We start from the raw sequence: 101,293 nt of genomic DNA, 5'->3' as shown, positions 1-101,293 counted from the left end.
CTTAATATTTATGGACCTGACTGTATATGGACATCACATCTAATTATTGTCTGCGTGGACATCACATCTAATCATTATCTATATGCACATCACATATAATCATTGTCTATCTGGAGATCATCACATCTAATAATCTAGTCATTATCTATATGGACATCACATCTAATCATCGTCTATATGGACATCACATCTAATCATCGTCTATATGGACATCACATCTAATCATCGTCTATATGGACATCACATCTAATTATTGTCTATATGGACATCACATCTAATCATTGTCTATGTAGACATCACATCACATCACATTATAAAAGGCAGGGGCGGAACAACTTCCACACAGCCAAACAAGCGGCGACGGCCACCCTCGCGCTTCTTCAGGCCACCAACGTCATCACACTAATGTGTGTTTTATTTTATACATGCGGCGGGGTTGTCATAGTAACTAATGACACTATTCCGCCCGGACGTATTTTCAAATATAGTGTACATACAGTCAGAAAACAATCCCCACATACATGGATAACTATAAACATATATCATCTATAAGAACACGCAAATCATTTTTGTCATTTAGGCCTAATGGGCCCATCGCTTTTGAACGGATAATCCATCTCGCTTCCTTTTGCAACAATAAACAATGTCTATCGCCCCCTTGTGGGGGTGTGGGGAACATATTCAATGCCTGCAAAACGCAGAAATCTTGGAGCCCCTCCATGTATCTCCCTCATGTGTTCCATTAATCTGGGGCATCCTTTTCCTGATTTAATAGAATTTACATGTTCTCTGAATCTCTCGTACATGCATCTTATTGTTTTTCCTATATAGAAATGGCCACAATGGCACATCACCAAATACACCACATATGTTCTTCTACATGTTATCAAGCTTGTTACTCTGTGACAAATCCCCCCAAAATTCGGGACCTTCCCCTAGGAGTTATATTTACAGAAAGTGCAATTCCTACATCTAAAATTACCCTTAGGTCTACTACCCTGCAACCAACTGCTGTTCTTCTACATATCGACTCCATACCAATCTATCTTTTATGGTATGGCTTCTTCTAAAGGTCACTAATGGTTTGTTCTTCATATATTCCATTAAGGCTACTTTCACACTAGCAGCAGGACGGATCCGACAGGCTGCTCACCCTGTCGGATCCGTCCTGGCGCTATTTCGCCATGCCGCCGGACTGCCGCTCTGTCCCCATTGACTATAATGGGGACGGGTTCGGAGCTCCGGCGGAGCACGGCAGTGCACGGCGAGAGGCCGCCGGACTGAAAGTACTGCATGTCCGACTTTTTAGTCCGGCGGCCTCTGACCGCGAACTGCCGTACTGCGCCGGGGCTCCGCCCTCATCCCCAATATAGTCAATGGCGACGGAGCGGCAGTCTGGTGGCACGGCGAAATAGCGGCAGGACGGATCCGACAGGGTGAACAGCCTGTCGGATCCGTCCTGCCGCTAGTGTGAAAGTACCCTAAGCTACTCTAGTTTTTTAGAATATCCCAATTGTTATAGATCACCCTTCGTATAGTTTCTGCCATAGGGCTGTATTTAAAGGAGAATGTAAATCTCTTCTGATCATCTCTTCTAGTCCCTTTTCTTTTATTCCCTACAAAGAGATCTGTGTGGACATCACATCTAATCATTATCTATGTGGATATCACATCTAATTATTATCTGCGTGGACATCACATCTAATCATTGCCTTCGTGGACATCACATCTAATCATCATCATCTATATCAACATCACATCTAATCATCGTCTGTGTGGACATCACATCTAATCATCATCTATATCGACATCACATCTAATCATCATCTAAGTGGACATCACATCTAATCATTATCTATGTGGACATGACATCTAATCATCATCTATATGGACATCACATCTAATCATTATCTATGTGGACATCACATCTAATCATCGTCTATATGGACATCACATCTAATCATTATCTAAGTGGACATGAAATCTAATCATTATCTATATGGACATCACATCTAATCATCATCTATATGGACATCACATCTAATCATTATCTATGTGGACATCACATCTAATCATTATCTATATGGACATCACATCTAATCATCTTCTATGTGGATATCACATCTAATCATTATCTATGTGGACATCACATTTAATCATTATCTATGTGGACATGACATCTAATCATCATCTATATGGACATCACATCTAATCATTGTCCATGTGGATATCACATTTAATCATTATCTATGTGGACATGACATCTAATCATCATCTATATGGACATCACATCTAATCATCTTCTATGTGGATATCACATCTAATCATTATCTATGTGGACATCACATCTAATCATTATCTATGTGGACATGCCATCTAATCATCATCTATATGGACATCACATCTAATCATCTTCTATGTGGATATCACATCTAATCATTATCTATGTGGACATCACATCTAATCATCTTCTATGTGGATATCACATCTAATCATTGTCTATATGGACATCACATCTAATCATCTTCTATGTGGATATCACATCTAATCATTATCTATGTGGACATGACATCTAATCATCATCTATATGGACATCACATCTAATCATCTTCTATGTGGATATCACATCTAATCATCTTCTATGTGGATATCACATCTAATCATTGTCTATATGGACATCACATCTAATCATCTTCTATGTGGATATCACATCTAATCATTATCTATGTGGACATGACATCTAATCATCATCTATATGGACATCACATCTAATCATCTTCTATGTGGATATCACATCTAATCATTGTCTATATGGACATCACATCTAATCATTATCTATGTGGACATCACATCTAATCATTATCTATGTGTGCGACCTTCTATCACCACATACAACTGTCGCCAAAAATCCAACCCAGCAGGACATGGCCATCAGATATAGCGGCGCACATTGTGCTCATCTTTAATTTGCTTGTCGAAATTTGTTCCACAAAAGCAAGTCCCAGACAAATCGCACAAATTGCCTACATACTCTACATAGTCTGTCATGGTGAGCACTGATTGGGCAGTATCAGGCGATAAGAGACACACGCTTTTTACAAAGGGAATGCTAACACCCACTTGTCAATTTAGTAATACATTTCCAGGAGGAATACCAGAGGTCATACAATGCAGCTTTCTAAGAAAAGATGCTCCAGAAATGTTATTTTATGGGAATCACAGGTATTTACTAAAACAGACAAGTCAGGAGGTCTGCAGCTTCTGGAAGACTTAAAGACTTAGGCGATTAATGAGGAGTATAGATGCTAATTAGATTACTAAAATGACAGTTTCTGTAGGATCTGTAAGACATTCCGAAAAGGAAGACAAAGGGAAATGAGCTACGCTATCATCCCAGGTGAGTAACATTTTAAAGTGATAGTCCAGTTTATATATTTTTTTCTCTATGTAGGGCTCTTCACCTACAAATGACCTTGAGAATTCTTTAAGGGAACCCTTCATCATGAACATGCAGTGCAATCCGCAGGCAGGAGGAGCTGAGCAGATTGATGTATAGTTTTATGGGAGAAGATTCAGTAAAACCTGTGATTTATTCATTTCTATCCCTGTTTAGTCTGACCTTGGACATCAAGGAGCCGGTCCTATCAGTGACAGTTACAGTATATAGGAAAGGATGTCAATCACTGATAGGGCCGCCTCCTACAAAGCCCAGAATGAGCATGGATATCAATAAATGAGTGAAATACAAGTTTTACTGAATCTTTTTCCTTAAAACTATATATCAATCTGCTCAGCTCCTCCTGCTCTATAATACTCTGCCTGCAGATTGCACTGCATGCTCATGGTGACAGGTTCCCTTTAAATGTAGGTCATCCTACATAGAAGATTTCCTGTGTTTAGCCTATTATGTGTTTATGGCTCTGTTGTACATCCTATATACCCGCACAGAATTCAGCCCTCCCTGCAGGACCTATGTGATTAAGAATAATTACTCTAATTAAACCCTACAGGACCTGTTGTCTCACCAGCTGCTGGTTTCAAGAACTATATATGAAGATCTCATAGACCGTCCTTTGGTATTGCACGAATCTCCAGACGTTCTGTCACTACACGTCACTTATACCCTTTTCATAGAGGATTTTTATGTAAATCTGTTGGGTCCTATTAAAAGTCAGCTGGGTCCATTGTTGATCTCTTTGAATGATGACTTTATCTAGTGCATCCAAGTCATATAGTGCAAGATCCACACTCATCTATCTGAACAGGTTTAGGTGGACCAGAAGTAGTTGAAAACTCTTATGATGACCCAGTAGTTAGCACTGTTGCTCTGTTCATGGGGTTTGAATCTGACCAAGGAGTGTATTGGTTTATTTTGGCTACCTCCCAAATTCCAACAGGTTCCAAATTTAGGTTGTGAGCCCCAATGGGGACAGGCACGTATGTGAGTAACAACAATCTCTGTACAGCGCTGTGGAATATGTAAGTGCTATATAGATTAGCAGATAAGGATGCACTCACATGGCCAAATTTGTAATTAGTGTGGGGTCTGTAGGCAGATTTTGCACAAAAAAAAAAAGGAAGAGGATCCCATGACATGGAAGATCAAAAACCTTTCCCAAAAGAAAAAATGTCCTGCTTTTCCTGATGGAATCCTCTCCCATATTTGACAGGAATTGTATGGATCTCACATTGGCTCAGAAATATGGCTGTGAATACATCTTAGGAAAAGAGGAGACAAGATGGAACCACTCATGGACACTGATCTAATGCTTTGAAACAATCTGCCCGATCATAGAGAGAACTTTGAGGCTGTTCAGTTACAGCTGCACAATCCTCTCTATCCCCTCCCTGCACTCATCTGTCCCTGTTACATGGACAAGACATAGCCTCCTCCCTGCCTTAGATCACCAAGGATACACTTATTAACCTCTTCTCTACTCTAGACCACCAGGGATGAAGGCATTAACCCCCTCACTGCCATACACCGACAAGAATACTGACATTAAACTCATCACTGCCATAGACCAACAGGATGCAGACATCAAACACTTCACTGCCCTAGACCACCAGCCTCAGTGTCATTAACCTCTTCTCTGACCTAGACTATAAGGGATACTGATAACCCCTTCACTGCCCTAGACCACCAGCCTCAGTGTCATTAACCTCTTCTCTGACCTAGACTATAAGGTATACTGATAACCCCTTCTCTGACCTAGACCACTTGAGATCCTAGCAGTAACCTTTTCTCTGTCCTAGACCCCCAGAGATAATGACATTAACCTGTTCTTTGCCATAAACCCCAGGAATGTTAGGCCCCTTTCACACGAGCGAGTATTGCACACGGGTGCAATGCGTTATGCGAACGCATTGTGCCCGCACAGAATCCGGACCCGTTCATTTCAATGGGTCTGTCTACATGAGTGATGCATTTCACACATCACTTTTGCGTTGCGTGAAAATCGCAGCATGTTCTATATTCAGCGATTTTCACGCAACGCTGGCCCCATAGAAGTGAATGGAGCTGCGTGAAAATCGCATCGTATCCGCAATTTTCACGGATGGTTGCTAAGAGATTTTGTTTGTAAACATTCCGTTTTTTATCACACGCATGCAAAAGGCAATAAATTGTATTGCACTCGCGCGATAAAAACTGAACAACTGAACGCGATCGCAAACAAAACTGAATGAACTTGCTTGCAAAATCGCGCATTTTTCACTGAACGCATCCGCATCTAATCCACTCACGCTCGTCTGCAAGGGGCCTAACCATAAACCCAAAGACTACCAAAGCTAATTCTAGTTAATAATTTAACACTAATCATGAATCATGCAAGATAGCAGGAAGGCTGCCCAGGTGCCTATCTGTAAATTCACGAGTTACAAATGCTCAGTGGGAAACCTGCTTGAAATGATTCAGAATATAAATGGATATTTCCTCTGTGTCGCATTTCAGCATAAAGTATGGTAGCAAATGTTTAGTAATAATTGTCCTAGATTAGATGGATTAATCAGGGCAAAGTAAGTAGACACATTATCATCAATCTCAGGCCTCTTGCACACGTCTGTATGGCTTTTTCAGTATTTTGCGGTCCGTTTTTAACGGATCAGTTTTTCAATTTTTTGGTTTCAGTAGCGTTTCTGCTTCCGTTCTGCCATTCAGTTTTTTCGTTTGGTTTCCGTTTGTGATCCGTTTTTAATGTTTAAACAGTAAGTACATTAAAAAATTAGGCTGGGCATAAAATTTTCAATAGATGGTTCCCGAAAAAACGATACAGATACGGAAGACATACGGATGCATTCCGTATGCATTCAGTTTATTTTGCGGACCCATTGACTTGAACGGAGCCACGGAATGTGATTTGCGGGCAATAATAGGACATGTCCTATCTTTGAACGTAACGGAAACGGAATGCATACGGAGTACCTTCCATTGTTTTTGCGGACCCATTGAAATGAATGGTTTCGCATACGGACCGCAAACGGAATCTGCAAAAACGGAACGGAAAAGGAAAAAAAAAACTGTTTGTGTGCAAGAGGCCTCACTCCGAATAGTTCACGAGCCTTATTACCTATCCTCACAAAACTGAATGCAATAACACAAACTTGACTCATGCAGTATTCTTGCACCATGAGCTATGTAGACAGACTACACTGCATGTCTTATAGCATTGTGTTGTTAAAGCTCGTGATGCAACTAGATACTGTGAAACCATGATTCAAAAGTGCGGTGACAAATGGACTTCTAGACAGGTGGTCCTCACAAAGATCAGGCCAATATACATAGGCAGGGCCGTCTTTAATATTGATTTGACCCTGGGCAAAAATGTACTTGGGCCCCCTGGATCCCGCCTTCCCACACCTTAGCAGGCAATCACGCCCTCCACCACAACACACACACAAAAAATCCACACATCTGGTAGAGTCCAGTGAATGACTGTAAATACTTCCAGTTCTGAAGACTCCAGCGGCTCAGGAACAGTGCTCTGGGCTCAGCCTGGAAGTGGGCACCGCTCTGCAGGAAGGAAACCAGGGCTCGGCTCACCCTAGTGTTACAGTGCACCCCAGCACCCCACAGTATGCAGTATAGCACCCTATAGTAGACAGCACCACACAGTATGCAGTATAGCACCCTATAGTGTACAGCACCACACAATATGCAGTATAGCACCCCACACTATACAGTACCCCACAGTATATAGTAGAGCAGTATAGCAGCCCACAGTATACAGCACCCCACAGTATACAACACCTCACAGTATACAGTAGAGCAGTATAGCACCTCACCGTATACAGCACCCCAAACTATACACGATACAGCACCCCACACTATACAGTACAGCACTCCACAATATACAGCACCCACAGTATACAGCCCCCCACAGTATACAGCCCCCCACAGTATACAGCACCCCACAGTATACAGCACCCCACTATACAGTAGTTTACAGTATATTAGCATAACAGCCCCGTCACCTTTTTCTGATGTAATCTTCACAAAAAAAGCTCCACAGTTAAGGCAAACTTCTACAGCAACACTCCTGGTAGAAAGGACCTTGATGACCTCATAGCCATGTGACCAGTAATATTGCTAGGTTACTGGTCACATGGTGATGATGTCATCTAAGGTCCTAGAGAATAACAGCTCTCACAGTATGCTGCCTGGAGTGACGGCAGGCATGGCATGGCAGCACCCCCTGTGTAGCTGACAGCCTGACACCCGGGGCAGTGACTAGCAGGGCTCAAGAGGCAGCTGCCTTGTTCCCCCAGGAGCAACTGGGCCCAGGGCAGCTGCCCCTTGTTAAAGATGGCCCTGTACATAGGATATAAGGGAACTGAAAATCCATCACAAAAATGTGGTTTAGATCAGGAGTGGTCTTCTCAACACTGGTCTTTTGAGGGAGTTTCCACTGTATGTACCAGACCTTCAGGTTTTGTACATAGTGATCTTCAAGTAAAACATCTCAGTGGACTGGTGAACAATTAGCAGATTGATGTATAGTTTTACTGAATCTTTTCCCATAGTTAATAAAGATCTTTATTTACAACCATTACCTGAGGTAAGGAGAGAAAGGCAACGAAAACGGGGCAGGCAGAAAGAATAAGGAACTAAAACAATACTGTGAGGATAAAAGAAATGAAAATGAAGAAGGTCTCCAGCTGTGAATGTTCTTCTCTCAGGCTCCGTCTCTCACATAGTCAAAGCCCTGAAACAGGCATTGTTCTTGGGGGTTCAATATTCGTGGCTCCCTTGGAGGAGTCAGCTCTGGTCCTTCACATGTGAATTCAGGATCAAAGTTGCTGAGATCATGTGGTCCTTTGACAGATGGGGTGAATGGAGGCGGGAGCCGGCGAGCAAGGAGAGCCACAAAATCCAAGTCCTAGGATAGAGAACAAGAAAAAAAGATCCATTGTCTTGGTGGTTAAATATTGGTTTAGAAACCATATCTGGTCCACAAGCAATTTATCCAAAAAGGACCACCAACTCCATCAAGGTCCAAACCCTTGGAGTGATATTTATTAATACTGGAATTTCATATGCCAGTCTTAAACTAAAATGCATTGGAGTAAAATGATCCAGATTTAGGTGCACACCTCTTAATAAATCTGGGCTGTCATAAAGACAGAAATTGATATCTACGCCTGCTATAAACTATAATCTATTGGACTGATTGAGAACATGCCCCTCTGATGACCCCCTGTCCACCTTTCTCGACCACTTTTCAAACTTGTCACAAGGAAAGTTGCAAATTACTACACAAATATAGCATGTGCCACAAATTTGGGATAAATTCCTCATTTAAAGGGGTATTCGCATCTGGTACATTGATGGAACAACTCTAGGATATGTCATCAATGTCAAATAGGTGCACCTATGGGACCTGCTCCTATTTCCAGAAAAGGGCCCCTGCTATGAGACTTCTGAAAATAGCTGAGCAATTAGCAAAATGCTATCAGGGTTCCAGATGGGAATACCCTTTTAATGTGCACAAAACAAAGTGTAATAGCAAAGAGAACATACTACATACTGCAGATACATATGGGGAGATTTACAAAGCTACCAGACGCACCAGAATTTGGGTTCAAATTGCGGCAAAACAAAAGTAGTGTGCTAAATTTATTATGTGTTTTAGGTGCTGTAACAAGGTACAAGGAATCATCGTGGATGATAAGTATCTGTCACCGAGGTTTTGGCCTAGGTGAAGTAAGAGCTGGTTTTTATGTGTCAGCAGCTGTTGCTGTTTGACACCTTGGTACTTAGCATGGCTGTAATAGCTGATCTGGGACGGCTCTTACTGGGAGTAGTCAAAGTGCTGGGTGGGTGACTACTCCCCATGTTCCAGGCTGGGTTTTGCCAGCCAGCACTGCCAGGTGGAGAGGATTACCTCCGTCTGACAGTGGAGCTCAGGAGGTCTGTGTGCTGGGATCTGAGGCCTGTGCTGGGCTGAAGAACGGAGACCCGTGTGTCAGGGGAACAGGTCGCCTAAAGCATGTATTTGAACTTTCTGAAGCAGAACTGCTACCAAGGTGACTTTTGTTATATTAACTTGCCATTGGGTGTGAAGTAACACCAACACTGCAAAAGTGACGTTTTGTTTTTGGCATCATGTGTGAATAAACACTGAAGTTTGAATTACGAGCTTGTATTTTGCCTCTGTACTGCACCCGCTTATCTTAACTACCAGAGCGAATCCCCACAGTGCTTTTTACTTGGGAAAAGGGGAGCACATTACTGTTCTATCACTCACCTTAAAGAACGGCTGTTTTTTTACATCTTCTGCATCACGTTCTCCTGAGCCCAGGCGTCTCTCAGGGTTTCTGCGCAGCAGCTGTGCACAGGTGGATGAAGACAATAACGTAATGGTATGTTAGTTGCGGCTCTCAGTAAGAGCTGACAATCGTTTATACAGTAATATGACGTTACCCTTACATTATTACCATCCAGAAGACACAGATCAAAGAGTCGACTGAAATGATCATATAATAACGTCAATCGGGTGCATCTGCAACCCCATTCTAAGGGTCCATTCACACGTCCGTATGTGTTTTTTCTGCAAAACACGGACACCGGCAATGTGCATTCCGCATTTTGCGGACTGCACCTCGCCGGCACTCTCATAGAAAATGCCTTTTCTTGTCCGCAATTACAGACAAGAATAGGACATGTTCTATTCTTTTGCGAAACAGAAAAAGAATTTGCGGAACGGATGCGGACCCATTTTGCGGACGTGTGAATGGACCCTAAGGGTGCTCCAACACCTCGTTTCTCCTGGGGGGGGGGCTAATTAACTCCTGGTTTTGGGTTCTAATGTGTATGGCCATCTTTACACCAGCATGTAGTTATTGTACAGTCAATGCTCTTACCCTCCTCATGATTGCAATGGCTTCAGCTGACAGGAATCGTGGATACCGGACTTCATCATTAACAATACTGTCAAATACCTCCTCCTCTTCATCTCCTGGGAATGGAGACTAAGACAGAGAAGGAGCTGGTTAATAATGGTGATATACAGCATACAGATAAACAGTGAGAAAACTAGGCAGATTTTACCTCTATGTATGCAACCTAAAGTCAAAATGCTGAGACAATTTGGTAGTTGGAGCCAGGCATCTCCCCACTGGTGATGAGACCATGATGACTGTTGACCCTCCTTTCTCCTCACTGTTCCTTTTTTTTTTTATCTTTACTAGTTTCACAATTTGCAACCACTGCTCAGGGATTGCACCACCCTACTTTGCCCCCACTCTGGTGGGACCCACGTGACCACAGCCGTCCATATCAGAATGATCACCAGGAGTTAGGGAGGGTTCACATCACGTTTTATGCCTTTGTTTGACATATACGTTACAAAAAAAAAAAGAATACAAAAATGCAGCACACCACGTTCTTGTATCCTGTACAGTCTGGTAAAAATAAGTAAACATTTTTTTTTACAATGGAATTCTATGGTGAACGGATGCCACTGTGCGGCATCAGTCTAAGGCATCCGTTTAATGTATACGTTAAACGGATGGGGAAAACATCATGTGAACCCTCACTTAGAGAACCTGGAGTATCTTCTGATCGTCAGGGTAACCTCTTCCTAAAAGTATCCATACCCTTTAGGTAGCCACTATTTCTCCATACCCCCCATATACATGCACATTTGGCTCAGCCAAGTGTTCATGTGTTGTCAATGGGGTGAGGGAGTAAACTGCTGCCAGACATCTCAGGTGGCAGCTTACCTCTCCTGAAAACATAATGATGCTGAGCCCAATCCCTTTTCTCCCCAGACATTATGTGCTATCACATCAAAACATCCCTGCCTGATACAGCTGCAAAGTCTATGAACACCTTTGAGCTAAAAATATTTTTTTCCGTTGGTCTTTATTAAAAAATAATTGTCATACAGTGTTAAGTTTCAGTCTATCTGCAGACTGTCACTTCCTGATAGTGTGGTCTATCAGTAGTCCATATACCCTTCTTTTTTTGCATTTGTTCTTATAGGAGTTTGAGAAAAACAAATAAAAACATAAAAAAAACAAAAGCAATATAAAATAAAACATCACAGTAAGGGCTCATGCACACAAACAAGTGGTGCCCGTTCCGTGCATTGGGGACTGATGCAGACCCATCGCAACTTGAATGGGTCCGTGATCTGTCTGCACAACCAAAAAAATAGAACATGTTTAAGTGAATGGGTCCGCATCCGTGTTGTGGTGCACAAACGGCCGATCCTCGTATATTGGGGATCCGCTGTTTGCAGGCTGCAATACAGGCACCGGCCAACAACGGCCGTGTGCATGACCCCTAAGAATGTAGTCTGTCCAATTTACAGTACCCCTCTCTGGTAGTGGCATACAACTCATGAGTGAACTTCTCAACTTGCTCTATTGTGTTAAAATTGTATTCCTTGAAAGACACATGAACATCTGCTGGACGCTTGTTTTACATAAAGTCCTGAGGTCACTTCCTCCATACTGAATTCCTCTAATGTTATCTTCATGAAATCTCTATTCAGTCTTCTGTAAAATATATTATTTTAAGGTCTATATGGACCATTCTTGAAAATTCTTAAAGGCATCCAAGTAACTAAATGTCCACTGCTTTATTATTTTTTATTGGTCTGCAGGTCTAAATGCAGCTGTGATGATGACAATGCCAGATCTTTATCTCCACAACTACTGCCTTTGACTTTTAGGTGGCCACACACATTAAATAGATCTGCTATAGGTTGATGGTTGAACAACCTTAAGGTGGCCATACACAGACAGAAGTTGGTTGATGGGTGAACAGCAGTTGAACAAACAATCATCCAGTGGGAACGTTCTTTCGAAAGAAAGATCTTTAATTTATGAACCATTTTTCTTTGAACGAAAGATCTTTTGATGAAAATATTGAACACAGCCTACTTCTTCCACATGTATCTCTCCCGTCTTTCTCATACACATACAGGTTCAGGCTCAGCCATACAGGTATGTGGTATTCTATAGGGAGAGTAGAAAAAGCCACTGACAAACACTTCTGGCCACTGCTTATTTCCCGGGAGAACAAAAGAATGGGGTGGAATGGAAATATGAATTTCACCCAATATTTGTCTCATCATGGGAACGTCAGGAACTCCCTGACACATTAGTGTGTTGGCCGAACCTGAACATTAGAGTGTATGAACAGCTTTAATCCATACAGTTCTTCACACTGGCCAAGTTCAATGAAACCGAGCGAAGCAGAAATGATCTCTCACAGAACGTTCTTTCAAGGAAAGATCATTCGCAGAATAGCACCAACCACACGCAAATTTAAAACATGGCCAACTTCTTAACAGATGGCAGCTGTCATTGGTCGGCTAAGAAAATCATTAATTCTTAAAGGGGTTCTCCAGGAAATTATAATGATGACCCTATCCTCAGGATAGATCATCATTATCGCACCAGCGGTGGTCCAAGTCCCGCACCTCAGGCAATCAGCCTTTTTAGGGGTTCACATCGCTCATTGGAGCTCTGGTGAGCGCTGCAGACTCCTGCCATCTCTCCAAGCACAGCGCTGTACATTGTATAGTGGCCATGCTTGGTATTGCAGCCCAGCCCCATTTACTTTAATGGGGCTGAGCTGCAAGTAGGCCATGTGACCAATGTATGGTGACGTCACATGGTCTAGGAAGAAGCCGCGGCGCTCACAGATCGCCTGACATCTTCTAACAGCTGATTGGTGTCGGACCCCCGCCGATCTGATACTAATGACCTATCCAGAGGATAGGTCATCAATATTAATTACCAGATAACCCTTTTAAATTTCACCCAAAATATGACCATTTTGGTTGAAGTCACCTATTTTGATCAACTTTACAGCTTCATACATCTTCAACAGTTGTCAGCTGAATGTCCATTTGGCTGACAGCTATTCCTCCCCCATACACATACACAGGAGTGTTAGCTCTGCCAGACACCTGACAGGGGCTTATCTTCCCTGAGAACAAAAGGATCAGGCACTGAAATTCAACATGCCTGATCATTCTTTTCCTCAATATCATGTATCATGGAGATGTTGGGAGGTCTCATACACATAAGATAGTCAGCTGGCCCCTTCTGAAATCGGCATATTTGAATGACAATTCTTTTATACATGTATAGGCCTTTAGACTAACGTGTATTATAGTCTAATAACCTTAAAACACATTAGCATTTATAGTCTATTGGGTGTTTTAATTTTTTTCCTATAATTGAGTGCCAAGCCGTGTAGAGTATGGAGTCCACTCCAGTTATTGTCAAAAAAAAAAATCTAGGGTTTTATTATGGACCAAGCACATGGCCATGTGAATGCATCCTAATGGTGCAAGAAAACCCAACATCCCACAGACAATCCAACCCAATATTACATATACTGCAAGATTACTTAGCAGGAATCCAATACATCATTCTATATAATGGTCTATATAAATGTTCTATATAAAACATAGACAACACATGGCCTAAATACCTCCAGTAATCCAATGTCTATATCACCATCTCCCGCTTACCTTTTCATACATGTCACAGATCATTAAAGAATGCTGACTTCCGCCAATGTCTCATCAAGTTTTTCCTTTTATAGAACCATAACCAAATTATTAACCATTACATCGATGACAGAAGTCAGTCTTACCTCACCAACCATCATTTCATATATAAGAACGCCAAAGCCCCACCAGTCCACTGCTCGGGTATAAGAGGCATCTGTAAGAACTTCAGGAGCCAAAAACTCTGGTGTTCCACAGAATGTGGAGGTTCGGTCTGATGGACCCATTCCTAAAATATACATATAGAAAAACAGGTAAAACATTGTACATAAAACTTTTTTTATTCGTTTGGCCATTCTTATGGAAAGTTCTTGAGGAGATCTGTCTGTCGTAAGTTAAAGAACATTGGCCAGTTTTGCCTTCGTAACTATCTTTACAAGCTTTCTAGATATTTTCACCAAGGTCAACAATGGATGTGTAAATGCAAATTAAACATATGTACTGTGTTAAAAAGGAAAGGCAACAGTTTACCAATGTGCTATATATGTAAAATATTTTAGGCGATGGGCATAGAACATCTAGCTAATTCAACAGATGAGGGACATGAGTTTTTTTCTTTGCTTAGACCAGTGATGGATAACCTTTGGCACTCCAGCTGTGGTGAAACTACGACTCCCAGCATGCTCCATTCATTTCTATGGAGTTTTGAGAACAGCCAAGCAAGTGTGCATCTTGGGAGTTGTAGTTTTACCACATCTGGTATGCCGGAGGTTAGCCATCACAGGCCTTTTTCTTTAGAACGTGCAGAAAACTAGGCTTTTCCTATATCTTCAGGACACTACTGTCCTGGTGCCTGGGAGAAAAAGTTCTTGTGTCCTTGTAGATTTGATCGCCCTGTATGATGCTAATTTATACTGTGCCATAACCTGTGCTTTTTTTTAGGCCCTGTGCACACCTCATTTGAGACATAAGTCAATGGTATACAGTATATCTGCAGGATTTCCATACGTACACCTCCAAAGAAGGTGTAGGCATACACTTGCAAGGACTTCAATTGTAAAAACTGTGCAATATACATTTTTTGTGATGGCTCACTGTACAGGAAAGTAGAGTCAGATGCTCTTTCCATGGCTTGTGATTGCTGAGGCCAGTGGTTGGCTGCAGTGGTCACATCATCACTCATGAAATGATAACTAAGACAAGCAGGGCTAACAGCAGAACATTGACACAGGATTTACACAATGCGAAGCAAGGGTCCCATAGGAAATAATAAAAGGTCCCCTTCCTTGTGTTTGCTCTTGCCCTCTTTCGAGGACCGTCTTGTCTTCCCTCCCCCTTCTATTTGAATCCTACATGCAAACTCCAAATGAGCAGGGAAGACAGCATCTGTTTTTATACTACCCTTATGAAAGATACAGCATGGTCAAAGTTGCAGGTGAGATAGGATCCCAAGTCAAGTGAAAAGACTGCGGTAGACTTGTGCTTAAAATATTTCCACATGTACCAAGAATAAGTGCTGCTCATCTCCATCAACCACTATTTCCAGCACAGCTAGTCATGACCCTTTCAACCTAAAGGTCTTGATATGTTTGTCCCTTCGTGGCCTTTTCCACTATGATCTTGGTCAGACTGACCCAATATTGACTACTGTACTGTAGCTCTAAAGGTTTTGTGGCTCTTAACTTATTGAAGCCATCAATGACAAGTAGCATTATAGGAGACAGATGAAACAGTTAAATCCATTAAGTAGGTGATTCAACAGCGTACAGGATTTTAACGTGAAATTCTTCATTTCCATCATTGATTTGTTTTTTTTTAATGCTGCACTCAATTCTGCGAATTGTTAAGTGGGAAGACATATACTGTAAGTTCCAGTTTATTAGATTAACATAACATAGACTGCCATGGAAAGTACAGCTTCCTAGTAAGGGTTGGGACCAGAGTCTGAGAACACAATTATGTTCAGTCATAACACTAAAACCAGCTGCCTAATAATGTGTAGGCTCTCTCGTGCTGCCAAAACACATTTGACCTGTTGAGATATGGACTCTACAAGACCTCTGAAGTTGACCTGTGGTATTTGGCACCAAAACACTGGCAGCAGACCATTTTAGTCTTGTAAATTTTCAGGTGCAGACTCAATGAATTGGATGTTTTTCCATGGTGACCCATAGAGGCTCAATTGGACTGAGATCTGGGGAATTTGGAGGCCAAGTCAACATCCTGAATTCTTTGTCATGTTCCTCAAACCTTTCCTGAACAGCTTTTGCAGTGTGGCCAGGACTTTAACCTTCTGAAAGAGTTCATTAATGAATACTACTGCCATGAAAGGGATACTTGTCTGTACAATGTTTAGGTAGCTGGTAAGTGTCTCATTCAAATGAATGAAGGACCCAATATCTCCCAGCAAAACATTTCCTAGAACATCTCACTTCCTCCCTCCACTGGCTTGTGTTCTGACCATAGTTCATACTGGTGCCATATCTTCCCAGGCAAGTAATGCATACATACCTGACCACATGTTATAAAAGAAACCTTATTCATTATACCAGGTCACCTTCTTCCATTGCTTCATGGTCCAGTTCTGATGCTCACAAGGACAGTTGTAGTGTTTTCATCAGTGGACAAGGGTCCCACACTTGCACACTACACTACACTACACACTTGCTTCCCGATTTATACCACCCCTTCATGCCATTTTAAGAAGATAATCAATGATATAGATAGATAGATAGATAGATAGATAGATAGATAGACAAAGACTAAATACTAACCTTCTTTACACAGGCCATAATCCGCCAACTTCACATATCCTTCCGAGTCCAGCAGCAGATTATCCAGTTTTAAATCTCTGCAAAAGGATGAGATCATTTAACCCTCTGTAATCCAGCAATCTCTAATTATACACAGACCCACTGTTTGCAATTAATTCTCTTCTGTTGATCACATTATCTCACAATCACACAAAGAAATCTGCATCGTACAACTCAGAAGATGTTCCTGTTTAAAGTCCCTTGCAGTAAAAACTCCAATAAGTTTAACACCTCGCCTCCTGTGGTTAATCAGAAAAGAGAGTAGGGCGGGATAGTGAAGTACCGTAAACACTTGGATAAAACCAACAAGTTTATTATACTCACACAAGTAGCTAAAAACAACGCACATCAAATGTCTCATAAAATCACGGTTGAATGCAGCTCGCCTGATCAGGCTTCACCACTGCTTCGTCAGGGGCGCATATTGTCTACTGCATGCTAACAACCTTACATCCGGCTGGAAGGCCTCCCTTTCTGTCACCATAAAAAAATCCATCAAAATAGAATAAAACAAATAGTAAACATATTGATCATTAGAGATGGCCTTGCGGTTCGCGGCGAACTTTGCGTGTTCGCTATTCGCCGAACATGCGAACATATGGAGATATTCGTGCCCGCCATATTCTTTTACATTGTGAAGAACTTTGATCCATGACACATCCATCAGGTGATACAGGACAGCCAATTGAGACGTTTCAGCACATGGACATACCCCCTACCTTATAAATAAACCTGATCTGGCAGCCATTTTACATTCAGTGTTTTGCCAGTGTAGGGAGAGGTTGCTGTGTGGAGCAGGGACAGGCTGTTAGGGACACCAAACGCTAGCTAATAGGGCCACAAAAGTCCTTTTAAGGACTGGTATAAGTGTGCTATCGATAGGTGTGACATACTGAGGGGTGCAATATACTTATAATATACTTTAATAATGAGTCAAAAACACATATATCTATATAGTGATCACCTAGAAGGCTAGGGGCTAGGGGCTTACTAGGGCCATTTTTATATAGGGTAAGGTTCCGGATGGGGTCGCTCTTATCAGGGCGGGTGGTCTGTGGTTAGGCTATCAGGGCCAGAATAGCACCCCCCTGTAGGGCAATATCAGGAACAGTTCTTTGCCCACCCTGTCCTTCAATACCACATCATCATCTAGCCCAGGGATAGATGGTTTTTGCTTTCCCTCCGGGATTCATGGATGTGCACTGGAACCCCCCGGATTGTGGTAGAAGATATGGTTTCTGATTTGGTGCCGCCGAGCACCTGATTTAGTGCCACCGAGCACTTGTTATTACCGACCACATCTATGATTTTTCCTTAACTTTAATAATTTTATTTATTTTCATTTTGAGGAATATCTTTTCCATTCACACGTGCGCAAAATGGGTCCGCATCAGTTCTGCAATTTTGCGGAACTGGTGCAGCCCCATTCATTTTCAATGGGGCCAGAATGTGCTGTCCGCAACTGCATTTGCGGATCCGCATCCACATTTGCGGATCCGCACTTCCGCATTTGTGCTTCCGTTTCTGCAATAAAATAGAACATGTCCTATTCTTGTCCGCAATTGCAGACAAGATTAGGCATTTTCTATTATAGTGCCGGCAATGTGCGGTCCACAAATTGTGGTTACGTTTTATCTTTATGTATATTCTAATGGATTGTCTTCCCTGTACAATGTTATAATATACATTGTAGAAAGTATATTATAGTGCATTTGTATTGTGCGGCAGTTGTGTGCGGTTCTGCTGCGATACTGCAGCTATATAGAGGGACAAGCGTTATTGGAACAAATAATTTCTACTGGTGTGATATAACAGTCTCCCCCCAAAAAACGGATTGAAGCATGGGTGTTATATACCAATATACTTTCTTTATAGTGCATTTGGGTACTGTATAGTGCATTTGCACAAATTATATTGCCGATATTTCGCATTGAAATAAATAATGAATGGAGATCACAAATTCGAATAATACATCTGGTATGTCACTGTCCATGTTGTGGGACTATTTGTGCTCTTCTAGTAATTATTTCTTGGCTGAAAATATGAGCTGAAGGTTTTTCAGGTTCACCTGCCATTAAAATGAATGGGACCCGGCAGATGTTCGTCCATCACTATTGATCATTCCCAAAATATAAAATATAAAAGTCTATATAAAATGTAATACATGCAGAATCGAAAAGTCCATATTTAAAGTTTCCACTTTCATTTTAAAAGTCCAGGGAACTTCTACATCCAATCAGGATGGGATTTCTTAACAAAAATGATTAATTCAAGCCTTTAAAAATAACCAACAAATCGGAAAAAGACCTCTCACTGTGTAGTGGTGAAGTACAGCTAAATAAAGTCCCACTTTCATTCTTAAAAGGGTTATCCAATATCACAAACCGTTCCCCTATGTGCTGGGCCCCTCACAGGGAATATACTTACCCCGCTCCCCGCACCACCGCTTCTCCCTGTGCACCGATGAAAACATACAGTGTCGGGGGGTTACGGTGCCACCAATGGCAGACCAGGAGCTGAGCAGGGAGTGGGGTATGTACAGTACAGACCAAAAGTTTGGACACACCTTCTCATTCAAAGAGTTTTCTTTATTTTCATGACTATGAAAATTGTAGATTCACACTGAAGGCATCAAAACTATGAATTAACACATGTGGAATTATATACATAACAAAAAAGTGTGAAACAACTGAAAATATGTCATATTCTAGGTTCTTCAAAGTAGCCACCTTTTGCTTTGATTACTGATTTGCACACTCTTGGCATTCTCTTGATGAGCTTCAAAAGGTAGTCACCTGAAATGGTTTTCACTTCACAGGTGTGCCCTGTCAGGTTTAATGAGTGGAATTTCTTGCCTTATAAATGGGGTTGGGACCATCAGGTGCGTTGTGGAGAAGTCAGGTGGATACACAGCTGATAGTCCTACGGAATAGACTGTTAGAATTTGTATTATGGCAAGAAAAAAGCAGCTAAGTAAAGAAAAACGAGTGGCCATCATTACTTTAAGAAATGAAGGTCAGTCAGTCCAAAAAATTGGGAAAACTTTGAAAGTACGGGCTATTTGACCATGAAGGAGAGTGATGGGGTGCTGCGCCAGATGACCTGGCCTCCACAGTCACCGGACCTGAACCCAATCGAGATGGTTTGGGGTGAGCTGGACCGCAGAGTGAAGGCAAAAGGACCAACAAGTGCTAAGCATCTCTGGGAACTCCTTCAAGACTGTTGGAAGACCATTTCAGGTGACTACCTCTTGAAGCTCATCAAGAGAATGCCAAGAGTGTGCAAAGCAATAATCAAAGCAAAAGGTGGCTACTTTGAAGAACCTAGAATATGACATATTTTCAGTTGTTTCACACTTTTTTGTTATGTATATAATTCCACATGTGTTAATTCATAGTTTTGATGCCTTCATAGTCATGAAAATAAAGAAAACTCTTTGAATGAGAAGGTGTGTCCAAACTTTTGGTCTGTACTGTGTATTTGCTGTGACGGGCCCAGCACATGCGGGGGTACTTTATAATATTGGATAACCCCTTTAACAAGACCACTTGACTAAAACAGCCAAATCTGTCTTGAGATTCATTCTCATGTGATAAATGGGAAATCCATCCATATACAAACCTTTAAATGAAAGGCCAATCAGAGAGGGGATTTAAAATACACTTATCAAATGCCACCTAGGATCACCGATCTTAAATCACATTCCTCTCCTATTTTTAAACAATGCAGGGTTTTAAATAAAGCTCAATCATACCTTCTAGTTGTAATGTCCCCAATCTATAAATCCACTCTACTTCTCTCTTATTCATTTTAGCTATTGTGTCCTCCTCCCGCCATCCGTTCCTTACTAATTTCAAGACGACAAACTTTTGTGGTGCCTCTTAAAGTCTAACGTGACACTATGGGGCACATTTATTAAGGCCGGTGTTTTAGACGCAAGTCTTAATTACCCCTAAGCTGGCGGTGGAGCTGCCGGAGTTATGAAGAGGCGATGGCCTCTACATACGGTAACTTCTGCGGATCCTCCGCTACTTCTAGATGTAAGACAGCTTCCTTGCTGTCTTACATTTAGACCATTTTCTATGCCTAAAAACAGGCGTAGAAAATGGTATATGAGAAGGGCCTACCGGCCCGTCCCTTTTCCTGCTCACGCCCACTTTTTTAGACCTGGCATGAACAGTGAGAAGTCGCAGATTGCGGCGCTTCTGTGCCAGAAATACACCTAATTTTGGCGTCTTTCTGTTTGATAAATGACTCCCCATGTGTCTCTCAACCTTTTTTTACATTGCAAATGTGTTCTTGTATTCTAGTTTTGAATTTCCTCATAGTTCGACCCACATACATGAACACCACAGGAACACATATAGGGGAGGAAACAACTTTCCACCCTCTCATTCGAGAAGATCTACCTCTGCAGAGTAGATATACACTGACGAGCAAAAAGTTATCAATGTATTGAACTTTTGACTTATATGGAGCCTGAAAGTCAAAAGTTAAAAACATTGTTACCCTTTTGCTCGTCAGTGTAAGAGAACGACATGGAAAATTTAGGTAAAAGGGACACAGATAGAAGAAGGAGCAAAAAAAGACCCTTGGAATAGAGACAAATATAGAAAGACATGTATCCAGGACCCCCAAAAAAAAGAAATCTGTCAGGGAGGAGAGAAAAAATGATGAAATGTAAGCCGAAACCATTGAGAGGTATATTCAATTTGAGTTCCCATTCCCCGACAGAAAGTTAAGTGAAAGGCCTTGAATTAGCCCCTAGCAAGCTGTTTAATAAATTTCAGACATACCTTGATATTAAGAATGCCTTTATAAATTTAATTAAAGGGATTCTGTCACCCCCCAAAAGTCTTTTTTTTTTTGGGCTAATTAAAATCCTGCACCGAATGAGGTGCAGGCGCGGGATTTGAATTGCAGACAGGGCCAGCCGTAGGAGGAGAGCGCTCGTTGGCCCTGTCAATCAGCAGGAGGAGGGGGCGTTTTTTTTAAAGGAGGATGCGGCGGCTACCAGCAAGTAACCGCCCTACTTGCTGGTAGAGAGCTCATTTACATATTATAAAAGTGCAGTTTTTAAAGAAACTAGCCAACAGAAAAGGGTAAGAGCACTATATATTGAAAAATCGCAGTATAAGGATTTTAATTAGCCTAAAAAAAAATATGACTTTTGGGGGGTGATAGAAGCCTTTTAAGTATGCCATTTCCAATCCAAAACGCCCCGTGGAAATAAATGTACAATTTGAAATTATTCATTCAGGGTTATTAATTTAGTTGCCCTCCTCTGAATCCTCTCCAGCTCTGCTATGTCTGCCTTGTTCACAGAAGCCCAGAACTGTACACAGTACTCCATGTGTGGTCTGACTAGTGATTTGTAAAGTGGCAGGGGAATCTATGCCCCTTTTGATGCAACCCATTATCTTATTGGCCTTGGCAGCAGCTGCCTGACACTGGTTTCTACAGCTTAGTTTGCTGTTCACTAAAATTCCTAATTCTTTTTCCATGTCAGTGTTACCCAGTGTTTTACTATTTAGTATGTATGGGTGACTATTCCTTCCCATGTGTATAACCTTACATTTGTCAGTGTTAAACCTCATCTGCCACTTCTCTGCCCTCCAGATCCCTCTGTAGCAGTATACTGACCTCTATAGTATATACACAGTATACTGTCCTCTGTAGTATATAGACAGTATACTGTCCTCTTCCATGTTAATTACTTTACACAGTTTAGTTTAATCTGAAAAAATTGATATTGTACTGTGCAAGCCTTCTACAAGATCATTAATAAATATATTGAAGAGAATAGAGCCCAATACTGACACCTGTGGTACCCCACTAGTGACAGTGACCCCTCCAATACTGACCCATGTGGTACCCCACTAGTTACAGTGACCCAATCTGAGTGTGTACCGTTAATAACCAACCTCTGTTTTCTGTCACTGAGCCAGTTACTTACCCACATAAAGACATTTTCCCCCAGTCCAAGCATTATTGTTTTATGTACTAACCTTTTATGTGGCACAGTATCAAATGCTTTGGAGAAGTCAAGATACATGACATCCATTGATTCACCCCGATATATGACATCCATCGACTCACCTCGATATATGACATCCATTGACTCGCCGCGGTCGAGTCTAGAACTTACCTCCTCATAAAAACTGATTTAATTAGTTTGACATGACCGAACCCTCATAAAGCCATGCTTATATGGTGTTATTTGCTTATGAGGTACTCCAAGATAGCATCTCTTAGAAAATCTTCAACTGTTTACTCACGACAGATGTTACCGGCCTATAGTTTACAGGCTCTGTTTTTGACCCTTTCTTAAATATTGGCACCACATTTGCTAAGGACCAATCCTGTGGAACACTACCTGTCAATATAGAGTCCTTAATTATCAGAAATAAGGGTCTCCCTATGACATTACTTAATTCTCTAAGGATATAGCGGTGTATGCCATCTGGTCCCAATTATTTGTCTACTTTAATATTTTTAAGACGCTGTACTTCTTCAGACAGGGCATTTTTAATGGGGAATTTACTTTTACATTCTGCATTTCATCTGACAGTTTATTTTCCTCAATGAATACAGTGGAGAAAAACATTTAATAGCTTTGCTTTACCCTCATCACTGTCTTCACTCTGTAAAGGGCTGACACCTTCAGATTTGTATTTGTTTTTACTATTGATATAATTGAAGAACATTTTAGGGTTAGTTTTACTCTCTTTTGCACTTAATCTCTCTGTCTCCAGTTTGGCTGCTTTTATTTGTCTTTTACATATTCTATTTTCTTCCTTATAGTTTTTCAATGCTTCCTTGCAACCCTCCTTTAGTGATTTAAATGCTTTCTTTTTGTCCTTTGTTGTTTCCTTTAAATTCCTGTTTATCCACATAGTTTTTTTTCTTGTTCCTTACCCTTTTATTACCATAAGGCATGTACCTCTCACAATTAGAGTTTAGGATGCTTTTAAAATTATCATATTTTGTGGCTGTATTTTGTCCCAGTTGGTTAGCCCAATGGCCTCTCTTAGTTGGTCAAATTTTGCCTTTTTGAAGTTTGATATTTTTATTCCTCCCTGAAGAAACACTCTTTTGAATGACGATTGGATGGTTATTATTTTATGGTCACTATTACCCAGCTTTTGCCCAACCTGCACATCTGTTGTTTTGTCAGGTCTATTGGTTAGTACTAAGTCCATTATGACTGTCCCTCTAGTCGGGTCCTGAACAAGTTGGGAAAGGTAATTATCTTTGGTTATTGCCAAGAACCTGTTTCCTTTATGAGATATACAGGTTTAAATTTCCTAGTCTATATCTGGGTAGTTGAAGTCCCCAATAATAACGACCACATTATGATTTGCCGCCTCGTCTATCTTGTTCAGTAGTAGATTTTCTGTGGACTCTGGTATATTAGGTGGCTTATAATAAACTCCTATTAGTATTTTATTATTGTTTTTGCCTCCATGTATTTGTACCCACAGTGACTCTACATGTTCATGTCCCTCATGTATATCTTCTCGGACTATGGGCTTTAGGCCTTATGCACACGACCGTAGTTATGGTCCGCATCCGTTGCTACGTTCCGAGGCTCCGGAAAAAAAATATAGCATGTCCTATTCTTGTCCGTTTTGTACATTAACAGCCCAGTCATAGCTATCAACCAGCCATATCTCAGTTATTCCCACTATGTCATAGTCCTCCTCACACGTCCCTAATTCAAGTTCACCAGTTTTATTAGTCAGGCTTCTCTCATTAGTATACATACAATTAAGAGGTTTATGTATATTTTTTACCCTACACCTTTCCTTCTGAACTGTTCTAGTCCCTCCTTCCATTTCTGCCCCAGTTCCATTACCTCGTCCCAGGTCTCTATCTGCACTATCTTCCCCTCCTATAATGTAATTATCCTCCCCCAGTCCCTAGTTTAAACACTCCTCCAACCTTCTAAACATCTTCTCCCCCAAAACAGCTTCCCCTTCCTCATTCATGTGCAGCCCACCCCTACGATACAGCCTGTAGCCAACAGAGAAGTCAGCCCAGTTCTCCAGGAACCCCAACCCCTCCTTCCTACACCAGTTCTTGAGTCACTTGTTAACCTCCCTAATGTCCCGCTGCCTTTCTGGTGTGGCTCGTGGTTTGGAAAACACTACCTTTGAGGTCCTTGCCTTGAGCTTATGACCTAAATGCCTAAAATCATTTTTAAGGATGGTCCATCTACCTATAACCTTGTTATTGGTTCCAATGTGGACCATGACAGCTAGATCTTCACCAGCCCCTCCCAGTAATCTGTCAACCCGATCTGTGATGTGTCGAACTCGAGTGACAGGAAGACAACACACCGTTCAATGATCTTGGTCTTTGTCAAAGAGCGCCCTATCTGTACCTCTAATAATAGTCTTCCATTCAGAATGGAAAATAGGAGAGGGATTTTCATGCGACCATTCTGGAGTAGTCTACATGCTGGAGTGCTCCTGTGGTCTCCAGTATGTGGGCCAAACTATGAGGAAATGGATAACTAGAATAAAAGAGTACATTCTCAATATAAAGAAAGGTTTACAGACACATAGGCCATTTATTAAACAGAAATATGCCTATATTAGGTGTATTTCTTTGCGCCACAATCTGCGACTTTCCCCCATTCATACCAGATGTAAAAAGCGAGCATGGCGTGAGTGGGGAAGGTGACACACACCGATAGGCCCATCTTATTTACCATTTTCTATGCCTGTTTTAGGCATAGAAAATGATCTAAATGTAAGACAGCAAGGAAGCTTACATTTAGAAGTGGCGCCTCTACATAACTGCAGCTGATCCACCCCCAGTGCAGGGCTTTATTAAGAAGGACTTCTAAAATTCCAGTCTTAATAAACGTGCCCCATAGTGTCTCGTTACACTTTAAGAGGTACCACAAAAGCAAACCGGAGGGTCTTAAGTTTGTCGTCTTGAAATTCGTAGGGAACGGATGGCGGGGGGAGGATACATTAGGTAAGATATATAATAAGAGAGAAGTAGAGTGGATTTATAGATTAGGAACATTGCAACCAAAAGGTATGAAAATTGAGTTTGATTTCAAAATAGGAGAGGAATTTGGTTTAAGCTCTGCGATCCTAGATGGCATTCGATAAGTGTATTTTGAATTACGGCAGAGGCTCTCCCTTGAATGGGTTTCCCTATTATGACATGAGAATGAATCTCAAGACTGATTGGCTGCTTTAGTCACATGGTCTTGTTAAGAATGATAGCGGGGCTTTAATTGGCTGTACTCGTGCACTAAGCAATGAGAGGTCTTTTTCCCTAATTGGTTGGTTATTTAAATATGGGAACTTTAAATATGAACTTGTGATTCCGCGTGTATTTTTAAGGTTTATATAAACTTTTATATTTATATTTTGAGAATGCACAACATGTTTCCTATTTGCTTTGATGTGTTTTGATGGATTTTTTTATGGTGACAGAAAGGGAGGCCTCCCGGCCGGATATTAGGATGTTAGCATGCAGTAGAGAATATGCGCCCCTGACGAAGCAGTGGTGAAACCCGGGTCAGGTGAGCAACGGGTAACCGTGATTTTATGAGACATTTGATGTACCTTGTTTTTAGCTACTTGTGTGAGTACTGTATAATGTCTTATCCTGGTGTTTGCGGTAATTCACTGTCTTGCCCCAATTTTCTGATTAACCACAGGAGGTGAGGTGTTGGAGTTTTTACTGCAAGGGATTTTAATGAAATGGTTAAAATCGTGGATTGTCAGCAGCACATGAAAAGTGTACGTTCTGAACAATCACACAAATGACTGTTCGGGGAACATACAGTGCTAAATACTGCATCATGTAAATGGAGCTAAATGGGTGTCCATCGACATGCTATACTATTGACTGGTGCTCGTTTCAGGCAGAAAATCTGCCCCTGTATAAGGACCCCGTGGCACCTGCTACTGTCTATTCTACCACCAAATACATCCACCTTTTTGAGAATTTATCCTTGTATGCCCCTGTCACCATTCACTACATCAGGGATGGCAAACCTGCGGCTCTCCAGCTGTTGTAAAACTACAACTCCCACCATTACCCTGCTGTAGGCTGATAGCTGGAGGCAGTGTGGGCATGCTGGGAGTTTTGCAACAGCTGGAGAACCTCAGGTTGGCCATTGCTTCACTACATCATCACAACGTACACAACACTGACACCAATTCCATCAATCGACTTACAGTCCCTGCCACCACCTACGACATCTCGTCTTACCTATACACTATGTCCTTACTGTGCAGGAATTGAAGGCCGAGTAGTACACATGCTGCATAAAACCTGTGACCAGATATTGTATATGGGTTAATATACACTCAGCACTCAGTATACAAATACTTTATAAGCGATGCAAAGGAAGTCAATGGGAATGACTAATATTAGTTCTTCTTCACAACAACTAATAGAGTCACATCGTCCACTTTCTATCCTGAGATAGAAATCTGGTTGGTTTGTATAGATGGCCAGTTACACATATATACTCACATGGCTCGCTGCTGACCGAACACTTCTGTGTGTATATGAGTCATGAGGTCTCCTCCAGCCATAAAGTCCATGACGAAGCAGACATGCTCTGCAGTTTGGAAACATCCCAGAAGGCTAAGCAGGAACGGGTGTGAGGCTCCGCTCACTGCTACAAACACCCGCTTTTCGCACATGAGACTGGAGAAACAAAGAGGGGAAATAAGGCTGAAATACTATGTTATAGGCCATGAGGCTGGATTAAATAAGTGCCCCCTCTTTGGCATTGTCACATGATCATATCAGAGAAAAATCCGATAGCACATGGAAGACAAAAAAGGTTGTGTGAGTAAGGGCTCACGCACATGACCGTATGTATTTTGCGGTCTGCAAAACACGGATTCACAAAAAATACGGATGACGTTCGTCTGCTTTCTGTATTTTGTTGAATGGAATCCGTATTGTCCGTTATGCAGACAATAATAGGACATGTTCTATTTCTTTGTGGAATGGACATACGGAAACGTAATGCAAATGGAATAACCCATTGAAATGAATGGTTCCACATGTGGTCCACAAAAAACGAACGGATCGAACATGAAAAGAAAATACGTTTGTGTGCATGAGCCCTTAGTCCTCAGAAATGCGAACATTAAAAGGGTTGTCCCACTTCAGCAAATAGCATTTATCATGTAGATAAAGTTAATACAAGGCACTCATTAATGTATTGTGATTGTCCATATTGCTTCCTTTTCTGGCTGGATTAATTTTTCCATCATATTATACACTGCTAGTTTCTATAGTTACGACCACCCTGCAATCCACCAGTGGTGGCCGTGCTTGCATAATATAGGAAAAAACACCAGCCTATGTGCAGTGCCATGGTCCTGGCCACCACAGAGGCCAGCGTATTTTCCTATAGTGTGCAAGCACGACCACCACTGGTGGATTGCAGGGTGGTCGTAACAATAGAAACTAGCAGTGTATAATATGATGGAAAAAGAAATCCAGCCAGAAAAGGAAGCAATATGGACAATCACAATACATTAATGAGTGCCTTGTATTAACATTCTCTACATGATAAATGCTATTTGCTGAAGTGAGACAACCCCTTTTAAAGGGACATTCCAAGATTTTAGTATCAATGGCCTATCCTCAGGGCCCTCTATATCTGAAGGTTCAACACCCAACACCCAACACCCCCACCAATCACTTGATTCGTTGTAGCTCCGTCACCAGGACTACACAGATCCATCCATTGTGTAGTGGTCAGAGCTGGTTATTGCAGTGCTCCTTCCATTCACTTCAATGTTACCAGCTCCTTCCACTACACAATGGATGGAGCTGTGTAGTTACTGGACCGGGGTTACAACGAATCAAGTGATCGGTGTGGGTGTCGGACCTTCACCAATCAGATATTAGTGGCCTGTCCTCAGGATTGGCTATCAATAGTGAAATCCTGGAATACCCCTTTAAAAACATACAGTAGGTCTAAAGGACATACAAACCTCTCAACCTCATCCCTGGCAATGATATCTCCTTTCTTTAGAGCTTTGATTCCATATAAATCTCCAGTTTCCTTGTATTCAGATAGGAGGACCTATGGATATAAGACAGGCCTTAAGAAACCCAAAAGGAGCACAAGGAGAGTCTTCTAGAATTATCAAGTTTATGATGATGAGATGACGTGCGGAAGAGGAAGACAGTGTCTATACTTACGAGTCTATGTTGTGCCATTACTCCATTATTCCTGCTAGAAGTTTATGAATGAATGGCCAGCAGTCTGCAATTAAGGTGGGTGCTTCCAGTTTGGGGGGTGTCCCTGCACTGTCTGACATTGGCAGCACGAATTGGATGTAGGGACACACTCCCAAATGATAACACCTATTGCAGACTGCTGGCAATTATTTCATTCAAGGGAAGCTGTCACCAGGGGTGCACCACCAATGAGGCCAGGTGAGGCGATCGGCTCAGACAGCACCAGGAAGGGGCAAGAGGGGGGCAGCGGAAGGGCCATGGGCTGAAGGGAAGGGGTTAGGTTAATAAATTGGGATTGGGGAGGGAGGGACGCCATTTCAGGTTTCACCCCTGGCTGTCACCATGAAAATGCATTTACATAGGACTGTATGTTGATGGCAGCTGTAGGAGGGAGTGATGTTATTTACACGGGACTGAATATTGAAGGTGGCTGGGGAGGAGGTGATGTTATTTACATGGGACTGTATTTTGGAGGGGGCTGTAGATAGAGAGGGATGTTATTTACATGGGACTCTATGGCGGAGGGAGGGAAATAGTGTTATTTACATGGGACTGTATGTTGGAGGGGCTGAAGGGAGGGGAGTGATGTTATTTACATAGGACTGTATTTTGGAGGGGGCAGGAGAGATGGTGTGATGTCATTTACATGGGATGTATGATGGTGGGAGGAATATAACTACAGGAGATATTATTAATACTGGGGGCACTTCAGGGCGAGCATTATAACAGTAGGGGGCAGTATAAATACTGGGAGCTCTGTAGAAGTATTATAAATCCAGGGGACATCATAGGCGTCTTATTACTACTGAGGGCTCTATAGGAGGGACCTATAGATCCGCCTTATTTCTACTAAGAGCACTATGGGGCCTTATTACTACTGAGGGGTCTGTAGAGAGCTTTATTACCACTGGGGGAACAATAGGGGGCCTTATTTCTACTGGGGGCTCTGTGAAGGTATTATTAATACTGGAGGGCTCTTCTACTAATGGGGCACTCTTAGGGAGCGTTTTCACGGTGAGTGGCACTGTGGGGGGCAGTATTACTAATGGGGGCATTCTTGAGGAGCGTTATCACGATTGGGGGCACTGGAGGGGGCAGCATTACTAATGAGGGCATTCTAGAAGGGAATTACTATTGGTGGGACTATGAGGAGCTCTATTACCATGAGGAGCACTAATATTTCTTCAGGATAGTATTTTGGGGTATTGGGGGGCACAGCGAGCAGCAGGATAACACTGTGGGGACTCCAGGTTGGGGGATGATGATAGAAAAGTGAGGAAGTCAAAGATGTCCGTGTGTCACACTCTGCAGAGACGAGGCGGCTGAAAGAAGCTGTCTGGACCGAATGGAGAAGATAATGACTTAGGAGGAGACGTCACCTGGGAGGCACTGGATGTGAGAGGTATGTGCTGCTGTATAGCAAGTACAGCAAAATGCGGTGTGTGTGTGTGGGATGGGGGTCGACTTAGAGAAATGGTCCATATTCATTGGGGCTTGGGCCCCGGATCTTTTGAGGCCCTAGGAACGCCCCTGCTGCTCAGCTCCTCCTGCTGTATAACTCGTGTGACTGCTTCCCTTTATGGACAATGTGCACTAAGAATGCCTTCAGCAAGGGTTTATATGAAGGTAATAAGTAAACCATTAAACTCGGAATGACTATGACTATGGCCATCGACCAACAACTGTTCTTCCCCACTACACCATTGGGGTGCATTCACATGACCATACATATTTGGTGGTACGTGTGACACCCGTGTTGCATAATTTTTTTGCAGACCTATTGACTTCTATCTGCTTTCCACATCTGTATGTCCATTCTGTAAAAGATAGCACGTCCTATTCTTCTGAGTAAATGTGAACCACAGACTCATTGAAGTCAATGGTTCTGCAAAAAGATGGATACAAAGCAGGTGTCAGCGGTATTCTGTGGATCCACATTTTTGGACGTGTGAATGCACCCTTAATGTGCACACTCAACTACACCAAGTGTGCATCTTTTTTCATTGAGGGAAGAAAATACGCTTTTGCCAGACACCTATGGTGGCAGCTTAACTCCCATGGTGACGAAGGATTGGGCATGCTGAAATCAAACATGTCTAATCCTTCGTCCCCTTGACATCTGCCATCAGAAGAGCATCTGCCATCAGAAGAGCATCTGGAGGACCCAACACACATGAGATGGTTGGTTGATCTTGCTGAAATTGACAGACACAACTGACCTGAGTGGCCACTTATTCTGACTCACCTTTCCAAAGTGCCCTCTACCCAGGACGGCCAAAAGTCTGAAGTCTTCTAAAGACAGATGTGAGACGCTCTGCGTTCTGTAAAATTAGGACACAGATAGAAGACTTTTTGAAGTTTTAGAACAACTCCAAGAACAGTGTAAATACTTCTTACAGACGCTCAGACAGATTTATCACTATAAATGCAAGGGCTACATCCGCAATAGCGGAGAACAAAGTGATCTAATGGACAGTTCAGGAAAGGAACCTCTACTTGATGGAACGGTTTTGGCTGAAGATATAAATTTGCGTAATAAATCGGTCCCATGACTTTACCTCTCTCGATATACAATGACATTGATGGGGTGATGGAGATTTATTGGTGATTACAGTTACCGGGGAAGCCTACTCTCCTGCTTTTATCTCTATATAAGATGAAGTTGGGAAGAGCCCAAGTGCCAGTTATGAGGTTTCCACAATGGAAATATCAGCTGCTGGCTGCCCTGGGGACGCCTTCTCTAGCAGACTGTGAGACATTATTCTTACTGGAACGGTTGGAAAAGTACAAGACATCATTAATTAGTAATGAATTATATGACTCCGTGAATCTGTTTGGCTGGATAGGTCGGAGATAAGGCGATAGCTCACAACATCTTTGTGACAAGTGCTTCTTTTACAAAGGCCTATGTGCTATACAGAGGCAGCTCTGGTGAATGTCTTTGTAAATATATTACATTGTTCATCTTGTACTGATCTTAAAGGGCTTCTGTCACCCCACTAAACGCACAATTTTTTTTTGTCTACTTATAATCCCTATCCTGCCATATTGCCATACATTATGTTATTAATAATTTTCGTTCAGTAGATTTAGCCAAAAACTTACTTTTATAATATGCTAATTACCTTTCTACCAGCAAGTAGGGCGTCTACTTGCTGGTAACAGCCGCAGAAAACCGCCCCCTCCTTCTGTTGACTGACAGGGCCAGCCGCGATCTCCTCCTCCGGCCAGCCCTGTCAGCATTTCAAAAATCGCGCGCCTGTGTTGATTCGGCGCAGGCGCTCTGAGATAAGGAGGCTCGCCTCCTCAGCACTCCCTCAGTGCGCCTGCGCCGATGACGTCTTCTCTTTCGGTGACGTCATCGGCGCAGGCGCACTGAGGGAGTTCTGAGGAGGCGAGCCTCCTTCTCTCAGAGCGCCTGCGCCGAATCAACACAGGCGCGCGATTTTTGAAATGCTGACCGGGCCGGCCGGAGGAGGAGATCGCGGCTGGCCCTGTCAATGAACACAAGGAGGGGGCGGTTTTCTGCGGCTGCTACCAGCAAGTAGACGCCCTACTTGCTGGTAGAAAGGTAATTAGCATATCATAAAAGTAAGTTTTTGGCTAAATCTACTGAACGAAAATTATTAATAACATAATGTATGGCAATATGGCAGGATAGGGATTATAAGTAGACAAAAAAATAAATGCGTTTAGTGGGGTGACAGAAGCCCTTTAAATTCTATTCTGTATTACATTCCAGAGCTGCATTCACAATTCTGCTCGATTCAGGTCTAGACTCCCCAAGCATTCCCTCCTTGTTCAGTGTCTGCACTGAGCTGGCTCAGATAGTTAGCATTCTGGGAAGTGTCAGCTTTATACCTGTCCCCATTCAGTTATCTGGTGCAGAAGAAAATTAAAGCTTTGTTCACACTACTGTCATGTGTTAAAAACAGAAACAATAGTGCAGTGTTGGAACCTTCCCAAGATGGACACCAAGACAGACACCAATGATGCCTGATGGACCCGATTGGCTTATCATTGGGTCTGTCAGGTTTCCATCATCCTATCTCTCCTAACAAGGAGCATGGATTACAGATCCCCTGATAAAGATCATTATTGACCGAAACGTCGGGACCACTGTACATATCGCATGCTATGCCTTGAAATAATATTGAATGTAATGTTCAAAAAGAATGAATAAAACTACACTTTAATATCATTCAAAATTGGTGTGCCATAGACCTTCTCCTACACATTGACTTATCTCTCTGTGAGCACCCACCTCTAAGAAAGGTGTGCAGATCTCAATAACCAAAAAGGTTTCCATCATCGTGACTATCATTTTGATGAGGAGAAGAATGCTGCATGCTGTGCTTTTCTTCCCATCAAATTTGATGGAACTGTCAATGAAGCCTCTGATGGTAGTGTGAACGCAGCCTAACTGTCCAACTGCTTTTTAGCTAATCTATTAGGGTGTGTTGACCAAGTATGAAATTAAAACCAGCAAAATGTTTAAAGAACCTGTCAGCGGCAAAAAAACACTGCTGACGGTTTGGGGTGTTTTTTGCCGCTGACAGGTTCCCTTTAAGGTTGGTCTAATACCTCCCTAACACCTCTTCCTCTACTCAAATTGGACAGAAATTGTGTTCCTCACCTCCAGTCCTCAGGGCCCACCTGCCGGTCTTGTTTTGGGATTTCCTTAGAATTGAGCAGATGATATACCGGTAATTAGTGTCAGTGCATCAGGACTTACCACAGGTGTTCATTCTGTGGTATATTCTTAAATCATGACCGGTAGGTGGGTCCCAAGGACTGGAGTTGAGGAACACTGTGTTGGAGCAAGGTATTGTCCACGTTTAGGACAGAGAGAGACCTAGCTGCTGTGAGAGGGAACATTGCCAGCAAACCTTTCCACTTGGAGATGGTATGGCCAGTCGTATCTTAAATCTGCGAATCGGTTTGGGAATTTGCAGAAGCAAAAACTCATTGCATGCCTAAAGATCTGCAGAGAAAGACGGGGACAAGGAGCACTACAACCTCCATCATTGCTGCTGTCCGTATGGTGCTATTGGGAAAGGATTGCACTATGTCATATGTCTTGTGCCAGATTTACTACAACTCCTATTCTGCTGTTTAGTACGGAGAGACTTATTTATTACAGCCAGACCAACACCTAACATCAAGGCTACCCCAACTACCACCAGGCAGGAGCCCCAATACCAGGGTCTGCTGCAAGGGAAGAAAGGTTGAGTCCTCCAGTCACTGCGTGGCCCTAGGGAGCCATAACCACTACTCCCACCCTCTGCTTCCCTCCCTACACAATGGAGTCACAATGGGCGTCAGTCAGATATTGATGGCCTATCCTGCGGATAGGCCATCAATAGTAAGATCCTGGGATGCCCCTTCAAATAACATGCATACATGAAGACTGTGTGTACCGACCGTCTCTGGCTTTCCCGCCGTGTCGCCGGGCTCTTTAGTACTACTGGGGCGTCCACCTGTGAAGAAGACACAATACATAGCACCTAACGTAATGTCATTTACAGAATGTTATAATAATAGGGTTGTTATAGGGGTTAAAATTCTGGAACTTTCTACTAAATGCGGAGTTTACATTATAACTCCTCTTTTCAAGATTTCTGCTTGCTGTCATGAATAGATGTGACTCAGTCCTGGGGAGAAGTTAGTTCTCTGTGAGTTAAATACAGCTGATGACTAATCCCTCTCCTGCCCTGGACTACATGTAGATTGCTCACATGATACACTGTAACAAACAAGCAGATGTGTAGGCTACTTTCATACTTGCGTTGTTAATTCCGGTACTGAGATCCGGCAGAGAAATTAAACAGATCCGTTTTGATTTTGCACATCAGGAGGCATCCGTTCCGTTAGGATGCGGTTGTGTGAAATGAAAAAAAAAAAGGATCCGTCAACTACATTGAAAGTCAATGAGTGACAGATCCAGTTTTTTAGGCTCCTAAAAAAAACTGATCCATCACCTTTGACTTAGGCCTCATGCACACAACCTTTCCTCGTCCGTTCCGCTGATTGTAGCGTTTCAGATGCGGACCCATTCATTTCTATGGAGCCGTTGAAAATGCGGATAGTCCACTGTTTGCCATCTGCGTCCGTGGTCCGTGGTTCCAGTCTGTCCAAAAAATATAACCTGTCGTATTCTTGCCCGCGAAAAAACGGTTTGCGGACCCATTCAAGTCAATGGGACCGCTAAAAAATGCGGAGGCACCACTGCTTGCAACGGTTTTGTGTCCGGTCACAAAACGGAATGCTGCCGGAACGGAAGACATCCTGATGCATCCTAAACGGATCTCTTTCCATTCAGAATGCATGAGGACCAAACAAAAAAGTTTTTTTCCGATATTGAGATCCTCTGCCAACGCAAGTGTGAAAGTAGCCTTAACAGGACTAGATCAGGACAGGATCTCAGCTTCAAGTGTAGAGTAAAGCAGTCCCTTGGTGATCTAGGATATCGAAGGGGTCAATCATACCTGCCAACAGACGCACTTTTCACTGGTCGGTCCAGAGAACTAGGCCTCAAAATGGTCTAAGCTTATGCAAATGAGCATAAGATAGACATTTCCAAGTTGGGCACGGCTTCAATGTTACACAATTCAAGTTTCAAATGTTTGGGTTTGTGGGTTTAATCCCTGCTTCTCTGGCAGTATAGGGGGGTGGAGAATTTCAGGGCAGAATCCCTGGTGGTCTAGGGCACTGGAGGTTGTAATGTATTCTTTCCAGTTGGTTTAGGGCAGCAATGGAGCGCAGTGCTGTGGTCCTAGGTCCAAATCTGACCAAGGTCACTATCTGCATGGAGTTTGTATGTTCTCTCCTTGTTTGCGTGGGTTTACTCCGGGTTCTCCAGTTTCCTCACACACGCCAATTACATACTGATAGGGACCTTAGATTGTGAGCGCCACTGGGGACAGTGAGTAATAATGATGTCTGTGAGAATATGTCAGCGCTATATACAGTAAGTGAGTAAAATGAATATATAGGATAGTGGAGTGCAAGCCCCGATTCCTTGTTGCTTTACAATAGGGGACAGGTTCATACCCATTTCCATGGTGGTCAAAGGTAAATGAGGGGTGAATGTCTGTTACCCTTGTGGTCTAGGGCAGTGTGGGTTTTAAAGCCTTCTTCCATGATGATCTAGGGTAGTGGAGGAGTTAAAACCTGTAGAACATTGATTTTCTTGCCTCCCCAGATCGAAGATGCGGAGAACAACTGTCCAGTGGGACATCATTTTTAGTAAAGTGATCAGAATGGTATAAAAAAAATTAAAGAGTTGATACTGTCCCCACCGATCCACTGTAGGTGCCAGTTCCGCTACCTACTGGGTCCCTGCTGGTCTCCACTTCCTGATCCAGGCTCCGCACACAGGAAATAGGTGTCCTCCTGCCATTTTCCTGTATGTCAAGCCCGGACCAGACAAGCAGGACCCCATAAACCTTTAAACGGCAGCGGTCGGAGATCAGTGAGAGCGGGCATTGATTTTTTTTTTTTTTACACCATTTTACTAAAAATGATGCCCTGCTGGACAACCCCTTTAAACCGTCACACATTTCTCTTTAAGATCAGGCAAAGACTGAAGACTTAAGCTGTGAAATGTTCTTATAGATGTTTCTGCTTAATGTTGTCCCCCTGGATGGTGTGAGTAATGAAATTTCAGAAGCTGGGAATTTAGCGGGCCCCAATTGCGAAAGAATAAATGTAAAGGAATTTAATATTTTGGACATCTTATGGGAATGCTGAAGAATAAAAAAAAGCTAAAGAAGACAACGAAACAAAAATAAAACCAAGATGGATGTAGACAATTAAAAAAAATCTGATTTGCTGAAGAAATTTTTGCGATTGCCTCACTCACCTTGCAGAAATCAATGCACTGGCTGCAGAAACAACCTCCTTCTAACTGACTTGTAATTGCACAAATCTCTGAAACAAATCAGCTGCGTATGAATCTAAACTAAACTTTTCATAGAGGCCAGAGGCTCAGGGGCCACATGTAGCCATGGGAGTCCTGGGTTATGACCATATGTACTGGCACTTGACTTTGCGGACGTATCCTAACCCCCCAGACAGGGCCAATTTGGATGGTATGATACTAGTAGCAAATTTCACAATGACATACTGATCAGCAAATATTTGCAATTTCATGTTTGAGTTCCTCCGCATTTTAAATGTCTCCCCTCCATTTTTGAGTACCATCAACAAAAGTTGGATGTGGCTCTCACATAGTACAGAAGAGCTGGAGACCTCCACATATCAGCACTGCCACAAATTTTTTGACACTGAGCCATGCCTCTAACTCCTCCTAATGCCTATCTATACACATCCAAACCTGCCTAGCCCCCTTTGTGCTCCCACACAGTAGTTATGCCCCCTTAGTGGCCCTTCACAGTAGTTATGCCCCCTTAGTGGCCCTTCACAGTAGTTATGCCCCCTTAGTGCCACCTTCACAGTAGTTATGCCACCTTAGTGACCCCACACAGTAGAATGCCCCCTTAGTAGCCCCTTCACAGTAGTTATCCCCCTTAGTGGCCCGTCACAGTAGATATGCCCCCTTAGTGACCCCACACAGTAGAATGTCCCTTTAATACCCCCTTCACAGTAATTATGCCCCCTTAGTGGCCCTTCACAGTAGTTATGCCCCCTTCACATTAGTTATGCCACCTTAGTGACCCCACACAGTAGAATTCCCCCTTAGTATCCTCTTAACAGTAGTTATGCCCTCTTAGTGTCCCTTCACAGTAGATATGTCCCCTTAGTAACTCCACACAGTAGAATGCCCCTTTAATACCCCCTTTACAGTAGTTATGCCCCCTTAGTGGCCCTTCGCAGTAGTTGTGCCCCCTTAGTGGCCCTTCACAGTGGTTATGCCCCCTTAGTGACCCCACACAGTGGTTATGCCCCCTTAGTGACCCCACACAGTGGAAGGGCCCTTTAGTACCCCCTTCACAGTAGTTATGCCCCCTTAGTGGCCCTTCACAGTAGTTATGCCCCCTTAGTGGCCCCCACACAGTAAAATCCCCCCTTAGTGCTCCTTCACAGTAGTTATGCCCCCTTAGTGCTCCTTCACAATAGTTATGCCCCCTTAGTGCTCCTTCACAATAGTTATGCCCCCGTAGTGTACCCACACAGTAGTTATGTCCCATTAGTGTCCCCACAAGCAGTTATGCCCCTTTAGTGACCCCACACAGTAGTTATGTGCCATTGGCTCCTTGCTTCACCATTGCACTCAACTGTGTAAATTAAGAGTGGGACATAACTCAGCACTCCTGGGACAGTGGGATAGCCTCTAAAATCCTGGACTATGCTGCTGGATTGGACAGTTGGGAGGCATGCCTCCAGTGTTGATATTCCTGACCTGTGTTCAGGATAGATCATCAATATCAGATAGGTGGGGTCTGACACCTGGCACCCCCACCGATCAGCTGTTTTTGGCAGCTGCTGGTGCCAGAAACGTATGCAGTGAATGGAGCTAGAAACAGATAGCTCTGTGCACCATGTACTGGCCGCAGTACCCCAGCAGAACCAATACACAGCGGACAGAACTTACTACTTCTGATTCTGTCCACTGTGTAGTTTTGTTGGCACTGGTGGCTGCTGAAAACAGCTGATCGGTGGGGGTGCCAGTGGTCAGACCTCCACCAATCTGATATTGATGATCTATCCTAAGGCCAGGTCATCAATGCCTAGACAACGGAAAAAGTCCTTTAAAAGTCAAAGAAAAGACAGCACATTCCAGAGAAACCACTATGTATACAACGGCAATAATAATAATCATCACTCTATATAATGCAAATAAAGAATACTGCTATTCAATTTTCCTTTATGCAGAGCGCCACCTTGTGGTACCTGATTGTATTGTTGTTCTAACTACTGTAAGAAAAATCTGTGACCATCCTCTGTAAACTGTAAAATGAGGCTTTCCAACCTGTGGCTTCTGAACTACTGTGAAACTGCAGGTTCCCAGCATGCCATGACACTAGCCACCATAACAGTATGTCAAAGTATGGTAGAGTTGATATATTATTCTGTATTATGAATTATGGCAGCCGGAAAATAGGTAGTTGTGGCCACTGATGGTCATTAATCCTTTAACCCATTCCTGACACAGCGATTTTCAGTTTTCGTTTTTAGCTCCCAGCCTTCCCGTGACCATAACTCTTTTATTTTTTCCGTTCACATAGCCGAATGAGGGCTTGTTTTTTGCGGGACAAGTTGTACCTTTTTAATACCACCATTTAATATTGCAATTTAGTGGGAAGCGGGAAAAAAATCCAAATAGGGTGAAATTTGAAAAAACAAACAAACAAAAAAGCAATCCCGCCACAGTTTTACGGGTTTTATTTTATGGTAAAATGTGGTATAACTGACTTGTGTCCAGGTCAGTACGATTAGGGCGATAGCACATATGAATAGTTTTGCTTGTGTTTTAATACTGAAAAAAACTTTTGAAAAAATAAATTTTTTCTTGTCATCGCCGTATTCTGACCCCCATAACTTTTTTATAGTTATGTGTACGGAGATGAGGGCTCATTTTTTGCAGAACGATTTGTAGTTTTTGCTAATACCATTGTGGGGTGTGTATGACTTTTTGATCACTTTCTATTCAATTTTTTGTCGAAGTAAAGTGAATCGGCCATTTAATATTTTTTCTCCGTTAAGTCATTCAACATACGGGATACGTTTTTTTATAGTATGGGCGTTTTTAATGCCCATGATGTTATTTTTTTAATTATTCATTAATTTTTATTTTGGGGAAAGTGGAACGATTTGAATTTTTATATTTTTTTAATTATTTTCCTAGACTTTTTTACTTTACTTTTTTTTTTTCTTTTTTTAGGTCCCCAAAGTGGACCACTACTTACAATCAGGTTACAACTAGACTAATAGAATTTGCTCCATTATCCTATACAGAAATCGCTATATCACAGTTCAGTGCGGCTACCTACAAGCTCAGGCTCATTATAGTTATCACTGACTCCGGTCATTGCAGAGAGTGTCAGCTGTAACATACGTCCTGCAGATGGTGCAAGCATAGCTCCTGTGTCTACATCATCCAAACACTGTAAATGTACAGCGTTTTGCACTTAACACATAGTGCCAGCATGTACATGTACAGCATTTTGCGCCAGGGTGGTTCAGACATGTCAGAGGAAGTGGATTTCATGAGCTGGGGCCACTTTGATCAATAGAACAAAGGGTCTACAGCAATCTACCAAGCACAGAGCCCATCAACGCTCAGCTAATATCTTCTAGGCATGTTGATGGACCTCCAAGATCTACTGGCTATGTAGCAGAATACTCAAGTGCTGTTGGCCCCTTCATTCTAATGGCTGGTAGAGATCCCAACTCTTGGTTCCCACCAGATGTCATCTTGGGATATATCACAAGAGCATCTCAAATGCTTTATTCCCCTAAACCTTTATAGGAGAATTATGCCATCCAAGTCTTTAGATTGCGCTGAATCATGACAAAAATGTGAAGAAGAAATGTAAAAATGTCTCACCTCATCCTTTGTTTCCTGATTTGGTCTCAGAGTAAGAGAATCCAGTTGTAGTTCTCTGTCGATAAAATCAGAATATAAGAACTGCGGCATAGACAGAAGAGCAAGGACACCATATGAGAAATGAAAATGGGACTCCATAATGGTGGCAATTTTGCCATCCAGGACAGAAGGGCCCCCCTCACCCCAAAAGACCCTTGAGCCAACTGCTAGAATATCAGACACAGAAGAGGCATAGCCAACAACTTATGTGATATAATTTATGGAAAACTATCATGGAGGCTACGCTACAGATACACTGACAGAAGGATCAAGAAGTCACAAGACTCACTCTGCAGGACTGTACCCTCCAGTGCTGGCAGGGAATCGCTCTGCGTAGGAGACGGAGCCAGGTCGAAGGATCGATGTTCATCTGTCTAGCACGAAGAAATGCTTTTCCTGTGTAGAACATTCACACAACAGAGACATAATTTAATAATTAAATTTACTTTCTATTCATAATGACAGAACAACAGCAACCTGTAGTTCTCACATACACTCATTGACAAAACACTGGGGTTCCTTGGGCTTCCTAGAGAAAATTATTCTCAGGGTCCAACCCCCATATCAATAAAGTCTAACAGATTTTGATTCAACGAAATAGAACCTAGTGGCAATGTATTGTCTCCAAAGGCAGCTCCAATTTATTTTTTCTCTCTGAACCTTTGGGGCCCACTAAGGTATCAGACCATGGACCCACTAAAGGATCCTCTAGTACTCTGGTGGGCCAGTCCGACGTTGAATGCGCCCAGATAGAAAAGTCAGAATGTTGTAAAACTTGGCATGCAGTTATGTCTAAAGCAGATATGTAAATGATTACATGTGGTCTGATTAGACTACTGGGTCCTGCCACAAGAGGGCATAAAGAGTGCTTCCCTTGCTGTCCTATAAAAAGGCTCTCAGAGGCTACCTTTGGGTAGTGTACTTCTTGGTGAAAGATTGTTTGATGCTAGACATGCCTCGATGAGGCACTTGAAGACAGTTTGCCCAGCTGACAGACTTTGAAAGGGGGTGCTTTCATTGGACTGAGAGAAGCAGGATGGTCATTTTCATGAATTGCTCACCATCTATGCCATTCTGACCTTGCTGTTAGGAGGTGTTGGGAGCAGTGGTTATGTGAGGGCACGCACACATGGCGAACAGGTTCTGGACAGTCCACACAGATCACCAATACACACCCCTGTAAATGCTAAGACCATGTTCAAGTTCTTAGCAGGAAGTAATTTGGTGTTATGGTGCCCATTACGTGCCCTGCCATTGACAGCCAGCCACCGTGGCCTTCCTTCCCAGTGGTGTTGGGAAAGAGAAACCTGGACTGCTACAGACTGGAACCATATCATCTTTAATCACAAATCCAGGTTCTGTTTGGGATCCAAAAATGGTGCGGTTCAAGTTTGGAAGCCTCATGGTGAGGGCTAAAATCCTGCCTTTGCTCTAGTGACACTGCCCCAACTGCTGGTGAGATGATCTGGAGAGCCATCACTATGACAGTCGGTCTCCCCTAGTACTGATATGAGGGACACTAACACCTCAGAGATATGTGCAGGACATCCTGCGGCCATGTGTTTTCCTCTCATGGTAGGGCTTCCAACTGGTATTTTTCAGCAAGATAATGCTCGCCCGCACACAGCAAGGGTTTCCCAGGAATGTCTCAGATTTGGCAGATTTATCTCCAATTGAGCATTTATGGGACCAGCTGGGACGCCAGCTTCGGCAACCTAGGAGTGTGCAGAATCTACAGGCCCAGCTGCAAACGTGCTGCAGGATACCATACAGAACCTGTATGCCTCCATGTCCAACTGCATCTCAGCTTGTATCCAGGCTAGAGGCCGTATCTCATCTCATATCTAGGCTAGAGGCCGTATCTCATCTCATATCCAGACTAGAGGAGGCCCGACAGAGTACTAGAGCCTCCTTTCAATTGTACAGTTTCCCCAATAAACGTATTTTGCTCCAATATTATAATCACTTACATATCACCATGACATTCACACATAGAAAACCTCATTTAATTCAAACAACTCCTTGTTATTTTTGTCAGTATTGTACACTGCGCAGGATGTATACATAATCTGTGGGAAAGGAAAGGGCTCTGTCCATAGGGTCCTACAATCTAAGTGGAGGAGAAACACAGAGAGCAGCTCGAGGTTAGGACAGTTGGCTAATGAGGTAAAGGTGGAGAAGCAGATGTGAAGAGCTAAGTATTAAAAGATTTAATCCAATCTTAGACAATTATGGTGTGTATCCACAGGATATGCCATTAATATCTGACAACTCTCCAGAACCACTGCCTGACGCACTCCATTCACGTCCATATGAGTCAGAGAAGCTGGTTCCTTAAAGGGGTTATCTCATGAAAAGTATTACTAAGAAATGAATAGGAAATTAATTTAATAAAGTATTATTGTAATATACTGTTATTTTATGTACATTTTCCTGTCTGGTAGCGCCCCCTGCTGTTTATCCTCCTGGTCCTCCTTGTCCTGCATTTAGGGGTGGACTAACATGCTCATTATCTTTCCTCCTCACTGCTGGAGTAGTGATCTGATAGAGAAGCAGGTGAAGTGACCCAGGCACCTTTCAGCTATTCAAAGTAGAGGTAAAATAAAAAAGAATTTGCAGAATTTCATTTTTGATCCTTTTTTTCAGTAACAGAGAAACAAAACTCACCGATTCTGCAGATTTTAGAAATATCTCGTATCTGGTACTAGTGTACTACGGCATGGTTAGGATGTTTTAAGACACCATTTCAGGTTTGCTGAGGCCTTCAGGCGCTAAACACCCCCCAGAGACCCCATTTTGGAAAGTACACCCCTCAAGTTATTCATCTCGGGGGTGTGGAGACCATTTTGAACCCAAAGGTATTTCATAGAATGTATTAGAGTTTAGCCTTGACATTTAAAAAATTATAATTATATGTAAATTTAGCTAAATTTTTTTTAAAAAGCACCTTCCAAATGTTAAAACTTATCTCCTGAGGACCCCATACTCCATATGTGGTAATAAACATCTGTTTGGGCACAAACAGGGAACGGAAAGGAGCAGAATTTGACCTTTGGGGTATGGAGCCATAATGGATTTATTTTTCTATTGTCAGCTATGTGATATGAACACATATGACTTTTTGATCACTTTTTCACTTTTTATTCCTTTGTGGTCAAAAAACTGTTCGGTCATGTTTTTTTTTGGGGAATATCATATATAAATTACATGATAATTCCATTCTGCGGGTTTGTGCAATTACGGTAATACCAAATTTAGAAAGCGTTTTTTTATTTTTTATGTTTTGCTTCATAAAATCTTAGAATATGGCCTCATGCACACGACCGTTCAGTTTTTTGCGGTCCGCAAGCCGTGGATCCGCAAAAAACAGAAGCCGCCCGTGTTGCCTTCAGCAAACAACGGACCCAAACAACGGTCGTGTGCATGAGGCCATATTCTAAGACCCATAACATTTCTTTTTTTTCTTGTGTATGGGATGAGCTGTAGTTTTTATGGATACTTTTTGAGGGTAAATATGGTTCTTTGCTTTTTTTTTTCCCACTTTGGCCCTGATTTCTGTTCAACCTAAACCCAAATAAAATAAGCTTAAGGCCTCTTTCACACGGGCGTGTGCGCCCCGTTGCCAGTATTGCGGACCGCATTTGCGGATCCGTGATACACGGGTGCCGTTCCGTGGGCATTCCGCATCACGGATGCGGACCCATTCACTTAAATGGGTCCGCAAATCCGGAGATGCGGAATGGTGCGGAACGAAACCACGGAACGGAACCCTACGGAAGCACTAAGGAGTGCTTCTGTGGGGTTTCGTCCCGTACTTCCGATTCCGCAAAAAGATAGAACATGTCCTATCTTTTTGCGGAACGGCCGGATCGCGGACCCATTCAAGTGAATGGGTCCGTGATCCGCTGCCCCGCGGACTGTGCTCGTGCACTGCGGGCCACAGCACGGCCACGGGGCACACACGCCCGTGTGAAAGAGGCCTAAGTCAAAAGGGATGTAAGCTTTAAGAACATGGAGGAAGGCAGAGAGAGGGCCTGCAGACCAAGCTGTCATGGATTTCACACTGGACTGAGCAGCCTGCAATGTCTGAGAATACATGCAGGCTGCAGAAGAGAAACTGTTAAGAAGTTTTAATAACTTTTAAGAATTTTTTTTTTTTTTTTAAATAATAATAATTTTAGCCAAAAAGTACACAACTGTATCTTAGTGAGGGAGTGTAAAGGGGAAGAATTAAGTTCCAGATGATAGGGGCAGCATGAGAGAAGCCCTACAGTTGTAGATGTGAGAAGGGTATAAGGGAGGACTGGAGAGGTTAGTGAGGGGAGTAGTTGAAGATGAGGATATAACATGTGCACAGTCAATTATATGCATCAGTAAATGTAAATGTGCAGACTACTGTACAGGGCTGACTTTAGAGGTGTACGATCTGTATGGGCACAGAGGGGCATTATCCATCCAGAAGGGGGAGCCACTAATGTACTGTCATTCCAGGCTGGGGAGTACAGCCGTTGATTGGTCACTGTATACTGGTATTATTTGGGCACTGTACGGTAGTAAATTCTGTGTGGCACTGCTACTTGGACCTCTGTACAGCATATGATTTTTGCAGTGTAACACGGTTACAGTGTTATCTAGACAACTGTATGGAAGTATTATTTGGTCAATATTTGGCACTGTTATTTGGGCACCATATTGTATTTTTAAGTTAATTTGCATTATACAAAGACCTTGTTCTTTAGAGAAAATCTTCTTCTGTCGGCGTAGTTTGGAGAACCTTTCAATCACAGGATTATAAAACGTCACCTGAAATACAGCAGATATATGTTCATATATACCATAGGTCATGTCCATATGGAGATATCACTTGAAGAGCACCTGTCAGTAGGCTCAACGTCATTAAACCAAGTGTACTGCATGCTGATCTTGTTGAGTAAAATTATACCTGGCTTGGGAATATCAGTTGCGGAGTTCCCAAGAAAAAAGACTTATTATTTGTGCAAATGAGGGCCTCAGTGCACGGAGGGAGGTGGTCAGCACCAGAAAGCTGAGGAGCTGAGGTGCGCCTAGAGGCTTTTGCAGTGACCCGGTGGTTCACTGATAAAGGGGGTTAATGGTATATGCTCTGCATTGTAATTCCCTAAGACTATATATGGGAGGGAGAGAGTTAATTTGCCAGCCCTAGATTCAGTTTCTAGGTGCGGGCTGGTCCCTCCCCTTCTGATCTGTGGGCTGTGTGTAGTTAGTTTGTAGCGTAGTGTGGAAATTGCAAGGACAAACAGCAGACAGGGACACACCAGCCCTGTAAGCCAAGAGCAGCCAGAAAAGTGACTGTAATAGGTGCCAGCCTCTGAGGGTAAGTAAACTTGAGCATAGCAGAAAGTTTATTATCCATTTCAAGGGACAGTGCATGGAAAAATATTCAGTGAAGGTAATACATGTATGTTGACTATGGACATCACTGCATTTTGCTTAGTGTTAAAAGCTTCAGGTCTCCTACCATACTGGTCATCTGTTAAAGATTACACCCCGCAGCTGGGCACTGTAGAAATACAGATTGAACTACAGAATATAGAGAGTGAGAGATAAATCTTGGCCTGGGAAGATTGCTCGGATTAACTGGAAAAGGGACCATATTACCCATTCATCTCTATATAAAGCCTTGCGAAAACTGTCTATGCAACTTGTAAAGACAGTGCCTACTCGTGCTTGTGCCTGTATGTACCATCTGTCGAGTAGAGTTGATCTCATCCTTGTGCTGCATCATCACCTGCACTGCCAAGGCATTATATTCTGCCATCTCAAGGGACCCCTGCCTTGCATTCTATAAACCCATCCACAACAAGAGCACCCCACCTACTATAAGACAGGAGGCCCCAAACCAGGGTGTGACCCGAGGGGAAGAAAGGGTGTATTCCTCACTTCACTGCATGTCCCAGGAAGTGCCAATGTAAGGACCGCCACTGTAAATACTACCACCACAGTGTTCGTCACTACTACCACTCGCTTCCTGTTCCTCTCCCCTCCTGGGCTTGCTGCACTATGGCCACATCCCTTAGTCCACTGAACCCCTTATTTGCATAGAGAATAAAATTATTTTTATACTCTTTTCTGTCAGGGTAGCAATTTTGCCCCCTCTGCTCCACTCTTAACATATCTGTTCTTTTTTTCATACATGTTATCACTCCTTATCCCAACCTCTCTATCTTTCAGGGAGTGTATCACGCCCCCATTTTAAGTCATACTCTCCATGAGAAGTATAACATTTCCACATGAGAAACCGCTGATAATCACTGAAATAATTTGAAACTGACAAAAGTAATAATCAATAAAAAAAAATTGCTGAAAATCAGACATTGCTTTTGAATTGCTGTTCAACAAAATAATTTTGAAAAACAAACTAATAAAACTGGCCTGGATAAAAATGATGGTATCCTAGAAAAGAATGAAAATAATTTAAATAATTTCATGTCATATGGACATGTTAAACTAAGGTTTGCCCTTTAATTGGCATCACAGATGTCTTTTAATCAGTCAGTCTGCCTATTTTAAGGGTGAACATGGACCAAAGAAAGCTACGGAGAGAGTTGTCTCAGGAGATTAGAAAGGTAAAGGCTATTAAACCTTCTCCAGAGAGCTTGATATTCCTGTTACTACAGATGCACATATTATTCAGAAGTTTTAGGTCTATGGGACTGTAGCCAACTTCCCTGGACGTGTCCACAAGAGGAAAATTGATGACAAATTGAAGAGAGGGATAATATGAATGGTAACCAAAGAGCCTAGAACAACTTCCAAAGAGATTAGAGGTGAACCCCAAGGTCAATGTACATCACTGTCAGATCACACCATCCGTTGCTTTCTAACACCAAAGTGGACTTAAAGTATAACTGTCATTTTTTGTTTGTTTTTTGGGAGTATTGGATTGTGGTGATTAATATCTCCTTGGTGGCCCTATTTCAACTTTTCACTGTGTATTCAATTACCCCTTAATTCCACAGTTTTGTTCCCAGTACTGCCTACTTTTACCTCTGCTTAAAATCAGGTTGCTGTGCAGGTCCGTCTATGTGTTGAAGGACGGAGGATGCAGAAGCACGCAGCGTGCAAGGTCACATTACTGACAGCCAGGGACTGTAAGTAAATGATTAAAGCCAGGTCCTCCCCAGCAGCTGATAACAGTGCCTGGGCTGTGTGCACTTCTCCCTGTCCCTGCGCTTGGCAGACGCTCCCTCACTCAGCAGACTGGGACAATGCAGAGTGGAAGCAGCGCAGACCAGGGAAGGGAGATCTGCCGTCTGCTCAGTGTATACATGACAGCAACATGTGGCAAGAGGACCCCTTTGTGCTGCAGGGGATTAACTCTTTAGGGGGGAGGGCTCTGATTACTGACACTTTTGGGGGGCTATTGTTACTGGCTAGTGAGGGCAGGCGGGATTAGCCTCAGGGTGAGGGCAGTGGCGGCCATCTTAACTGAATAGTGAAATTGCAGTTTTATGCAGACTGGTTGCTAAGGGCTGAATCTTATTAAATATGGGGCAAGTCAGTCTAATAGTAACTGATTCTGGAATATCATGTTATTAGTAACTACAAATATGAAAATTGAAATTAGGGTCTAAGTGTGACAGTTATCCTTTAACATAAGACAACTGAGGAGGAAACCCTTATTGAAAATAAATCATAAAAAAACGAGACTGGAATTTACCAAAATGCATATTGAAAAGCCACAAAGGTTTTGGGAGAATGTCCTTTCAACAGATAAGACAAAACTGAAGCTTTTTAGCAAGTCACATCAGCTCTATGTTCACTGATGCAAAAATGAAGCATACAAAGGAAAGAACATTGTACCTACTGTGGAACATGGAGGAGACTCGGTTATGTTTTGGGTCTGCATTGCTGCATCTGTTCCAGAGTATTTTTCATTTGTGCAGGGTACAATGAAATCTCAAGACGACTATCAAGGCATTCTGAAGTGAAATGTGCTGCCCAGTGTCAAAAAGCTGTTGCAGGTCATGGGTCCTCCAGTAGGACCCAAAACTCACAGCTAAAAACATCCAAAAATGGCTAAGAGAAAAGCATTGGACTATTCTGAAGTGGCCTTCTGTGAGCCCTGATCTAAATTCTATTGAACATATGTGGAAGGAACTGAAACATGCAGTCTGGAGAAGGTACCCTTCAAACCTGAGATAGCTGGAGCAATTTGCTAATGAGGAGTGGGCCAAAATACCTGTGGACAGATGGAAAAGTCTCATTGAGAGTTACAGAAATTTCTTAATTGTAGTGATTGCCTCAAAAGGTTGTACAACAAAATACTAAGTTCAGGGTACCATCATTTGTGTCCAGGTCATTTTATTAGTTTGTTTAAAAAAAAAAATCATTCTGATGAACCACAATTCAAAAGCCATGTATGATTTTTATGAGTTGTTTTTCAGTAAATTTTTGTCAGTTTCAAGTTATTTCAGTGACCATAGTGAGTTTTTCTTTCTTTACCGGAAGGGTACCAACAATTTTGTCCACATGTGTATACCACTAGCGGCCATTACCTGAATACATTGATTATATCTGGGTTATTTGGTATGTGACACACACAGTTACTATTACATGTGGTCACCACAGTAATTACCCTAAACAACTACACTTATATCTTGTGTTTCTGTCGGTGTGGTCTTTGCCTTACCTCACATAAAAGGGTTCCTTGCGGTTCCAGTTCCAGATACGTCTCTTTCCTTTGGTCATCCAGAAATTCTTCTAGTTTCACATATTTGATAGCACAAAGTGAGCGGAAATCTCTCCTGTACACAGAGACCTGCAGCTCACGAGACTGTAACCAGAGGATACACAATACGCAAGAGTTAATGCAAGCATTGTAGACATTGTTAGAAGGGGTACACTGGCTGCACCCCTGAAGCTATGATATGAGACTCTTCATACCAGGTCATGTCTGAAGACGTACAGTACTGCCATAATTATTCATACTCCTGGGAAAATTTTGACTTAAAGTTACTTTTATTCAACCAGCAAGTAATTTTTTGATGGGAAATGACATAGGTGTCTCCCAAAAGATAATAACACGATGTACAAGAGGCATTATTGTGGAAAAAAAACATTTCTCAGCTTTTATTTACATTTGAGCAAAAAGTGTCCAGTTGGCGTAAAAAATGAGAAGCCTTCAACCCAAAGAACACCATCCCCACTGTCAAACATGGTGGTGGGAACCTAATGCTTTGGGGGTGTTTTTCAGCCAATGGACCAGGGAACCTAATCACAGTAAACAGCACCATGAAAAAAGAGCAATACATGAGGATTCTCAACGACAACATCAGGCAGTCTGCAGAGAAACTTGGTCTTGGGCACCAGTGGACATTTCAGTATGACAATGACCCAAAACACACAGCAAAAGTGGTGAAGAAATGGTTAGCAGACAACAACATTAACGTTTTGCAGTGGCCCAGCCAGAGTCCAGACTTGAATCCAATTGAGAATCTGTGGAGGGAGCTAAACATCAGGGTGATGGCAAGAAGACCCTCCAATCTGAAAGATTTGGAGCTCGTTGCTAAGGATGAATGGGCAAAAATACCTGTGGAGACATGCAAAAAGCTGGTCTGCAATTATAGGAAGCGTTTGATTGCTGTAATGGCCAATAAAGGCTTTTCTATTGATTATTAAGAAGGGTATGAATAATTTTGGACTGGACACTTTTTGTACAAATGTAAATAAAAGCAGAAAAATATTTTTCCCCACAATAATGCCTCTTGTACATTGTCTTATTATCTTTTGGGAGACACCTATGTCATTTCCCGTCAACAAAAATACTTGCTGGTTGAATAAAAGTAACTTTAAGTCATAATTTGCCTGGGGTATGAATAATTATGGGCAGCACTGTATACTGGAAGCTTTGGATAGTGTGTTCATACTTTAAGACCAGAGACTGATCATATTTTGGTGGCACTCAGACTGTAAGGTATGGAGGAGACCTCCTGAAGAACTGCTTCCAGTTTTATTATTTGCCAGCATTATGCCCCTTCCATTGTTATGCTCACCCTCTCCAGTTGTAGCTTGAACACCTGATCCCATGTGTCTCGCCCTTCTGTCTTCCACGCCGTCTGCCCGACCACTACATTATCCAGACGTAAAACTACGCTGATGTCGTCTGGGGACACAAACAATAAGGGACAGGATCAACAACTGCATATACAGTAGGTATGCTGTTCATACGCATCATTAGTACCTCCTTAGTAACGATCTTTAGATCTTTGCTAAGAAGACTCTTTACACCCGGTTTTCTAGTACAAAGAAACATCTTTCTCTAATAAAGTATATTACAAAAATGTTTACCATCCCTGTCCCTACACTATTGTAATACACTGAAACAACACTTGAAGTAAAGCCATAGAGAACTGCTTTAACTTTTATCAGTTGAAGTTGCTAGTATGAGATAACTTTATTGTTAAAGTTCTGAAGATATTAAAGATGTCTATGTTCTTTACTGTTATGGGATGCATATTTAAAAAAATTTAAAAAAATTTGTTCCATGAGCGGACTTACTTTTCAGCTTTTTTTCTGGCTATAATGTTCAGGTTTATCTCTATATACCAGTACATTATGCCTCATGATAAAGGCAGAGAAAATCCTCTCATGGTCACTGTTAGTCTTCTGTAGGTCTCTAATTTGAGCCCCAGTAGAGACGATTCATATGCAGCGGCTCAAACGTAAATAGATGTAAATGTATAGAGCTGTCCTCTGGGTAGAAGAGGGAAGTAACTGGTTTCCCCTTCCTCTCTTAAAACATGGCTAGTCTGTGCAGAGGAGAAACTACACAGGATGTTAATTCGAGGAAGACAGTAGCAGTGGGCGCTTCTTTCTTCTAGTAGGCCCTAGCCTCTCCCCAACCCATTATCAGCACCAACCTTACATCAGGGCAATAAACTGAATCTCCACTTTGTAGGCCAAAGTATTAGAGAATTCTATAAATAATTCCCTAATGCGTAATAGAAAGCCTGTGAAGTCCGATCCTACTTCACTCTCTTCTGCTCCACAGATAGTAGATAGAAGGGTGTATAATTACTCATTTTTATTTTAGATGCATTTGGTCAATACAAATGGTGGCAAAAGTGTGTATGGCCTGTCCAACAGTTTGGAGAAAACTATTCCCGCAGACTCCGAACCAGTGGCGTAACTAGAACTGACAGGGCTCCACAAATTATTTTTTTTAAACATTCCTGATCCCTTTGTTTTCGGGCAGATATGCTGCTGCCAGAGGGGTCTTCTGCTGAAGGAGCTTTTCCGCCAAGTGTACAGCCAGTATACATGTATAGCTTATTGTAGAAGTAACATGTATATATGCTATACTGCACAAAATGTACAAAATATGATACTCACTAGAAGGGTCATCACTGCGGCTCAGGCTGGATGCTCGTGAATACATACTCCGTGATGTTCTCGCTTTCAGTGTCTTTCCTTCCAGGGGGTTGTTTCCAGGTAACCAGACAGTGGAACTCCTTGTACGACCTGGGACAGAGTCTAAAAGGTCTGTACATCCCAAGAGCCGAACCTGTAGCACCCCTGCATTAAGACGTTGAAGTTAGAAAGGCAGTGACTCGCTGGTTCACTGCTAAAGGGTTAATGTTATGGTTCATTAGTACTAAAGCTGCGAAAATGTTTACTGTAATGCTAACTAGACTAGGAAATAGTTAACTAGCAGTCTTTAGTGTTAGTTGCCGGGTAGTGGACTGGTCCTATTTCCCCTGCTTAGGGAGTCTTCTGGTCAACAGGCAAGACAGAAGACCTGTTTGCTGTGTGCTGCTGCCAAATAAGCAGAGACAGAAGCCTTATCCAGGAAAACACAATTTCTCTGTGTGAAAGTTGTGATAAAAGCAACTTTGCTAAGAATTATCCTCTGGGGCTATGCTTAGACCAAGACAGTAAAGGTAACACATACCTATTGTTGTATACTTTACTGCCTGTGGCCTGGATGATCTTGCCTCTTGCACCTGCCAAACTACTGAGATGGACTTGCCATGCAATCTAGAACGGCACCCTGCATTTGGGCATTGCAGAGAAATATTAAGAGACGTTCTATGCCTTTTGTGGATTTGGGAAGATTAGATGTGTCTCTCTTGATTGAGCCTCAGGAGGACCACCATAACAGCCACCTCCAATACACAGCCTACTCTGTGATCCTACTCTGTCATATACTTGAAAACTGTGCCTATTGCTGCTATTTGTACTGTGATACTCATCATCTATTCAATAAAGGAGAGGCTCTATCCTCCTGGTCATTGGTCTTGATTCCTAACCAGATCTCATCTCTCTGTAAGGGCTGGGCATCATTCATGTAATATATGCCATCCAATACACATTGGTAGTCCAGTAACAAGTTAGTTACCTGTGAGGGGGGCAGATTTGGAGAGGGTACTGTATGGAGAGGTTGGTGATGGAGCACCCAGTCTTGTTGGAGAAACACACATGGCCATCTCTTCTCTCAAGAGACATCTTTTAGGGTGGTCATGAGGAAGGTCCTCAAGACACCTCTGTAGAGACTGTGTCAAGAGATCTATTCTCTGCCGAGACTCCACGAGGCGAGCCTGCACCTACTCGGCAATGGAAGAAAGCAGAGAAGACATTAGCGTAGGTTAGGATTTGAACTCTATTTTATAGCTTACATATAGACTTAAAGGGGTTATTTCAGCATGCACATTGGTGGAATATGGTAGGAGATGACACTAATATCTATACTGCTGTTTGTAATACTTGCCAGTGGCTATAAGTGATAAAGTAGGATTAATGAAACATAATTAAATCTTGGATATACCAAGGTTACAATATTTGGTATAAAAGATAGATGGCTACAAAGGGGACGTTATGTATCTAGAGAAAGGAATTCCGTGTTAGAGTATCCTAATTGCGTTCCGATACTACTATGAGGATATATACACCACTTTCTTTGTTAAAACACAGGTCACAATCCTATTGGTTCATTTGTATTTCTAGACTGTATTTTTCTAATAAAAGGAGTCTTCTGCTGTTTGAGGTCAGAAGAGGAAGACTCAAATACCACCATGAGTCATGTCTTCTCATTCCTTTACTGAATTTTAAAATTGGATTTTGTAGAATCTTTAAATTCAGTCTAAGTAAAAGAATAAGACGTCATGACTCATGGTGGTATTTGAATCTTTCTCTTCTGATCCCAAATGACTTAAGCAGGGGTGTAACTAAAGGCTCATGGGCCCTGGTGGAGTTCAGCTTGGGCCCCCTTCCCTCAGTGCTTTGTGGCTAGGGAAGCACATAGCCTTCGTGCTACCTGAGGCAAAAATTGAAACAGCACCCCCCATTCCATGCCAAACTGCAGCCAGAGGTGTAACTTGACCAGCATGCACTTTCTATAATATCGGCGTCTTCTTATGTGGCCCCCTCAGACTCCTGGACCCTGTAGCAACTCCTTTTATTATCGAAAACTTGGGTGTTTTCCTTACAATCGAAAAATACAATGGAGCCAATAGGATTCTGCCACACAGATCTATATGTCTTCACAACATACCGTCTGGACACAATTAAGATACTCTAATGTGGGAAAACCAAAGCAAAGGGATTCCCTTGTCTAGAAAAACTAGGATTTTACATCTAGCTTATATCAGATATTGCAACCTACGCAGGGGTGTAACTACCATAGCGGCAAACCATGCGACTGCTATGGGGCCCAGCACAAGAGGGGGCCCAGTCTTAGTTGGGGTTATCTTCTCTTCTACTGGAGGTGAAAACTTGGTCAGGACTCTACTCTCTATAAGAACAACTTTTAGAAAATAAAGCAGTGGAAAAACAGCCCAAGAATCATTAAAAAAGATTTAGGCAGAAACCCTTCTGTCCTGTGTGGGGGGCTTGGTTTGATCCTTGCTATGGGGCCCTTACTTCTCTATGTTACGCCACTGAACCTATGTATATCCAAGATTAAATTATGTTTAATTAGTCCTAATATATCACAGACAACTTGGCTAGACCCCCTGTTTAGGGATCATACAAAAATTCTAATATTACAGAAGTGATAAGAAAATGTGGTGCCACCTTGTCTCTGCTCGGGTTTCTTTGAAGGCCACACAGTCGGCCTATTATACTTAATGGCCGAATGCTGCTACTTGGAAAAAACCATGAGGAGACGGAAGACAAAGTGGCACGGCATCCACTCACGGCTGGTGGGGTTACAGAGCCACTGGTGTGACCTCCGGTATATGGCATATCTTTATGTCCTATCCATGCATTCAATTCTCTAGGTTCCGGAGCTCACATCGCCCAGTAACCCTTACATGTTCAGTGTCTTTATAGGGCCTCTAGAGTGATTTTTATTGATGGAACTGTGCCCTTTACACCAAGCACTGGACAATATTCTGATGTAAAAGAGGAAAAGCAAATTCTACTGGGAATGCAGCAACATTGTACGAGCTTAGCTAAGCTATTATGCACATGTCTGCCTAAATGCAATTGGTTCCAGTCATAAACAGAAGGATTGTGAATGCAGGTCTGGATTATAATACAGGCGGTAACTCAGGATCAGTACAAGACAAAGCAATTAATTTACATAGTTATTTAACGCTCCGTGTGTGCTGCCCTCTAAATAAAGCTCAGAGATAAACCTATGCTCTACATATATGTATGATACTTGAACAAATATTAATCTAGTTCCGAATAGGAGTACATCATAATTTATACATGGATTCACTGGAAATACTCAGGCTCTCTAAGCTCACATCTCCCAGCACCCCCTGCTGGTTCAGTGTGGAAATAGAGTATGCGCTGCTGTAGTGCATTGTGTGCAATTTAGTGTTTACTCCAGACACTGTACAATAGTCTGACATAGAAAAACTTAATCTCTACCAAATGCTCCTACAGACCACATTGCATCATGATAGCTCTTGCTGATCGTCAAGGGACTCTTTACAAAAAAAAAGGATTCTCCAAACTGGACAGCCTGGGTTGACCAAGACTGGGAAATGAAGTTAAACAAAAAGCAAAAAAAAAACACCTGTCCACAGCGATCCGGGTTACAGACCTCAACTCCGATCTCCACTGCTTTCAGTCCCTGCTAGCCCAGAGGTGTGACATGCCATCTAAATCAATGGCCTCAGCAGTGATGCTCCAAGAACGACATGTGGCCACTGAGCCTCGGCAGTCACGCACCGTTCCTGCACTGCTCACCACTGAGTCCATTCATTGACAGGCAGCAGTGACATGCATGTAGATAGCATGTCACACTGCCGGTCCAGCAGGGAGGGGTGGAGATGGAAACTTGGCATAAGACTGGAAACATTTTGAACAGATGTTTTTTTTTTTACCTGGCCCCATTGACATTAATTTCCAGTTCTGGACAAACTTTTTAAGGAAGACGTGATCTGAGACCCTCTGAGAGATCTTTCCACGACGAAAGTCTAAGATGGTATAAATGAGGTCTGTCTTCTATTTCTTTCACCTTCATCAGGCCCATGAAGGGTGGTCTTTAAGAATCACTAGCAAGGGCATCAGTAGAGCTTATTCCCAAGGCATCACATTTCGATTGCTGGGGGTCTGATCTCTTAGACTCCCAATGATCCTGAGAATGATACATTTCCCTTTACAGTGGTGCTCCCGACTACCTGACTGAGCAGGGATCTGCAGTTGGCTCCATTCACTTGAAAGGACCTGTGCTGTAGTTCCCTTGCACAGTGGATGTTCAGAGAGCGGTTCTGTGACGGGGCTGCAGTGTATATTCAGTTCTGCATCCCCTTCATTCTGATGATCAGTGGAGGTCCCAAAGGTTAGACCGCCACCGATCATAAAGTAATGATCTATTATAGCAATCATACACCCCTTGTGAATACCCCTTTAAATACATGCCATTACCTTGTTCTATGAAGTTTACGATAGGCCTGCAGATGACTTTAGTAAGGCTGAGATCTTTTTTCATCTCCATTCAGTGTGGTTTTTAACTGATGATGTAACATTTTCTCATGGACGCTATATTACACCAGCAAAGGGCATGTAGGGCAGAAAATATATGGGAAGGAGAAACCACATGAACACTAATTGCTTCAGCATGCCTCATTAACTTGGGTTCACAGCAGTCAGGTTGGTGGTTGTGATCTTAATGGAAGCTACTTTTGTGGTCAACTAGTTAATTGTTCACAGGGACCATTTCAATAAAAGGTCTCTCATACACACCTCATTGACCGCACTCTTGTCCTGAGCCTTGACACCTCCCACCATCCTCAGGGCGTTCTCCGCTCCCTCAGAAACGGCCCGTTCTATCCGATAGTGGTGTCTCAGCTCCTCGATGTGCATTTCAGTGTGAGATAATTCAGACGTGCCTAGGAAAGAGACCATAGTAGAAATAGACTACAACTTTACATAGACCGTATATTAGAGGGGTATCTCATCAACTGCTGTCTTATACTGAAGATATTTTTTAAATCTGGCCACACACATTAATGTTGGCCGAATGAGCCCACTTCAAGTGGACATGGATGACTCAATCTCACAGGAGATAGGCCATCAGATGTCTGGCAGTGGCTTACTGAACTCTCTCCATTTACAACATATGTAAGTTTGGCCATTACAAGTGTATTGTGTAGGCAGCAGGATATCCAAAAACAGACCCAACGTTGCTCAACTTTACAAGAACACACGAGTGATTAATCAGGAAGGGTCAGTTGAGGATTGCAAAATTACTTTATCAGCAAAACAATTTCATCTTCATTGGTGGCTTTACCCCTTTTCTAAAAATACCACCTCTAAAAGAGAAGCCGTCAGGAGATTCCTCTATTTGTGTGCATGTACCTTATGGGATCTTTTGAATGGTGCAGAGATAATGCAGATAGAGGCAAGTGAGTCATTTGCAGTCCATAACAAAACTTACCTGTACATGTATATACACACTTCACTCCACAGGAGGGCACATTAATTGAAAGGTTGCATAAACACACTTTAAGGGCTCATGCACACCACCGTATGTATTTTGCGGTCCACAAAAAAACGGATCCGCAAAAAATACGAATGACGTCTGTGTGCATTGCGTATTTTGCGGAACGGAACAGCTGGCCCTTCATAGAACAGTACTATCCTTGTCTGTAATGCGGACAATTATAGGACATGTTCTATTTGTTTGCAAAACGGAAATACGGACATACAGAAAAGGAATGCACACGGAATAACTTCAGGGTTTTTTTGCGGACCCATTGAAGTGAATGGTTCCGCTTATGGTCCGCAAATAAAAACGGAACGGACACGGAAATAAAATACGTTTGTGTGCATGAGCCCTAAGATTGATAGTTTTCCCTCCCAATTATCTCCAGGGGCTGAGGCACGGACCAGCGCTCTGCTGTCTGCTGGCACTAATGTTATTCCTGGTACCTCTCCTTAAGATGACCGGTTCTTCTCACCTGGCACTCTGGTCACCTTTGGCACTGAACATCAAAGCTGCAGCTGTCCCTCCACAGAGGTCTCTACTACAAGGTGATCACTGCAGCTGTCTAACTGTGGTCAGTGTTTGGGAACTCTACTTTTGGCCTCCACTCCCAGGACCCTTAAGGTGTTCTTGGCTGTTTGGACCTACTTTATTGCTCTCCTGGCCATGAAATGTGCATTATATTTAGCTCTTCTGTGCCACATGAGTTGGGTAAGCTGCAATGTCATAATGCCCCTCTCAGCAGCTTTCGACTACTGCTGCTCTCCTTTCTTATCTGCTGCAGCAGGCCTTGACTAGTACTCACCCCCAGGTGTGAGAGCATAGCACGTGGGCACATTGATTATCATGATGATGGACTGTTACCTATTACAGGCCCCCCCCCTTTTCATACTCTTCTAACCAGTGACACCAACCAGGTTGTCACCAAAACGGTTTGTTATCTTCTCTGAAATGTCAAGTAATCATGTAGCTCCCTGCACTTATACACAGCTCTTCAGCATACTCATTAAATGGAATACAACTGGAAATAACAGTATAAGCAAAGGACTTAGGTATAAGCTAAAAGCCTAGACGTAATATTGTACGTGTATTTAGAAGTTATCTAATTATACGTATTGCAACTTAAAAAAACCGCCACGTAATGTACAAAGGACCTGAGAACATTTCTTATGCGTGTAGGAAAGGCGATTCAGAAAGTGTTCTACCATAGGAGGTAGGTACAACAACAACATTGAGTAACACGCTAGATGCTTATCCAATGACGACTACCTGCCCCTCCCCCAGATGTCTCCTGGGCTACCCTCCGGATTTGAGTGCGTAGGTTATGGATCTTGTTGTCACTTTCGGATAACATCTGCTGAGCAGCGGAAAGCAGCTTCTTATCCTGTAATAAATGAGATTACAACAGGCGGTAAAACCAAGGTTAGTTCCACCATACACACAAGATAATGGTCAACCCGATGCTTGCTTGGATTAGGCTACTTTCACACTGGCGTTTTTGGCTTTCCGTTTGTGACATCCATTCAGGGCTCTCACTAGCGGTCCAAAACGGATCAGTTTTGCCCTAATGCATTCTGAATGGAAAAGGATCCGCTCAGAACGCATCAGTTTGCATCAGCTGCTTGTAGCGTTTTGCTGTCCGCCTGACGAAGCGGAGCCAAACGGATCCGTCCTGACACACAATCTAAGTCAATGCGGACGGATCCATTTTCACTGACGCAATCTGGCGCAATAGAAAACTGATCCGTCCTCTATTGACTTTCAATGGTGTTCAAGACGGATCCGTCTTGGCTATGTTACAGATAATACAAACGGATCCGTTCTGAACGGATGCAGACGGTTGCATTATCTGAACGGATCCGTCCATGGCGGATCCGCACAAAACGCGAGTGTGATAGTAGTCTAACAGCTATAGATATCTCCCCCCATACACAAGCACACTTGGCCGACCATGAATGTGTGTGGAGAAATCTGCTTCCAGACTCTGAAATCTAGCTGTCCGATTCTTCTCTCCCCTGACATCGGGGTAGAGTTGGAAGGCTGCACACATTAGATGTAGGTCGGCTATCAAACAGTCTAAATGTGAACCAGAATTATCTAGTCAGTATTAAAAAATGAATACGTTTCAATGACTATCTATCTATCTATGTGATTTCTATGTGATTTCTATCTATCTATCTATCTATCTATCTATCTATCTATCTATCTATGTGATATCTATGTGATTTCTATCTATCTATCTATCTATCTATCTATCTATGTGATTTCTATGTGATTTCTATCTATCTATCTATCTATCTATCTATCTATGTGATTTCTATGTGATTTCTATCTATCTATCTATCTATCTATCTATCTATCTTTCTATCTATGTATGTGATATCTATGTGATATCTATCTATCTATCTATCTATCTATGTATGTGATATCTATGTGATATCTATCTATCTATCTATCTATCTATGTGATATCTATGTGATATCTATGTGATTTCTATCTATCAACCCTCCATAATTTTATGTGTTTCCATAGCTTTTATTATGTCATATTTTAGACTGATCAACATTGAGCAGTCATCTGACCTAAACGAAAATGCCACAACTTCCTCCATCTGTATTGCTGCAATGTGCGCTGCTCCCCCACCCTCCAGCATTCTCTCTAGAACAGAGAATCTTGAACCTGCCCAATCGCAGGCATTTCCCGTCTGTTTCCTCAAGTCACATTATAGCCTTCCCCTTTATGCAACCAAAAACTGAAAGGTTAGTGTGGACTGAATTGAGCTATTCATCTTACAGCACATAGGTCACCATTCTGCATTGTGCATCCGCAAATCACTCTGGGGCTCTGCAGCCATTTCTAAACCTTGGTCTCCGGATATAGAAAATCATGTCATGAATGGAGTAGACCAATGTCAGTAATTGCGCTATCCAGTATAATTCCCCCCTGAAATATCTAAGAGGTGGCCCTCTAAATGATGATGGGCCATTATTTGCTGATTTCACCAGGGTATGCTATCCTAGAACCAGCAAAAAAATAAATCTTCCTGTTATGGCTTATTTAACCAGTTCAAGATCATTTATCCCCCATCCTGATCAGGTGCATTTTAGTTTTTTTTCAGGACATGCATCTTTGAAAGCTATAACTTTTTTGGAACCTGCATTTCCTGAAATTGAGGCCAGTAGACCAGAGATCGCCTTATCGTTGGCGGACAGGCACAAATGATTTTATACAAAATGTATTTGCCAAGAATCTCACATTTATAATGTAGCATTAGCATTTTACATTTTCTATGATGAGTATGGCACGATTGTATTTACTTTATTATTTGTGTTTGCAGAGTGCTGTTGCATTGCGTTTGTTTTTACTTTTATAACTTTCCATTCAGGTATGTCAATAATTTTTGCGCCTTTTTTTCGGTGACACATGGGGATTTTTCTGTCATTTTTATTAAAAGGAAAAACATAAATAGGGGAAAATCTTTTTCACTTTTTTTTATTTTTATGTTTTTGTTAAAAGCCTAATGCGCAACTAAAATATATTTTTTTCTGCTAGTAGTTCTGAATTAATTGCTAGCAGTCTGCAGTAAGGGTACAGAGGGGTGGTAACCAGTTTTTGTGTGTGTGAGTGTGTGTGTGTGTGTGTGGGGGGGCTGTACCTGCACAGTCTGACTCTATCCAGCCATTTTCAGACTGTGCAGGGACACCCCCCACCCCCCCAATTGGTTACCTCCCCTCTGTACCCTTACTGCAGACTGCTAGTAATTCACCCATAACTTCTAGTAGGAATAATAAAGGAATGGCACATCATAGAGCCATAAGAATAGATGCTCCAGAATTGTTATTACATGGGGAATGCATGAAGCTATTAGAACAGACATGTCAGGCGCGGTGAAAAGTCCTCTTTAAAATTGAGTTGGTTAAAGGGGTTTCCTAGGGCAGTAATATAGATGTCCTTTGGCTAGGTCATTAATATCAGATAGATACAAGTCCAACTTCAGCACACTTTAAAGCACTGGGCACAATATTGTTAATGAACTAATAAAGTATTGAATAATTTTGAGGATAATTACCCATAATTCATGTTTCCCCATAGCTCTGTGTGCTTTTATTGTGTAAAAAAACGATTTGCTACATATGTAAATTAACCTAAGATGAGTCCTGTCCCTGACTCATCTCACATACAGGACTCATCTTAGGTTAATTTGCATATGTATCAAATCGTTTTTTTTACACAATAAAAGCACACAGAGCTATGGGGACTGGGCATTGCGGATGTGCTAGCGGCCATCTAGCAACCCATGTCCTCAGCTCTATACACAAAATCCCGGTGACAGGTTCCTTTTAATCATAGAATATATTATACTACTACTTCTTCTTTTTTACATAAAATAGGAGTGAGGACTACATCCGAATGACCTAAAGGTAAACACCCCAAAGCAGATTGGGCACAGTTGATTTGGAATTGCCCAAAGCTTTTGGACAATACAATTTATTTTGTTAAAGGGGTTATCCAGGAAATGATAATGATAACCCATCCTCAGGATCGGTCATCATTATCACATTGGCGGGTGTCTGAATCTCGGTACCTCTGCTGATCAGCTGCTTTTGGGGGCCGTCGCGCTCACAGGAGCTCTGCAGACTCCCAGCAGCTTTCCAAGCACAGCGCTGTACATAGTATAGCGGATGTGCTTTGTATTACAGCTCAGCCCTCACTTCAATGAGGCTTATGTATGATGACATGGCCTAGAAAGAGGCTGGCCTCTTCTAACAGCTGATTGGCGGGGGTCATGGATGGGTGTTGGACTCCCACCAGTCTGATATTAATGACCTATTCTGAGGATAACCCTTTCAAAGGCTATGCACATCTTTGGGGGCAATTTATGTTTTAATTATTGCATTGTACTCTTTTTTTTTATTGGTCTTTATTAAAAATATGGCATCCTTTTTTCTGTACAGAGCTGACATGCTCTAGTAGCACCATTTGGATTTTCTGTCTTTTCCGTCAGACCAGGAGCTGATGGGCTCCTTATAAACTCATTATAGCTCAGTTCTTGTCTTACTGATAAGAATGTGGTTTAATTTGAAAACATTTGCATAGGCTCAGGAGTTTACCGCCACTCTCTCTCGGAACTATATAAAACGATGGTTACGCCCGATGCCGATTTCCACCCTTCTTAGGCTACTTTCACACTAGCGTTCGGGTTTCCGTTCGTGAGCTCCGTTTGAAGGAGCTCACGAGCGGACCCGAACGCAGCCGTCCAGCCCTGATGCAGTCTGAATGGAGGCGGATCCGCTCAGACTGCATCAGTCTGGCGGCGTTCAGCCTCCGCTCCGCTCGCCTCCGCACGGACAGGCGGACAGCTGAACGCTGCTTGCAGCGTTCGGGTGTCCGCCTGGCCGTTCGGAGGCGTGCGGATCCGTGCGGATCCGTCCAGACTTTCAATGTAAGTCAATGGGGACGGATCCGTTTGAAGATGCCACAATGTGGCTCAATCTTCAAGCGGATCCGTCCCCCATTGACTTTACATTGAAAGTCTGAACGGATCCGCGCAGGCTACTTTCGCACTTGCGCACTTGCGAATTTTTTTAAAGTTATTAATGCAGACGGATCCGTACTGAACGGAGCCTCCGTCTGCATTAATATGAGCGGATCCGTTCAGAACGGATCCGCCCGAACGCTAGTGTGAAAGTAGCCTTACTCTGACAAGTGGACTCAAGATCTGCAAGTTGATATCTCCTCCGACCAATGGCTCAAAATATTTCAATTAGCTCATAAATCCTCCATTGCCAGTAAGTATCAAGAGGCCAGTTATAAACTTGTGTCAAGATGGTACTATGTTCCGACCCGTCTCCAGAGAATGTTTACGACAGCGTCCCCTCTGTGCTGGCGTTGTGAAACGTCTCAGGGTTCGCTTCATCATATTTTCTGGCAATGTGACAAAATCAGGCATTTTTGGGACTCAATTCATAGGGCCTCGGCATCTATTTTCTCTTTCCCCATACCAAACACGCCAGGATTTTTCTTAGTGTTTCATGGATTTACCAATGAGTTGTGGATTCAGAAAGTTGAAGAGATTCGGAGAATGGAGGAACTAACAGCGTCCTTGAAGGGTATCCGAAAAGCCTTTGTTTCTACTTGGACCCCCTGGTTTATCTTTCAGGATTCAACAGAGTTCCAATCCTTGCCTGCCTGATGATATTCTCTCTGTCATTTTAGTCCGCCTATCCTTCCTTTTTTGTTTTTCTTTTGCCTTAGGCTACTTTCACACTAGCGTTCGGGCGGATCCGTTCAGAACGGATCCGCCCATAATAATGCAGACGGAGGCTCCGTTCAGTACGGATCCGTCTGCATTATTTTAGCAAAAAAAAGCTAAGTGTGGAAATAGCCTGGGACGGATCCGTCCAGACTTTCAATGTAAAGTCAATGGGGGACGGATCCGCTTGAAGATTGAGCCACATTGTGGCATCTTCAAACGGATCCGTCCCCATTGACTTACATTGTAAGTCTGGACGGATCCGCACGCCTCCGCACGGCCAGGCGGACACCCGAACGCTGCAAGCAGCGTTCAGCTGTCCGCCTGTCCGTGCGGAGGCGAGCGGAGCGGAGGCTGAACGCCGCCAGACTGATGCAGTCTGAGCGGATCCGCCTCCATTCAGACTGCATCAGGGCTGGACGGAGGCGTTCGGGTCCGCTCGTGAGCTCCTTCAAACGGAGCTCACGAACGGAATACCGAACGCTAGTGTGAAAGCAGCCTTAGATGTCCTTCCCTACCTTTTGTGGGCTTGTCCTATCTTTTCTCCTGCTATATTTGGTCTTATTAGTATTATGTTGAGACTACAATGTGATGTGCCACTTTCAGAGAGTGGTTTGTTTGGTTTATCTCTTATTTTTTTTATGTTACTCATCTATTATCATGGATATCATATGCTACATATATTCAGATTTCGTTGTCAGAATATCAATATGTTACTCATGACTGTTTGTCGGACTGGATTCGACTTTACCATTTTGTTATGTATGATTTAACATATTTCGAGTTTCATCATTTTCTTGAAACTCATAAATAAAGAATAAAAAAATAAAAAAAGAATGTGGTTTAAATAAGTGTTTATTATAACCTCTCAGTAATTTAGAGATAACAGTTATTAGATGACCGGCACAAAGGGAAAGTACCAGTCACACAGCTAGACAAACAGTTAACCCTTTGTGACAGAACAGCTCAATATATTTAATAAAGGCTAATTGCATTTATTTATTTTTTGCCAAAGATGAGTAACATGCAATCATAAAAATTGCCTCTGAAGGTGTACATTAAACTATGTGTTTGAGGTACATTAGGAAGTAGCAAAGCAGTTATGTATTTTAAGTAAGCCCAACAATAAAAAATAAAAAAAATATGCAGGCCTTAAAACTTTGTTTGCTTAGCCCAAGCTGTACCCTCTAATGAATTGTGGATGAAATAAAAGGGGCCAAAACTAAAGTTTGATAAGACATGGAAGAAATGGATTAAGTGTAAAGGTATGATTTGGGATTAATTAAGTGAACTAAATAAAGTAGAAACAGAAAATATTTTTTTTCTGTTTCTTTTTTTTTTTTTCGTTTTCTTTTTCTTTCCTCTTACCACCCAGGGGAAATAAGTAGGGGGTAAGTGTTAGGGGAGTAATTGGAGGAGCAGATGTTTATGGCTATTTAAGTGGGTTGTCTAACTTGACTTAACATGGGGTGGAGAGATCCTGCTGCAAACTGGGTAGGATTATTGGCAAGACAACCTTCAAATGACAAGCAAGCATTGTGCACATTAATATTTATCAGAATAAGACACGTGCATGATACTTGTTTGGTGTAGGATGGACTATTCCACATGGCATGCAGCTGGTCTCTCCATACCCAATGTCAGATTGGGTGGAAGAGAGAGGTTAGACAACCCCTAGAGGGAATACACATAGGGATGAGCGAACTCGAACTGTATAGTTCGGGTTCGTACCGAATTTTGGGGTGTCCGTGACACGGACCCGAACCCGGACATTTTCGTAAAAGTCCGGGTTCGGGTTCGGTGTTCGTCGCTTTCTTGGCGCTTTTGTGACGCTTTCTTGGCGCTTTTTGAAAGGCTGCAAAGCAGCCAATCAACAAGCGTCATACTACTTGCCCCAAGAGGCCATCACAGCCATGCCTACTATTGGCATGGCTGTGATTGGCCAGAGCACCATGTGACCCAGCCTCTATTTAAGCTGGAGTCACATAGCGCCGCCCGTCACTCTGCTCTGATTAGCGTAGGGAGAGGTTGCGGCTGCGACAGTAGGGCGAGATTAGGCAGATTAACTCCTCCAAAGGACTTGATTAACTGATCGATCTGCAGCTGTGGATCATTGAGCTGCTGATCCTCAATTGCTCACTGTTTTTAGGCTGCACAGACCGTTTGTCAGTCTCATTTTTCTGGGGTGATCGGCGGCCATTTTGTGTCTTGTGGTGCGCCAGCACAAGCTGCGACCAAGTGCATTTAACCCTCAATGGTGTGGTTGTTTTTTGGCTAAAGCCTACATCAGGGTGAAGCTGTCACACCAAGTGCATTTAACCAGCAATAGTCTGTTCATTTTTTGGCCATATACAAAATCAGGGGCAAGCTGCGCCTGTCACCAAGTGCATTTAACCCTCAATGGTGTGGTTGTTTTTTGGCTAAAGCCTACATCAGGGTGAAGCTGTCACACCAAGTGCATTTAACCAGCAATAGTCTGTTCATTTTTTGGCCATATACAAAATCAGGGGCAAGCTGCGCCTGTCACCAAGTGCATTTAACCCTCAATGGTGTGGTTGTTTTTTGGCTAAAGCCTACATCAGGGTGAAGCTGTCACACCAAGTGCATTTAACCAGCAATAGTCTGTTCATTTTTTGGCCATATACAAAATCAGGGGCAAGCTGCGCCTGTCACCAAGTGCATTTAACCCTCAATGGTGTGGTTGTTTTTTGGCTAAAGCCTACATCAGGGTGAAGCTGTCACACCAAGTGCATTTAACCAGCAATAGTCTGTTTATTTTTTGGCCATATCCCAGTCTAATTCTGTCACTAAATCCATACCGGTCACCCAGCGCCTAAATACTAGGCCTCAAATTTATATCCAGCTAAATCTGTCCCTAGTGCTGTAGCTGGGCGAGTTATTTAGTGTCCGTTCAAGCACATTTCTTGTTCTGGGTTGAAATACAATTCCCAATTTAGCAATTTCATAATTTAGTGGTTCCTGCTATATCAGAGCTATTTGAAATCTATCCCAAAAAGGGTATATAATATTGAAGGTGCACATTGGGTCATTCAGAATAACTTCACACACACCCGCTACTGTGTATTTCCAAGTCTAATTCTGTCACTAAACCCATACCTGTCACCCAGCGCCTAAATACTAGGCCTCAAATTTAAATCCCTCTAAATCTCTCGTTACCGCTGTCCTGTTGTTGCTGGGCAAGATATTTAGTGTCCGTCAAAGCACATTTTTTGTTCTGGGTTGAAGTACAATTCCCAATTTAGCAATTTCATAATTTAGTGGTTCCTGCTATATCAGAGCTATTTGGAATCTATCCCTAAAAGGGTATATAATATTGAAGGTGCACATTGGGTCATTCAGAATAACTTCACACACACCCGCTACTGTGTATTTCCAAGTCTAATTCTGTCACTAAACCCATACCTGTCACCCAGCGCCTAAATACTAGGCCTCAAATTTAAATCCCTCTAAATCTCTCGTTACCGCTGTACTGTTGTTGCTGGGCAAGATATTTAGTGTCCGTCAAAGCACATTTTTTGTTCTGGGTTGAAGTACTATTCCCAATTTAGCAATTTCATAATTTAGTGGTTCCTGCTATATCAGAGCTATTTGGAATCTATCCCTAAAAGGGTATATAATATTGAAGGTGCACATTGGGTCATTCAGAATAACTTCACACACACCCGCTACTGTGTATTTCCAAGTCTAATTCTGTCACTAAACCCATACCTGTCACCCAGCGCCTAAATACTAGGCCTCAAATTTAAATCCCTCTAAATCTCTCGTTACCCACCGCTGTACTGTTGTTGCTGGGCAAGATATTTAGTGTCCGTCAAAGCACATTTTTTGTTCTGGGTTGAAGTACAATTCCCAATTTAGCAATTTCATAATTTAGTGGTTTCTGCTATATCAGAGCTATTTGAAATCTATCCCTAAAAGGGTATATAATATTGAAGGTGCACATAGGGTCATTCAGAATAACTTCACACACACGCTTCTGTGCATTTCCAAGTCTAATTCTGTCACTAAACCCATACCTGTCACCCAGCGCCTAAATACTAGGCCTCAAATTTAAATCCCTCTAAATCTCTCGTTACCCACCGCTGTACTGTTGTTGCTGGGCAAGATATTTAGTGTCCGTCAAAGCACATTTTTTGTTCTGGGTTGAAGTACAATTCCCAATTTAGCAATTTCATAATTTAGTGGTTTCTGCTATATCAGAGCTATTTGAAATCTATCCCTAAAAGGGTATATAATATTGAAGGTGCACATAGGGTCATTCAGAATAACTTCACACACACGCTTCTGTGCATTTCCAAGTCTAATTCTGTCACTAAATCCATACCGGTGACCCAGCGCCTAAATACTAGGCCTCAAATTTAAATCCCTCTAAATCTCTCGTTACCCACCGCTGTACTGTTGTTGCTGGGCAAGATATTTAGTGTCCGTCAAAGCACATTTTTTGTTCTGGGTTGAAGTACAATTCCCAATTTAGCAATTTCATAATTTAGTGGTTTCTGCTATATCAGAGCTATTTGAAATCTATCCCTAAAAGGGTATATAATATTGAAGGTGCACATAGGGTCATTCAGAATAACTTCACACACACGCTTCTGTGCATTTCCAAGTCTAATTCTGTCACTAAATCCATACCGGTGACCCAGCGCCTAAATACTAGGCCTCAAATTTAAATCCCTCTAAATCTCTCGTTACCCACCGCTGTACTGTTGTTGCTGGGCAAGATATTTAGTGTCCGTCAAAGCACATTTTTTGTTCTGGGTTGAAGTACAATTCCCAATTTAGCAATTTCATAATTTAGTGGTTTCTGCTATATCAGAGCTATTTGAAATCTATCCCTAAAAGGGTATATAATATTGAAGGTGCACATAGGGTCATTCAGAATAACTTCACACACACGCTTCTGTGCATTTCCAAGTCTAATTCTGTCACTAAATCCATACCGGTGACCCAGCGCCTAAATACTAGGCCTCAAATTTAAATCCCTCTAAATCTCTCGTTACCCACCGCTGTACTGTTGTTGCTGGGCAAGATATTTAGTGTCCGTCAAAGCACATTTTTTGTTCTGGGTTGAAGTACAATTCCCAATTTAGCAATTTCATAATTTAGTGGTTTCTGCTATATCAGAGCTATTTGAAATCTATCCCTAAAAGGGTATATAATATTGAAGGTGCACATTGGGTCATTCAGAATAACTTCACACACACCCGCTACTGTGTATTTCCAAGTCTAATTCTGTCACTAAACCCATACCTGTCACCCAGCGCCTAAATACTAGGCCTCAAATTTATATCCAGCTAAATCTGTCCCTAGTGCTGTAGCTGGGCGAGTTATTTAGTGTCCGTTCAAGCACATTTCTTGTTCTGGGTTGAAATACAATTCCCAATTTAGCAATTTCATAATTTAGTGGTTTCTGCTATATCAGAGCTATTTGAAATCTATCCCTAAAAGGGTATATAATATTCAAGGTGCACATTGGGTCATTCAGAATAACTTCACACACACCCGCTACTGTGTATTTCCAAGTCTAATTCTGGCACTAAACCCATACCTGTCACCCAGCGCCTAAATACTAGGCCTCAAATTTATATCCCGCTAAATCTGTCCCTAGTGCTGTAGCTGGGCGAGTTATTTAGTGTCCGTTCAAGCACATTTCTTGTTCTGGGTTGAAATACAATTCCCAATTTAGCAATTTCATAATTTAGTGGTTTCTGCTATATCAGAGCTATTTGAAATCTATCCCTAAAAGGGTATATAATATTCAAGGTGCACATTGGGTCATTCAGAATAACTTCACACACACCCGCTACTGTGTATTTCCAAGTCTAATTCTGGCACTAAACCCATACCTGTCACCCAGCGCCTAAATACTAGGCCTCAAATTTATATCCAGCTAAATCTGTCCCTAGTGCTGTAGCTGGGCGAGTTATTTAGTGTCCGTTCAAGCACATTTCTTGTTCTGGGTTGAAATACAATTCCCAATTTAGCAATTTCATAATTTAGTGGTTTCTGCTATATCAGAGCTATTTGAAATCTATCCCTAAAAGGGTATATAATATTCAAGGTGCACATTGTGTCATTCAGAATAACTTCACACACACCCGCTACTGTGTATTTCCAAGTCTAATTCTGTCACTAAATCCATACCTGTCACCCAGCGCCTAAATACTAGGCCTCAAATGTATATCCTGCTAAATCTCTCGTTAACGCTGTCCTGTTGTGGCTGGGAAAGTTATTTAGTGTCCGTCAAAGCACATTTTTTGTTCTGGGTTGAAATACAATTCCCAATTTAGCAATTTAAAAATTTAGTGGTTTCTGCTGTATCAGAGCTATTTGAAATCTATCCCTAAAAGGGTATATAATATTCAAGGTGCACATAGGGTCATTCAGAATAACTTCACACACCCGCTACTGTGCATTTCCAAGTCTAATTCTGTCACTAAACCCATACCTGTCACCCAGCGCCTAAATACTAGGCCTCAAATTCATATCCAGCTAAATCTGTCGTTAGTGCTGTAGCTGGGCGAGTTATTTAGTGTCCGTTCAAGCACATTTCTTGTTCTGGGTTGAAATACAATTCCCAATTTAGCAATTTCATAATTTAGTGGTTTCTGCTATATCAGAGCTATTTGAAATCTATCCCTAAAAGGGTATATAATATTCAAGGTGCACATAGGGTCATTCAGAATAACTTCACACACACGCTACTGTGCATTTCCAAGTCTAATTCTGTCACTAAATCCATACCGGTCACCCAGCGCCTAAATACTAGGCCTCAAACGCAGCCGCCTGTCTACAGCCAATGTGGACAAGCTGACGTTCATAAAAATGAACCAGGCATGGATCCCACAGGACCTGTCCGTCCCTTGTCCAGATTAGACATTAACTACCTCCCCTTAACCATATATTATTGGACTCCAGGGCACTTCCTCATTCAATCCTATTTTTATTTTCATTTTACCATTATATTGCGAGGCTACCCAAAGTTGAATGAACCTCTCCTCTGTCTGGGTGCCGGGGCCTAAATATATGCCAATGGACTGTTCCAATGTTGGGTGACGTGAAGCCTGATTCTCTGCTATGACATGCAGACTGATTCTCTGCTGACATGAAGCCAGATCCTCTGTTACGGGACCTCTCTCCTCTGCCTGTGTGCTGGGCCTAAATTTATGAAAATGGACTCTTACAGTGGTTTGTGACGTGAAGCCTGATTCTCTGCTATGATATGAAGACTGATTCTCTGCTGACATGAAGCCAGATTGTCTGTTACGGGACCTCTCTCCTCTGCCTGGGTGCTGGGCCTAAATATATGCCAATGGACTGTTGCAGTGGTGGCTGACGTGAAGCCTCATTCTCTGCTATGACATGCAGACTGATTCTCTGCTGACATGAAGCCAGATTGTCTGTTACGGGACCTCTCTCCTCTGCCTGGGTGCTGGGTAGTGTTGAGCGCGAATATTCGAAAAGCAAATTTTTTCGCGAATATCGCAACTTCGCGATTTCGCGAATATTTCGAATATAGTGCTATTGTTTTTCCCCCCCCCCCCACAAAATTACAGTACACATATAATTGATTGTTTCCCAAAGGTCCAACAGCTCAGATCTTACTCACATTGCCTAGAAAGTGATTGAGGCGCGAATCTTCGTAAGGCGATGTTATTAGCGCACATGCGAATATCGGCACGTCCCAGAACAGAGGCAAAGGGCTTTGCATTCATACATTAGTGAATTGAGTTGCGAATCTTCGTAAGGCGATTTTATTAGCGCACATGCGAATATCGGCACGTCCCAGAACAGAGGCAAAGGGCTTTGCATTCATACATTAGTGAATTGAGTTGCGAATCTTCGTAAGGCGATTTTATTAGCGCACATGCGAATATCGGCACGTCCCAGAACAGAGGCAAAGGGCTTTGCATTCATACATTAGTGAATTGAGTTGCGAATTTTCGTAAGGCGATTTTATTAGCGCACATGCGAATATCTACACTTGTCCCAGAACAGAGGCAAAGGGCTTTGCATTCATACATTAGTGATTGAATTGAGCTGCGAATCTTCGTAAGGCGATTTTATTAACGCAAATGCAAATATCTACACTTGTCCCCAGAACAGAGAGGCAAAGGCCTGTGCATTCATATAGTATAGCACCATATTCGCGAATACGTAGAACTTCGTAAAATTCGATTTACGAATATTCGTATTTTTTATTTTACTTTCCACCTTACAGATTACATTGATCTGTACTCTGTCAACTACTGTCATCACCCCCCACTGTATCTCGATTGATTCCCAAAAGTCTCACATTCCCTAGAAAGTGATTGAGGTGCGAATCTTCGTAAGGCGATTTTATTAGCGCACATGCGAATATCTACACTTGTCCCAGAACAGAGGCAAAGGGCATTGCATTCATACATTAGTGATTGAATTGAGTTGCGAATCTTCGTAAGGCGATTTCATTAGCGCACATGTGAATTTTGCATAGCATATGTATTATGCGATAATTCGAATTATCGCATATGCGAAATAATAACGAATTTGAATAATCGCGAATATTTTACGAATATTCTTTCGAATATTCACAAAATTTCGCGAATTCGAATATGGGACATGCCGCTCAACACTAGTGCTGGGCCTAAATTTATGACAATGGACTGTTGCAGTGGTGGCTGACGTGAAGCCTCATTCTCTGCTATGACATGCAGACTGATTCTCTGCTGACATGAAGCCAGATTCTCTGTTACGGGACCTCTCTCCTCTGCCTGTGTGTGTGCTGGGCCTAAATATATGCCAATGGACTGTTGCAGTGGTGGCTGACGTGAAGCCTCATTCTCTGCTATGACATGCAGACTGATTCTCTGCTGACATGAAGCCAGATTCTCTGTTACGGGACCTCTCTCCTCTGCCTGTGTGTGTGCTGGGCCTAAATATATGCCAATGGACTGTTGCAGTGGTGGCTGACGTGAAGCCTCATTCTCTGCTATGACATGCAGACTAATTCTCTGCTGACATGAAGCCAGATTCTCTGTTACGGGACCTCTCTCCTCTGCCTGGGTTCCGGGGCCTAAATATCTGAGAATGGACTGTTCCAGTGGTGGGTGACGGGAAGCCAGATTCTCTGCTATGGAACCTCTCTCCAATTGATTTTGGTTAATTTTTATTTATTTAATTTTTATTTTAATTCATTTCCCTATCCACATTTGTTTGCAGGGGATTTACCTACATGTTGCTGCCTTTTGCAGCCCTCTAGCTCTTTCCTGGGCTGTTTTACAGCCTTTTTAGTGCCGAAAAGTTCGGGTCCCCATTGACTTCAATGGGGTTCGGGACGAAGTTCGGATCGGGTTCGGATCCCGAACCCGAACATTTCCGGGATGTTCGGCCGAACTTCTCGAACCCGAACATCCAGGTGTTCGCTCAACTCTAAATACACATTCACATCTCCTAAGCAATCACATTTAATGTAAATTTACTTCTGAGTTCTGTTTTGGGTGGACTTCAAGTCATGTTTGATGCCTTCAAGTATGGTGAGGAGTTTGTGCATAGGTCTAGAAAACCAGACTGTCTAGACTGACTGTCTAGACCAAGAGACAACTGGATATAACCCTTGCTGGTCAATGTTCTGTCTTCACTCCACCATTCCAATACAGTCCTTCTCCTCTTGTCAAATATGGTCCTTGGAAATTAAAGTTCTGTGACTTCAGACACTTGACTCTACTCTTACCTTGACTGAGCCATTGCTGTACATCTGGATCATATTTTCTGCTCCCTGTCTCACTCGCATCTCAATGCCCAACTGGCGTTCCAAGCGGGACACACGAGCTTGCTGGACTTGGCAGACGACACCTGTGGAAAGTGGATTAACTGAAAAAAACAAAAAAAGAATACATGGCCAATGAGAGGTTGATGTTAGCCTTTCTGTCCATTTGTTTTCCCAGGAGATAAGATTATCCCTTTTTTGAAATAACACAATGGCCCACATTTACTAATGGCAGTGCATCTAGCTTTTGTGATGCAATTTGGTGCATTTTCACACATCTAGATTTACGAAATGATGTGTGTCCAGCTGAACAAGGGGGTGTGGCTTAAAGGAAAAGGGTGCGACTTCAGGAAGGGGGCACAACCTAATATGAAACATTGGGCACCAAAATTGCTCTACAATTCTGGTGTAAAACTAAGCTGACCAATAGTTGGTATAAAGTTAGGCAAAATGTCTATCCCTGCACCACTTCCAACCTGAACCCCTGTGATAAATCCGGTGCAGGTCTAGACAGCCTGTCTAAGCTTATGCCATCTATAGGATTGGTAAATCTACTCCATCGTATGAATGCTTTGCACTTGCCTATCATACTGTATGTATTAAAACATGGCATTACCTGACTCTGCATTTGGTGATGTGGGAGAAACATCAAGGTCTTCCAATTCCTGTTTCAAATTATCCAGTCTTCTCTCACAAGTTCTAAGCATAGTCTCTACATGTCCCAGGTTCTTGCGTTCTGTGGTTGCTCTCAGGAGCCTCTCTGCTCCTTCCTTAATCCTCAGCTCCCTGCAGATCTCCCTGCGGAGGCGTTCTCTCTCATCCTCCAACCCCTGTTGATCCCGCTTGTCACACTCCGTGCCTGGTAGGTCTCCTCCATCTATACTCTGAAGCTCCTCACTCTGATCTCCAACACTGAATCGTCCTTCTCTCGCTGCTTGCATCCCACCTCTGTCTCCAGACCCCTGCTCCATATTCTTACTGCATGGGGCACAGACATTAACCTGTAGAAAATAAACAGTACAGGTGAACAGGAATACAATCTCACAGATAATTAGACTTGGATTGAAAAGTTACATTATACTGTCTACACCACAATGTGGTTATGGCAGCAATCCCAAATCAGCACCGTTGCCTTGCAATTCTTTGATTCTGGGTTTGAATCTGACCAAGTTCAACATCTTTATGAAGTTTATATGTTCTCCTGGCCTTTGGGTGAGCGCCAATGGCTACACTGATCTATGTAAATGATGACCATCTCTGTACAATGCTGAAGACATAGTGTAAAGAGATGGCAGCTGCATGCTAATCATGCAGGAGCAGGGAGCTAACTATCAGTGATAGTGGCTCGCCACAGAGAAGGCAGGGATGTTAGGGAACAAGGGAAAATGGCCCAGTCATGAACTGGTTAAACAGTTTCCTATTATAGATTTTTTGGTATATTGACTGCTGGGACCCGAATGGATTTCTACAGCAATATGCAATATACATACATAGTGTCAGGCAGCCAGGGAGACCCAGTCTCAGCGGAAGTATGTCACCACGCGAAGATGTGTCTCTCATTCTCCCAGGTGGTCTCCGGCCCTCCGGTGGGACATCCCTCACACCTCCCTGGCCAAGAGGGGTGGGGTTGACGCGGAGCTAGTAAAGGTTTGCGCTTTACACGAACACGTCACTCTGTGAGATCCACTCCAGATCTTGGTACTGCTGGGAGACGGGATGCCGTCATTCCCAGCGCTGACGCTGGTCAGGGGTCCCGGGACGCCGGAACCCCTAGTGTCAGCTGTTGCCAGGGAACCTCTGTTGTCATGTCTCCTGACTTAGACATGTGGTGGAAGGTTCCTTCCTCTGCACACTCTCAGCCCTTACCTGTGCTTCCCTGGTCTGAGGGTGGAGATTAGGTGTGACCTCAGAAGTATCAGGTGATCTGTGGAGGGATATTTAAACCGGGTCTTTCCCCTCACTCACTGCTGATTATATTCAGTTACTTCCTGGTTCTGGATCTGAAGCTATCTGGTGAGTGGTTTCTCTGGTTATTGACTCTGGCTTTGGTTTTAGTTGTCTTCGTGTTCTTGTGCCCTGGCTTACGTTTACTGACCATTCTTGTGTTTCCCTATTGACCATTACCTAGTGTCATGGTATTTACTTTGGGGTTTTGCCCAACTGCATCCGGTGTTCCCATCCACCAGCCGCCCAGCTACTGACACCTGGGAAGGGCTCTGCCAAAGTCCCCCTTCCTGCTGGAGGCGGGTGAAGAGTACCCCAGCCCTCAAGGGTGTTCAGAATGTGATGGCTTGCGCAAAGTGTGTCTGGTACACCGCGTTTGCTGGCCGTCAGTTTTGGCTTTATTATTACATTAGCATTACACATATTTGTATAGATAGCAAAGATCTATATATGCTTTACAGAAGCCAGCATGATACTTATTTTAAACAGAGAAATACATAAAATTGTGCAGATTTTGTATTGTAAAGACTATGGCACGTGTACACTTCTAAGCAACCTTTTAAAGAGTCTTCATTAAAATGTTCCTACCATTTTATTGCTGTAGAGTCTGCACATCTTTTTAACATAGCCGCCTGTGGTGTTGTAGAGTCTGTCAGCTTACCACTAAGCTATAGCCTTTCCACATAGAAAAACCATCCTTCTCTAGGTTTAGAAAGCTAATACATATTACTAGTTTAATTATAATCATATATTGTGCTTGTGCGTAAAGCAGATATATGTATATTAGCTTTCTAAGCATATCCCAATATGGTAAGGCTACAGTAAGTGGTGTATATGATATGTACATGTTAGGACTAGGACACAGCTGTGCTCTCAGCAGAGAGAGAGGGCAGTGGGCAGAGCACAGGAGGTGTTAGAAAGCAGTGCTCCAAGGATTCAGCCCCACCCCCTAGTGCTCCAACTTGCTTGTTTGCATATTAATAAAAATGCATATATTGCTGCAGCTGTTTAGCATATAGGCAAAATAAATGTATCATTTTAATTAGCATGATGAGCCCTACCAGGCAGTATGCCTGGTTTAATAGGGTTGATCATGCTGACAGTGCCTCTTTAAGGAACCTCCTATGAGCAAAATTAGGGTTGTAACCATTGAACCCCTGCAAGCTGGTCAAGCTTTATTGCTGTGTTGTTCATCTGTAGGGCGGTTACCACAAGACCACTCATTTTTACACATCTCAACCACTCTTTTCTATCACAAATGAAAGACCATACCAAGCTATACTCAAGATAACTGATGTAGCGAGGAGTTGCAATAAGAAATAAGGTTATACATTAGCTTGCTAGTGGTGTATTACAGTAAATGTGAATGACGTAGAGGTGTCTGTCTTGAATTAACCCAATAAAATGGCATCCACATACCAAGGATCTGAGATATTCTATTGTATATGGGTGTGTGTCATGTAGCTGTCAGATATCCCCATCAATAATACATGAACTAATATTTTCCTATTTCCTCCTGCTTTGTTCTTGGATCTTGGTATGAACTTAATCAGCTTGGTCAATTCCTGTTAGGATTCCAGAACCCGACTACTTTGCACAATGCATTTCACTACCATGAACTGAGTGAGAATGTGAGCAGAACCATATCAGGTGGAATTCTCTATTCTCGAGGACGCCAGGGAATCTATGGATGCTGTGAATACAGGTTGGACACCTTTCATAGTAGTAGATTCTCAAGCTGGGCAACCACTTTAAAGGGAACCTGTCATCAACTTTATGCTGACCTCACCGAGGTCAGCATAAAATAGTGTCAGAAATGCTGATTTCAGCAGTGTGTCACCAATGGGCTAAAAGTAAGTGGTTGCTGAGAACCAGCATCATAATCATTGCAGCCCAGGCCTTGAAAAGAGTCACATCTACCTGAGAAGAGTCCTGGTATTCATAATCTCCTGCACTCTCACCCATCTGCAAATGATTGGCAGTTCTCTCCTAGAGAGAAAGGGAGAAAACCAAGTAGAAGCCTGTCAGTCATCAGCAGGTGGGCAGGAGAGCAGGAATTCATGGATAACTAGGACTCTTCTCAGGTGGCCGTGACTCTTTTCCAGGCCCAGTCTGCAATGATTGTGATGTTGGTTCTCGGCAACCACTTACTTTTAACTTTTAAATGACAGACCTCTGAAACCAACTCGCCTGTCTTTTCTTTATGCTGCCGTTAGTATGGGCAGCATAAAGTTGATGACACACATTCTGGGTTTTTGATGCAGTTTTTGAAGCCAAAAGTATATACAAACAAAGAGGAGAGATCATATCTGCTAATAGTTTTTTACCTTTTAAGATCCACTCATTATTTGGGCTTCAAAAACTGCATCAGGGAACCTGAAATGTGGCAGCACCCTTAAACAGTTTAGTTAGAGGAACATCTACTAAATCATACATAAAAGTGTGCTACCAAAGTATCCCCCTCTAAATTAGCAAGACCCCCATGAAGAGCCAGAGATCAGGTCACTATATGTGTCCATTGACCACTAGAAACCTGACACTGACTGAACCACAGACCACCTAGGATAAATCGCTAAAGTCTATGGGGAAACTTCTCTTAAATTATTATTATACATGTATCATCACTGTGGAGAACCAAGCCACATTAGTAAAGAGGGAGTATTTTATCAAAATTGCTTTTGCTAGGGAAATCATGGTGGCACCTACATAGTCCACCAACTCCTGGACTCAGCAGTTGAAATCAGTGTGGTGCAGCAGCTAAAATAAAATACAGTTTTAGTCTATATACTAATGTTTGTTGGACATATATAGGCACAAACCTTTGTGTAGTTGGTCAACTTTTTTTTAAAGAGGACCTTTCACCACTCCTGACATGTTTGTTTTAATAGCTTCATGCATTCCCCACGTACTAACAATTCTGGAGCATCTATTCTTATGGCTCTATGTTCTGCCATTCCTCTATTATTTCTACTAGAAGTTATAAATAATTGCTATTAGCCTTCAGTAAGGGTACAGAGGGGTGTTACCAGTTGGGGGAGGTGTACCTGCACAGTCTGAAAATGGCAGCACTGATTGGCTAGAGGAAGACTGTGCAGGTACACGCCCCCAACTTGTTACCTCCCCTCTGTACCCTTACTGCAGACTGCTAGCAATTCATTCATAACTTCTAGTAGAAATAATAAAGGAATAGCACAACATAGAGCCATAAGAATAGATGCTCCAGAATTGTTAGTACGTGGGAAATGCATGTAGCTATTAAAACAGACATGTCAGGCGCGGTGAAAAGTCCTCTTTAAAATTGAGTTGGTTAAAGGGATTTCCTAGGGCAGTAATATAGATGTCCTTTGGCTAGGTCATTAATATCAGATAGATACAAGTCCAACTTCAGCACACTTTAAAGCACTTTTTCACCAGAATTGGGCAATGGATTGATAAGTGAATGGTGCCTGGTTTGGTGACAGACTCCCTTTAACCAGTGGCGTAGTTATAGGGGTCGCAGCAGTCGCAATTGTTACCGGGCCCCTAAGCCAGGGGGGACACAGATTGCTCACTAGTCTGCAGGAGGAGCAGAGAGTGAAGCGTTGTGAGTGCTATACTCTCATCCTCCCTGGTCTTCTCCAGGCCCTGATGCTGTGTCCTGGTTACAGTGCAGCGCAGGCCCAGAGACAACCAGCAAGCGTAGACTGCAGGAGAGGACGTTGGACATTAAGATCAGTGACGGAGCAGGAGAGGCAAGTTTATTTATTTTGGATCTGATTTGAGGTCTGATATGGGGGCCTGAGGATGTGATATGGGGGTCTGATCTGAGGTCTGACATGGGGGTCTGATCTGAGGTCTAATGATCTGATATGGGTTCTAAGGATCTGATACGGGGGTCTGATATGGGCATATGACTCTGATCTACTCTGATATGGGGGTCTGAGGATCTGATAAGGGGTCCTAAGGATCTGATATTGGGTTCTGATATCGGAGTCTGATCTGAGGTCTGATTTGGGGTTCTGATTTCAGAATATGATATGGGGGTCTGATCTGAGGTGTGATATGGGTGGTCTGATCTAAGGATATGATATGGGGGTCTAATCTGGAAGGTAAGGGAGTATTTGTTGTACTGGCACACATTATAAGGGAGTATTTTTTGTACTGCCACACAGTATTAGGTGGTATTTTTTTTGTTCTGGTGCACATTGTAAGGGGGTATTTTGTACTGGCGCATATTGTAAGGGGTATTTCTGTAATGGTGCACATTTTAAGGGATTATTTTTGTACTGGCACACATTATAAGGAGAATTATTACTACTGGGAGACTATGGGGAACATGATTACTAGTAAGAGCGCTATAAGGACATTATTACTATTGGGGTACGGTTAACACTATGCTTTCTGGCAGATAATGATTTCTATTGGTGGGAATTTGAGTAGCACTAATACTGTGGGGCAGGGGCATACATAGAAATCGAGGGCCCCATAGCGAATCTCAGAATTGGGCCCCCCACCCAAATATAAAGTTATAAAGTACAATTATTGTACAAGTGTATGCGTATTTATATATATATATATATATATATATATATATATATTTGTGGTCGGATCGGCTATCAGAAAAGTGAACCTAACCTATCTAACCCTATCTACAACAAGCAGTAGAGTTATGCCATAACTGCTGTGGTAGGGCAGCCTAAAGGGGGCCACACTAATGTGAAGTGACTGTAAGAAGGTGTGGGTGGGTGGGTGAAATCAGCGTCAGCCTGGGCCCACAGGTACGTATAAATAGCCTTGTAATCAGCCTTCCTCCCACAAATGCAGCAATATCTTGATTATACATACATATATATATATATATATATATATATATATACAGTACAGACCAAAAGTTTGGACACACCATCTCATTCAAAGAGTTTTCTTTATTTTCATGACTATGAAAATTGTAGATTCACACTGAAGGCATCAAAACTATGAATTAACACGTGTGGAATTATATACATAACAAAAAAGTGTGAAACAACTGAAAATATGTCATATTCTAGGTTTTTCAAAGTAGCCACCTTTTGCTTTGATTACTGCTTTGCACACTCTTGGCATTCTCTTGATGAGCTTCAAGGAGGTAGTCACCTGAAATGGTCTTCCAACAGTCTTGAAGGAGTTCCCAGAGATAATTAGCACTTGTTGGCCCTTTTGCCTTCACTCTGCGGTCCAGCTCACCCCAAACCATCTCGATTGGGTTCAGGTCCGGTGACTGTGGAGGCCAGGTCATCTGGCGCAGCACACCATCACTCTCCTTCATGGTAAAATAGCTCTTACACAGCCTGGAGGTGTGTTTGGGGTCATTGTCCTGTTGAAAAATAAATGATGGTCCAACTAAACGCAAACCGGATGGAATAGCATGCCGCTGCAAGATGCTGTGGTAGCCATGCTGGTTCAGTATGCCTTCAATTTTGAATAAATCCCCTACAGTGTCACCAGCAAAGCACCCCCACACCATCACACCTCCTCCTCCGTGCTTCACGGTGGGAACCAGGCATGTAGAGTCCATCCGTTCACCTTTTCTGCGTCGCACAAAGACACGGTGGTTGGAACCAAAGATCTCAAATTTGGACTCATCAGACCAAAGCACAGATTTCCACTGGTCTAATGTCCATTCCTTGTGTTCTTTAGCCCAAACAAGTCTCTTCTGCTTTTTGCCTGTCCTTAGCAGTGGTTTCCTAGCAGATATTCTACCATGAAGGCCGGATTCACACAGTCTCCTCTTAACAGTTGTTCTAGAGATGTGTCTGCTGCTAGAACTCTGTGTGGCATTGACCTGGTCTCTAATCTGAGCTGCTGTTAACCTGCGATTTCTGAGGCTGGTGACTCGGATGAACTTATCCTCCGCAGCAGAGGTGACTCTTGGTCTTCCTTTCCTGGGGCGGTCCGCATGTGAGCCAGTTTCTTTGTAGCGCTTGATGTTTTTTGTGACTGCACTTGGGGACACTTTCAAAGTTTTCCCAGTCCTGATGCAAGGTATGAACTGTAACCTGTAGTTAAGTCAGGGACTATGTTATGTGATGTATAGTTAGAGCCCAGCCAGGCGAGTGTTTATTATTTTGCATAATTGTTTGGACCTTAAACTTGGTGTCTAGCGAAGATATCTGTGAGAATGACCCCCAAAAGCTAATCCCCCACAGACTCTTATAGCAGCAATCTCCTACAGACACAGAATGTCACCCATAGACAAATGTGTATGTGTGTGTATATTGTGACACAGTGAGGGGAATGGTCTGGGAAAACAGGTATTTTCCTCCCAGAGTGTGCTGCTGGGCTGATTTGCAGCCAGTTGGTGTCAAATACCGGACTTGATTTTAATTGCTGGTCCGGGTTTTTGGCAGCACCTGGCTGTCCTTAAATAGGCAGCTGGGCTCAGCAGCAGGATCTCTGTGTTGGGATCTGAGGCTTGGTGCCAGTTTGAAGGGCTAAGACCCATGGGCTGAGGAAACAGGCCCCCTAAAACCTGCTGTGAACTGACATCAAGGTGACTTGTCTTTTATGAACTTTCCAATTTGTGTGAAGTAAACACCAAGACTGCAAAGTAATGCATTGTTTTGTGCATTTGCCTCAAGTGTGAATAAACACTGAAGTTTTGCGTTAAGAACTTGTCTTTTGCCTCTGTACTGCGTCCGCTTACCCTATCTACTAGAGCGAAACCCCACTATATATATTGTGAGACAGTGACAGGTCTCACTCAGGTTAGAGGCAAGGAAGGGGTGGATAGTTCGGTCCACACCCCTGTTCCACCACAGGTGAGAGAAGCTGGAGGTAATCAGCCTAACACAAAGCACCTCCCAGAGTGTCAGAAAGGGGGTAGTGTGTTACCTGTGGACAGAGGCCTGGAGGCTCTGTCTGTGTGGTCTCAGCTGGGCAAGGCTGAGGGACCACAAGGCTGTGAGATAGCCTGGAGTTGGGGGACGCAGCGACGCCTGGGAGGGTCGCAGGGCCATAGTCAGGCAGACTACTGAGCCCCAATCCCCCACAAGAAATACTGAACTGGAGACAGTGGGCGTACTGTGCTCTGTACAGCCAGGAGGCTGTGGGACATTGGCTGACAAAGCCGCGCGAGTTCACAGGGTGTGAACTGGGACCTAGGTGAGTCAGGAAACTTTATGTTTAGTTAGAGCCTGGACGGGCGAGTGTTTATTATTTTGTCATTTTATTGTTGCTGGTGTTGAACAATAAATACACTGTTTGGACCTGAAACTTGGTGTCCTAAAGGCGTATCTTTGAGAATGACCCCCGGAGAAGAGCTAACCCCCCACAATTGGTGTCGGATGCGGGCAGGTGTCCCTGCTGAGAAGTAAAAGTGCTGGAAGCCTGCTAGTTTGCAGAGCAGAGACTGCTGGTGTTAAACTGGACATTTTTTTTTCTGTGGTGCAAACAGTGCAAGATTTAAAGGGCCAGAAGCCCAGTACAAGAGACTGAGCAGTGGAAATGGCTGAAAAATGGTATAGCCCGTGGGAGAAATCCTGCGAGTTAGTGATCGGCGGAATCCCGCTGGGGGTCATTCTAGACTCCCGCCAGCAAGTGTCTCGGGTCCTGCCTGAAATTCTGGACTTTGTAACAAGGGGGCCAGAGACAAAAACTACAGTGTCACTGACCTTTGTGACGGACTATGGCTCTGTGCAATGGGAGCTGTTAAAATGTGAGACACTGGAAGTGGAATTTGTACTGGGCAAGGACTTTCCATTGTTTAGGCAGTTGTGGAGCGGAGTTCCTGATAAAAGGCAAAGATATGCCGTTGCCAAGGGCAACCGTCGGGAAGACAAAGAGGTGGAGAGCGGTGCGGTTCTCAGGAGTGCATATCTTCCCTGCGACTGTGTCCGGAGTCCTAGAGAGGAAGTGCGGAGGTGCAGGAAAATATGATCGGGTTAGAGGGTGTACCGCACGTACCAGAGGTGGAAATGCAGTCTCCACAATGTTGGTCGGTTACTAAGGAAGTGTCCCAGGTGGGGATTAGCTCATCGGTGCCCCTAGAGGTCAGAATTAATAATGACACGAGCGGTATAGGTGACGTATGTGCTGTGACCGACTCAGAGAGTGAAGCTACCATGTCAAGGTCCTGCGAAACAAAGGTGGTTACTAGTAGCGACCAGACAGTTATATTTGACGAGATGGGAATTAAGTCGGGTGACATCAGCCTAGGGTCTGAAGCCCATATCCAGACAGTTGGAGGTGACCTGACACGACAGTACAGCTGCAAACAGGAGGATGATCTCTCTCTCTCCTCACGCTCCCTAGAAACGTTAGAGATGGGACTAGCTGTCTTCACAGAGCAACTGAAGAAAATTTCAGAAAGGGCAAAGAAAGAGAATGGTGATACTCCTACATCTGCTGCAGCAGAGCCGAGCAAGGAGCAGCTGGAACCGGAGGCCAAAAAGCGGGGCACTTCCCACAAGCTTGTGCAAAAAGCTGAAAAGAAACTGCTGAAAAACATGGAGTTGGTGGTTCAGCGCCTGGAGAAACAGGGTGTGACTTACAAAAAGGTGGAGAAAACAAAGAACAAACTTCAGCGAGGATTGGATGATCTGATGGTGGACCTGGAGCACCAGAAGCAAGTTATGTCTAATCCAGCGAAGAAACAGGAGAAGTGTGACTGGCTCCTAGCTGAAGAGAAATGCATCTCTGCTCGATATGGTGAAAAAAGTGACCAAACAGAGACTGATGCTTGGGAAAAGGAGACCAAGGCCCTCTCCTTGGCTAAAGCCCTGGAAGAAGCGCTTGAGGAGCATGCTGAATTGGAGAGGCTGAACAAGCAACTCAGAGCAGAGACTGAAAATCTCATGAGCTTAAAAGATGAGTTGGAGAAATCTAAGTGTGCTCTCGAGCAGCAGGTAGAAGGTGAGAAACCTGAAGAGGAGAGTTCTCTGGAAGACGTCAAGAAGCCAGAGCCTGTTAAAAATGGGACTGGAGAGGGTGGCACTGTGGTGCTGGCTGTGGCAGAGAAGATGGAAGATGCTTCTGCTAAACCAGTTGATGGGGCTGATGTGGATGCCGAAGACCACAGACCCGTGGTAGCGTGTAGTCTAGGCCTGGAAGATGTCCCCTCTGCATACAAGGCCTTCCAAATAGCCAGCAGGCTGCTGGGGAAGAAGTACAAGGAGGTGAACGATCAGTTTTCGGATCCGGGCTATTACAATGGCCTGTATCTCCTGACTCCTCCACAAAATGAGAACAGGGTCCTGGGTGAGCCTCTGGAGAAAATAAAAGAAGACGAGGAGTCTGCTGAAGACCCTGGTGCCTCCTGCCTCAATGAGAAAGAGGGGGAGGGGTTAACAGGGCAAGTGTATGGTGCCATGTCCGAGAAGGATGAGAAGGCGGTCAAAGAGACTGGAGACTTCAAGAAGACAAAGACTGAAAAAGTTAAGGCCGATATGTTGGTTGACATGAAGTCCCCAGGTTCTACAGAGGCCAAAGTTAAGCCAAAGGGAGCCGCGGCCGAAATGGAAAAAGCCGCTAAAGAAGCAGAGGTCTCTAAAACTGCCATAGTAGCTGGGGTAACTACTGTTGGAAAGAAGGAAGAAGTGACCCAGATGCACTTAAAAGAAGCGAGTAGGGGCAAGCATGCTCTGCTGAAGGAGCCCTGCAAAGCAAAGGAGAAAGTCTCAGGATATGACCATGACTGGGAACAGTTCAGGCAAGAGTTGCAGCAGTCCCAGAAAGGACGTGAGGCGCATGTACAGGAGCCAGAGGATCTAAAAAGAGAGAGAGATCAAAAAATACGACAGCGCATCATCACTCGGGAAAGAGTAAGAAAAGAGTATCTGGCCATGAGATGGGCACATGAGGCCTTTAGGCAGTTTCGGTTAGGCAAGATGTTGGTTTTGGTGATAAACCAAGCTCTGATGGCGTGGGTCTGGCAGAACAAAGGGAAGGTACGTGTCACCGAGGTTCCTGGCCTCGGTGAAATAAGAATCGGTAATTTTCTGTGTCAGCGGCAGCTAGTGCTCGCTGACACTGGGTTACTTAGTGTGGCTGTAAAGCCAATCTGGGCCGGTTCTTATTGGGAGCAGCCAAAGAGCAGGGTGGGTGGCTGTTTCCCACGTCCAGGCCAGGTCAATACCCTCTCACCAGCCTCCCGTGGTTATGCAGGTGTTCACCCTCACGGGCTTGAACAAAGGGGGGGGATATGTGAGACAGTGACAGGTCTCACTCAGGTTAGAGGCAAGGAAGGGGTGGATAGTTCGGTCCACACCCCTGTTCCACCACAGGTGAGAGAAGCTGGAGGTAATCAGCCTAGCACAAAGCACCTCCCAGAGTGTCAGAAAGGGGGTAGTGTGGTACCTGTGGACAGAGGCCTGGAGGCTCTGTCTGTGTGGTCTCAGCTGGGCAAGGCTGAGGGACCACAAGGCTGTGAGATAGCCTGGAGTTGGGGGACGCAGCGACGCCTGGGAGGGTCGCAGGGCCATAGTCAGGCAGACTACTGAGCCCCAATCCCCCACAAGAAATACTGAACTGGAGACAGTGGGCGTACTGTGCTCTGTACAGCCAGGAGGCTGTGGGACATTGGCTGACAAAGCCGCACAATTTCACAGGGTGTGAACTGGGACCTAGGTGAGTCAGGAAACTTTATGTTTAGTTAGAGCCTGGACGGGCGAGTGTTTATTATTTTGTCATTTTATTGTTGCTGGTGTTGAACAATAAATACACTGTTTGGACCTGAAACTTGGTGTCCTAAAGGCGTATCTGTGAGAATGACCCCCGGAGAAGAGCTAACCCCCCCACAATATATATATATCTAACAGACAGAGGCCATGGTTCACAGCTCCCTCCCCTAAAGCATTGCAGCACAGTGATTTATTACACTAAGGGCTTGTTCACACAAAAGTTTTTTGTGTTCCATATATGGGCCGTTTTTACATTCCATATGTGGTCCTTATACGGAACCATTCATTTCAAAGGGTCCGCAAAAGATGCGGACAGCACTCCATGTGCTGTCCGCATCTGTTGCTCCATTCCTTGACCCTGCAAAAATTATGAGACATGTCCTATTCTTGTCAGTTTTGCGGACAAGAATAGGCATCTCTATAATGGGCCTCCTGTTCCGTTCCGCAAATTGCGGAAGGCACACGGGCGGCATCTGTGTTTTGCGGATCCGCAATTTGCGGACCGCGAAAAACTGCACGGTCGTGTGAACGAGCCCTAAGAGTCAGTCACTCACACACAATGTGATCAAGATTGCTGCAGTAGAACTCCAGCCTTTGATACTCACTGAGTTCGTCTACGTGGTGGTCACAGAGGCAGACACTGGGAGAGCAATATAGAAACTTCTCTTGGCACCTGCTTCACATCCCTGCAGTGGCGCTGGCAACCAGGAAGCACACGCCTGCTGCGCCAGAGTTCGGATAGGATGATGCTCCCCAGTGGTGTGCCTAGGGTGTTTGGCACCCGGGGCGGGTCCTTTCTCTGGCACCCCCTCCCCCCAATACTTTTTAAAAAAATTGTACCCCCTCACAGTAATATTTATTGTACAACCTTCACAGTAGTTTTGTACAGATGTGTGCCCTCTCACAGTAGTTATGCCCACATTGTGCCCCCTCACAGTACTTATGCCCTCTCTGTGCCCCTTTCACAGTTGTCATGCCCTCTTTGTGCCCCCTTCACAGTAATAATCCCCATTGTGCCTCCTTCACAGTAATAATCTCCATTGTGCCCGCTTCACAGCAATAATGCCCATTGTTCCTCCTTAATAGTAGTAATGCCCACGGTGCTAGTAATGCCCTTTGTGCCCCCTTCATAGTAGAAATGCCCATTGTGCCCCCTCCACATTAGTAATGCCCTCGGTGCCTCCTCCATAGTAGTAATGCCTTCTGTGCCCCCTCCATAGTAATAAAGTCCTCTGTGCCCCCTCCATAGTAATAAAGTCCTCTGTGCCCCTCTGTATTAAAAAAAACAAAAACACAGTAACTACTGACCTTGTCCCGTTCCTGAAGCTCACAGTCCTCTCTTCCCTGCAGGCACAGATCGCTCTGCAGCACTGTGTGGGCGGAGCCTATGCAGATTTCCAGGCTGAAGGCTCCGCCCAACCAGGCTGGCAGCGCGATCTGTGCCTGCAGGCTGAATGGTGGAGCGGGGAGAAGTCTTCCTGCTTCACCATTCAGAGGGCTGCCGGCCTAAAGGAGAGGAGCAGTGCGAGGAGCTGAGCGGTGAGTGACAGGACTGCAGCTCCATCTGTATTGATGGAAGCGCTCATTGTTTTGGCACCCCACTGACAGCCGGCACTCGGAGTGGACTGCCCCCCACAACTTCCCCCCTTAGTATGCCACTGATGCTCCCTTACTCTGCTGCTGTGTAAACCGGCTTGTAAGCCGTAAAACTAGATAGTGAGGGGGTGGGGCCATTCAGCCCTGCCGGGCCCCCCAACCTCACGGTCCCTATAGCAATCGCGTGGTCTGCCACCATTGGCGGTACGCCACTCCTGTGGGGGGCACCCTGGCACAGTATCAACTTAGCACAATTATTTTTGGGGGACGTTATAGTGATGCTGTTATTGTCAGGGACACTATTTTCTGGGCGCATTTACTTTTTAGGGCACTGTGTGCCAATAATTATTGAAGGGGGCACTATCTGTGTGGTACTAGTATTTTCAGGGGGACTGTTTCTGCAATACAGTATTAGGGAGCACCAAGGCCACGGTATTGGGGGTGGCAGGATGGAGTGTTCAGAAGGTGGGAGAATGATGGAAAAGTAGGAAACTAAGATGTCTGTTTCTCAAACTCTGCAGAGACGAGAGATGGCTGAAAGAAATCATCATGGTGGTCTGGCCTGAATGGAGAAGATGAGGGAAGAGAACATCTACTTCAGAGGAGACATCACTGCATGTAAGAGGTGTGTGGTGCTGTATTACCCTGTATGTTTTCCAAGTATGTCTTTAACAGTAGGGCTGGAGGGAAGGGGTCAGTTTGAGAATTTGGCATTGGGGGGGACCTACCCCTTGCCACAAAACATTGAGGAAAGGGGGGAGCCCAAGCTGGACTCTTGCACCAGGGCCCATGAGCCTTTAGCTACCCCCCTGCCTTAAACGTAATTTAATTAGGTGATGTGACATAATTTTTAGACCACATTTTATATGTCTATAATGATGGAAGAAGCAACTCAATATGAAAAAGAACAAAAAGACGCTACAACACATCTGCGTGACAAATACTGAGCTGAGCATGCTTGTGTGTATGTGAGGATCGAGAGGGATGCTGGTTGGCCAAATGACGGTTTGGCCAACAGTTATCTTATGTGTATGCCCAGTCTAAATGTGAGAGTCCTTCATATGTGGTTGTCAGGCAGCACGTCCCTAGCAACCAGTCTGTCTCCGGCTGCTTAGGTGTTCAGCTCATGGGTGGAAAAACCATGGTGCTGAGAGGAGAGGCAGGAAGATTTAGAAGGAAATAGCTGATTTCAGAAACAATGGATTCCTTTCAACAGCACAGCAAATGGAGAGAAGATGGCTTTAGGTTTAGTGTCCCTTAAGAAACTACAATGATGGTCTAATTAGACTACTGACGGGAAGTCTGCTGTCTCCTTCACCTCTGACCAGTCACACTAAATCTAGTCTACGAATGTCTTCAGCTTATAAAACTACAGAAGCATTATAAGAGGAGGTATTATCTCTCACACCTGGAAATATGGCTAGGTTGGTTCTCGTAGAAGCCGCCATTTTTGAATCTGGCAAAAAGTACAGGACCAAATATGGCGGCATGTAGCAGTATTTTGTCTGGCAGACAAAAATGTGATGGACTCCATTATAGTTAATGGGGTCCGTCTGGTGCACTTGTTGTATGGGATATTACAGATCCAGCTCAACAATTTTTTCCAGATTTCTGTTCCTACACCTAAAATGCACCACAGCGTTATTCCTATTAAGAACGCAGCAGGCTTAAAGGGGTTTCCAAGACTTTTTATATTAATGGCCTACCCTCAGGATAGGTCATCAATATCAGATTGGCGGGGATCCAACTCCCAGCACCCCCAACAATCCGCTGTTTGAAGAGGCTACAGTGCTCACCTTTATACAGCAGCAACGTCACGTTCATCGGTCACACGGCCTAGGTCCCTGAACATAAAAACCCCACTCACCTGTCTCTGGTCCTGCCGCTGTTCCGATCTAATATTTATGTATATATATTATATATACATATATATATATATATATATATATATATATATATTATGTGTATGTTTATTAATAGGGATGAACAAATCGACTTTGGATGGTACATCCGAAGTTGTTTCGCTAAAAATTTCGTTTTAATACTGTACACAGCAGGGGCGGATTGGAAACTTAAGGTGTCCCTGGAAAAAATACTAAAAGTGGCCCCCTTTTTGTAGTTGGATCCAAATTGATGAAAGGCAGGGCCAGCAATACCATATTGTGGCACATTATACCACCCCAACAGAGCCAAATACCACAGCCAATCACAAAATACTGCAAGCAGCACAAAATACTTCCATTGGCCGGCCGTGAGGAGGGTCCAGGCGGCCCCCTGGGCTTCGGCCTACCGGGAAATTTCCCTGTAAGGGTCTATGGCCAATCCGCCCTTGGTACAGAGATCCCGCCCTGTACAGTATTAGAATGTATTGGCTCCGATGAGCCGAAGTAATTACTTTGCGAAGTAGCACGAGACTTTGTGTAATAACTTCGGGAATTAATTATTACTGTAAAAAACCTTAGTGGTACCTTGGAACTAAACCCGAGTTACGCACCACGTTTTTTTACAGTAAAAATTAATTCCCGAAGTTATTATACAAAGTCTTGCGGGACTTCGCAAAGTAATAACTTCGGCTCATCGGAGCCAATCCATTGTAATACTGTACAGAGCAGGATCTCCATACAGTATTGGAACTAAGTTTCTAGCGAATCAACTTCAGATGTACCATCTGAAGTCGATTCGCTCATCCCTAGTCATTAATAGTAAAATCCCAGAAAACCCATTTAATAGAGGTGGACTCTCAGCCCAGGATCCTCATCTCCTGGCCATCTGTATTATGCAGACCATCCTTTGAGTTGAATGGACATTGTGCAATGCTTATTTTCTCCTGTGGTGGCGCTGAAGGGAAAATTAAGATTTTCCGCCCAATATCTCCACAGATTCCAGCTGATTGCTGGTGGTCTCAGCAGGGGGACCCTTTGTGATTGGCTTATTGTCAAGGACTCTTCTAAAATGAAGGGACTGTCCAAAGCAGAGAAACCCTTTAAACCCCAGAGAATCAGACTGATGACTACTGTGTTTAATTGTAGTAAAGCCTATAGAGGTTGGGTTTTTCTGAATCCTATGGCTTCATCCTAGGTGCTAGGGCTCTAAATAGAGAGGGGTATAGCTTGAAAAAAAAAGGATGTGATATGGGACTCCTACAGCTGAAAATCTAAAAACCTATTCAATTCTAGAGGTTTTTTTTATACGTTCTTTTATTAAAGGCCTTATTTCAATTTATGTAAACCAGAGTTTCATACAGTTATGCTTAAATTTTTAAAATTAAATATAATGTATGTTGTTGGTAATATTAAAAATAATTAAAATCACAAAAAAAATGAAAACTGTCTATACATGAAATAAACATTAATAACCTGTCCTTTTCTTTACAGTATAAGCCACATAGGCAAACTAGGCGCTTGCCTCATAAGACAAGATCAAGGACTAAATTACTTTTGTTAACCCCCTCCACCCCAATATTCATTTAAAAGGACAAATCTGACAAAGTAGAAGTAGTCACTGGAAAGAAAACATATGGCGGTATTAATTCTGGGTGCTTTTAGACATAAACTTTTGATGCCTTTGGTCTGGCACCTCCTGACTTCCGTAATGGCTGGCTTCCTGACCCTCACCCGCAGTGCTGTTTTATTAACCCCTTCTGGAGCCAGCCCAAAATCAAACAAATTGGAGAACGCTACAAGGCTTCCATCCTTCCTTGGACCTGCCTGAGATCAACCACGGGCTTGTCAACCGTTCGTTACCCCTACCCATCTAGCCACATATAGCGTATCTTGCGTTAACCGGCGTCACACACCTCCTATGGAGCACGCTGACCGCTCCCTTGCCACCTGTCTAGTTTCCGTTTATGAGAATCTGTAGAAACCAAAATGAAAAACCTCCAATATCTTCTGAGAGGAGACGTATAGAAGACTCGGGATGGTCCATGTATCCCTGGTACAATCTGAAGACTCGTCCACTACTACTGTAGTAACGTAATAATGATATAAAGTTATTACTTAACAAACAATATAAAAGCAGAATATGGAAACCAATGGCACACAGGACACCCTTCGTAATCCACTGTGACTTACTACAGGCATAAATACAGACCGGCATGGGCAACGTGGCTGAAAACTTTTTGAATTTTTAAAGCTCCCTAGATGCCTCCAAGACCTAGAGGCCAACTTCAATGAAAAACCACAGAAGACTCATTGTGATATCACGGTGAGTCGTATCAAATGACAAACTCAAAACTGCTACAAAGACTCAGCTCTGCTAAGCACCAGAAACAAAACATGCAAATAAAAGCGCACATGATCAGCAATGAAACAATGCTATCGCCCGGGCACACAGCTACACAAAGACACCAGTACCTCCGCATCCTGCTCCTCGATCGGTGTGTGGGGCATTATTTCATAGAGTACGTGACACTCGCTCACAGAGTGTCACCAATGCCGCCCTTCAGCCGCACACAGGATGACATGGTGTGTCACACACACTGAGTGACGGTCTCTCTCTGCCGGTCCCTCCCTGCATTTCCTGTGGATGTTCAGTGCAGCAGATACAGTTGTAGCCTGTGGTTTGTATTACACAGATCTAATACGATGGAGGAGAGTGACTGTACAATAGAGGTCTGACATAGGGAGTCAACGTGGCCACTCACCAGACACTGGGACTTTAAAAAGGACTTATTAACGTTTTAATACCCACTGGATACTTCTGGTCACATTTATTTTATACTGTTTTATAGACAGAGATAGATAGATAGATAGATAGATAGATATTAGACAGAAGGATAGATAGACATATAGATTAGATAGATAGACAGATAGATATTAGACAGATGGATATATGGACATATAGATATGATAGATAGATAGATAAAGAGATAGATGAGATAGCTAAAGAGATACTGAGAGAAAGACATGAGATATATCGATATTAGACAGAAGGATAAATAGACATATAGATATGAGATAGATCAATAGATACATAGACAGGATAGAGAGATATGAGATAAATAGACAGATAGAGAAGAGATAATAGACAGATACATAGATAAAAGAGAGATATGAGATAGATAAATTTGAAACAGATTATTGCTAGCTAGATATATAGATGATAGAATAAAATGAGGCAGATACATAGATGATAGATATGAGATAGATAGATATGAGATATCAGATAGATAGATACATAGATGGATAGAAATTTAGATAGATACAGAGTGGATAAATGGCATCATTGTGAATAAACATGGAAACTGCAGAGCACCACATACCAATGATAATGTTGGCTACGAAGGGCTGTAAGGGCAGACTGACACACTACAGAGGAGCAGGTCACCACCAAAATGAACCGTGTATATCTAAACGTGACGTGCATCTAAAACAGCAGTTCAGTGAACACTACTTCTTATGGGGCTCCGAAGCAGAAGGATGGTCACTGCATGTCACGATCAGTGTGGGGTAAAAACTCCACACTAAACACGGGAGGGAAGGGGGAACAGTAACTGGGCCTGGAAACTAGGGAAGAAACAGGTCACCTCCTAAGCCACCCTAATCTGGGCCCTAACTACCTATCAATATGAATAGACCTAGAAGGTAGGAATATTCATATGCTGGATACCTAGGCCCTTATATCCATATAAGGTCCCTGGAATGAGGTTAGGACCAGAGACAACCCATTCCTTCCCAGATGGATGAATGAAAGTTTTTGTCTCAGGCCTAGATATAAACAACAGGGAATATAACAAACACAAAACAATAAGAAAAGACAAGACTTAGCTTAAAGTAGAAAACTGGCAAGTCCAGAAGCACCACAGAGTACCACCGACCAGCTTGTAAGAAGGCAGGAAGAAAATCTATAAACCGCACCTCCAAGAGTGAGAAACGGCTACTTATGGGAAAGGTAGTATAGCAACAAGCAACTCCTGAAGCAAGGAGTGTGGCATTCACCAAAACACAGACACAATAAGATCCACAGTGAACTTGTCAATTTAACCCATGAGTTGCCAGTCTCTCCTATCTCCCTGGTACCTGACACGGGAACGTCCGTGACACTGCATCTCTCCTAAAGAAGTAGAAAAGGCTTCCATTTTCATAGCAGTAACGGAATTGGACTTCTGCTGATTGGCAAAGGGTTGTCTTCTCCGATGAGTCATGTTTTCTGCTTCATCGAAAGGATGGACTTTGATGTGTCAGGTGAGAGACACAAGAGAACAAATACCTTGCAACCACTGCAGGATAAACACAAGCTGGTAGTGGCAGTGTTATGGTCTGGGAATGTTTTTGTGGCATTCTCTTGGCCACACATCCATGTCGAAGGTACTCTCAACTGATTGGGGTATAAATCCATCCTTGCAGGTCACTTACACCCATACCTGCTAATTGCCTTACCTTGATCTTCCAACAAGAGCCTGACCAAGATTTCCAAGTACTACCCTGGCCTCCTAATTCCCCAGACTTGAACCCAATTGAGCCTCTGTCGGACCACCTTGTTCATTGTGTTCACTCTTTGGATCCTCCCCCAGTTTTGGGATGCACTGCAGTCAGCATGGCTCCAGATACCTCTAATAACCTACCAGGACCTTATTGAGTCACTCCCAGCCCGTTTAGGTGCTGTCCGTGCATCGGTTTCTCTGGATATTAGCTGGTGGTCATAATAATGTGACTATGAAATACATAATCAGACACTTATCCCCTATACCAGTGATGGCCAACCTTTTAGAGACCGAGTGCCCAAACTGCAATCTAAACCCACTTATTTATCACAAAGTGCCAACACGGCAATTTAATCTGAATACCAATATAGTGTATCTTCAATTTACTTTATCATTTAGCTATAATAACTGCCTGTGCCGTTCATAGCGCGCCCTTCGCTGATGAATGGCAGGAAAAGTCTAAGGCTTATTGGTACACCATTGACTTTTTCCAGGGTGCGGGTGCCCAAAGAGAGGGGTCTGAGTGCCGCCTCTGGCACCCGTGCCATAGGTTCGCCATCACTGCCCTATACTGTGGATATGGAATCAGTACTGTTAGTGAGAGAACCTCTTTCAGACATTCCAGATTCAGTGTAACTAACTGAACCATTTCTGTACATGTTGGTGCTGGTCTCCTAATACCCAAAACATTCCCTTCTTGAGGTCCTGTGATACAAAGCATATATTTAAGTCTTCTTGCTTCCTCCAGATCTTGACCCATTATGACCTGCTCAGTGTGGTGTCCTCAGTTGCCCTGTATCCTGCATAAATAAATACTCCATTTGCTGAATCCAAAGGGAGTATTTATTTATACATGCAAGTGGATGAGTAATGACTATTCTCCATGCCTACACTGATCTCTTATGTAAGCCTCGAGGGACCCTATGTAAATTGTCTAATAGCAAATATGAATTTCTGGCTTTAAGGCTATGTACACCTTCGGGGGCAATTTTTTAATATTATTATTATGTAGATAAAGTTAATGCGAGCCACTTACTAATGTATTGTTATTATCCATGTTGCTTCCTTTGATGGCTGAATTGATTTATCCATCACATTAAACAATGCTCATTTCCATGGTTACGACCACCCTGCAATCCATCAGTGGTGGTCATGCTTGCACTGTATTGGAAAAAGCGCTGGTCTCTCTGGTGGCAGGGACTGTGGGAGCTCACATAGGCTGGTGCTTTTTTCTATAGTGTACAAGAGCGGCCATCGCTGCTGGACTGCAGGGTGGTCGTAACCATGGAAACAAGCTGTGTATAATGTGATGGAAAAATGAATCCAGCCAGAAAAGGAGGCAATATGGACAATCACAATACATTAGTAAGTGCCTTGTATTAACTTTCTCTACATGATAAATGCTATTTGCTGAAGTGAGACAACCCTTTTAACTCAGAAAAAGATGACACTAGAGGAGGTGACATGATTGTTGATAGCAAACTCCGCTAGAGACAAAAACCTTTTCCACTTGTTCTGACTGTCAGACACAAAGCATCTTAAAAACTGCTCCAGTACCTGGTTGACCTTTTCAGTTTGTCCATTTGTCTCAGGATGGAACACAGATGAGAAGGACAGTTTGATCCCCAGTCTCTTACTAAAGTCTTTCCAGAATCTCGAGACAAACTGGACTCCTCTATCTGAGACAATGGACTTGAGTATCCCATGTAATTTCAGAATACAAACAAACAAGGTAGCTAATTTTTTAGTCTCAGGAAGTTTCTTTAATGAAATTAGGTGACACATTTTAGAAAACCTGTCAATGACCACCTAGACAACAGTCTTCCACCTGGAGGGTGGAAGGTCAGTAATGAAATCCATTGAGATGTGGGTCCCAGTTCTCTGTGGAATGGGCAAGAGGCAAAGTTGACCCACAGGATTTCTCCTGGGCATCTTGGCCCTTGTGCAAACATCCCATGCCGAGACAAAAGCAACCACATCTACTGACCAAGTAGGCCACCTGTAGGCTGTGGAGACCAGATGTTTAGTCCCAGCAATTACCAGATGACGTGCAAGTACAGAGCAATGAGATTCCTCCAAAACTTTAACCCTTAGGATACCGGAGTTTTTCTTTTTCGTTTTTGCGTTTAAAGTTTTCTTCCCTATTTTTCGTGAGCCATAACTTTTATATTTCCGGTCACATAGCTGTATGAGGGCTTATTTTTTGCGGGACAAGTTCTACTTTCTAATGCCACTATTAATTATGCCATAAAATGTAGTGGGAAGCGGGAAAACAATTCCAAATGGGGTGGAATTGGAAAAACACACACCGTTTTACTGGTTTTGTTCCCACTGCGTTTTGTTTACGGCAAAACTGACCCATGCCCTTCATTCTTTGGGTCCGTACGATTACAAGGACACCCCATATGTATAGGTTTTTTATGTGTAAATAGTGTAAAAATAAATATAAACTTTGAGATTTTTATTTATTTTTTTACATCACCATATTCTGACCCCTATAACTTTTTTATACTTATGTCTACTGAGCTGTTTAGGGGATCATTTTTTGCGGGACAATTCATAGTTTTTATCTCAAAATGTAGAAGAGGTAACCAGTGGCACTACACCGCACCTATAGTTATTTTGGATACCAATACCGAGGAGTGATGCCTTCCGGTGGTGCTCAGCCTATAGCTGCAGTAAATATGCAAATATCTTCAAACAAAGGAGAATATTCAAAACGAGCGTCACTCACCGATTGTAGAAAGGTACACTTTATTCCATGGCAGGAGGGGGGTGCATACAGTGCAAACACAGCAATGAGCAACAGCCGTTTTGCGCGTGTGTGTGCGCTTCTTCTGGCTTTCCACTAGTGGAGTGTGCATGACTTTTGGTTAACATTTTATTTAATTTTTTGGGGTAAGAGAAGCAATGAAAAAATGGAAATCGGTCATTTTTACCCTTTTTTCCATTATGCCATTCGCTGTATTGGATTTTTTTTTTTGGGGATTTTGATATTATGGCCGTTTTTGGTCGCGGTTATACCCAAGATGTTAATATTTATTGTTATTTTCTTTTTTTCTTTTTTATTATACGGAAAGAAAAAATGTATTATAATTTTAAGGCTCATAAAAGATCCTTTAACCCCTTCCTGACTCATGACGTACTACTACAGCATGGGAACCACTGCGTTCCCGCAATTTGACGTAATAGTACGTCATGGTGATCGCGCGGGCACCGGAGCGGTGCGTGCGCGATCACTGCAGGAGCCCTGCTGTATTAACCCCTTCTATGCAGCGGTCCACGCTGACCGCAACATAGAAGCGGTTTGTGTCGGGTGATGCGTGACAAGGTAGCCCGATGCCGTGCATGGGTGCCGAGGAGATCCAGCCTCATACAAGATGTATTGTAATGTATTGCAGAGGGTATCAGACCCCCAAAAGTGAACATCAGAAATAAAGTAAAGAAAAAAAGTTTAAAAAGTGTTTTTAATAAAATTAATGAAGTAATAAAACTTATAAAGTAAAAAAAGGAAAAAAACGCCCCTTTCCCCTTATTTTATAATTTAAAAAAAAACAGACATATTAGGTATCGCCGCGTCCATAATGACCAGCTCTATAAATATATCACATGATCCACCCTGTCCGATAAACACCATTAAAAAAATTAAAACGGTGTAAAAAAAAGCCATTTTTGTCACCTTACATCACAAAAAGTGCAACACCAAGCGATCAAAAAGGTGTATGTGCCACAAAATGTTATCAATAAAACCGTCACCTCATCCCGCAAAAAATTAGCCCTGCCTAAGACAATCGCCCAAAAAATAAACTATAGCTCTCAGAGCATGGAGACACTAAAACATCATTTCTTTTGTTTCAAAACTGCTATTATTGTGCTAAAGTGAAATACATAAAACCACTCAGGTAAACACTGTAAATAAATAAATAAAAAACGGTGTAGAAAAAAAGCAATTTTTGTCTCATTACAGCACAAAAATTGCAACAGCAAGTGATCAAAAAGGCGTATGCTCCCCAAAATAGTACCAATCAGACCGTCACCTCATCTTGCAAAAAATGAGACCCTACCTAAGAAAATTGGTCAAAAAATAAAAAAAACTATGGCTCTCAGACCTATGGATACACAAAAATATCATTATTTCGGTTTCAAAAATGCTACTATTGTGTAAAACTTAAATAAATAAAATAAAAAGTAGACATATTAGGTATTGCCACGTCCGTAACGATCTGCTTTATAAAAAGTCACACGACCTAATCCCTCAGGTAAATGCTGTAAAAATTAAATAAATAAAAACTGCGCCAAAACAGCCAATTTTTTGGTCACCTTGCCCCATAGTGTAATAATGAATTATCAAAAAATCATATGTACCCGTAATTGGTACCAAAAAAAAGTCAACTCTTCTTGCAAAAAACTAGCCCCTGCACAAGACGATCGTCAGAAAAATAAAAAAATAGGGTGTTCAGAAAATGGAGATACAAAAACCTAATTTTTGTTTGCAAAAATGCTTTATTATGTAAAACTGAAACAAACATCATAGAAAGTAGACGTATTTGATAACAACCTACTCTATAAAACCTGTCAGATGAATGTTGTTAAAAATAAAAATAAAAAACGGTGCCAAAACATCCATTTTTTAGTTACCTTGCCTCACAAAAAACGTAATATAGAGCAATTAAAAATCATATGTACCCCAAAATAATACCAATAAAACTGGCACCTTATCCCGTAGTTTCCAAAATGTGGTAACTTTTTTGAGTTTCTACTGTAGGGGTGCATCAGGGGGGCTTCAAATGGGACATGGCATCTAAAAACCAGTTCATCTAAATCTGCCTTCCAAAAACCAAATGGCGTTCCTTTCCTATTGCGCCCTGCCGTGTGCCTGTACAGTAGTTTATGATCACATGTGGTGAGTGTCTGTCAACCGCGGAATCAGGGTAATAAATATTGAGCTTTATATGGCTGGCTTTGCTACTGGAAAAAATGGATTAAAATGTAAAATCTGCCAAAAAAGTGAAATTCTGAAATTTCATCTCCATTTTCCATTAATTCTTCTGGAACACCTAAAGGGTTAACAACGTTTGTAAAATCAGTTTTGTATACCTTGAGGGGTGTAGTTTCTAAAATGGGGTCATTTTTGGGTGGCTTCTATTATGCAAGACTCACAAAGTGACTTCAGACCTGAACTGGTCCGAAGAATTTCAAGATTTGCTTCCAAACTTCTAAGCCTTCTAATGTCCCCAAAAAATATGATCCAAACATGAAGTAGACATATGGGGAATGTAAAGTAATTACTATTTTTGGAGACATTACTATTATAACATTTTTGGCAAATTTGGTATTTTTTTATGAATAAAAATGATTTTTTTTTTACTCATTTTTACCACTGTCATGAAGTACGATATGTGACGAGAAAACAATCTTAGAATGGCCTGTATAAGTAAAAGCGTTTTAAAGTTATTACCACATAAAGTGACACATGTCAGATTTGCAAAAAATGGCCTGGTCAGGAAGGTGAAAACAGGCCTGGGATTGAAATGGTTAAATGTTTTAGAATTTTTCATTTAGATCTTTTAGCGATTAAAAAAATGACAATTTCTTTGCATTTTGCTCATTTCTTATGTTGGCCTGCCATCTGGTGGCCAAAAAAGGAATTACAGCATTAATGCTCTGAATTTCTTCGTAGAGATTCGGAGCATTTAGCGCATGTACTGAAATCCCGATGGGCCGCACGGGGCTTCAGTACTAGGTGCGCGTTTAGGTGCCGTGATCTCACTTGATCACGGCATCGAAAGCATTTAATTACCGCGATTGGCATTGTTGCCAGTTGCGCTAATTAGCCCTTTGAAACAGCAGAGACTTACCGGCTGCACGCGCGAGCGGGCGTCATGCTTGCACAGAGTTACCAGCGCCGTACATGTATGGCGCTGGTAGCGAAAGGGTTATTGCGAAGATTTGGAGGAACAAATAATTTACCGGAGGGAAGATTACCGGGAGCCAAATTCAGACAACAGAATTTCAGAGGCAAGATTACTATTAACGGCAGGAATAGCTGGAGAAAGAATGTTACCAGATTCAGTATTTAAAAAATCAATAGTACCAAAACTACGTGATAAATCATTCGCTTTCACATTACCCGACCCAGCACGATAAGTAACAATAAAATTAAGCCGGGTGAAGAACAAGACCCAGCATGCTTGTCAAGGATTCAAGCTCTTAGCAGTGTCCAAATATATCAAGTTCTTGTGATCCATAAGTACAATGATCTGGTGGTGAGACCCTTCTAAGAAATGTCGCCATTCCTCAAAGGCCCATTTGATAGCCAGCAGTTCTCGGTTGCTAATATCATACTTCCTCTCAATGGAGGAAAACACACATGGCTGAAGTTGAGTAAAGGAAGATGACCCCTGAGACAATACTGCACCCAGCCCTATAATATAATAATAATGAATGGTTTGGTGACATCAGGCTGAATAAGTACGGGTGTGTGAATGAACCTTTCTTTCAGTGCTTCAAAGACGGACAGAGCACCAGGGGACCAATGGAGAAGATGTGCCCCCTTACTGGTTAAGTCAGTCAAAGGCTTGGCAATAACTAAAAAAATTGTAATAAATGTTCTATAATAGTTTGTAAAAACCGAGGAATCATTCAACTCTGCTGCCCGACTAATCCACCTCTCACCCTATTACTCCTCTGCCTCTCCCCTTTGCCAATCCCTTCACTGGCCCCCCATTGCCCAACAAATTCACTTCAAAGTACTAACAAACACATACAAGGCCGTCCATAACCTGTCCCCTCCCTACATCTCTGAGCTACTTTCCCGATACATCCCCACACGCACTCTCCGATCCTCACAAGACCTCCTTCTCTCCTCTCCTCTTATCGCCTCTTCCCATAATCACCTCCAAGATTTCTCCCGTGCATCCCCCACACTCTGGAACTCGCTACCCCAACATATCAGACTCTCACCTACAGTGGAATCCTTCAAAAGAAACCTGAAAACCCACCTCTTCAGACAAGCCTACAACCAGTGACCCTGCTGCCTCTATACCGGTATGACCAATTTAACCCGCACCTACTGTGTCCTTCTCCCATACCATGTAGATTGTAAGCCCTCATGGGCAGGGCCCTCTCTCCTTCTGTACCAGTTTGTAACTCGTCTTGTTTATGATTAGTGC

The 101,293-nt window shown here is 42.9% G+C and overlaps 1 protein-coding gene across 1 annotated transcript; it reads right to left on the bottom strand.

Annotated features, from left to right (window-relative positions):
• Positions 1 to 7,973: 7,973 nt before the first annotated feature.
• On the bottom strand, positions 7,974 to 92,187 carry LOC122927355 (serine/threonine-protein kinase N1-like). Its single transcript, XM_044279127.1, is given in 23 exon segments — positions 7,974 to 8,378; positions 9,747 to 9,827; positions 10,363 to 10,470; positions 14,120 to 14,262; positions 16,748 to 16,824; positions 27,029 to 27,091; positions 27,296 to 27,472; positions 28,780 to 28,871; positions 31,275 to 31,350; positions 34,454 to 34,509; positions 40,542 to 40,596; positions 40,870 to 40,901; positions 40,903 to 40,976; positions 45,308 to 45,383; positions 49,252 to 49,395; positions 50,615 to 50,724; positions 51,954 to 52,136; positions 52,960 to 53,164; positions 56,760 to 56,905; positions 58,771 to 58,885; positions 73,488 to 73,627; positions 74,140 to 74,524; positions 92,053 to 92,187. Coding segments are annotated over 23 exon segments (2,778 nt in total). The 5' UTR covers positions 92,089 to 92,187; the 3' UTR covers positions 7,974 to 8,174.
• Between the last annotated feature and the right edge of the window lie 9,106 nt (positions 92,188 to 101,293).

The sequence above is a fragment of the Bufo gargarizans genome, chromosome 2 (genome assembly GCF_014858855.1).
Source record: "Bufo gargarizans isolate SCDJY-AF-19 chromosome 2, ASM1485885v1, whole genome shotgun sequence".
Classification (NCBI taxonomy): Eukaryota; Metazoa; Chordata; class Amphibia; order Anura; family Bufonidae; genus Bufo; species Bufo gargarizans.
The sequence above is the reverse complement of the archived record's forward strand: the minus strand, read 5'-3'. Positions and strand labels throughout refer to the sequence as shown.